At 41.0% G+C, this 144,179-nt stretch overlaps 1 protein-coding gene across 2 annotated transcripts; it reads left to right on the top strand.

Annotated features, from left to right (window-relative positions):
• Positions 1-93,525: 93,525 nt before the first annotated feature.
• lysmd4 (LysM, putative peptidoglycan-binding, domain containing 4) lies at positions 93,526-140,379 on the top strand. Of its 2 annotated transcripts, none has more exons than XM_072278265.1 (3): positions 93,526-93,781; positions 123,214-123,490; positions 127,050-140,379. In XM_072278265.1, the coding sequence occupies exons 2-3, from the start codon at positions 123,215-123,217 to the stop codon at positions 127,611-127,613; spliced, it is 840 nt and encodes a 279-aa protein (XP_072134366.1). In that variant the 5' UTR covers positions 93,526-93,781; position 123,214; the 3' UTR covers positions 127,614-140,379. The 2 variants fall into 2 exon arrangements, with proteins under 2 accessions (XP_072134366.1, XP_072134365.1); XM_072278264.1 differs by having other exon boundaries at positions 93,527-93,781; positions 123,204-123,490.
• The last annotated feature ends 3,800 nt before the right edge of the window (positions 140,380-144,179 follow it).

Below are 144,179 nucleotides of genomic sequence, written 5' to 3'. Positions count from 1 at the left end.
CCAAGATGGCCATTCACAGGTCTAGCAGGCAGAAAGTCAAGGGCTATGCCAGGGCCAACTGCCTGCCCCTCATCTGAGGATATGTTTATGCCCGGCTGTTCTTGGAGTGGGACCATGCGGTCACAATGGATACAGTGGGGAATTTCTAGGTGCGATGGGCCCCCCAGGGAATTGACTGTTTTAGAGGCAGTAATAATCATATATAATTTGTATTTATTCACAGTCTTTAAATATTTAACGTTTGTACTTTTACGTATTTGTTATGTAAATAAACTTTTATAGGTTTGTTAAAAAAAAGACTGATTTTTTTTTTGTGTCCATTACTGCACTAGTGCAGTGAAATGTTTCAGAAGTTTGTAATTCTTCATCATTAACCTTATCAGAATTGTCCGTTGGTCAAAGCCTAGAATCCTCCTCTCAAAAATCGCCATACTGGAACATTTTTAGAATGAAAATTTCTCTCCAATTTTCTACTACACCAGTAGAGTTTGTTCACTCTCATAAGTCAGTCAGTAGCGCGTAAGGGGAAGTTGGGGAAGGTAATTCTGGAGGGACAGGCTGATGTCACAGACCAAGCTGGGCGAGTCCATTCAATGCTCAGAAAACGTACATCACACTCCTCATCAGCTTACCGTCCTCCCTTCTGTACAATACAGTGCTCACCAATTATCAGCCTATAGTCCTCCCCACTGTGCAATACAGTGCTCACCAATTATCAACGGCCTCCCCCATCTCGTGTTAAAAACTGAGAATGGACTCACGCAGTTAAGCGTGGTCCTACTGCGCACTGCCATACTGGGTTGAGAGACCTCAAACGAGATTGCAAATAGGGCTCCTCGGTCACTGCCCACCAGCGCGACCACTAGCATCACACATTGCGCAAAGTTCAAAAGTGATGTTTATTTTTTATTCATCACCATCTCTCTTGGAACCCCTGGTTATCTTTCACGGAACCCTAGTGTTCCAGGGAACCCCGGTTGAGAAACCCTGCTCTGGATTATCTTGTCCTGGTGAGCATAGAAATAGAAGAACAAGTCAGATGGATACGTGGCTGAGGAGATGGTGCAGGAGAATGGGCTTTAGGCTGTTGTATCACTGGAAATGTTTCCAGGGAACAAGAGACTTCTACAAGTGGGATGGATTACAGTTAACCAGAGTGGGATCATCATCCTTGCTGGAAAGTTTGGTAATGCCATTGGGAACAGTTTAATCTTAGTTGGCCAGGGAAAAGGGCTCATATGAAAAGGTACAATCGCCTAAAGGAGAAATACTTCATAAGGCTAGTAAGCAAAACAAGCAAGTAAGTGGACATCAGGAATATTTACAGCTAAATTCCAACGATTTTAAAGCAAAGAGTATTACAAGTAGTCAAACTCAGCTTCATGGTCTACAATATTGTTGTTCTTACAGGATCATGGTTGAAGGATAGGCAAGACTGATAACTCTGTACTCAGGGTATAGGATTTTCAGGATAAACAGAAGGGGTGTAAAAGGAGAGGACAAATTGAACTGTTAGTCAAAAACAGCACTGAGGAAAGATATCCTACAAGGCTCCTCAACCAAAAGCTATTTGAATACAGATTAGAAACAAAAAGAGTTTCATCACTGTGCTTTGGGTATATTACAAATATCCTAACAATCATTCAAAATGGAGGGACAGCCACAAACAAGAGAAAATCTGCAAATGCTGGAAATCCAAGCAGACAAAAAGACTGCTATTAGATATGTGCTAGTGTTATCATATTTGGGAGTTTCAATTCACCAAATACGAACTAGGATTGCCTTAAAATTAAAGGCTTGGAGGGGAGAGAATTTTTGAAGTGTGTCCCTTTGTGCTTTTAGGTACAGATAGACCAACTTTACTGGACCTTGGCATTGGAATGTAGCTGGACAAGTAGCAGGAATGATAGCTGAGAACATAGTAGAGATGATGAACATTACTCCATATATTTCAAAATGGTAATGGAAAAGAATTCAGATGTGCCAGTAGTTAAGGTCTTAAATTGGAGTAAGGCCAATTACATTAACATACTGAAGGACCTTCAAGCTTAGATGGAAGCACCTACCTGCAGGTAGTGAGAAACATTCGAAGGAGAAATAAAAAGAGTTCAAGGCCAACATGTTCCCGTAAAGGTAAAAGTTAGAGGCAGTAAGTACAGAAAATGCTGGATGTCAAGGGATAATCAAAGTGGGATAAAGAGAAAAAAGGGAAAGCAAAGGATGAGTGTGGGGAATAAACCACAAGAAGGTCTGCATATCATATAAACAAGTGTTGCAAGGCACATAAATAGGAAATTAGGAAGGCAAAGAGGTGTCATATGAAATCACTGGCAGACAGTATTGAGGTAAATCTGAAGACCTTCTAGAAGTATATTAAGAACAAAAGAATTACCTAGAAAAAAGCTGGGACCATTAGGGACAACATAGCCAACTGTGTGTGGAACCAGGAGGTACAGGTGTGGTCGTATATGAGTAGGAGGTACTCAATGTCTTATTGGGCTGAAAGGTGGTTAAATAGCCAGGTCTAGATGAGATTTATCCTAACTTGCTATTGGAGGCTAAGGAAGAGATTGCTGGAGCTCTGGCTGAGATTTTCAAACCTTCACTAGACAGAAGTGGGGTACCACAAAATTAGAGGACAGCAAATGTGGTCTCCCTTTTCAAGAAAGTCAGATGTGAAAATCCTGGTAATGATAGACCCCTGAGCCTAACATCAGTAATAGTGGGAAAAACTTCTGAGGGAGAGTGTTATTGATCACTTGGATAGCAGGTTTTGTCAAAAGTAGGTTATATCTGATCAAGTTGATTGAATAATTTGAAGAGGTGGCAAGGAGTAATACTGAGGGTAGGTTAGTAGATGTGATTTACATTGACTTTAGTAAATTCTTTGATAAGTCCTTGATTCAAAAGGTTAAGATCCATGGGATCCAGGACATTGGCAAACTAGATGTAGAATTGGCTTAGCAATAGGAGACAGGGGGTGATGGTGCAGGGTTGGTTTTACAGTTTGATGCCTGTGACTAGTGGCATCCCACAGGGATCAGTGCTGGCGTCCATGCTGTTTGTAATACACATAAATGACTTGGGTATAGATGTGGGAAGCAGGATCAGTAAGCTTGCACTATTTGTAGATTAGCAGATTTGTAGATAGCATGGAAATTAATTTAATCTATCAAGAGATATCGATGCTTTGTTGAAATAGGCTGAGAAATAGCAGATAAATCCAGACAGATCTGAGACAATACATCTTGGGAGCTCTAATGAGGCTAGGACATAGACTATGAATGGTGGTGTCTTAGGGTGCATTGAGGAACCGAGGAATCTCAGAGTTCGAGTGCACAGGTCATTGAATATGGCCACGCACATAGAAAACATGGATTGGAAGGCATATGGAATACTGACCTTCATTACTCAGGGTACTGAAGTAGAGGATTAGGCTCCAGCTTCCTAAAACTTGAATAAACCCCTCAGCTGGACTACTGTGTACTGTTCTATTCACAGAGGTATAGGAAAGATGTGATGGACAAGGTGCGGAGGGGATTTATATTGATGGTTTATGGAATGGAGCAGTTCTATGATGAGAGAGTGGAGTGGCTAGATCTGTTCTCCCTGGAGTGGAGGAGCTACAGAGGAGGTATGATACAGGTATGTAAGGGGTTTCTTTTTTTTTTGTGTCTCTGTGTAGTCTAATTAAAATGGTTTCTTTGTTATGTTACAATTGAAAGGGCTTCTTTGTTATGTTAACTGCCGAGAAAGTCCTCCCGCTAGCAGTTTGTTTGGATCATGTTACTGATAAGAAGGTGTTATGAACCAATTGGGATAGTTGTTATGCGTTTGGTGTGTTTGTAAGATGTTGTATGCGCGGGGTTTTGGGCAGAAGGCGGGAGAGAGAGACATAGGATGGACCAGGTGCTGTGAGTCTGCTAACGGGGTCGGACCCTGAGCAGGAGTCCGAGATCCAGGGTGAGGAGAGGAGACGGAGACGGACTCATGTGGAGCGTCAGGTTGACCACCGTTGTTGGTCCCAGGTGGCCGGTCGAGGTGGTCCAAGGGGTCGCAGGCTGAAGAAGAAGGGTCCTGAGCTCCAACTGTTTGTGCACGAAGAGATTGAACTTTGATAAGTGTGGTGCCTTTTATTTTCCTTTTATATTTTATTCTCTATTAATTATATAGTTCCTGTAATATTTATAAACTGTAAATCATTTAATCGTATCTGGTGTATTGTCTGTTATTTGGGCGGGGTGGGGTACATCACACAGCATCCACACAAACTAAATATCCAGTTTGGCGGGGCCGAGGGCTGTTTCGCTAGATGACAGCGAGCCAAGCGACCCTGATGTTGGCCGGGGGGCTACAGGTATATTAAATTAGTTGTATACTTAGATAGGATGAACTGCAGAAATCAGGGGTCTGGAATGCATTGGCTTGGAGTGTAGTTCCAGCTGAGTCACTGACAGCATTTAAGAAGACATCATTCTGGAAGAATGCTCGAATTGCTTAAACATAGAATGCTGTGGTTCAAGTGTTGAGTCTCAAGGTGCAGATGTTGGGAGATAGGAACTGGCAGACAAAAAGCGCCCAGGTTGGGTCTGGACAAGATGGGTCAGGATGCTGTACAATTCCATGATTCTAACCCCAGTCACCCTCAGCTTGCTGCTGTTGACGTCAATTATGTGCCATATTCTTCTGCAAAAGAGAGGAAAGTAGGTCGCCAAGTGTCTTGCAACATGTTTGGGTGGTGTGCTAGCCATGGTTGAATATTTAGCAGTGAGGTGTGGATGGGTACTGCCTGTGGGAATGATGGAATAACTGCGTAACTGTATGAAGCATAACTGATGGCACTTGTTGGCAGGTGGCAGATGGGAATACATCGTGTTCAAAGTACACATTATCAAAGTATGTATGTAATATACAACTCTGAGATTCACCTTCTCCAGATAGCCACGAAACAAAGGAACACCATAGAACCTGGTCAAAGAAAAGCATCAAACACCACCCCCACCCCACACGCAAAAAATATCACGCAAGCAGCAACAAGAACATCAACCCCCCGCCCATGGGCAAAAAATATTTGTGCAAACAGCAACAAGACATCAATACCACCCCCCCACATGTGCAAAAATAACAAATTGTGTGAACAGCAAGAAGAAAGAACACATGCAAACACGAGGTATAAAAACACAAAATCAAAAGAGTTCAATCAAACTACAGTCCAATCCAGCATGTGAGTTTCATAATGCTGATACTGAGAGGAGGGAATTGTTGTTGTATTCACTGCCATTTTACTTCTTCATTCTTTTAGGATACGGGTATCACCGCTACAGCCTGTCTGATGAAACTACTATCGCTCAACCATCAGGCTCTTGAACAAAAGAGGATATCTACACTCACTTACCCTTCCATGGAGATGTTCCCACAAACAACCAATGATCTCACTTTAAGGACTCTTTACCTTATTATTTCAAGTTCTTGTTATTTATTTATATTTGCATTTGCACAGTTTGTTGTTCATTGATTCTGTTCTACAGATTTGCTAAGTGTGCCCACAGGAAAATGAATCTCAGGGTTGTATGTGGTGACATGCATGTGCCATGATAATAAATTTTTCTTTGAACTCAACTGTGATATTGGGCAGAGAGACTTACAAGCTTCACGTGTGAACCTCAGTATCAACAAGGGGAGCATCTGTTACGGCACATGCTTCGTCCGATTTTGGAGCAGATTAACATAATTTTCTCAAAGTCTGCCCTAAACTCTCCAGATGGTTAGCAATGCCCCTTTGCTAGAAGGTATGCATATGTAATGAATTTAACCAGCTCACAGGTAGCCAATGTTACTATGGAATTAGAGTTTGAACCCATTGGAATTTTTCAGTTGCCTGGATCTGTCCTTTGCACACTTCGTTTTTCAGATGCCAAGATGTTATGGCCCCAGTACCATTAATTCCTCGAGACTCAACAAGCTCAAAACCACTTTGATTTTGTAGTTCAGTCCTCCTTAAGAATCATAGTCATTTCACCAAAACAAAGCAGGCTGTGATAATCCTGCTGCACCACTCTCGTTCATGAACCGAAACCCCTGAGCTAATTGAAGATTCTTCATCTTTTAAATTACTTCAGCAGAAGAACAACTATCTGCAGTGCTGTTCTACTTCAACATTATATTCCAGTCCCCACAGCTGCTTAAATACTTGAGCCAAGGGAGACTTTAACACATCTTACTGTTTAACAAAATCTAATGGTGCAAAATTACATCAGACATAATGGCCTTTCAACAGTGTTCATAAAACCTAATTAATCCTCCATAAGAATTTGTGTTTTTTTTAGCAAATTTATCTCCAGCAATATTGCTGTCAGAAGCAACACGGCATTTGCTTATTGAAATAGAGGCTTCTCCCATGGTAACAACTTCAATCTAGAACTTTAGAATTCAAAGGAAACCTCAAGCTCGGTCTAACATTATTTTTTGCATCAGTCTCTAATTGAACTAATGGTACAAAAAAAACCTTTGATCCACGTTAGCTGAAAAAACTTTGAGTCTATTTGAGTTCCAGTCAAACAGGTCCTCACTTTTAAAAGTATTTTTTTTTCATTGTTCCTTCAAATTTCTACTGATTTTAACTTTGCTTAGACATGGTAAAACACTCATCTGAAAGCCTGTACCAACCAGGCCGTGACATCTGTTTCAATTTCATGAGGTTAGTCTACGTGCTGGATATCATCTTAGTTATCCTGGCAGAGTGTATAATAAAACCATTACTAACATAGATCCACAAGACACGATTTTGACACAGGTCACATGTGAATGAGGTTTCAACACTTCATATGAGCAATATGATTGAAATGATTCATATTACAATAGTTTTATTTTGTCTTAGCAATAACCAATCTGTCTAGAGGTTTTTCAGAATCTGTTTGTCAATGTTCATTAAATGATGCTCTGTGTGGGAACAACATAGTATTTCAAAACACTTTTTGGTAAATTTGTGATTGTGATTGGGTAATAATTGGACCCTTTGTCTGAAATACAAAATGTGATGAAATTAGGTACAAAATCAAAGATGAAATAACTTTGAATATTAGTGATATTACAATAATTTGGAAATTAATGGCTCAACTGATGAACAATAAATATCAAAAGTTCCATTCATCCATCAAATACATAGAAAAGGGTTTGTCTTCCTCCAGCACTGATCTGCACTCACCTACATCTCCTCCATTTCCCAGACATCTATGCACACCCCATCTTCCCACCACCTTAACAAGCCGAGAGTTCCTCTTCTCCTCATCTACCACCCCATCAGCCTCCACATTCAACACATTATTCTCTGTATCTCCCACCATCTTCAACAGAGTCCTACCACCAAACACATCCTCCCCCCACTCTCTGCTTTCCACACAGATCAGTCACTCTGCAATTCCCTTGTCGATCTGTCCCTGCAAGCAATGGTAATTCGACATATGCCTATTCACCTCCTGCTTACTTCCACTGAGGGCCCCAAACAGACCTTCCAGGTGAGGCAATACTTCACCAGTGAATCTGTTGGGATCGTCTATTGTATCCAGTGTTTCTGATGCCGTCTCCTCTATGTTCATAAGCCCCGATGTGAATTGGGGGACAACATTATCAAGTACCTCAACTCCATCTGCCAAAAGGGGAATTTCCCAGTGGCCAGCCGTTTTAATTCCTACCCCATTCCCATTCCAACATGTTGTTTCAGGCCTTCTCTTTTGCCATGATGAGATCACTCTCAGGTTGGAGGAACATCACCTTACATTCCATCTAGGTAGCCTCCAACCATGTGGCATGGACATTAATTTCTCCTTCCCTCTTCTTCTATTCTGCCCCCACCCCCCGGCTTCTTGCCTCTTCTCCTCGCCTGCCTATCACCTCCCCCGGTGCTCCTCCTTCTTCCATTTCTCCCATGGTCCACTCTCCTTCCCTATCAGATTCTTTCTTCCCTAGGCCTTTACCTTTCCCACCCACTTGTTTTCACCTATCACCTTCTAGCTAGTCTCCTTCCACTCCGTCCACCTTTTCCATTCTGGTATCTTCCCCCTTCTTTTCTAGTCCTTTCTAGTCCAGGCAATCAGCCATCATAAAACCTGTAGAAAACTTCATTTTTTGCCTTCTTAGTAGCGTTCTCTCTGTACCATTTTGTGATAGCTAAGGGTCAAGTAGCATCAGGAATAACTGATTAAATATGAAATTTCTTCATTTTAATTTTTTTTTAATGAATGGTGCAAGATCAATTTCAGTGTGCATGAGAGTAGCACAGATTACTACAGTTTCACCAATGGGCGAGATGACTCAGGTCAATGACGTTCTTCTGAAATTTTCCAAATGACAATATCTGTGTGTGGGTCTGTAACCATGTGCTTATAATCAAGCAGCAGATGAAGTATGGTGCATGGACTCAGGGGTTAGTAGCGAAAAATCATAGTGCTAAGAGGTACTGCCAACAAGCCCCTCCTCATGGGCCAGCTTTCTTGCCTCCACATTGTGTACTGTGGTGAAGGAGTTGGAATGCAGCTTTTCCCATCTGACTTCCTTCTCCAATATTGGACTCTACATTAAGTTCATCTGAGAGGTTAATTACATTTTGTATCTGCTCATACCTCAGCCATTTGAATGGAATTGGCCGATCTGCATGGGAAAAGCAAAAATAAGGTTTTCATTTTTTTTTATTATTTTAGTTCATATTAATAATTGTGTTGATTCTATCAGTTAAGTGGCTCATAAATACATTTATTACTTTTAATGTTAAATTAGTTTCAGCTTTTTAAATTATTCAAATATGCTTTAACAGTTAGAGACACATGAGACTGTAGATTCAGGAATCTGGAGCAACACACAAAGTGCTGGAGGAACTCCGCAGGTTCGGCTGCATCTATGGAGGGAAATGGATAGTTGATATTTTGGATTGAGACTCTTAATCTGAACTGATGTTGATCCTTACTGATCAGGGAGAGGGATGAATAGCTGAGCTGTCAGGAGGGAATAAGACGAGTCAGGGAGTGGGGCCTCGAGGTCCAGTTCCTGAGCTTTAGTCGCTATTCACAAAACTCTCTCTGCTTTGCAGGCTGGCCACGGTACAGAGCTCTGGGATTGAAGTGACCTGCTTGGGTGGTCAAGGAATAGCATAGCTGCCATGGAGAATGCAAGGGGTCGGCTGGTCTGAGCCATTAATCACCACTATCTAGTTAACTCTAAATATAATGTGCTGACTGATGTCAGTATATCTGAAATCAGATTCTACACACTGAAGGAAGAACAGTAGTGTAGTTACTGGGACTGCTGCCTCACAGTGGCAGGGACCTGGATTAATCCTGATCTTGGGTCCTGCCTGTGTGGGGTTTGCACTTCTCCCTCCAAGTATGTGTGTTTCCTTCTTGAACTTCCATTTTATCCCATCCCAAAGATGTGTTGTTGATAGTTACTGGACCACTGGAAATTGCCCCCAGTGTATTGGTGAGGGGTGCTGATGAAAACGTGGAGTAATAAAAGATGGGATTAATGTAGGATTAATATAAATGGATAGTTTATGGACATCATGGAGTTGGTGGACAGAAAGGCCCAAATACTTGCTGTATCAATGACTCAAGTTCAAATTTAATTGCCATTCAACCATGCATGAATACCCATGATTTAAGCCAAACGAAAGAATGTTACTCCAGGGCCAAGGTACAAAACACAGTACCAACAGTGATACACAGCACAAGGCACATAGAGCACATATAAGATAGCAGTAAAATACAGCCACACAAAAATATAGTCCAAGACCCTGAGTCCATGAACGCTGCAGCAACCTGCAGTAGAACACAATACCATGCACAATCCTGATTTGATGGAGACAGGCGTGAGAAGCACAGAGGAACATCTGGAGAAACTTCTGAAATGCCTGCTTTGCTGCCGTTGCTACTGTGCGATCGAGAATCTCCAGAGGGGAAGGCCCCAAATCCTTGGCTTTGCCTATTGCCTGTTGCCAGGGCCGGGGTCGAAGCGCTCGTGCTCGGTGTTGGAGGCTTGAAGTTTTTGGATGGACTCAAGAGTCGGCTGCGGTCGGGTGCTTCCAGGGTGCTGCATCGGCAAGTTTGCGGCGCTGGAGGTTCATGGCAGGAAGAGAGTTTCTCTTCCTTCTACCGTCTGCATGAGATGATGGGACTTTCGAGAGACTTTGAGACTTTTTTTTTACCGTGCCCATGGTTTGCTCTTTATCAAATTACGGTATTGCTTTGCACTGTTGTAACTATATGTTATAATTATGTGGTTTTGTCAGTTTTTTCAGTCTTGGTTTGTCTTGTGTTTCTGTGATAACATTCTGGAGGAACATTGTATCATTTGTTAATGCATGCATTACTGAATGACAATAAAAGAGGACTGCGTGTCCTCATAATCTAATCTAATCTAATCTAATCTAATCTAATACAGTTTGTCTTCTACCGAGCGAACACTGGGGGCAGCACTGACTCCAGCTTGGGCACTGTGCCACATCGCTGCTGGCACTCTAGTGGAGCATACCAACTCCACATCTCCCCTTGGTGGCTGCAGACAGGCAACACCACGATCCGAGGCCCAGTCCTCGCTACAACGAAAACCATACAGCTCCCCACCTTCTGCCAAAAAATAAATCAGTGAATCAGACTTGCAACTTTCCACATCAACAATTTCCAACATTGTCTCGCAGTCACAAGAAAAGTGGCCAAGATGATCACCCACTGTCAGATAGCACACCTCCTTCGCGGTCCAACTCCTCCGACTCCTCGCTGATGCGGGCAGCAGTACAAGTCACACCATGCTCAGCTCCTCTGCCAAGGAGCAACCTGCTGATGGGGTAGACTTACTGCACTCCAGGTTCTCAATGTCCATAAGGGACTTGCTATCATAAAAGTATGTTTACAAAAGACAATAACACCTCTGGTTGGCCCCACAGAAACCATAGCACCTGACTGCATCAAGATCTTACCAGAAGGGCGCCTATGATAAAGTAAATATGCCAATTATCAGAGAATATAATGACATTTTATATATTTATATATATAAGCATATATGTAAACTAGGCATGACAACCCGCCTCGGAGTACTGAAATGTTACGTTTATCCAGTTATGTTATATGGCTCAGAACGTTGGACAATATCTAGTAACATGAGGAAACAAATTATAGCAGCAGAGATGCGGTTTTTAAGGAGGATGCAAAGAATATCATGGATGAAACGAATATCTAACGAGGATGTCATGAACAGAGCAAACACAAAAAGAGAAATAATGTATGAGATCATGAAAAGGCAACGTAACTTCATTGGACATATGATTAGGAAAGAGGAGTTAGAATGCACGGTAATTATGGGAAAGATTGAAGGGAAGAAAGCAAGAGGACGACAAAGACAAATGATGATGGAGACAGCAGCCAGAGAATTGGAAATGAATACCAATGAATTGATCCACTTGACCTGAAACAGGAGTGTGTGGGCCATGGCAGTCAAAGCTCAAACTGGGCATGGCTCCTGATGATGATGATATGTAAGCACAGAAAGTGGGGTATCCCTTGCCATTAGAGTGGAATAAAGTAAATACCCATGTGTCCTGTAACTGTGATTAGGAGAACACACCAGCACACTAGTAAGATCCAGGATCCATCTCAGTACATAGTGTGCTGTCCCAACAACTATGTAAAATCAGCCCTCACATTAGAAGGATGAAGAAAGTTTTCACAGTGTTTTCAAATCTAACAGCAGGAATACCCTGATGCCCTGCATAGAGATCATTCCACAACAGGAACTGAGACCTTAACAAGAAACAGCATCGTCAGCAAGCTTGTCACATTGTGGCAATTTATGTGAATGGGACAATGGGGAAACAGATTTAAACAAAAGCATCCTGAGTCTAATTCAAGATAGTGCGGAGACCAACGGCGACATGTTGCAGACAGCTTACAAAACTACTAGATACTCTTCTTCTAGATATATTTCTTCTGAATGGTGATCAATTGCTCCTGTAATTTCCTGTTTAAAAATATACTTTTGAGCCGACTAAAAAAATCTGGCGCATTTGCGATCTCCTCGTGGATTCAGTGAACTAGATTCTTGAGAGTGCAGGTATAGCCATCACTGAGGGTTGGAGCAGCGTTGATGCCTGATGGGCTGAACGTGAACTTGCGGTCATCTACGTTACGCTATGCCAATTAAAGTGTCGAGCAAGATTAAAATCGTTGAGGATGAGAGTAGAAAGGAGGCGATGTTCAGCGTCGCCTGCCTGCATTTGGCGGTATTCCCTGTCTTCTCACTGCTACCATCAGGTGGGAGGTGCAGGAGTCTTGGGTCCCACGCTGCCAGTTTTAGGAGGTATTGTTGCCCTGCAACCACTGGGCTCCTAAACAGGCTTCACTCACCTCAATGCTTCGAACAGCCTCCGAAGCTGAGACTGCAATTCATGCTCCATCTGTTTTTTGTGTTCTTTTTTTAACTATATGCATGTTTTGATCATGGCCTTTCAGTTCTGAACTGATATTGCAGCCGTGGCCTGCAAGCACTAGCACTCACCTCAGCACTGAATTGTCTCTGTGGCTATAGTTGGCAGCCATTGGGATCCCGGACTGGTTTCACTCACCTCATCATTGAACAGGCTCCTTGGCTATGGACTCACTTTCAGGGAAACTGTGGTTAATATTTTGTGTGTTATTTGTTTACCTTTTTATTGTCCCACAATTTGTTCTTTTTGTTTTCCACACATTAGCTGTTTGACGGTCTTTGTTGTGTGGGTTTTTTTTTAAAAAGGGGTTTATTGTGTTTCTTTGTTTTGTGGCTGCCTATAAGATGACAAACCCCAAAATTGTATACAGTATACATACTTCAATAATAAATGTACTTTGAACTTTAATTTTATAGGCCTAGTCAGAAAATGGAAAACTGGCCCTGTGCATAAATGCACTTCTCAGTACGGTGTAAATTTTAAACATTGTTGTGTGGAAAATCACTTAATAGTATCAAACAAGTTCAACTCTAACACATACATATGGTATTCTGTTTCTGGAACTTGCCCTAGTATATTTATCTCCTGACATTATCCACCTCAATTATCCCTCTCAAAATGTAGAGAACAATCCAACCATTAAAGTTAATGTTACAGTCCTGTTAAAGCATTACGGCCCCATATGTCAGCTGTTTATACTCCTCCATAGATGCTTCTTGACCTGCTGAGTCCATCTAGCATTTTGTGTGTTGCCCTGGATTTCCAGCATCTGTAGCATCTCCTGTGTTTATCGTTAAAATTGCAAGCGCTTTACATCTGAGAGTTAGATTTTGCTTGTCTCCCTCCTGAACTTCTTTGATTTGCCTAATTTGGGTTTTATGCCTTCTAATTATTTAAGTGGCAACTGGAGATCATAGATTTACTTGAACAGTTACTTAAATGTGCACTTGCAGTCTGGATTTCTTATACGTTATGGATAAATACTGCAGCCTGCATCCAATGTATACACAGGAGAAGAAAATTCGCACCAGTACTCCACTAATGCCAGCGTCACATCTCCAGTTCCAAAAGGCTTTGCCACGTGAGAGGCTTTTTAGGCACCATGGTGCATGCCTTAATCTATGTCAATCATGCTTTGGAGGGGGCGGGGAATGTTGACTCCGACCATGAGAAGACTGTGTCAGGCATTTTCATGCCTTACAAGGCACAGATTGGAAGTCTGTGTGGGGCGCCACTCCTCGCACAGACTAGAGCAATGTGTGATTAAGTGCCTTGCTCAAGGACACAAACACGCTGCCACAGCTGAGGCTCAAAAGAGTGACCTTCAGATCACTAGACGAACGCCTTAACCACTTGGCCACGTGCCCAACATGCCTTGGAAATCAGGCAATAATCCTGCAATTCTCCCTAAATGATTCAAAGAGAAAACAAAGATAAACTACTGGCACTCAAAGAGAACTCCTCGACTGGAGAAGGCAACTTCCAGGATTCATGTGAAGCATTGGAGTCTTTTGAAGGTCTCAAAGAGACTTGTATCAGATCAGCTGCATTGAGACCATTTAAGGGGGCAAAGGGAAGAATTGTCCAGGGAAGCCTACAAACTCCTGCCTACAGCATTTCCCTCTGTCATATTGGGCACCTGAGCTTTATCTAATTAGGACACTTAAAGCCAACAGGGGACACAGGAAAATAGTTCATCTTACACAAACCTACGTACCCAAAGTTTTTCCATTTTCCTTGATGCCTTTCCCTATCAAAAGTCAATTGATCTAATTCTTGAATATTTCTATTGACCAGCATCCATCGTATTAATGTAGACAGCTTTGTCAACAGTTTTTTTTTGTGTCAAGGTGCTTCCTGATTTCACTTCTGAAAACTTTAAGTTCAACTTTTAAGTATAGATAATGAATTGTCTGGATACAATCTCTGTAACTTTAAATACAGGAAATGGCCAATATTTTCAGGGATGTGGTTACACTGAGCAATTTGCTTCAAATGAAACACCTTTATAGTATGTTGTAAATTCAATCAAATGCAATACAAAAAATACAATGATACAATAAATTGGATTTGTTACCTGCTGATGGAAAACAAATGCCTGTGGGCATTTAAACTGTCCCAGACGTTTAGGTTCTTGAAGTTTGGCATGAGTACAATGGGCCAAAGGAACTATTTCTGTGCTGTTTGCTATGCATTCGCAGTCAAATGCAGAAGGTACAGACAGAAAGGGAAAAAATTATCAGTTCCTTCTTTCCATGGAGTCCAGTAGCAGAGTCCAGTCCTGCTGAAAATCTCAAGCTGCTGCATGGATAGTCCCTCATTTCTGAAGCTTAGTTGCCAGCAGTCAGTCTTTATCAGTTCTGAGTGGCTAATGAAATCAAAGTAGGAGCCACAAACTTTCCCAAGGGTGGAGCAGGAGATGGCTCATGGTGCAAACAATGAATAGCTTATGAAGCAGTGCATTGCTTCTACCAGAGGAGCTTTTGTGTGCTCCATATGCATGACACAAGGTTTTTTAATACCATTATGAACACTGCTTTTCCACTTGATGTGGTCATGGGTTCCAAAGAATCAGTGAGGATTTTTCTTCTTCTTCAGGTAAGCTCAGAACACACTTCTGAATTATTTTTTCTATCCACCTGGCAATTTTCTCCCATAACCGGAAGTGGGGAGGGAGCGGGTTGAGTCTGGTGTCAAGCATGTGAACTGGGCGGTCAACCCAATGCAGGTAACTTTGAGTGGCTGAGGCTTCAGTGCCTGAGGTGTTGACCTGGGGGAGGAAACATATAGGTTCAACTTTCCTTACAGTGAATTTGGAAGACTTTGGAGAGATATTCTCAGTGGTATTTTTCCATTGCCTTGAGATGCCTACCTTTGGTAGTCCAGATCCCAGAAGCCTCAGGAGGGTAGGAACCATTGCTGCCCAATAAGGCCACTGGAACATCAATTTCTACTTCAAAATATGAAATGACACCCTTTACCTTAATCCACCAAAGGTATGCTGGTGCACTGACGGTTACACAGGGGAATCCACTTCAGGTCCTGCGGCAGATCAGGTAAAACCTCATTAATATCAATGGGGCTTGTAGGGTAAAAGAGTTGCTTATTTACCATGAAAAATTAAAAGAAAGATTTAGTACTTTGATATATTTTCAATATTTTTGGAGAAATTTCTTCTGAGTTTTATTCTTGAATAATCATTTTAATTAGTTTTTATAGTTTTGGAGTAAGATACAAAACCTCAAATATTGGTAGTGCCTCTACAACAGGCGAGCTTCTCCCATACACACCCCTACACATACCTCAACTTTTCCCATTGTCACAGGCTGTCAATTATGTTTCAGGGTCACGATTTCCTCATTGCACTCCCAGAGATCATCACACACTTCGTTCACCATGTACTTAAAACCAAAAGAAAAAGGAGAAGATTGGGCCATTCAGTCCATCAAGTGTACTCCACCATTCAGTCGTGGCTGATTTATTAAACACCATTCTTCACATTTTCCCTTTAACCTTTAACCCCACTCCCCTTACCAATCAAGAACCTATCAATCTCTGCCTCAAACACACTCAATGACTTTGGCCCCACTACACTCTGTGGTAACGAAATCCACAGATTTCACCATTCTCTATGAAGTAATTCCTCCTCATCTCACTTTTAAAGGGACATCCCTTTAATCAGAGTTTGTGCCCCCAGACCCTATATTCTCCAACCAATGGAAACATTGTCTCTAAGTCACACGCTATCCAGGCCTTTCAGTAAGTATATTGCCAGGTTCCAGAATACAAAGGCTAGTTAGATAGGTCTCCTTGTAGTCAGATTAGTCTCCTTGACTGCTTCTAGCTGAAAATTTCAACTCTGCTCCTCTTTCCATAGATGCCTGGCCTGTTGAGTAATACCAGTATTTTCTACTTTTATTTCAGATTTCCAGTCTCTTCGGCTTTTGTTTTGTTAACTATTAAATTCACTGGCACAACTCTTCCAAGAATGCCAACTCTGAAGAGGTTTTCCTCTGCTCTGGGAGAGTTTTCTACTGATGCCACCTGAGCTGTTAAGTGTTCCTAACACTTCCTATTTTCATTGAGTTTGACCTTTGCAACTACCCTAAGCAAGCGGTGAGGCTCAGACAGTGAAAATTTATTTACTCCTCTTCTTTATTAGCTAAAATATCTTAATGATGTATTTTAAATGCCAAAATAAATAAAAGAGTGAAATTTAACTGTTTATGCGCAAACAAGGACATAAACTAGAAAATCAAACTGAAGTTGAAGAACAGTCCCATTGCCACATTCAGGCCCTAACATGCAAAAAAACCAACAAAATCCTTCTTATAAGTGACCATGTGGGATCACCTAGGGCAATTTACATTATCTGCTAACAGCCTCTCCTTCTTGACACTGCAAGTTGTCCTCGTTATAAAGCATAGATTCCTCTAAATCACTGAGCTATTTTCAAAAATAGCTCTGCAATGAACTGAGTACAGCATTTTCTGTTGCCTTCCTGCTGTTGTTTGAACCCGCTTGGCCTCTTTTGCAGCATCCTCACCCTTGGCATTGCACTCAATCAGTTGTTTCACTTCTTTTTAATATGTAAAGAAGCCTGGGAGAGGCCAGAAATTTATTCCACAAGACCAGCTTCTGCTCAGGATCTGACATCATTAAAAACAAATGCTTGCACGGAAATATTTGAAAAGTTTGTGTTGGGAAATATTTAATGGCAAACATTGAAATTGCAAGATGTCCAAAAAGTGTGATAACTGTGAAGGTCAAATGCACAGGATTTTTTTAAGATGCACAATGTAAATCCACTCCCTTATCTAGTATAGATTTTGGAAAGTTTCATGGTTACGCAACTCCAGCAAAACACTTACTGAGCACCAGCAGAAGTGAGATTCCCACATAGGCAGTTGTCCAAATTTTCTCACAATAGTTCCCTGAGGAATCTCCATCGACGTTATAATACTGGACTTCTCATGGAATCCAGCAACAGAGAGGGGATTTATGACAATTCTCACCATTTATGGTGGCAAAACTACACAAATAGAGTAACATCTACATTCATTGAAATAGAGAGAAACAGCTGCAGGGAAATAAAATGGGTTTCTTTTAGCTAACTTGGTTTCTTTTTAATTGTTTGAATGTTTTAAATGAGTTTAACTTCCAAAGTAAATTGAAAAGTTTCATAATTACTCCACAATTTTTGATTTTTTTTAATAGCTTTAATTTTTTGATACTTTTAAAATTCCCTGTACAGTATTGACAGTGTTGCAAATATTCTAACAAACCAATGCCGCTGCTGGCAAACCCCATGGATTGTTATTCTTGTATGACACACTCTCCAATCATTCCAACAGGGATGTTTCAATAGTCAAAGATCTGTATTCGATCCATTATTAGCAACTAGCAAAACATACAATCTTGAAGTATTCTAAGCGCAAATTAAGCTGCAACAAAAATATGACATCTGTCAGCCCCCAGCCCCAAATCACGAATACATAACTTATTCCCTTTGCTTTTACCACACCCCCATTCACGTGACTAGTTACCATAATATACATGATAAATGCAAAACACAGAATACAATGCAGATAAAAATAAACAGATGCATGGCCCCTACAGGCAGCTTTGAAAGTGTTTCAGCCAAAAGTCTGATTTAGCGCAGTACAAGTTTTCTTTTCGGCTTGTTCTGATCCCTCCACAAGATGACTTTGCGTGAAAAAAGTTTTGTGGCAGCACAGTGTCGTGCCCCTGAGAAAGGAGTTCCACACACGGGAAGTGCAATCATTTCTGAAGGAAATCAGGCAGCTCACTGTTTACTGAACCACTTACTTCCTCCACCATCTGCGCATAGTAGATGTGATGTATGTTATCCTCACTGATGAAACTCAATGCCAAAACAGGGCTTCCTACATTCATGTTAGTCACCTTTGAGTGCCAAAGCAAGCTGAAGGAAGTACTTATACTGGATAAACCACACGTCTGACTTAATCAGCTTCAAAACTTTCAATACACTGTTAATTCTGACATTCAGAAACTTTCAGAAACTATTAATGGGGTAATAAATGTCAACCTTGTCAGTGATGCCCACAATTCCAGAATAAAGAAAAGAACTTCAGGTAGGGAAGAAAACTGAGAAGTGGAGAATGCTAATGACAAAGGAGAAATGGACTTTTCATCATGAGCAGTGAATAGGACTGAGTACTGGCCACCAGTTGTACTCAACTTTAGATATCTGCCTCAATAGAACTAAGCATGTGGGTTGAGTACCACTGATGTATACACTGAAGCATCTATGATTCTCTCATATATCCCTTATATCTGCTACACTTTAAAAAAAAAGGAGCAACACTACCAAACCCTTGTGTTATGTTAACAAAATGGTCAATCGTAAAATGTTTGGGAATGTGTTTCAATATAAGATTGTGTAATGATCAATGAAACCCCTTACAATTGAAGAGTGGAGCAGGTGCAATGATCTCAATGGAGATTAATTTGTAGCGCTTCAGTAATTTGTCATTGCAATGGAGGGCTCATCTCAGCTCCCATTCTAATCACCTCTGAGTGTTCTTGTTGAGGAGAGTTTTCTGATAGTCCATTAATGACTATGCATAACAACTACTAGCAATTGGGGAGAGGCATCTTGAATGCCCCAAACCAATGCAGTAAGTTCCATTATCGAAAACTTGGAAAGTTATCCATTCCACAAAATAATCTACTTTACAATTAAAAACAAGGAAACAGTTTTCCTTTCTAAATTGGCCACTCTTGATGAGACTTCTTTCCAAAGAGCTTTCTCATCAGTGGATTGAGCCTTAATTATTTTGAATCAGCAGGTTTCCAATAAACTACGTGTCTCACACCATCTCAATGTCTCTTTCGAACAGCAGAGCATTTACATAGAATTATCATAAGTTGCAAGCTTTGTATGAATTTCTAATTTTCATATTTAGCCACTCCATTATCAAAATAAAATAGACAATTAATAATGATTACGATTGAAAGAAAAAGACTATTAATGGAAGTAGATTCAGTTACTCTAAATCTAAATTTAAAATTTCTCAACTGTAAGTATTTTAATGGTAATTTTTAGCTGCACTCAAGATGCCAGAAGTCACTAAAAACATGCAATATATTTTGTGTATACATATGTATTGGGGAGGAGGGGGAAGCATGGTAATATAAAGGCAACATGGTCCAACACTGCCATCTACTGATCAGACATAAATGTTACTTCAAAAGTATTTCAGAAAGGCAAAATACTCCAGCCTGATGCTGAATCATGTCAATACAGCCTGAGAAAATATTGAACATGTTGTAATGGTTGCCTTAAAAAAAATCACACAGCCTGAAAAATGTCTTTAAAAAGTTGAATAGTTAGATAGAGTAAAATGGAAAAATGAAAATCTGAGCCAGAATTTCAAGACAGCTTCTAATAAATCTTGAAATATGGTAACATGAGCATATATTTACACGGAAAATCTGGATGTTGCTGTCACACAAGGTGCATGAGGTAAACATAAATTCTTTCAAAAGGAGACTGTGGAACTTGAGGGAATGAGAGGGAGAAAGATACTTTGAGAAACAGAGATGAGGCAGACAAGTTATGGCAGAAGACTGGCCTGTTGTAATTCTGATACAATTATGCAAAGAGACCATTTGATAGACTATGTTCACAGGGAGAGGTAATTACAGTCAAAAGTTCTTCAAAACTGGAATATATTTATATACTAAATATTAAATGGTGGAAATGCTTGATTTGAAAATCTTTCTGTGTTAAGTATATTGTTCCAATTTTGCATGAATGTGTTAGGCTGGGAAATAACTTCCGCTCAGACTTGCTGAACAGGACAAATTGGTTCTGCATCACAATCCTATGAAACATTTTGTTCTAATTATTGGCAATTTAAGAGACTAAAACATAGAAGAGGATCTGGAACAGAGAATGAGTGGGTGGGCAGAAAAGTGTATGAGGTAGAGAACATTTCGAAATAATTCATATTAATTTCATGCACTTTGTGTACCAGCAACATTCCGATTTTCTGAATAAATGTACATTCCTACATCTCATTTTGTTCATGGATCTATTGGCCATAGAATATAGTCAACCACTGAGCAGCCTCAGGAAGAGCATCCCAAACAGTCACAGGGAAATTTCTTACCCAAGTTGAATTAGCCAAATGCTATCACGAAGTTATAGCCTCATGTTCCAGGATCTCAGAAAGTGAAGGCAAACTTGGCTACTTTCTTACCCATCTCTGAGAATCTTGAGGTACTCCAAAGTGTTAGGAGCAAATAGGAGATCAGAGATGACTGATTACTGGTAGTCCATGAGATTTGTCCCATATCTGAGGACTTCATCTTCAAATACCCTTTTCCATTCCACAAGATGTTGAAGACCTGGCATCCTAACTGTGATACACTGGAATTCCACTCCACTATCATAGCTCAGGGGCTCAGACACTTTGAAATTATCATTACCACAAGCAAATGGGACTCCCATGAAAATCCTAACCAGTCAAGACCTTAAGTCAGAAACCTCCAGCTTCTTTATCCATCTCTTCGAAAAGAATAACCTCAGAATGCTATGATTATGACAATCTTCTACAAAGGAGATGTCTGACTATGGTAATACAGAGGATTCTACCTGCTGTTTGCTACAGAGGAAATTAATATTTGGCCCTCCTTAACTATCTCCCTCCAGTCACCAAAGAGATGGATGCCAAAACCAGTGTGGATTCTATGGCTTTAAAGACACAGTGGGTGTGACCTTCACCACAGGATAATTCCAGGAAAAATACAGAGAGCAGCCATTGCATATGGGCTTCTTTTATTTATTAACTCTATCAAATGGGAGGGAAAATGAAATATCCTCTTCAAATCTTGCTGCCAACAAAAATTCATCTTCACCTTACACCTGCTCCAGGATGATATGAAAACTGACAATAATGAATGGATCTACAACAGAAGCAATCTCAGTGAAGACTACTGTCAAACTTGGCTAGATCAGTGCTCATGTTCTTTTTTCCATCTCTCTCACTGTGATGTTGCACCTCACCTTCAACAAAATTCTCATGGGAATGGAACTAACCGCCAGAACTAAGGGGAACCTGTTCAACTTGTGGTGACTATGGATCTCCAGAACAAGGATATCGGAGCCTCAGTAACTAAGTTAAGTAGGCAAACAGCATGGGTCTTCACAGATTCTGAGACTGAGCTCTAAGACACTGTCTACTTGTTCATTAATGGATAAAAGAAAGTAGAAGTCACTAAAATATTGCAGTCACAGCAGATCTGAAATAAAAGCAGAAAATATGACAGAACCTGGCAAAGGTAGACTGGAAGCATTCACTTGCAGGCAAGTCTACCCCTGCACAGTGGGTAACATTCAATGGAGAATGTTCCTGTAAGGCTGAAAGCCAGGGTAACAAGCACAGGGGGGCACTAAAGATGGGGGAAACTCGTCAAGGTATAACATGTAGAAAAACAGGAAAGCAAGAAGGCAAAGAGGGTCACAAAGTGATAATAAGCAGACAGGATTAAAGTAAATATGAAGAAATCCTATAAGTAGATATATGGACCATTGTCATTGGGGTTATGCCCACTTCTCATTACTATCATGGGAGAGGAGGCACCGCAGCCTGAACACTCACACTCAGTACATACACTGGTATACCTCATTGTATATAGTTCACAATTACTTGCACTATTGTTTTGTTTGTTTTTTGATTCTGTACAGCGAGAGCTCAGGGAAACCGGCATCAAATTCCCTGTATGTGTCCACATACTTGGCGATAATAAAGGATTCTGATTCCAATTCTGATTCTGATTCAACAAGTTAGAACAGTATTTTCCCCCTCTGATTTCTGAACAGTCCATGAACTCATGAACTATTAATTCCTTTCTATGAGAATCTAATTCTCTTTTATGAGGAAAAAATATGAGGAACGCACAATTCCTTTTTTGCACTATTTGGATACTTACAGTAATTTTATGTCTTTGCTCTGTCCTGCTACTGCAAAACAACAAAATTCATGTCAATTTTCTGGTGCAACTGTCCATAAATAAAGAAGGGTACCTGATGCCTGAGCAGACTTGATGAATACATTCCTATTGCTACTGGAGGCAGGGGAAGAGATTGCTGGGGCTCTGGTTTTTTTAAATCTTAGCTGACTATGAGTGAGCTATACCAAATAAACAGAGGTAAATATTGCAATATTCCCATCGCCCAGTCATCTTTTAAACAAAGGAACAGGTAACTTACAGATAATTACAAACAATGACAGACTTCGGATCCTTCCACCAGAAGTAAGGAAGTTATTGCAAAAATTTCTGAGACAGGATTAGTGATTATTTAGAAAGACAAGAACTAATCAGAGAAATAGAGTATTTTTAAGAGGTAATAAAATATACCAACGGGGACAATGCAGAGCATGGAGTTTATGTGAACTTCAGCAAAGCCTTTGACCAAGCCCTATGTGGGAAACTGATCTAAAAGTCTAGAGCTCATAGAGCAGTTGGTAAACTGGATCCAAAATTGGCTTGGCAATAAGAGACAGATATTGATGGCAGAGAATTGTTTTTGTGATTGGGTGCTTATGATTAGTGGTGTTTCAGAGGGTTCAGTACTTGAATTCTTGATGTATGTACTATTTGTGAATGATTTGGATGTGGATTTAGGTGGCATGAAAAGTAAGTTTGTAGATGACACGAAGATTGGTGGAGTTATTGACAGTGTGGAGGGTAGTCTTAGGGTACTAGGGTGATATTAATGCATTAATAAAGGGGCAGATGGAGTTTCATTCTGATAAATGTGAAGTGATGCATTTTGGGGGAGTTTAATGAGACTAGGATATACATCGTGAATGGTAAGGTCCCTAGGAAAACTGAGGAACAGAAAGACCTTGGCCAAACATCCTCGAAGGTAGTAGCGAGGGTAGACGATGTGATGAAGGAGGCCTTCATTAGTCAAAGCACCGAGTATAGGGCTAAGGAACATATGTGCCAAGTTCTTAAAATGAGGGTCAGAACTCATCAGGAGTACTATGTGCGGTTTTGGTTGCCACACTATAGGACAGTGTCATTGCATTAGAGAGTGTGTTTTGGATGTTCTCCAGGATGTTGACTGGGAGTGAACATTTTAGTGATGAAGAGAGGGATCCTGAGGGATAAAACAGTGCAGAGTGTAGAATGGTTGTCCCTCATCAGAGGTGAACAAAACTAGAGGACATAGGTTTAGGTCAAGGGATAAAAGATTCAGCGTGGATCAGAGAAGGCCTTTTGTCATCCAGGCAGTGTTGGCTACCTTGAATGTACTGCCAGTGAGAGTGGTGGAAGCAGAGTCAATAACGATATTTAGGAAGTATCTAGGCAAGCACTTCAGTTGCTCAGGCAGAGAAGGTTATGGGCCAAGTGCTGGAAGACAGAGTTAATAGAGGTGATGGGCTGACTGGCTTGTTTTCATGTTCTGTGACTCTTTACAAATCTACGGCTCTTCAATACCAATACTTAGAATGCTAATCATCATCTGTGTGGAGAGAAAACAGATAAGTTCCAGTGACCAGTCTTTGACCTGAAGCATAAATTTCTCTTTCACAGATGCTGCCTGAACATTTTTTTTTAGATTATGAAGACATGCAGTCCTCTTTTATTGTCATTTAGTAATGCATGCATTAAGAAATGATACAATATTTCCTCTGGTGTGATATCACAAAACACAGGACAGACCAAGACTGAAAAAACTAACAGAACCATATAATTATAACATATAGTTACCACAGTGCAACAATACCATGACTTGATGAAGAACAGGCCATGAGCACAGTAAAAAGTTCAAAGTCTCTCAAATCTCCCACATCTCACGCAAATGGGAGAAGGAAGAAAAACTCTCCCTGCCATGCCCGACCACAGTCCGACTCTGAGTCGTCCGAAAACTTCAAGCCTCCGATCAGCTCTCCGTACCGAGCACCATCTCTATCCGAGCGATTCGACCTCAATCTTGGTCGCCAACAGCAGACAAAGCCGGAGGTTTTGAGGCCTTCCCTCCGGAAGATTCTCGATCGTGCAGTAACAACAGCAGCGAACTTGCGTTTCAGAAATTTCTCCAGATGTTCCTCTGTGCTTTCACGCCTGTCTCCATCAAATCAGAATTGTCCACGGCCCCTATTTAGCGGATACAATATCATTTTCACCGGATGGGTGCCCACGCACGGCGCGCGGCTATCTCTTCCTCCCGCCATTTTATTGTTTCCAGCAGGTTTCAATCTTAGGGATGGTCTTTGCACTTAATGTCTGCAAGACGAAAGTCCTCTACCAACTTGTCCTTTACCAGCCGCACCACATTACCTATCAATAACAACTGTTTGTATCTCAGTAACCACCTCTCACCACAGGCAAGAATGATGATGAAATTCACTACAACTTTAATGCATTCCAGAACAGCTTTCAGTCAATCGTAGAAAAAGCGATAAGAAGATCAAGACCTTTGCTCTTTTTCACATGGAACATGAAAGATTATAGATACTTGATTGTCAAAATGCCAAATAAAATCTTCTTTCATACACCACCATGATCATCAGGACAAATTACTGAATAGAGAATGATCCATTTGTTCCTTTAACTAATTCTGTATCCATGCCAATATATTATTCAAATTTGACCCATTATTTATTGCAACAATAATTTAAGTGCCACCTTATCAAATAGTTTTTGAAATTTCAGATATACCACATCCATAGGCTACCCCCACCCTGCTAATTTCAGCCATGACAAAGTAGAACATTATTGGAATGATTGCATTTAATGTCTTATGTTTGGTTTTATGTGGACATGGAGGGAATGTTTCTTATAGTGGGGGACTATAGGATTAGAGGGCACGGCCTCAGAATACAAGGACGTTGCTTTAGAACAGAGATGAAGAGGAATTTCTTTAGCAAAAGGGTGGTGAATCTGTGCAGTTCAGGCATAGGCAGCTGTGGAGGCAAAGCCATTGGGTATATTTAAAGCGGAGGTTGATAGGTTCTAGATTAGTCAAGGTGTAAAAGGTAACAGGGAGAAGGCAGGAGAAAGGGGCTGAGCGGGATAAAAAGTCAGCCATGATAGAATGGCGGAGCAGGCTCAATGGGTCAAATTACCGAATTCTCTCTCTTTTGGTATAGAAGTGATTTGGGAAATTGCACCCAAAGCTAATTCTATTTAAACTGTAAGGAAACATAGGAAAAACCATGGCATTCAAATGAAAGATTTTAATTTTCATGTAATTTGGGAGACAATTTACCTCTACAATCTATTGAGAAGAGCTCTCTGGAAAAATAACCTGAATTTCACAGAGAAATGCAGGCAGTTTCATGCGAAACCACTGATGCATCTACATATAACCTTGTTTGTCATCTTGGATTCAAGTTTGCTGTTGATACAACAGTGCTTGGCCTCACCAGCAACAACGTTGAGTCAACACACAGAAAGGAGGTAGGTAGACTTGTCAAATGGTGTGATAAAAACAACCTGAGTCTCAAAGTGGACAAGCCAAGAGATGTTAGTGGACATCAGGAAGTCACAGGTCACTCTCTGTTGCACATCAAGGGCTCTCCTGTGGAGAAAGTGATGAGCATAAAGTTTCTTGGTACGCACATAATGGATGACCTAACTTGGACCCACAACACCTCCTCATTAGTTAAGAAGGCACCACAGCATCCACACTTTCTGAGGAAATTGAGGCATGCAAGACTCCCACCCTTATTCTAACAACTTTTTGTCTGGCTGCACATTGTGTGGTACGGAAACATACAAGGCTCTACAGAGCATAGTAAAAACCAAGTAAATCACCAGGGTCTCCCTCCCCCTATTTGTGACATTTACCAGGAGCATTGTAGAAAAAGGCCCTACAGCATTGTTGAATATCCCTACCACCCATCCCACAATCTCCTTGACCCGCTACTATCAGGAAGGAGGTACAGGGTCATCAAGACTCGGACTGCCAGGCTTGCCAACAGCTTCCTCCTCCAGGCTGTGAGATCAATGAAGATCCTGCTACCACTGAGGTCTCTTCACTAGGACAGCGAGCTGCTTACCGTACTGTTTGCTGTTTACCTGTGCTGCGCACTATATGCATTTTGGATTATATTTTATTAATTTATTTGTGGTAATATTTGTTTTTATATGCTGTGTGTGATATATGTTTGTGGGTACAGCATAGTCAGGAGGAACATTGTTTCATTTGGTTGTATATAACTACAGTCAGATGACAAACTTAAAGTTGAAAAGATTCAGAAATACTTAATTTTTAATGGGATTGGCATCTGGCAATAAATTAACTAGATTTTTTTTAAATTTAGAGATACAGCACAGTAACAGAATCTTCCCAGCCCTTCCCGCATTACTGGTAATTAGTACTACTAATTCGTACATCTTTGGACTGTGGGAGGAAAGCAGAGCACCTGGAGGAAACCCACATGATCATGGAGAGAACGTATAAACTCCTTACAAACAACGGTGAATTGAACCTGGGTCACTGACACTGTAATAACGTTCACTAACTACTACGCCTCTCTGCTGCCCTTGTAATGCATATCAATACTTTTATCTGTACTCACTAAGGTCATTCTGTCCAACATCCACCTACCCTACACCCAATGGTCAGTAATTCACACATGTGAGCCTTACCGATAGAGGACTGGGCTGGAATTTTGCAGGTGAATACTCGCTAATCTAAAATGTACAGCAGGTTAACGTATAGCCAGTGGCAAATGCAGGTGACTGGGCGCTGACCGGAAATTCTGGCTTAGTGTGCTTTGGCAATAATGATCTAACCTTGTTGATAAACAAGAAAGAGTTAATAGTTTGGATGCAAGAATAAACTTGGAGCCAGCAACCAGAGAACTATAAAATATAAAATTAGCCTTGAGTGGGAGCTTATAGGTCAGAGACCAGAAGTAAAGTTTGATAGGGTGATAAGTAAATTAGAACATAAAACAGGACAGTGGAGGGATGGGTCTTTTAGACCATCATGTTATGCCTCATTCATTAAATTAGCAATTAAATGGCCAACTAAACTACTCCTTTCTGCCTACACAATGTCTATGTCCTTCCATTTCCCACACATCCATGCACCCATCTAAGATTCTCCACCGCCACCACCCCAGGCAGCATATTCTGGGTACCCACCACTCTGTATAAAAAAAACTTGTCCCACACATCTCCTTTGAAATTACCCCTCTTACCCTATATGTATTGCTTCAATTATTAGACAATTTTGTCCTGTGTAAGACAATTCAGATACAGACTATCCATTCTGACTGTGCCTCATAATACATGGGACATACAGCAAGAACAGAATTAGGCCATTCGGCCCATCGAGCCCCCCCCCCAGCATTCCATCATGGATGATTTATCATCTCAGACTCTGCCTTCTCCCTATAACCTGTGACCTCCTTACTATACCCTCTCGTCCTAGATTCCCCCTCTATAGGAAACATCCTCTCCACGTCCACTATATCTAGGCCTTTCAATATTAACTACATTTCAATAAGATCCCCCTTCTTTCCTGAAAACTCCAGCAAGTACATACCCAGAGCCATCAAATGTTCCTCATATGTTAACCCTTTCATTCCCGGGATCATTCTTGTGAAACTCCTCTGGACCCTCTCCAATGCCAACACATCCCTTCTTAGATATGGGGCCCAAAACTACTCACCATATTTCAAGTGTGGTCTGACCAATGCCTTATAAAGCCTCAGCATTACATCTTTGCATTTATATTCTAGTCCTCTCGAAATGAGTGCTAACATTGATTTGCCCTCCTGCAATTGAATCTTTGGGGAATCCTGCACAGGGATGCCCAAGTCCCTTTGCACCCCTGAATTTCTGAATTTGCTCTTCATTTAGAAAATAGCCTATACCTTTATTTCTTCAACTAAAGTGCGTGCCCATATGTTTCTTTTTGCTGTATTCCATCTTGCCCATTGTCTTAATCTGTCCAAGTCCTGCAACACTTATAAACCTCTTGACAAGAGTAAACTTTATTTATCTGTTAAAAGCTGGATCTATTGATGTAAGGTGACAACATTCTGAATAACTTTCTGGTACACTTCAAAATTAGTACATTCCTCTTCAAAGGAAAATAAAATGGCTAATGCCACCAAGATGACAAACAAGGTTGTTAGCTAAAAGAAACTGCTTGAGCATAAGTAAACAAAACTGAGGACTGTTAATGTTTTCCCATCAATTGTCCGTGAAGCAGATAATAATCTGGGAGATCCACAGAGAAATAACTGGGGGATACAAGAACAGCAGAAAGAATTAAGGACGAAACACAAGTGATAAAGAGCTTATTGCAGAAGTTTAATTTACTGTATGCTCAATTTATTGCCAAGAAAGTTTGTAAGTTCATTGAGAAAGTGATATGGGACTTGTGGATTCAGTAGATCCAAGTGATATCAACATGGATAATAAGCAAATAACAAACTAGCTTAAAGAACACTGAATATGAGGAAATCTGCAGATGCTGGAAATTCAAGCAACACACACAAAATGCTGGTGGAACGCAGCAGGCCAGACAGCATCCATAGGAAGAAGCACAGTCGACGTTTCGGGCCAAGACCCTTCGTCAGGACTAACTGAAAGAAGAGATAGTAAGAGATTTGAAGGTGGGAGGGGGAAGGGGGAGATCCAAAATGATAGGAGAAGTCAGGAGGGGGAGTGATGAAGCTAAGAGCTGGACAGTTGATTGGCAAAAGGGATACAAGGCTGGAGAAGGGAGAGGATCAAGGGACGGGAGGCCTAGGGAGAAAGAAAGGGGGAGGGGAGCGCCAGAGGAAGATGGAGAGCAGGCAAGGAGTTATTGTGAGAGGGACAGAGAGAGAAAAAAGAGAGGGAAAAAAAGGGAAAAATAAAAAATAATAAATAAATAAATAAGAAATGGGGTAAGAAGGGGAGGAGGGGCATTAACCGAAGTTAGAGAAGTCAATGTTCATGCCATGAGGTTGGAGGCTACCCAGATAGAATATAAGGTTTTGTTCCTCCAACCTGAGTGTGGCTTCATCTTGACAGTAGAGGAGGTCATGGATAGACATATCAGAATGGGAATGGGACATGGAATCAAAATGTGTGGCCACTGGGAGATCCTGCTTTCTCTGGCAGACAGAGCATAGGTGTTCAGCAAAACGGTCTCCTAGTCGGTGACTGAACATTGAATTCACTTTAAAAGTGAAGAGGCCAGATAATATCACCATGAAGTAGGGCAAATTTAAGATGTAATACTTTTAGTAGATGCTAATAGAAAAGGTCAAAGTACATTTATTACCGAAGTGAGTATGTGTATACAATCCTGAGATTCATCTTCCCACAGACAGCCACGAAGCAAAGAAACACCATTCAAAGAAAACATCAAGCACCCAACATGCAAAAAAAAAGAACAAATCATGCAAAAGGCAAACAAAACAAGCGAATTACACACAGAATATTAAACATCAAACCGCAGAGTCTGTGAATCAGTCTAGGAATGTTCAGTTTAGCTCACTTCAGTTAATTTAGCAACTGTGTCAGCTGCTGGCCACAGAACCAGACTGCTTGAACAAAATTGCATAAAATAGCAATAAAAAAGAAGTAACCATAAAACCAGAAACACTTATATCATGAACTGCACACCTCTAAAAATGAGCCCAGTCCACAAAAGGTTCTTAAGACCTGATACTTTCAAGGCAAAGACATTGAAACAAAACAGTAGCGACGTATATTTGTGTTCTTCAGAAGTTGGTATCTGAAAAATTTATCAATATCTTAATTGTTTCCCTGGCCTTATAATATTATTTCTTATTTACTAGCATTATATTTTTTTTACCTGAATTGGCATGACAATTCCAAGCATCAAACTACAGCTCATTTAAAGTATAAATTTTGCCTATATATTTTGATAAAAACTTTAAAAGCTCTGAGTTTCAATTGCTTTTTAATTAATAGTTATAAATAAACAGTGCCGATAACTAATTTTCAGTATCAGGGTAGTATGAATTCAGCCATCAATATTCATTCCATCTTTTATTTAGTGTTATGCATGAATGGAGAAATAATTCTTCATTTTGAATAAAAAATTTTTAAAGGTTCAAACATTAAGAGCAGAACTTCAGTGCGTCAATCTCTACAATTATCCATGAAACAGATGGACAGTAATCCTTCTAATACACGTTCATTCAATGTTTCTGCATTAAGTAATTGTAACACAAACAATGAATATTAAATACAAATATTCAAGCTATTAGAAGACAGTATATTTCAATTTACTATACACAAGCCTTGCAGTGTTTAAACTGAAAAATGTTTAAATTTTGCAATTCACTAACATAATGCTTAAAATATGGTTTGCAGATATTTATTGCTGCTAACTTCACAGATAGTCTCAACAGGCCAAACTTTCAAAATACAGCAATTAAAAGCCCACAAAAGTCAAGTATTACTTCCAAAATTTAACGAAGTGCTATAATTTAATAAATTGACTGTCCATTTTTATACTGCTAATAACTTCTTAATGGCAACTGTGACAATATAAATAATTGGCTTTTATAGGTATTTGATACTTGGAAGATTGATAGTCATTCAATGCAGCAACAATATAGATACTTTTAGAGAGTCTACAAGCTCAGAATTATTTGCCTATTTGCAAGTGAAACGGACAGTTTAAGTGGAGGAACAATAAAGAGACAGGTAACAATGGAAGTATTAGTTTATAAATCTGTCCTTTGAATGGAAGTTGTAGGCTTGGTTATAATATTAATCAGGGAATTGAGAGAAATATGGAACGAGTGTAATACAATAACCACAGAGGTCATTGAGATTCAGAGCAAACTGCTAACATCAAATCTGCCTTAGATAGAGGATGTGTTCATGCAATGCATTCATGATCCTAATGTATGGCAAATAAGGAGAGGCTATTTTAAGACTAGAATGTACAAGAGAGGGTTAACTAATAAGCAAACTACATAGGTGTAACGGTTGAGATGATTATGGCAGACTGGGAAATTAGATTAAAAGATATGTTGACAAAGAAATAATGGCAAACTTTTAATGAAACTGTACTTAATTTGCAATAAACATGCAGTTCCTTAAGAAATAAAACCCCCCTTGAGAAATGTGGCCCAACTGTAGCTAACAAAAGTTAAGGTAGTGTAAAATTAAAAGAAAAGGTTTACACTGTTGGTAATAAACCAGAGGATGAGGAGTTTTAGAATTTGGCAAAGCGTATCCAAGCAATTGATAAATAGAGAAAATAGCTTAAAAGGTAGAGGACAGAAAATAAAATTTAAAAGCTTCTATAGATATCAAAAGGAATACATTGCCAAAACTAAACCACCTTCAGGATTAAAAAAAAACAATATTATTCAGATTCAATAGAAACCAAAGATCTAGTAAGGACAAGCAAACTTGTAATTAATTAATACAGGCTATCTGAGGAGTTGCCAGTGGTAAAGTGACATCTGCAATGGATTTCAAGGCGAGTGGTCCCGGGATTGAATCTGGCCAACTCCTTGCATGCTTTCCGTCTGTGCTGGGTTAAGCAGCGAGCTAGAAGCTTGGCCTCAAAAAAAAGACAAAAATGCTAAAGTTAGCAAGGTTACCACCCGATGCACCACAAGGTGCAGAAAAGAATAGTAACAGCTGAGATCTACACAAATCAAATGGATTGTACTTCATCAGTGTCAGATCGGGATCTTTACAGCTTGTGGTGCTCACGAAATTTGGGGAATGTAAACCAGCATGGCAAAGGGGTGGATCATTACAGTAGCTTCAGAAAAGGGAAATAAACAAAATCGGATGTGCAGTGTCAGGTCTGAGCAAACAAATATGGAAGGTCAATGCCAAGGAAGCAAAGTCCAGGAAAAAGAAAGAACAGATAAAAATTGTAACAATATTTAATGGAAGGAGGGAAGAAAGTACAAGAATAGAGAAAACAAAATAAACATATGGGGGAAAGAGCAGCGCACACAAAATGCTAGAGCAACTCAGCAAGTTAGACAGCATCTATGGAGAGGAAACGATAGACAACGTTTCAGGCCCAGACCTTTCATCGCGTTAACTGTTTATTCACCACCATAGATGCTGCCTGGCTTATTAGAGTTCTTCTAGCATATGTGTGTTGTTCAAGATTTCAAGCATCTGTGGAATCTCGTGTCTATGTGGAAGAATGACGTGGTCACTTTTACTGAAACATGCCTTAAAAATAGATGGGAATGGAAGATTAACGCTGATGATAATAGCTTTCAGAAAAGACAGAGTTTGAGCAGAGGAGAGTCAGCAATTTATAAAAGAGTGTAGCAATATTAGTGAAGGTAGCAATTAGAGCTGCAAGGAAAGAAGCTGCACCAGAAGAATTAATAGGTGGGTTAAACCGGGAAACAAAATAGGACCAATGACACTATTACATATTAGAAAAGTCCCCCAAACAGTCAGAATGAGATAGAGATTTCTATGAAGTATGAAAATAATAAGGCAGTAATAGTAGTAGATTTTGGCTATTTTAGTGCTGACTGGAATATGGGCAAAAGAAAATGGACAGAGGTTGAGAACTACGGAAATAAGTAAAATTTTAATCTGTAAGTAGTAAGCTTGGTAAGCAAAGGAGATTTCTTTTTGGTAATTAGTCCGGACAATGGATTGAATAGAAGTGGAAAGTATTTTGAACACAATGCAAATTCAATTGATTACCCAAACTACAGGAGGAGGAGGGGTTCCCAACCTTTTTTATGCCGTGGACCAATTTCACTAAGCAAGGGGTCCATGGAACCCAGGCTGGGAACCCCTGCACTAGAGAGAGTGCAGATGAGATCTACTAGATTGTTGGCAAGCTGGAGAAATCTAGTTCATCAGGAGAGACTGACTAATCTAGGATGTTTATAACATGGAACAGTAACAGCCCACAACGGTATACTGAACCAATTAAACTAGTAATTAAGTGGCTAACCAGACTAATCTCTTCTGCCTACACAACGACCATATATCTCCACTTTCCTCACACTCAAACGTCTGTCTAAACATCTCCTAAAAATCCTTAATTTATCTGCCTCTACCCCAGGCAGCACATTCCAGGCTCCCACCACTGCATGTGAAAAACAAACTTGCCCCTCACATCACCTTTAAAATTACCCGCTCTTACCTTAAATACATGCACTCTGATATTAGACATTTCAACCGTGGGAAAAGGATAGTCTGCCTACTCTATCTATGCCTCTCAATTTTATAAACCTCTATCAGACTTCCCCTCAGCCTCCGATGCTCCAGAGAAAACAACCCAAGTTTGCCCAACCTCTCGTTATAGCCCATGCCCTCTAATCCAAGCAGCATCCTAGTAATCCCCTTCTGCACCCTCTTCAAAGCCTCAACATTCTTCCTAAAATGGGGTGAACAGAACTGTATGCAATACTCCAAATGTGGCCTAACTGGAGTTATATAAAGCTGCAACACAGCTTCCTGACTTTTGAACTCAATGCTTCGACTAACAAAGGCAAACATGCCATGTGCCTTTTTAACCACTCTATCAACCTGTGTTGTCACTTTCAGGGAGCTATGAACTTGGACCTCGAGATCCCTCTGCTCATCAACACTGTTGAGGATTTTGGCCTTAACAATGTACTGTCTCTTTACATTTGACCTACCAAAGTGCTAAACTTCACATTTGGCCAGGTATGATCCCATGCATCTTAATCTTCCGGATGAGTTTCACATGAGGGACCTTGTCAAACACCTTACAAAAATTCATGTAGACAACATTGACAGCTCAACTTTTTAGATTATGAGGACACACAGTCCCCTTTTATTGTCATTTAGTAATGCATGCATTAAGAAATGATACAATGTTTTTCCAGAATGATAGAACATAGAATAGTACAGCACAGTACAGGCCCTTCGACCCACAATGTTGTGCCAACCCTCAAACTCTGCCTCCCATATAAGCCCCCTCCTTAAATTCCTCCATATACCTGTCCAGTAGTTTCTTAAACTTCACTAGTGTATCTGCCTCCACCACTGACTCAGGCAGTGCATTCCACGCACCAACCACTCTCTGAGTAAAAAACCTTCCTCTAATATCCCCTTTTTCATGGAAACACATGACAAACCGACTTAAAAACTAACAAAAACCATATAATTATAACATATAGTTACAACAGTGCAAAACAATACCGTAATTTGATAAGAACAGACCATGGCACGGTAAAAGTCTCAAAGTCTCTCAAAAGTCCCATCATCTCACGCAGACGGTAAACCTCCAGCACTGCCAACTTGCTGATGCAGCATACTGGAAGCAGCCGATCACAGTCCGACTCCGAGTCCATCCAAAAACTCCGAGCCTCCGACCAGCTCTCCGACACTGAGCACCGAGCACCATCTCTGCCGAGTGCTTCGATCCCAACCCCGGCAACAGGCAATAGGCACGCCAAGGATATTGGGCCTTCGTCTCTGGAGATTCTCGATCACGCAGTGGCAGCAGCAGCGAAGCAGGCATTTCAGAAGTTACTCCAGGTGTTCCTCCGTGCTTCTCACGAATGTCCCCATCAAATCCAGATTGTGCACGGCCCCTAGTTAACACATAATTGATATCATTCGGAACGGCGGCACGGCACTGCGTCGCGCCGCCATCTTCTCCTCCCTCCACCTTCATCAATCACATGCATCACCTTGTCAAAAACTCGATCAAGTTAGTAAGACACAAGTTGCCCTGCATAAAGCCATGCCAGTTCTCCCTAATTAGGCCATGGTTTACCAACTGCTCATAAATCCTATCCCTGAGAATTATCTCCAGTAAACTTCTCCAAAACTGAAGTAAGACTCACTGGTCTATAGTTTCCAGGATTATCCCAGGTTGCTGTATTGAACAATGAAACAACATACTCTCCTGCAAAGTCCATTCTTATCCTTATCTATCATCATCATCATCAGCAGGTGCCATGCCCAGTTTGAGCTTTGACTGCCATGGCCCACACACTCCCGTTTCCAGTCAAGTGGATCAATTCATTGGTATTCATTTCCAGTTCTCTGGCTGCTGTCTCCATCATCATTTGTCTTTGTCTTCCTCTTGCTTTCTTCCCTTCAATCTTTCCCATAATTACCGTACATTCCAACTCCTCTTTCCTAATCACATGTCCAATGAAGTCACGTTGCCTTTTCATGATCTCATACATTATTTCTTTTTCTGTGCTTGCTCTGTTCCTGACATCCTCGTTAGATATTCATTTCATCCATGATATTCTTTGCATTCTCCTCAAAGGCCACATCTCCGCTGCTTCTGTTACTAGATATTGTCCAACATTCTGAAGCATATAACATAACTGGATAAACATAATATTTCAGCACTCTGAGGCAGGTTGTCAGTCTATTCTTCATTCTCGTAAAGGTGTCTTTTGCCATCCCTATTCTTCTTTTGAGGTCTATGTTGCACCTGCCATCTGATGTCACCCAGCTTCCTAAGTAGCAAAAGTTCTGTACCTGTTTTATGTCTTCCCCTTTTATTCTCAGCCTGCAGATAGGATTCTCCTTCTTTTTGGATATCACCATACATTCTGTCTTTTTGCAATTGATAGATAGACCCATTATTGCACTTTCTTCAACAAGTATATCAATTAAGTTTTGTAGTTCTTCCTCTGTACTTGCAATTAACACAGTGTCATCCGCATATCTGAAATTATTGATGTTTTCACTGCCCACTTTGATTCCCAAAATGTCTCTTATTTTTGTAATATTGTTTCACTGTACACATTTAGTAAATCAGGGGAGAAGACACACCCTTGTCTAACGCCTCTCTTAATTTTTGTAAACTGACTCACTTCTCCATCTATTCTTACAGCGGCAGTTTGTTCCCAGTACAGATTTCTGACTAGGCGGAGGTCTTTCGAATTTAGATCTAGAGTTTCTTGTAATATTTCAAATAGCTTATTGTGCTTCACTTTATCAAATGCTTTTGTGTAGTGGATAAAACAAACAAACAAATCTTTTTTTCACTTGAATAGCTCGTTCTGATCCTTATCTATAGCTATGTTAAAACTTAAGGAGCTGTGGTCACTGTTCCCTAAAAGGTCGGCCACCTGGCTAGGCTGATTACCCAACACCAGGTCCAGTACAGTCCCTCCATTACCTACATATTGACTTAAGAAGCCCTCTTGGATGCTCCTAACAACTTATGTAACCATATAACCATATAACAATTACAGTACGGAAACAGGCCATCTCGGCCCTTCTAGTCCATGCCCAACCCTTACTCTCACCTAGTCCCACCGACTTGCGCTCAGTCCATAACCCTCCATTCCTTTCCTGTCCATATATCTATCCAATTTAACATTAAACGACAACATCGAACCTGCCTCAACCACTTTTGCTGGAAGCTCGTTCCACACAGCTACCACTCTCTGAGTAAAGAAGTTCCCCCTCTTGTTACCCCTAAACTTTTGCCCTTTAACTCTCAACTCATGTCCTCTTGTTTGAATCTCCCCATTCTCAATGGAAAAAGCCTATCCACGTCAACTCTATCAATCCCCCTCATAATTTTAAATACCTCTATCAAGTCCCCCCTCAACCTTCTATGCTCTAAAGAATAAAGACCTACTTGTTCAACCTTTCTCTGTAACTTAGGAGATGAAACCCAGGTACATTTTAGTAAACTTCCTCTGTACTCTCTCATCTACCATGATTTAAAGGAGTGAATTCTGTAAAGCAACTGAGTGCACGGTCTCCCCACTCAATTCTGCAGGTGGAGGGTGAGTCCCATCTCCTGAGCACTCACACCTCTGCCTCACTCACAGGGGATGTGTCTGCTTCACAATTCATTACTGAGCTTGAACCAAACTTACTCCTTCCTGGCTGGTTCATACGAGTGAACAATAGCTGTGGATGAGAGCTGGGTTTAAATAGGCTGCAGGTAATAAGTTGGAAATGGGTGACAGGTGACCCCTGTTAGCTGGGTGGCGATTAGGAGGTCTGACACTTTCAGGCTGTTTGAGCAGGTGTTGTAGTCTGAAAAAGGACTGGGGTGGATTATTTTCTTTAGTTTGAGTAAAGACTGATTGACAATGGCACATCTGTTGGTCCAAAAAGGGAGTAAGAACAGCTTGCATTCTGTAGGTGTAGACCAAGAACAAAGCTGTAGGCAGCTTATTTTGCCAAACTTCTCAACCTAAGCAAGGACTGACAACACCTTGTTATTTAGTCAACCATGAACTGTAAGGCCACAGAAAGTCTTGTCTTCACAACAAGGTCAACAGCTACATAATAAAAGACAAAAAAACAAACAGTTCAAACAGAGGATGTGTGCTTGCAGGCTTCCAGTTATAAAGAGTACAAATATTTTAGTCTAAGACTGTATGACAGCAGAATGGTGGAGAGTATTAAGTCAATAGAATGAAGGAAGTAAAAAAAAAGAGAATTCATGATAAATACAGAGCTAATCAACCTTAAATAATCTTGGACTTCCCATCAGACCTGTTTGTGATGAGTTATGGTGAAAGACAATCGTCCAACAACCCGGGTTCAATTCTTGCTACTGTCTGTAAGGAGTTTGTACGTTCTCCGCATGGCGGTGTTGATTTCTTCCAGGTGCTCCGGTCTCCTCCTACGCTCCGAATACGTACAGGTTAATAGGTTAATTAATCACTTGAGCTGGAACATCCAGTAACCATGCTGAACCTCTAAATAATATACACAAAAATAAATAATCAAATAACCTAACTCTAAGTTCTCCACAAATTTGTTTGCTTTTGAGTCACATTAAAATCTAACAGTGAGGTCAATAACTAGAAAAAAACTGATCAAAGTCATAAAGGAACTGGAAGGAGCTGAAGAAAAATATTCCTTTCCCCACCCCACCCAACCCAACCCAAAGGATTAGATTGGAATTGATCACCTAAATGAGAAATACTCGTAATGTTATATATTATGAACAGGTGGAAGGAGATTAATCTACATATGTTTTAGACTGACTATTCATCCTTTGTCATAAAATTAGTATTAAGAAATAAGGAACAATATACTTTGGAATAACATGCCAAAGATTTTCTTCACTCAGAAAGTGTTCTGAAGTTCTAAAGTTTCCTATGCTGGAGTGCAGAGGGTGTCCAGTCACTTGGAATAGAATCATAGTAAATTCAAAGTAAATTTATTATCAAAGTATGCACACATCACCGTAAACTCCCCTGAGATTCACTTGCTTTCAGGCATTCACAGTAAAACAAGGAAATACAAAAGAATCAATAAACAACTACACGAAAAGAAAGTGACAAACAACTAATATGCAAAAGAAGATAAACTGTACAAATACAAACAAAAACAAGTAATAATAATAATAAATACAGCCCAGCACAGAGAGGGGCCCTTCTGTCCATCCAATACATGTACTAATTTACTAGTATTCTAAGCCTTGATGATTCAAGTCACTAAGTGTATTTAAGAAGTGTGATAGCTATTTGGATAATAATGTATAAGGAGATTATGGGGGACAATATCTGAATACTGTCGAGGTAGAGGATCTTACTGAATTCATATAGAGTCACAACAGCTACTCCCATTCCATATTCTGTATACTGTATTCGCTTTAATTTATAGGCATCCGTTAGTCTCATGAGACCATGGATTTGCGCCTTGGAAGGTTTCCAGAGCGCATGCCTGGGCAAGGTTGTATGGAAGACCGGCAGTTGCCCATGCTGCAAGTCTCCCCTCTCCACACCACCGATGTTGTCCAAGGGAAGGGCACTAGGGCCGATACAGCTTAGCACCGACGTCGTCGCAGAGCAATGTGTGGTTAAGTGCCTTGCTCAAGGACACAACACGCTGCCTCAGCTGAGGCTCGAACTAGTGACCTTCAGATCACTAGACCGATGCCTTAATCACTTGGCCACACGCCAACACATGCTTTAATTTATTCAAAACCAAATCTCAATTATACTTAAAATGGTTAATTTGTCTGGTCAAAGTTAAGGCTTTTCAAATAATGTTAAAAAAAAATCATCCATTTGTTTCATATTATGTTATTGCAAAAAAAAATTAATTGCTGATACCAACAATGTTTGAGTTTCGTCTTTTTTGCCCAGTCATCAGTCTAACGAGTTGGATTACCCCAACCCCTGCATTTCAAATCCAGATAAAATAGAGTAATCCACCACAGAGGACTTTCTATCTAGAAGTCTGCTCATCAAAACTTCCAGCTTCTTTGGGCTTCAGTGAAATTATTCAAACAATCTGAGGACTTAGTGACTGTGATAACTAGTCTGTGCTAGTTCCTACTTCAGCTTCTTTCTATGAATAATTGAATTCTATTAAAGCAACTGACCCATTCCCTGATCTTGTCTTATATTCGTTAAGTTCACTGTAGTTGACGTGAAACGACAGGACTGGTTGAACTCAGGCTAGGCTCATAATTAACCGCAATGATTGGATCACTTTATGAGGAGCATGACAGTTCAGTTACTGCGCGTTATAATAACAAAATGATGTTACAAACTGTAATATATCTCACAAATCAAACTCGATAGCAGCAAGCGAAGAAAGAAGGAAATTGTCATCATCTCTTGTAAAGATTAATTTAGTTTAACAGTGCTTAATGGAACTTTTTAAATGCTGAGTTGTGGTTTTGAAACATGTCATATGTTCTTAATGTATCTTTCACTGGTGGTATTATATTCAAAGAGACATTAAGTGTGCTGCAATAAAATTGTACGTTGGTACTATAGCGAGTCTTTTTTAAGGCAAATGTAAACTGCTGTAACAAGGGGGTGAGCTGTCCAAGCCCTGGACCTAATGTGGCTGATCAGGTCGAGGTAGCAGAATCATCCAGAACGATTAAGGAGGTTGTTCCATTCTTTTGCATGTTTATTTCTCAGAATCATCTTGCAAATCTGGTACCTTTAACACATTTTTGTGGGACTTTTTTGATCTTGTGGGATTCTGGGATCTGATAAAAGGTCATTGACTTGTTGGATTCTGGTATTTTAATCAAGGGTTCTTTCAAAAGTCAGGAAAGAGGCACAAAACTTATTACTTCACGATTGTTTTATTATGCTTTAATAGAACAAAGAAAAATTGAAACAAACAGAGATAGAGGTCTACTAAGTGAAGCGTGAGACAAAGAGCTAAGAACTAAGAAGCTAAGATTAAGATGATGCTGTCTTATGATCAATATTTTTATACTATAAGGATGAGGAAAATTCCTTTCAAATTTATGGATACGAGTCACTAAATCAAGAAGAGCCAATGATGATGATGATGATGATGCATTTCATCTTTGCAAATATTTAGCCATTAAGATTATACCCCTCAAACTTGCTGTGAAAGTTGATAAGGAGATTAAGAAGGTATATGGTGCGTTGTGGATGGTGGGGAGGAGCTACCTACATTGGCTGACCTGGCTTGAAAGACTGCAGTTTAGATGTCTTTGGATGACTAATTCTCCTGCAGTTTGCAAAGCGTAACTCCTTGCAAGCTTAACTCCATAGGTGTTTTAGTTTCCTTTGCTGAGAATTCGATAGCTGTACTATATCCCCCGGGGCGCTGGGGTGGAGATACATCTCGTCCAAAGGAGTTTTAAGGTGTCCCTTTGCTCTACTAGCCTGTAGGTCACCTTTGAGAAAAGTGTAGCACCTGCTTAGCCCCTTGATTAGGGTCAGGTAAAGCCATAGTAGCAGGTAGTGGATGGTCCTACGAGCAGCTGGTGCATATCACAAGTCCTGGTTATGCAACCACTGACGCCAGGCAGACAATCTCTGAAGAGCGTTGAGAATGGCTGGGGTCACCCGTCTTGTAAGGACACAGTTCAGAAGAAGGCAATGGCAAATCACTCCTATAGAAAAGTTTGCCAAGAATAATCATGGTAATGGAATCGTGATTGCATACATCAGGTGACACAACACAAAATGATGATGATAATAATGGTGCATGGCCTTCATTGAGTTCAGGTAAGATTGCAGCTCTATAACGTCCTGGTTAGACCACATTTGGAATAGCAGTTCTGGTCGCCACGACTATAGGAAGGATAATGGAAGCTTTAGAGAGGGTGCAGAGGAGATTTACTAGGATGCTACCTGGATTAGAGAACATGTTTTATGAGGATAGCTTAAGTGAGCTAGTGCTTTTCTCTTTGGAGTGAAGGAGGATGAGACGCAACTTGATAGAAGTATACAAGACAAAGAGCAGCATAATGTAGATTGAGTGGCTAGCCGGAAATTTTTTCCCAGACCGGAAATAGCTAATACCAGCGAGCATAATTTTGAGATGATAGGAGGAAAGTATAGGGGGATATCAGAGATAAGTTTTTTTTACACAGAGAGTAGTAGGTGTGTGGAATGCTTTGCCAGGGTAATGTTAGAGGGTCATTTAAGGAACTCTTAGATAGACACATAAATATAGAAAAATCGAGGGCTATGTAGGAGGGAAGGATTAGATTGATCTTAGGGTAGGTTAAAATATTGCCACAACATTATGATTCAAAGGACTTGTACTGTGCTGTAGTGTTCTATGTTCTATAACAATTTCAAGTCAAGCCTATTTCTTTCTCCATGAGTGTGACCATACTTTTCTGTTTCCATTTGTTTTATTTTTTTCCCTTTTATCTCGAACTACTGGTTTTTAAATTAAGTTTTACCTTGACAATTTCAGTCTGCACCTTATCACAAACATTCTCTCTTCCCTCCACCCTCACCTGCTCTAAAACTTCACTTCTCACTTTCCACTGACCTCCCTGCTGATGCTACCTGATCTACTGAGTTTTCAGCTTTTTCAGTTTCTTGCCCCAATTATGTGCAGCTTTATGCAGGTGGAAAGAGCTTCAAACTCGTTATAACAGTAGTCAAGATAAAGAAGCCGACATTTATTGATGACTGCCTTGAATGCAAATCAGCCTGATGTTTTAGGTTAAGAAGTGGCTTAGAGGAGAATCCCAATCATTCATTCTATCCTCCCAGACTTAACCTCACAATAAACCTAAGATTCTACTGCGGGCAGGAAGTTAATTGTTGCAAACAGTCTTACATATGGAGACAGTAAAACTAATGTTTTATTCATGCTTGAACTAAGAACTTAACTATTACATGAAAAATGTCAATACTTTATGAGACTGTTGATTTAATTATGTGTGAAAACATACGGCCAGATGTTAAGGAAAAAATGATACAAGGCTGCTGTCGCGGTTTTCTTAGGTTTTCCCAGGTGTCAGATGAGAAAGCTGTTCTGCATATATCCAAAATGTTGCCAATTTCACCTGAGGAAAATACAACTTATAAAGCTGGGGAAATTTAAAGACCAAGACTTTTATGAAGTAGCCGGCAGGTAATTTGAAGTCAAGTGAATGATGACCCAGAAGAAGCATGGGCAAAAATGAAACTAAAAAACATATGACCAATAGTTTCCACAACTGGCAGTGTGATTAACCTCTCCCACATACACTAGTATCGCTGTTAAATGAGAAACAGCCAATGGCCGGTCAGATTTTTCCTTTATTAAACTAACCACTCAATCATGCATCCACATTTCTTCAGAAGACTAGCATAATTTCCTTTAACTGCACAAGAACTAAATTCTTCAAAGCAGATCAATGATCTATATTTTATGTCCAACCACCTGTTTGAGTTTAAAAATGATAAAAAAATTCCTGTTCCTTTCATCTTTTGTGGCCCTATTTGAAAAATAGTTTTGAAATTACTGTTTAAATGTAGGGAAATGTACTGATGAATAAATAATATTTATCTTAGTGATTGATTTAAGAGTCGAGTTGCCCAGAACACCTGCTATGGTAATTATTCCAACCAGCCTTTGCCTCATTAGCTTATCTGCAACCGGAATTTGAGGCAATGAATATTCCTAAAACTGATCCAATACATTCCTTGGACCTGGATTCAAATAGCTCCTAAAGTAACTCAAGCTGCAATGTGCCTGTAAATGCAAAAGTTAATCAGCACTTCAAACAGGCACATGTCCGCCATAACCTGTTGCCAAGGAATATGAAGATTGCTTTACTTCAAAGTAATGTGATATTCAATGCATATGTCATAGAGCTTATGTGGCTTGCTCGAATTTACAGACTTGGTCACACAAGTTACACATAGAAACTATAAGAGTCATTTGCAAATTCCGTCCTCTCTTCCACGAGGAGCCGTAAACTGCTGTAATTGAATTTAAGCTTAACAGTTTACCAATTAGTAAAGGAATATTTACAAAGTATCAGATTAGGATTTGGAATACACAGACACTTACACCTTCCATTGTCTAACAATGTTTGATATTCTATGTGTCCTTTGCTCACTTTTTACTGTTTGCGTAATTTGTTCTATTTTCCCCACACATGGGGTGTTTGATGTTTTCTTGAGTGGGTTCCATGGTGTTTCACTGTGTCATGTCTGCCTGCAGGAAGACGAATCTCGGAGCTGTTTTAAATATACATACTTTGATAATAAATGTACTTTGAATCTTTGATTGCAAATGAGACTCTTATTGGTCAATTTCATTGACATTTATTTTGAAGATAATTATGCAGGTCACCTTTACTTCTCACTACTCAGCAGATTAAAAGCAACTATATATCAATGTCAGTGGAGTGCTTGAATGGCAGCTTTAGAGGAGAGGAGATCATTTGATGGCAGTCTGCACGAAACTTAGTCCATAAATTTCAACCTCAGACTGGTTCAGAACTTCACAGGCCACGATTATTCTTGTACCTTTAAATCAAAATTCAAAGTAAATTAATTATACTACCTTGAGATTCATTTGCTTGCAGGCATTCACAGTAGAACAAAGACATACAATAGAATCAATGAAGAATTACACACAAACAAAAAACTGACAAAAAGTCAGAATGCAATGTCCAGATCCTAGGTTCTAGAAAGCTCTGTAGCTCTCTATCCTCTTTTACATTGTACCTTAAAACACCGATCAACCATTCAGCAGTTTATTCTAATATGCGGCTCAGTGTCAGATTTTGTTGTGATAATTCTCCTGTGCAAAGCCTTGACTATATTGAGGTGTTCTGTACATACAAGTTGCACTTTGTCAGATAAAGAAAGGTGCATTAAAATGTGACTCCACACATTCGCAAATTCGGAGAGTTTGCCACAGACTGGAAAAATAAACTCTTGAGATACCAGATAGAAGGGCACCTCACTAATATTTCCATACAAAGCCAAACGAAACTCCCTGACCAGAAATTCAAAGACAATATTCTCAATTGGTTGTTGTAAAATGATGCAAAGACATTTTTTTAAGAAAGCATCTGAAACCATCCAATAAAACACAAAAATAGTTTAAGTAAGCTAGGACTTTTCTCTTCAGAGCAACGGAGGATGAGAGGTGATTTGATAGATGTTTACAAGGTGATAAGAGGCATCGATCAAGTGGATAGCCAACAATTATAGGTTAAGCCTACAGATATACCAGTAATTGTGATTACACAGTACATTGACCCTACTAGAACATTCTACTTTGCTGCAATAACATACTAGTTTAGTTCTGCATGCAGGTACTTGTAAAGATCTAATGATGGAGGGAGAAGACTTGGGGAATGGATAAGTCACAACATGATTTTTCATCATTTCCTTCACTTTCATACCTTTGGCAACTCTTAAAGGCACCATTACAAATTGCATCTAGCATCTTTCTGTTACGAATGCATAAAATACACAACATGTAAATATTTTCAATCTGTCATTCATATTCAGCTTGGCCCTTTACAGAATTTGTAGACTCTCTTCATCTAGCCAATTCATAATTTTTTCTATAGGAGACAACGAAATATACTGTGTAATGGGCTGGGTGAATCAGACCCAACAGTCGAGTGTCAAGGAGATGAGGTAATAAGCATACAAGCACAACAAACTTAAGTCCAATTTATTATTATACAATAGAGAGCACAAATAAACCACAGAAGGACTGAAGGCCTGGAGGCAGCCAGTACTGGGGCTGGAGGCCTGCCTTGCCATGTAGCAAGTAAGTACCTCCAGACTCATATGCTACACAGCAAATCACAACGATTTCTACAAATCACAAAGATTTATGGGCTCACAAATCTTTCACCATCTGGTTGTTGTCACTGGGGGAACTCTGTTTGATTCCGACTTGTGAAACCACCCCTGGGCCCCAGATACTAACCATGATCCTGGTTCTTGGTGAAATTCCAAAGAACGCCCGAAGAGCAGCTCAATAAATACACAAGATTCACAGGCATAGAGTAATCATGAGATAGACAAACTATTTGCATTAACAGTACCAGTTTGTTTTTTTATTTAAATACATATCGTGTGTCCATTAACACAGCATTCAGTATACCATCGTAGATCAATTAGATATTTTAATGACCACTTTTCGTTCATTAGTTCCCAATGTCCAGACACAAAATATTCCTTAGGCTTACAAAGTACATTAATGTTTACATATAAGCAATAAGCCCAAGTTCTGAAAAGATCCATCAATTAAACCACTTGACAGGCATTCTCAGTGTTTCACTAATAGACATACAGTGCTTACTCAACAGACTGCACATGCTATGAGATCAGAAAGAGTCAAGTTGTTCTTTGACCTGACATTCATTCCTTGTTTACAAATCACATATACTACATACCATAATTCGCTTCCACGAGATGAAATATGGAGATAGTTCTCCTTAATCCTTCCTAATCCTGGATTCCATCCTTATGATACCAGTGCACGCATATGTTAGGTGGTTAAACTATCTTTTGTTGAAGATAGCTATTTCCGGACACTAGTGTGAGGCAATTACTAGTTGCTTATGAGCCCAAGCCTTAAAAGTTGTTTATATCCGATTCCTCTGCTTCATTTCCTAAGCTGCAAATGGAACTGAGCATCAGCGAAATTTCCCACTTCTGCCATTATGATGGAAGGAATTCAGATTGAGATTTAGATTTACTTAACACATGTACATCGAAACATAAAGTGAAAATCATCGTTTGCGTTATCAATCAACACACCCAAGGATGTGCTGGGGATAGCACGTTCTGGTGCCAACATAGTTGTTCAACACAACAATGCAACACAGGACAACACAAGCAGCAACAGGACAAAACAGGACATCAATATCAAAACAGGACCCTTTCCCACCCTTCTTTACACACACACACACACACACACACACACACACACACACACACACACACACACACACACACACACAGACTTCCAACCCCAGGACAGGTTGCCTCCAGACCTTTGGTCCTTGGCCCCGGACTCTGAAATATCAGGCCTCCAACCTCCAGTTTCTGGACTCTACCTTCCGACTCACCAACTTCGGTCTTCAGCCTTCAGCTTTGCCCCACAGATTTCACCAATGTCTAGACTCCAGGATATATATACATATCTAAAACAATGCATACCTAAAACCTTTTGGACCATGAGTTCTATTGCCCGTCTTAACGTCCACACCGGTTTCTGTTTTTCAATCAGAGGAGGAAACTCTTCACTCAGGGCGTGCTGAGAGTGTGGAAAAAGCTGCCAGCAGGAGTGGTGAATGCCGGTTCGATTTCAACATTGGAGAGAAATTTAGGGAAGTACATGGATGGGAGGGGGGTGGATAGAGAGCTATGGTCCAAGTGCAGATCAGTAGGCCTAGGCAGAATAACAGTTCAGCATGGACGAGATGAGCTAAATGGCCTCTATCTGTGTTGTAGTGCTCTATGATCCTATGACTCTATATAGCAGGGGCATACATGGGATACTTCATTGTACATCACCAAGAACAGCTTGTTATCAAGCTAGGACATAACTGCCATTCAGGGTCTATGGAAGGTATTGGTTGAATCAGCATGAGGGATGAACCTAGTTCACCATTTCCTCATCAATCTACCTGTGGCAGACACATCTCTCCAAGACAGGTTTGGTAAAAGTGGCAAACACGAGGAAACCTGCAGATGCTGGAAATTCAAGCAACACACACAAAAAATGCTGGTGAACGCAGCAGGCCAGGCAGCATCGATAGGAAGAGGTACAGTCGATGTTTCGATCCGAGACCCTTCGTCAGGACTAACTGAAAGAAGAGATAGTAAGAGATTTGAAAGTGGGAGGGGAGGGGGAGCTCCAAAATGATAGGAGAAGACAGGAAGGAGAAGGATGGAGCTAAGAGCTGGGAAGTTGATTAGAGATGCGAGGCTGGAGAAGGGAGAGGATCATGGGACGGGAGGCCTAGGGAGAAAGAAAGGGGGAGGGGGAAGCCCAGAGGATGGGCAAGGAGTATAGTGAGAGGGACAGAGGGAGAAAGAGAGAGGAAAAATAAATAAATAAATACATACATACATACATAAATACCGGATGTGGTAAAAGTGGCCACTGCATAGTCCTCACCTCCAAACGCACTTCCCAAGTCTAAAACTTCCACAGCCAAAAAGTTCAAGGTCAGCAGGTGCTTGTGAAGCAACCACCACCTGCTGGTTCCCTCCAAGTTGCAAAGCACTTTACCTTGGAATAATATTTCCTTTTCCCAGGAGAGGTCGAAGCCCTGTATCTGCAGGCCTGAGCAATGGTCCCACTGGTGTCTGGAGGCTGGAGACCTATCCTGGGATTAAAGGAGTGTGTACATGTGTGGGTGGGAGGGAGGAACAGGACTTGCTTTTGTTGCTTCTTGTGCTCTGTGTTCTTCTGCAAGTATTGTGGGCATGCTATGTCAGTGCCAAACTGTGTGGCAACACCTGTGGCCTGACTCCAGCACACTCTTGGGTGGGTTGGTCATTAACACAAACGCCACACTTCACTGTCTGTTTTGATGCACACGCGACAGGTAAACTTGAATCTTGAATAGCACTGTGGGAACACCTTCACACGTGGGACTGCAGTGGCTCAAGACAGCAACACACCAACACCTTTAAGGGCAATTACAGGTAAGTAATAAATGCTGGCCTTGTTGGCAATACCATTGAGTTAAGTAAACGCTCTTACGAAACACTATTGGAAGATTTCCAGCACTAAAGACACTATGTAGATGTAAGATGTTCTTGATTTTAAAATAAACCTTAATGCATATCATTGAAGAAATTAAAAATATTTCAACTCTATCATGGGCACTAGCCTCCTCAATATCAAGGACATCTTCAAAAGGCAATACCTCAAGAAGGCCACATCTATCAGTTTAGACATCAGGATTGAGGACATGCCATCTGCTCATCGCACCCATCAGGGAGGCAGTACATGAGACTGGAGACACATATAGCATTTTAGGAACAGCTTCTTCCCCTCCACCATCAGATTTCTGAACGGTCCAGGAAACCATGAACACCACCTCACTGTTTTATTCTCTTTTTGCACTACTTATTTGTATCATTTTACACTTCTTATTCCTATTTCTTATTGCTAGGATATCCTGCAACTCACCTTCTGACTCCCCAAAGCCTGTCCACCATCTACAAGGCTCAGATCAGGAGTGTAATGGAATACTCGCCACTCACCTGGATTAGCTCCACCAGCACTCAAGAAGCTTGACACCATCCGATACAAGGCAGCCCACCTGATTGGTACCCCTTCCACAAGCATCCAGTCCCTCCACCATCAACAAACAGTTGCAGCAGTGGGTACTATCTGCGAGATGCACTGCAACAACACGCCAAAGTTCATAAGGCAGCATCTTCCATACCCACGACCACTACCGTCTAGAAGATCAAGAACAGCAGGTACTTGGGAACACCACAACTTGGGAATTCCCCTCCAAGTCACTCACCATCCTGACGTCAGAATCAAAATCAGAATTATGTTCATTACCATCGGCATATGTTGTGAAATTTGTTAACTTAGCAGCAGCAGTTCAATGAAATACATAATATAGAATAAGAGATAATAATAATAAATCAAACAATCAATTACAGTATATGTACAAACCCCATTTCCAGAAAAGTTGGGATATTTTCCAAAATGCAATAAAAACAAAAATCTGTGATATGTTAATTCACGTGAACCTTTATTTAACTGATAAAAGTACAAAGAAAAGATTTTCAGTAGTTTTACTGTCCAACTTAATTGTATTTTGTAAATGTACACAAATTTAGAATTTGATGGCTGCAACACACTCAACAAAAGTTGGGACAGAGTTAAAATAAGATTGGAAAGTGCACAGAATATTCAAGTAACACCAGTTTGGAAGACTCCACATTAAGCAGGCTAATTGGTAGCAGGTGAGGTATCATGACTGGGTATAAAAGTAGTGTCCATCAAAGGCTCAGTCTTTGCAAGCAAGGATGGGTCATGGCTCACCCCTTTGAGCCAAAATTCGTGAGAGAATTGTTAGTCAGTTCAAACGGAACATTTTTCAATGCAAGATTGCAGAGAATTTAGGTCTTTCAACATCTACAGTACATAATATTGTGAAAAGATTCAGAGAATTCAGAGACAGCTCAGTGTGTAAAGGGCAAGGTCGGAAACCACTCTTGAATGCACGTGACCTTCGAGCCCTCAGACGGCACTGCCTAAGATAGCCATCAAGCTACTGTGACAATTGTAGCCACCTGGGCTCGGGAGTACTTCAGAAAACCATTGTCACTCAACACAGTCCGTCACTGCATCCAGAAATGCAACTTGAAACTGTATTACGCAAGGAAGAAGCCATACACTCTATGCAGAAACGCCAGCGAGTTCTCTGGGCCCGAGCTCAGCTCAGATGGCCTGAAAGACCGTGGAACCGTGTGCTGTGGTCAGATGAGTCCACATTTCAGCTAGTTTTCGGAAAAAGTGGGCATAGAGTTCTCCATGCCAAAGATGAAAACGACCATCCAGGTTGTTATCAGCGAAAGGTGCAAAAGCCAGCATCTGTGATGGTATGGGGGTGCATCAGTGCCCACGGCATGGGTGAGTTGCATGTATGTACCATTGACTCTGAGGGGTATGTTAGGATTTTAGAGAGACATATGTTGCCATCAAGGCAACGTCTCTTCCCAGGACATCCATGCTTATTTCAGCAGGACAATGCCAGACCACATTCTGCACGGGCTACAACAGCGTGGCTTTGTAGATACAGAGTGCGTGTGCTTGACTGGCCTGCTGCCAGTCCAGATCTATCTCCTATTGAAAATGTATGGCGCATTATGAAGAGGAGAATCAGACAACAGAGACCACGGGCTGTTGAGCAGCTGAAGTCTTATATCAAGCAAGAATGGACAAAATTTCCAATTGCAAATCTTCTACAATTAGTATCCTCAGTTCCAAAACGATTAAAAAGTGTTACTGAAAGGAAAGGTGATGTAACAGAATGGTAAACATGCCTCTGTCCCAACTTTTGTTGAGTGTGTTGCAGCCATAAAATTCTAAATTTGTGTATGCTTACAAAATACAATTAAGTTGGTCAGTAAAACTATCGAGAATCTTTTCTTTGTACTTTTGTCAGTTAAGTAAAGGTTCACGTGAATTAACATATCGCAGATTTTTGTTTTTATTGCATTTTGGAAAATATCCCAACTTTTCTGGAAATGGGGTTTGTATAATGAATAGATTAAAAATCATGCAAAAACAGAAATAATATATATTTAGAAAGTGAGGTAGTGTTCACAGGATCGACGTTCATTTAGGAATCAAATGGCACAGGGGAAGAAGCTGTTCCTGAATCACTGAGTGTGTGCCTTCAGGCTTCTGTACCTCCTACCTGATGGTAACAGTGAGAAAAGGGCATGCCCTGGGTGCTGGGGACCTTAATAATGGACACTGCCTTTCTGAGACACCGCTCCTTGAAGATGCCCTGGGTAATTTGTAGGCTAGTATCACAATGGAGCTGACTAAATTTACAACCCTCTGCAGCTTCTTTCGGTCCTGTGCAGCAGCCCCCCCAACAAAACCAGACAGTGATGCAGCCTGTCAGAATGCTCTCCACGGTACATCTATAAAAGTTTTTGAGTGTTTTTGCTGACATAATAAATCTCTTCAAACACTGAAGCATAGACACTGTCTTGCCTTCTTTGTAACTGCATCAATATGTAGGTCCTCAGAGATCTTGACACCCAGGAACTTGAAACTGCTCACTCTCTCCACTTCTGATCCCTCTATGAGGATTGGTATGTGTTCCTTCGTCTTACCCTTCCTGGAGTCCACAATCAGCTCTTTTGTCTTACTGATGTTGAGTGCAAGGTTGGAAACATATCACTATTCCTTCATTGTCGCTGGGTCAAAATCATGGAATCCCCCCCACCCAACAGCACTGTGGGTGTACCTACACCTCAGGGACTGCAGCGGTTCAAGAAGGCAGCTCGTCGCCACCTTCTCAAGGGCAACTAAGGATGGGCAATAAATGCTGGCTTAGCTGGCGATGCCAACATCTTGTAAAAGAATAAACAAAAAAAAGTATTTTTTAGCTATTTCACTGCACTGCCACTACATTACACCATGCATCAGGACATACAGTATGTCAGTGTTAACACACCTGATTCTAATTCTGTACTATATTATTGTCCGTTTATAATGAGTGGCACGTTTCTAGTAAATGCCAAACTCAAATGTGATTCAAGTTATTCCCAATTTCCGGAAAGCATGATAAATGAAAATCTCTTATATTTCCAGTAAACATTAGCAGACCAATATTACTAAATGCTGTGGTTTTAATCTTGGCTTTAATCAGGTGTGTGCGCCACTAATTGACATGCGGGTTACACACAAATAGCTAATGGTTCAATTAACAAAGTTCAATATGAAAGGTCACAAGACCACAGTCAGAGATTTTGGCCTGGTGACCTTTCGCTTCTTCAGATATCAATTTTCATGCAGCCAGTTTTGGATGACTAAGTACATCTACATTTATAAAAGAAATTGCAGTGTTAATGTATTTATCCATGAGTCCGTTTTGCGGTTAAATATGTTGCTGACCTATAGCCATTCAAGGTCAGCAGGGCCAGTTTTACAAAGAATGAAGTAATTCTATCAAGTGCGCTGAACTTTGCAAAGCTTGCTCAAAGTGATGAAAAGGGAGAAGATTAACATTGAAAGCTTCTAAATATCTCTCACCTCAGGGATTTACTTCCATTTAAATCCTGGGGTTTATTGGCAGGGAGAAGATGGAACACTAGATCATAAACCTTAAAAATACAATACGAAAGAGGGTGTCCAGGACACAATTAATGTAAATTTCAGTAACATTTCCTTAAATCATAAATGGATTTGATTTCAATTGGTGCAAATGTCTGCAATAGTTACTAGATAATGGGGAGAACTACAATGTAGTTTTATACTTTCATGCAATGCCAAAAAATCTAGCTGGGAGACCTACAAACTACTTACTGGGAAAGCAATCCCTTGCATGGCAGTCTACGAATTTATTCCCTACTTTGAAATTGAGCACATCAGCTAGGCTGGTACCTCAGTGCAGCGCAGACTTATTTAAGGTCTCAGATCTTGACTGGGACACCAAAATCCACATCAGCATATGGGCAAGACTTCAGTTTCAAGGCTCAAGGCGTTGCTTGAAATATATGGATATCTATTAGGCATTATAATTATTTTCAAAAAACATTAACAAAGTACATCACCATAACTTTTAACTTCCTGTTTGATGGACCTCCTCACAAGCATTTGCTGGCATTTCAAACAGAACTTTACCTCACTGGCTCCGCAGCACTTTAAGGAAATTTGAGTTTAATTCATATATGGAATTGCTTAATTCTTAGTTTCTGAAAAAGCATTGTTTAAAACAGAGACTCATTTCAGATGTCTTGCAAAGTGAAGTGATAACAACCCAAATTTTTGCGGTGATTTTAATCACTAACAAAATTATAGGAACATTTGTTGTGGCTTTGAAGAAGTCAAATCCTTTCTTCATTTTCCAGGAAAATCCAACATAATTGTGAATATTACTTGAGCATAAACAATGAGACTACCACTGCTCTATTTTCCCTGCTCAGAATGATTTGGGCTTTTGAAGCATCTGAGCAGCACAATGCCTGACTTTGACCGAGACCTTCTTTTCCTACTAAAGTAAAAATTCCAGTGGCACGCACAGGAATTTGGTGATGCAAGACTGGCAGATATTTCAGACTCTTGGATGTTATTCCAATTAATGCACCAACATATCTTAATTGATTTATAATTTTTCCAGTTTCCAGGGTGCTCAAGAAACAGAAACAGGTGAGTTTTCAGCAAATAAAGTAAACAAATGATTTTAAAGTAAGTACAGGAAATGGGACTCTGGTGAGTTTAAAGAGAGTGCAGAAACTGGGACCCCATGAATTTGAAGGGAGACAAAGCCCCTTTACATCCTTCTCACAATCCACACTTTCATGGCGGCTTGCACTATCAGCAAACTTGGGTATATTGGCTTTGATCTCATCACCCAGTCATTGATTATAGACTGAGAACCACTGGTTCACCCCACTAGTCACAGATATCCATGTTGAAAAAGACCATTTACACCCAATCTCTTTTTTCTGTTTGCCAATCTTTCTCTGTGTATTACCCCAATCACCTGTGCTTAAATTCTGCTCAATAAACTCTTGCTGAAGGACTACATAAGGTGCAAATACACCACACCCACTGGTTCCATCTCATCTGTTCTGCTATTTACAACCTTATAAAATCTAACTGATTTATCAAACTTAATTTCCCTTTCAAATATTATATCTACATTAATTCTGCCCTATCATATTTAACGCTGTCTAGGTACTCTTTTACCACCTCCTTAATAATGGATTGTGATATTTTCACTTGTACTGTTGTCAGGCTAACTGGTCTGTTTTCTCTCACTTTCTTTATTGTTAAGTAATGGGATTATATTTGTAACTTTCCAAATTCTGGGCACCATTCTAGGACCTATTGAATACTGGGCAATGAAAACCTGAAAATCCTTTCTACCCCTGGCCACACCTTTAAAACCCAGAAGGACTCTGAGTCTGGCTGAAGTGTAATTATTAGCTGCTCAATATTTGACACTTCAAAACTATCATGATATGGAGTATACAATTAGACATCTGCAATCTGAGTTTCTCAGTCTACTGCAATAGGAGTTTCTTACCTTTATTGGAGCAAACTGTAAAGGAAATTTGATTAATTTTTGAAGTGTGTGTGCTTTTCTCTGTACTTGTGTGCCTGCAAGTTAACTCCATAGTAGATCCTCAACATATTTTACAATTACATGGTCGAGATAGGAGAAAAGTTTGACCCATGTTTGAAGGCTGTTTCCAACTTCAAAAGTTGGAAGCAGCCTTAATCTTTACACTTTGCTCCAAATCTTTTGTTATAAATAAAAAGAAATCATGAATCATGTGGAGTGGGGAACTAATGAGATATTGGACCAGCTGTCGGATGACATGTATTTCTCAAACATTCTCTCTGCTCTAACTGCATTTACATCACATCAATGAAATAGTATCAGTTACATGAGAAGGTCTGCAGATGCTGGAAATCCAAAACAACACACAGACAAAATGCTGGAGGAACTCAGTAGGTCAAGCAGTACCAAGGAAATTAACAAACAGTCGACATTTTGGGCCAAAACCCTTCTGCAGGACTGAGAAGGAAGGGGGAGGACACCAGAATAAAGAGGTGAGGGAGAAGGGAAGGAGGCTAGTTGGAAGGTGATAGATGAAGCCAGGTGGGTGGGAAAGGTCAAGGACTGGAGAAAGAAGGAATCTGATAGGAGAGGAGAGTGGGTCATGGGAGAAAGGGATGGAGCAGGGGACTCATGGGGAAGAGATAGGCAGGTAAGAAGATGTAAAAGACCAGAGTGGGGAATAGAGGAAGGAGGGGAATCTTTTTACCAGAAGGAGAAATCAATATTCATGCCATCAGGTTGGAGGATACCCAAATGGAATATAAGTTGTTGCTCCTCCACCCTGAGGGTGGTCTCATCTTGGCACAAGAGGAGGCCATAAAATGATATATCGGAATGGGAATGGGAATGGGAATTAAACTGAAGAAGTGGTCCACAGAGCAAAGACGCCTGTGCATGTATTTGTTTAACATGTACTTGATGTTGTACCTGATGAAACACATGATACTTCACAAATCAACCAACTGATTCCAATGGCATGGAAACCACGATGATTGGAGCTGATGAATTTGTTGTAGCCTTCACCCGCTTTCACAGCCGTTGAGTTCAAAGTAACTTTGTCCGCCTGTTCCACTGTTGAGGTCTTGGTTGGATTGTTCTTTGTCAGGGACCTCACCCGCGACCTTACCACCATGGGTGACCCTACCAGGAGCATAGCTCCAGACAGTATTGCTCTCGGGATCACAGGACCACACAAGCTTCTCCACCAAGACAAGGTGACAATCCACAGAGAAGAACTGAAACAATATCAGTTGTGTGGCATTGACAGCATACTCAACCTAACCTATCTGAGTGTGTTTGTATACCACCAATTATTCCCTAACTGGTGATAGGTAACGGGATTGGGGGAACCATTGTTCTGCTTTCACCTAACTTGGTGCACAAATATCTATGTCTTATATCAAAATGTCCACTGCCCCTCTTTAGCATTAGCTGCAGTACATGTGAAGTAACATAAGCTTGGTTGAAAGTGATCAGAGGTTGTAATCCAGATAAGTTAAAATATGAAAGATGATCAAAACTGCTCAGTATGGATAGACTTATTGAGACACATTATTGTTTGAGCAACCTGTTTCGATTTATTTTGGAAGTAAGTTAAGGAAAGTAATGTGGTTATATATCTAAACACTAGAGATTCTGCAGATGCTGGAAATCTTAAGCAACACACACAAAATGCTGGAGGAGCTCAGCAAGTCAGGCAGCATGTATGGAAAGAAATAAAGAGTCTTAGCCCGAAAACTGGCTATTTATACCTCTCCATAGATGCTGCTTGACTTGGTGAGTTCCCCTAGATGGTAAAGTATCTGCAATCACAACAAAGATTTAATACTTTTGGACCCATTGAAGATTTTTTCAAAGGAAACAGGTAAAAGGACTTTGGCCATGGGTGAATGTCCAACTCCATGGGTTTCAATATGAAAAAGAGGTAACTTAGCTATTATGGTTAAAAGATGATGTTGGGCAGGAAAATGGAAAAAACTCCTCCTTTTTCCTTCAAAGATTAACCATCTGAACAGGTGGGTCTTTCATGTTCAAATGTATCATCAAAAGATAAGTTTAAAGGTGGCAAATTTCTATTTTCTATTGATGATTTATAATTTAAATTTTTAATATTTACTATCAATTTGTACTCCAAGGAGTGGGAAGTGCAAAATCAAATATCGCTGTAATGATTGTACGTTCTAGTATCAATTGTTTGGCAACAATAAAGTATAAAGTATAAAATTTATCTTTAGTAAATCTGGGTTTCCTTGGTATTAAACATAGATTTAGGCAAGATACTTGCTCAAAACTTTATCCATGCTTAAATCACAGTGCTCTAGTCCAAAAGTGTCTCTAACTGACACAAACTAATGTTTATTATAATATGTATGTAGCATTCTCGAAGCTATTGAAAGAGTAACTCACCCGTGGTAAATTAAACACACAATAGGTGAAGGAAGTATGTGATAAATCAATAATTAGCATATTTTAATACTGAAAATTCTCCAACAGGACCACAACCTTGTCGTGGCTTGGAGACTTACGTGTTTCAATGACTCTGAGAGATATGCTGGCTGGAGTCAGGGCTTTATGCTTTGGCTTTTGGTCAGGTCATCCATGCCTAACAGTTCAAAGGTTAGAGGCCGACCAAGTGTGGTCCACCAGTCCTCCAGGTTCAGGCGTTCAGTTTGAGGCTGACAACCCAGAATGGTCAAAAAAAACTATTACAGGAACAACAATGAAGAGTCCTTCTCTGTGTGCAACGATACTCCTGAGTGTCAACCTGGGAACTGCATGAATGACAGTAAACCAAGAGGAAGCTACTGACATGAAGAAGGAAGCCGTGAATGCCGTCAGAGATGGAGGACCTTCCCAGCAGCGTAATGGGCAAAAGAAGAATACTGAAAATGTCTCCATTAACCTAAATTATGGTTTGCAAGTGTAATAGAAACGTATCTTATAACATTCTAAGCTTTTAATGATTGATGGGTTACGAAACTAACTCAATGGCTCTTCACAAATCAATTCATTTGGGGAAAAAGCCACAAAACTGGTCAGGTTTTGTTTCCTACTTGAAAGGTATTTCTGCAGTAGTGAGAATCTTTGACTTTGTTTCTCCACATCTGTTTTTGAAACTTGATGGACACTGCTCCCAAGTGATTATGCTGATTGGGAGTATAATTAGGATCCAATCAGCGTGCGTGTGATTGCCAATACGTACTGTGGTCGGTTGCAGGTCTTGTGGGCCAGCATCACACTTAGTCAACAGGCAATCATTGGCAATGTAAAAGTGTTTGTGTTCTGCTACAAACTTTGGTTTCTCACAAAGACTCTGATGGCTGAGGTTGGAAAGTACCAGGGTCTTATCCTGACTGGTGCACAATTTGAATAACATTGTAAAGATGATGCCGATAAGTAGTGACTCTCTGCGTGCAGCTCCAATTGAATCATCAATACTCACAGTCAATGGATTCTGGACTACAGACACAGGTCATGAGTCCAGTTCCCCGAGACGAAATTGGAAGCGGGGATGGCGCGCTAGTCTACAGTTACGATACAAATGCTGTGGCCTTAGACCCCCACTACCCACTATCCTGCTGGCAAATATAGTCTCTGGAAAACCTCACAGCAAGATTGCCGTACCAGGGAGACATCAGGCACTGTTGTGCACTTTGCTTCACAGAAACATAGGTGTCCCACACCATTTTCGACAAAGTGCTACAGTGTGATAGCTTCACTCTTCACCACAAAGACAGGACAGCTCAGTTTTTTAAAGATAGAGGAGATGTTTTATGATTAACTCATCATGGTGCACTGACATGACAGTTCCGTCTCAGTCCTACTCGCCTGGCTGAGAACACCTAGTGGTCAAATGTCATCCTTTTCATCTGCCATAGGAGTTTTCCAACATCATCCTCTTAGCAGTGTACAAGGGTACAAGAGGTGATTGATAAGTTTGTGGCCTAAGGTAGAAGGAGTCAATTTTAGAAAACCTAGCATATTTATCTTTCAACATAGTCCCCTCCTACATTTACACACTTAGTCCAGTGGTTGTGAAGCATACGGACCTTGGACCTCCAGAAAGTGACCACAGCAGGGATAATTGATAAGTTCGTGGCCTAAGGTAGAAGGAGATTTGTTATACGGCTCTCATTACATGCACATGCAGTTCAACTCTTTGAGTGATTATGCAGAATATTTGAAGTTAATAACTCATCTCCTTCTACCTTACATTTACCTTCTACTGTAAATGTAGGAGGGGACTATGTTGAAAAATAACTGTGCTAGGTTTTCTAAAATTGACTCCTTCTACCATAGGCCACGAACTTATCAATCACCCCTTGTGCATTCCACCTCAGGCCAACTTCAGGCAGGCCCGGGAGGAACTGTGTACTGTAATCAACAGGCACAAAACTGTGTACCCTGATGCCTTCCCTACCATTGTGGGGATCTCAACCGGGCCAGCTTGATGAAGTCTCTGAACAACTACTGAATAAGCAATTTGCCTATCGCCACAACAGGTCTACAACAGATACAATCTCACTAGCTCTTCACTCTGCCTTGGATCACCTGGACAATACTCTACACCCTTATCAGGCTGCTGTTTATTGACCACAGCTCAGCATTCAGCACAATCATATCCTCAGTTCGAATCAACCAGCTCCAAAACCTGAGCCTCCATATCTCCTCTGCAACTGGATCCTTGACATCTTCATCAGGAAATCACAGTCTGAATGGATTGGGAATAACATTTCCTCCTCACTGACAATAAGCACTGGCGCACCTCAGGGATATGTGCTTAGCCCATTGCTCTACTCTCTCTACACCTACGATTTTGAAGCTAGGCACAGCTCAAACACCATCTGTAAAGTTGCTCATGAGATAACCATTACTGGCAGAATTTCAGATGGCGATGAGGAGGCATATAGGAGCAAGATAGATCAGCTTGTTGAGTGGTGTTGTAACAACAACCTTGCACTCAACGGCAGTAAGGCCAAGGAATTGATTGAGGCAGGAAGTTATAAACTCCGACAGCTCCATCACGGCCAATAATGTCTCCAGCAACAGGGACATCTTCAAAAGGCAATGCCTTAAAAAGGTGATGTCCATTACTAAGGACCCCCATCACACAAGACATTCCCTCTTCTCATTACTACTATCAAGGAGGAATTATCGGAGTCGGAAGACACACACTCAACTGTTGTATATTTAATATTTCAGTAGTATTTGAGTAACATTGTAAATATATTCTTTGATTAAGCATTCTTGTTCATTTAAATAATTCATTATGGGTTATATGTTAAAACAAGCAAATTTCATATATCATGATGCCACCATATGATACTTGGGTGCAGGTGCCTCCCTTAAAGTAAACACAAAGTTAAACCCACATCCCTGGATCTCTTGTTTTCTTCTCATGAGATTTATGTTGTGGAGATACTAAACGTAAGATCAACAATTCAGGATTAGCTGCTTCCCCTCCGCCATCAGATTTTTGAATGAACTCTGAACATTACTTCACAAACAAGAAAAAACCTGCAGGTGCTGGAAAATGTTCAACACACACAAAATGATGGAGGAACTCAGCAGGCCAGGCAGCATCTATGGAAAAGAGTATAGTCAAGTACCCTTGGGTCTCGGCCTGAAACGTCGACTGTACTTTTTTCCATAGAGGCTGCCTAGCCTGCTGAGCTCCTCCAGCATTTTGTGTGTGTTGAACATTACTTTACTATTTGTTCCATCTCTTTTTGCACTATTTATTTAATTTAATGTTTTCTATATATACCTATTGTAATTTATATTTCTTTTATTATTATGTACTGCAATGTACTGTTGCCATAAAACAACAAATTTCACAATATACACCAGTGATATTAAACTGGGTTCTGATTCAGATTTATTGGATGTGATGATGGTAAATTCATGAGAGGTTGATGGACTGGGGTTGACCTGAATCTTCCTCAGTTGCATATGATTGCATATTCTTATTGGATGTAATGCAGCAGGGCTGGGGGCTGGGGGTGGGGAGAGAATATGAGTCGAAGTTGTTTGCCGAGTTCTAGTGATGATGCTAATCACAAAGTGCCAAGCAATTCCAGGCTGAACGGTAAAGGCTGATTTATACTTGTTTGTACTAGCTTGCGCCATAGCCTACGCAAGTGGGCTATGCCGTTATGAGCATTTATACTTGTGCATTGGTGTGTCTGTGTCCCTCTGCAGTTCGCGCACAGCTGCCCGTGCAGGGCTTCATGGTCATGGTAGTCTTTCTCGGGGTAAACAAGTTTAAAGCGAGCGTCTTTTTTCGTAAAAGCGAAATGTGTCCTCCATAATTCCAAAGGTCTGTAAAGCTTTATGGAAAGCACTGCAGCCAGAGTTCCTTGCCTACCCTTCAGTCGCCCAATGGGAAGCTACTGCAGCGTAGGAGGAAATGCGATGCTACCAAGAGGACCAATCACAGTTGTTGCGGTCTGCGTTGCCGCGACGCGTAGTTACATTTTGGGAGAGGTGCGCGTCAGGCTACGGTGTAGGGTTCAGTGTAGGCACTGTGTAGGGTTCGTGGCTACGCTGTACCTACGGTGTCGATTTGACGCACAAGTATAAATCAGCCTTAAGGGTCTGCCACAATGTATGAGCTGACAACAGCTGATTTATTTAGGTTTAAAGCACTTAAAACCCACAGTGAGTCCAGCCAGCCTAAGGGGAATCAGTACTTGATAGCAAGGCCAGACCCACCCCGGCTAATCTCTCCCGCACACACATCTGTTTCTACCTCTCAGTTCAGAAACCAGGGATTGTAGTGCTTTGGCTACAACCTGGATTGAATTTGGCAGGCTGGTACCTCAACCTTGAACCTTTCGAACTGCACACAGCTAATACTCCACAAGGCATTTGCCCAGCTGACCAGGGAGAGGTTTATAGTCTCGCTTTTAAAAGTTACTTAAACTTAATTAAGCCCACTTTAAATAACATTAAGATAATAGGCTGTGCCTTTACTCAAGTGCATTGAATGCAATTTATAAAATTGACTTGACATTAGCAGGCTGTTCATTAGCAGAAAGGTCCTTCCATTTTAATATATTGAAACTTCATTGTAGAGGAAATAGAAGCTTCATAAGGGTGGGCTGCATAAAAAATGTAAAATATATTCATGTAGTGGATTTAACATTCTGTTATTTTAACGCTATCATGCACAGTTCAGTAGGCAACTGCTGTACCTTGACAGAACATAAAGCAGTACAGCACAGGTAAAGGCCCTTTGGACTCTGTAGTCATGCCAACCATGATGACAATCCAAACTAATCCCATCTGCCTTCACATGGCCGATATCCTCAATTCCTTGCCCATTTACGTGCCTGTCTAAATGTTTCTTAAACGTAGTAATTGTATCTGATCCTACCCTCTCCTCTGGCAGCAAATTTTAATGCCGTACAACATCTCTGAGGCATCTCCAGATACTTACGGCAAAATGAGTGTCATCGGCGGCAATTATTTGGGCAAGTTGCCATCAGAAAGGAGGTACAGAAGCCTGAAGGCACACGCTGAGAGATTCAGGAACAGCTTCTTTCCCTCTACCATCCATTTTCTCAATGGACATTGAGTCTATGAACACCAGCTCAACACATTTTTTACTCCTGTTTTTTGTGCTACGTATTTTAACTTAACCACCTAATATATATTTATATACTTACTGTAATTCCCAGTTTTTTTCTATATTTATTATGTACTGCATTGTCCTGCTGCCACCAAGTTGACAAATTTCACGACATATGCTGGTGATAATAAACTTGATTCTGATTCTCAAGTGCACCGGCATGGGCTACACAAATGATTAGTGAACATATTGTACATTTTACTGAAATTATTGTGGAGCAACAGTGCAGGTGCCCATTGGTAAGCACACCAGACGCAAGTCTCAAGATGATATGAGATGATTAATGTGCAGCCAATCTTCCAGAGCCAGACATCCATGACTATTTGGAATCCCATAGAAAATGTGTCACCTGTCAGGTCAGATTCTTTGTACAAATCTTCAAATTAACTTTATGTCCCAGTTTGTTTCTTTGCATGGACAATGGAAACAGATCGATGTGCTTTTAAAAAAGCATTACCTTTAACATTCGTAATTTGTTTGCTTTGAAAAACATCAATAATTATTCTATAACATGACCAACAGGTTAACGGTTAAAGCCCGGACCTCCATTCATTGGAAAGCAGGTCAATGGATTAGTTGTCAACATGGAAATATGGGAAACATAGCTCAGTTTGAAGTTACATATACAAACGTTTGTATAATAAAAAAAAAGAAAAAGAAACACGATTGAGAGGGAGAGAGAGAAAAGAAGGGAGTCAAGGAGATTTTGGAAAGCAGAATCATTAAGTGTTTCTAAAATCATAAAAACAACAGGCCTGCATTTGCTTTTTGCGCTTTAGGGATAATTCAGATTGCCAATAGCTCACAGAACCACAGGATTTAATAACAACAAATGAGTGGGCTTTATACATTGTGCTTCCTTTATAAGAGATTAATACTAAACTATTCCTACAACCCCAACATTTACCTGTCACAATGTATACTCTTTTTAAAACTACAAATCTCCTTTTTCTCATTTAAAAAAAACAGCCATCTGAGCATCGCGGAAACCCTATTGAAAATGCTCTCAATGACATTCTTCTCTCCGTGAGCAACAGGTATAAGTTATTGACACTACATTTTCAACTGCCCAACCAAAACCTAACCATCTTTCCCTTTTTCTTAAAAAAAACTTCTGTGTTAACTTTCAATCAATAGAGGTCTATTGTCATCAATGCCAAAGCCTCCCCCTAATAATGTGTGAGTGCCAATAAATGCATACTCTTCTACAAACGTGTTCCAAATAATGTGTTGCCCTAGGGAAACAACAAACTCCCTATATCAATTACACCAACTTTTCATTATATATTTTAATTAAACATTTACCTTTTTCCAAGTGTGTTTATAGTTTCTAATATCAATTCTAAATTATTAAAATATACATATTTAGTAAATAGTAAAATAATCATATTAATGCACTCTATTTTTGCCAAAGTTCTTTCTTTCTGATTCATATATTATCTCAATAATTTTTTGTGAAATTCTGGCACTTCTGCCTGAAGTCAGTTACATTCCCCTATGTATCTTTCAGGAAGTTGGAAATACCTGCATGCTTTGAGGTTGGTGTCCTGGTATGGAGCACATGGGAAATCTGTCCACTAAACTTGCCTCAGGTTAGGCTAGGAACCGAGCCAAAGGCTCCATTTATTTCAATAGGTAGGAGTGGCCATGATGGAGAGAGGTTAAGTTAATTTTGAATTGTTTCATTCATGCTGTATGTATTTAATTATTTCCATTTGTTTTGTTTTAATTTTAGAACTTTAATTCATGTTTACTTGTTTTCATGTTTAATAATGTTTGTGAACATCTCCAACCTTCCTAAATAATTAAGCTGTTTGACAGTGGTGACACCCACCACAGCCCAAGGCTTGTGTTTACCAGTTCTCGAAGCCGTTCGGCAGGACCTACGATCAGCAAGTGCTGTGCCACGTAGGACCTTCAACTGGAGCTAACTTAATTTAGAAGTTTTTGACAGTAAATCTGCTCGAGGTAAGAGCTGATTTAATTGGACTCGTAGGAAACGCAGGGCTACCGCTTTAAATGTATGTTTACACTAGTTCAATTAATTGATGAATTTGTTCGTTTGCTGTGCCAGAACACTTGGAGAAAAACCCAGGCTTTGCCCCTTCCCTCTGCGGTTCCCTAAGTTAGTCACCCTGGCAAAGACAAAGCTTAAGGTTTTGGGTGAGGAAGGAGTGATCTAGCTCATCCTTCCACACTTAATTGCACTTCAGTTGATTCCTGGTGGAAGAACATTCTGTAGATGATGGGTGACTGCAAAAATAAAGGTTTGACCGTAATGTCTCCTGTGGTCAACCTTGAGGCTTGAACAACGGTGGATACTTAGACCGTGTAGAACCCACCACAGGGCAAGCCCCGTAATTGCAGTCAACACCTACAGTACGAAAACTGTTACTCTATTTATGGGGACTCCTTTCAGATAAGATATTAAACTGAGGTTCCCTCTGCTCTCTTGGGTGAATGTAAAACATGCAAATACATGAATTACACTCAAATTTTCCCTGATCCCCTGGATGTTCGTCCAACATTAGTGAAACAGATTAATATTGTACAGAATCAGAATCAGGATACATAACCGGCATATGTTGTGAAATTTGTTGTCTTTGTGGCAGCAGCACAATGCAGTATATAGTAATATATTGCCAACCACATGTCCGTCTTATCTTACACTCTATAACCTCTTCATGAGCTGAAAGGAATGTTCTGCATTTCTTTCTTTGAGGGAAATTGTCTGCCCAAAACAGTAAATGCATCCCACTCCAGTTATGCATTAACATTCTATCTGTAATACATCCACAGGCATTTGACTGACTTTGATATTGTGATAATGACCTTTGTTCCGCCTGCCTGATTTACGCAGAGAACACATGCAGTAAAGAGTCAACAAACAAGGCCTAACACCGACATTAGAGTAGTTCCACAAGGAATCAAGCATTCATGCTTACATAAGGCTAAAAAAAAAATTCATGAGCAACCGGTAACCAATATGTTGTGAAATATTGTTTGGTGTTTTGTTTGTCTGTATGCCAAAAAGAACATACTTTCCAGTTTTAATGTTCTAGAGGAACTTGAATCAAACGTGGTTCAATACTGCCCTCCTGTGGTTAATTCTATTAACTGCACCTTTCCTCACACACGCTCGCACAGTGACCTTTATTGCCAAACAGGTTTGAGGACTACAAAAGCATTGATGCATAAGGTAGAAAGTACATGAGAGGTAGATTTTGCCACTGGAAATATGATTCTAAATGCATTATTCTTTACTATTCCTCTATTTTGATACTACTGTACCGAAATTAATCTTATATTGAAACTAAATGCATTATATTAATCAATTTTGTTTTAAAAATAGTGCTGGAAAATCAGAATTACTCTTCTGATTTTTCCTTTATGTTTAGTGACAAGTCCAACATTAACTGGTCATACCTACTTTCCCTTAAGAAGATAATAATGGTAAGCTGTCTTCTTGATTTTCTGTAGTTCTTCAGGTGAAGAAGCTCCCACAGTTTCATGAAGAAGGATGGGAGGGTACATAACTTGGGGGAAGAACCTGCAAGCGATCATTGCTCCCATGATCCTGTTGCCCTTGTTGTCTTGGTGAGAGGTCAGAGTTTTGAACAGCTTTGTCAGAGTTGCCTGGGCAAGTAGCTGCGCATTTTTTAAATAGTAGACACTGCAACAACTGTTCATCAGTAGCAAGATTAATTATTCCACTCAGTAGATGATAGATGCCCAACATGTTGGCACCTTTACTGAACTTCTGGACCATTGTTGGTAGCACACTCATCCAGACACAAAATGCTGGGGGAACTCAGCAGGCCAGGCAGCATCTATGGAAAAGATTAAACAGTCGACGTTTTGGGTCAAGACCCCTCATCAGTCCTGATGAAGGGTCTCGGCCCAAAATGCCGACTGTTTGCCCCTTTACAGAGATGCTGCCTGGCCTGCTGAGCTCTTCCAGCAAGAGCCTCAGCCTGAGACGTCAACAGTACTCTTTTCCATAGATGCTGCCTGGCCTGCTGAGTTCCTCCAGCACTTTTGTGTGTGTTGCTTGGATTTCCTGCATCTGCAGATTTTCTCTTGTTTGTGGTAGTACTTCATCATACTTTATTTCAGTCTTGTAGATAGTGGAACGGTCAGAAAGGTCAGGAGATGAGGCACTTGCCATAGAACACCCAGCCTATGACCATCTCTTGGAGTCATGGTATTTACGTTATCAATCTAGCTAATCACAGGTCAACAGTGAGCCTCAAATTAACATTGGTGGGGTACCCAGTGAAAGCAACACCACAGAACATCAAGGGTAAGTGGTTAGTTACTTCTATTAGAGATGATTATTACCACGCACTTCTGTGACACAATTGTTACTTGCTGCTTATCAGCCCATATCTAAATGCTGATCAGATCCTGCTGCATGCAGGCAAGGGCTGTTTTAATTGCTGGGCAATTATGCATGGAGTTGAATATTCTACAATCATCAGCAAAAAAAAACCTCACCCTCCACTCGGTATTTGCAGAGCAGGAATGCAAAACTAAGAGACCGTGAAAAGTGAGTCCTCTCTTTTTGGGGTAATTTAGTTTTCATTTGATAAAGAACTAGTAGGGGTTTTATTTCTAGGAAGAGGTGCAGTCGACGTTTCAGGCCGAGAACCTTAGTCAGGACGAAGGGTCTCGGCCTGAAACGTCGACTGCACCTCTTCCTAGAGATGCTGCCTGGCCTGCTGCGTTCACCAGCAACTTTTATGTGTGTTGCTTGAATTTCCAGCATCTGCAGAATTCCTGTTATTTGTAGGGGTTTTATTTCCCAACTCTCTACACCACACTCCAGTCCAGTTGGCAGTGGTAATGCACCTTTAAGTTGAACTGCCAATCACCATTAAAAGTCAGAAAAAGAAGAAGAAGAAGAAAGGGTTCCTCTCTTGATCCAGCTCAGTTATGCAGTCACACTTGTTCCTGGGATAGTCAGCATGACTTTGTGCGGGGTAGCTCCTGTCTCACAAATCTGATTGAGTTCTTCAGTTGACGAAGGTGATTGATGAGGGCAAGGTAGTGGATGCTGTCCAGGCAGACTTTAGTAAAGAATTTTACAAGGTCCCTGGTAATAAGTTGGTTCAAAAATTTAAGTCACATGGGATCAATGGTGAGATGGTAAATTGAATCCAAAACTGAACATAGAAAAAAATAAGTGGTGATAAAGAAATGTTTCCTGACTGGTGATGTGTGACCAGAGGTGTTCAATTAGGATCAGTCCAGAACCACTGTGGGTTGAAATATATAATTTGGATGAAAATATAGACGGGATGGTCTGCAAGTTACAGTTGACAGAAAAATTGGCAGAGTTGTGGATAATGAGGAAGGCTATCAAAGAATACAGCAGGATATAGACCAGCTGGATAGTTGGGCAGAGAAATGGCAGATCGATTTTATCCGCACAAGTGTGAAGTACACAGTAAGTGGCAGGACCCTTAGGAGCATTGATGTTCAGAATGATCTTTGAGTACAAATAGATGACTCCCTAAAAGTGGCCACACAAATAGACAATGTGGTAATTAAAGTGTACAGCATGAATGCTTGCCTTGATCTGTCAATGTAAAAGTTGGTAAATCATGTTGTTGTATAAAACTTTGGAGAACTGTGTGAAGTTTTAGTCATCACACTGTAAAAAGGACAGAGGCTTTTGTGGCTGTAAGGACCATGAGGCAGAAATAAGAAACATCCCAATCTTTCACCACACTGCCTTTCCCCATCCAGTGACTGGAAAATCTAACAGTACAGTATACTGTAATTGATTTATTTAATTGTTATTTCATTATTTCCTCTTCTTCTATATTATGTATTGCATTATGTATTATGTACTGCTGCTGAAAAGTTAACAAATTTCACAACACATGCCGGTGATAATAAACCCGATTTTGATTCTGATAACTGAGGCCCCTTTCAGAGCAAGAGGTCTCATTGAACCAACACTATATGACATTTTATATGCAAATGATCAAAAGACAGTTCAGGACAATTCCATATTTACAATGCTTCCTTTGAACCACACACAAACTTCATACCTCCCTCTTCGCACCCAAATAATAAAGTCCTGACGAAGGGTCTCGGCCCGAAACGTCGACTGTACCTCTTCCTAGAGATGCTGCCTGGCCTGCTGCGTTCACCAGCAACTTTGATGTGTGTAACAAATTTAAATCAGCATTGTCTGGTCCTCCAATTAACTGTGGTTCATGGCTCTTAGGAACCCATTGTTCAGAGCTCATTTTAGATTTAATCCATAGTTCATACTCAGGTCTGAAGACTGCTGGCAGAAATCAGTTGCTGGAGTTACTTGCTGTATGTGCTAACCCCAAAATACACCCTAAAATCACCAGGAAGAGAAATTTCCGTGGTGACTGCTGAGAAGAAAAGACCCTTTACCACCATTTACCACTGGTCCCCTGGCTTCTACAGTCACACAGAATCGTGCAATTCATATTAAAGTCTGACTTTCAGTTTCTTGTTGCAGGATGTTCTAAACATGAATATATTCAGTGTCTGTAATATTCATGGAGTCTTTTAACTAGTACTACCTTATGATGAAGATTTTTGCTAGGTCTTTCTGCTTGGATAAAAAGTTAACAAGTCGTAAAATTAACTTGTAACTATATGGACTATTAATCTCCTTCATATTCTGATAATCAGTGTAAACAGAGCATAAAGAAGAAGAACAGGAATGTGAGATGCTTTTAAATTTTTAACCTTCTTCTTCACAGTTATCCCAGATTTATGTTTTTTTGTATTTTGCATCACACCCCAAAGTTCCACAAATCTTCAGTGCATTTCCCCTAGGTTTGATATCCAGGAACCCCTCACTTCTGTTTTATCTGTAAAGAAAGGAACACTCTTAAATTATCCCCCATCCCAGCTCCTACCTTTATTTTTCAACATCAGATTAAACAATTGCACAGAATGAAGAAGGGTGGAGGGGTGCAGATACTTCTCTGCGAAAGGAGGCGCAAAGCACTCCGCCCCACTGCTAGCTGAACCGGATTTGATCAGGGACCTCGAGGTAAAGGAGCCATTAGGAGGTAGTGACCATAATATGATAAGTTTTAATCTACAATTTGAGAGGGAGAAGGGAAACTTGGAAGTGTCAGTATTACAGTTGAACAAAGGGAACTATGGTGCTATGAAGGAGGAGCTGACCAAAGTTCAATGGAACAATACCCTAGCTGGGATGACAGTGAAACAGCAATGGCAAGTGTTTCTGGGAATAATGCGGAAGATGCAGGATCAGTTCGTTCCAAAGAGGAAGAAAGATCTTAAGGGGAGTAAGGGGAGGCTGAGGCTGACAAGGGAAGTAATGGACAGTATAAAAATAAAAGAGAAGAAGTATAACATAGCAAAGACGAGTGGGAAGCTGGAGGATTGGGAAACATTTAAAGAGCAGAAGAAGGTAACTAAAAAGGCAATACGCGGAGAAAAAATGAGGTACGAAGGTAAACTAGCCAAGAATATAAAGGAGGATAGTAAAAACTTCTTTAGGTATGTGAAAAGGAAAAAAATAGTTAAGACCAAAATTGGGCCCTTGAAGACAGAAGCGGGTGAATTTATTATGGGGATCAAGGAAATGGCAGACGAGTTGAACAGGTGCTTTGGATCTGTCTTCACTAGGGAAGACACAAACAATCTCCCAGATGTAATAGTGGCCAAAGGACCTAGGGTAATGGATGAATTGAAGGAAATTTATATTAGGCAGGAAATGGTGTTGGATAGGTTGTTGGGTCTGAAGACTGATAACTCCCCGGGACCTGATGGTCTGCATCCCAGGGTACTTAAGGAGGTGGCTTTAGAAATCGTGGACGCATTAGTAATCATTTTCCAATGTTCTATAGATTCAGGATCAGTTCCTGTGGATTAGAGGGTGGCTAATGTTGTCCCTCTCTTCAAGAAGGGAGAAAGAGAGAAAACAGGGAATTATAGACTGGTTAGCCTGACATCAGTGGTGGGAAGGATGCTGGAGTCAATTATAAAAGATGAAATTACGACACATCTGGATAGCAGTAACAGGATCGGTCCGAGTCAGCATGGATTAACGAAGGGAAAATCGTGCTTGACTAATCTTCTGGAATTTTTTGAGGATGTAACTATGAAAATGGACAAGGGAGAGCCAGTGGATATAGTGTACCTGGACTTTCAGAAAGCCTTTGATAAAGTCCCACATAGGAGATTAGTGGGCAAAATTAGGGCACATGGTATTGAGGGCAGAGTACTGATATGGATTGAAAATTGGCTGGCTGACAAAAAAACAAAGAGTAGCGATTAACGGCTCCCTTTCGGAATGGCAGGCGGTGACCAGTGGGGTACCGCAGAGTTCAGTGCTGGGACCACAGCTGTTTACAATATATATTAATGATTTAGATGAGGGAATTAAAAGTAACATTAGCAAATTTGCTGATGACACAAAGCTGGGTGGCAGTGTGAAATGTGAGGAGGATGTTATGAGAATGCAGGGTGACTTGGACAGGCTGGGTGAGTGGGCAGATGCATGGCAGATGCAGTTTGATGTGGATAAATGTGAGGTTATCCACTTTGGTGGTAAGAACAGGAAGGCAGGTTATTATCTAAATGGAGTCAAGTTAGGAAAAGGGGAAGCACAATGAGATCTAGGTGTTCTTGTACATCAGTCACTGAAAGCAAGCATGCAAGTACAGCAGGCAGTGAAGAAAGCTAATGGCATGCTGGCCTTCATAACAAGGGGAATTGAGTATAAGAGCAAAGAGGTCCTTCAGCAGCTGTACAGGGCCCTGGTGAGACCACACCTGGAGTATTGGGTGCAGTTTTGGTCTCCAAATCTGAGGAAGGACATTCTTGCTATTGAGGGAGCGCAGCATAGGTTCACAAGGTTAGTTCCCGGGATGGCGGGACTGTCATATGTTGAAAGATTGGAGCGACTGGGCTTATATACTCTGGAATTTAGAAGGCTGAGAGGGGATCTTATTGAAACGTATAAGATTATTAAGGGATTGGACACGCTGGAGGCAGGAAGCATGTTCCTGCTGATGGGTGAGTCCAGAACCAGAGGCCACAGTTTAAGAATGTGGGGTAGGCCATTTAGAACGAAGTTGAGAAAAAACTTTTTCACCCAGAGAGTGGTGGATATATGGAATGCTCTGCCCCAGAAGGCTGTGGAGGCCAAGTCTCTGGATGCTTTCAAGAAAGAGATGGATAGAGCTCTTAAAGATAGCGGAATCAAAGGTTATAGGGATAAGGCAGGAACTGGATACTGATAGTGGATGATCAGCCATGATCACAGTGAATGATGGTGCTGGCTCGAAGGGCCGAATGGCCTACGCCTGCACCTATTGTCTATTGTCTATAGCCTGCAGTCACCCTTGGGCAAGGCACAGCACCTGCTTCGCCCCCCACAATCAGGGTCACACGAAGCGACGGGAGACGGTAGTGGATGGTCGTATGAGCAGCTGATGCGTATCACAAGTACCGGTTATGCAATCACTGATGCCAGGCAGACAATCTCCGAAGAGTATTGATAATGGCTGGGGTCACCTGCCTTGTGAAGACACTGCCCAGAAGAAGGCAATGGCAAACTACTTCTATCGACAAATTTGCCAAGAACAATCATGATCATGGATAGACCATGATCGCCCCAGCCATACAACACATATTGATAATGATGAATGTAATTTATGAACAATATTGTAGGTGTTGGCTCTTTCTTGGAATTTGTATTGATTTATTATGTACCCAGACAAAGTGAAAAGCTTGTCTTGCATAGAATTCATACAGATCAGATTATTGAGGTCGAACAAGGTCAAAACAATAACAATGCAGAATAATGTACAACAGCTACAGAGAAAGTGCAGACCAGGTAAACAATAAGCTGCAAGTTCATAATGAGGTAGATCGAGAAATCAAGAGTCTACCTTAACATTTGAGGAGACCGTTCCATAGTCTTCTAACTGTGGGGTAGAAGTTGTCTTTGAACCTGGTGGTACGTGTTTTCAGGCGTTTGTATCTTTTGTCTGATGGATGGGGGGGGGGAGGGTTTGTCGGGTATTTGGTTATGCTGACTGCTTTACCATGCCGGCAAGAAGTACCTACAGAGTCCTTGGTGCCATTATCACATATTTTAATCACTGAGTCGTAGATTCAAATATCGCAGAAATAGGTCCTTCAACCCATCTGCTCTCACCCTTCTCCCCTTTTCCATTCCCCATTCTGGCTCCCCTCTTACCCCTTCTCTTCTACTCACCTGCCTATCACCTCCCTCTGGTGACCCCCCCCCCTTCCACTTCTCCCATGGTTCACCCTCCTCTTATCAGATTCCTCCTTCTTCAGCCCTTTACCTTTTCCACCTATCACCTCCCAGCTTCTCACTTCATCACCCACTCCCCCCACCAATCACTTTCTAGCTTGAACTTCTTCCCCTCCCCCACCCTCTGGTTCCAGTCTCTCTCCCCTTCCTTTTCAGTGCTGATGAAGGGTCTCGGAACGAAACGCCAGCTCTTTATTCCTTTCCATGGATGCTGCCTGCGTACATAGTTCCAAGAACATATTGTGTGTGTAACATTCAGCAGGCCTGTCAGCAGAAAATCAGATTCAGCAGGATGCTGCCTGGATTAGAGAGGATGTGCTCTGAGGAGAGTCTGGGCAAACTTAGGTTGATTTCCCTGGAGCGGTGGAAATCTCTAAGGGGACATCTGACAGAAGTTATAGAAAATGATGAGAGGCATTGATGCACGGAACGCTGTGCCCCTCTCCCCAAGGAACATGAACTCTGACTGGCCGCTGCTGATGTGACAAAGACCTAGCCAGGGTCAGGCTGTGGGACTTGATAACATACCTGGTCTGGCTGAGGGACTGTGCAGTCTAGATAACAGTGGTTCTAAAGTACATCTTCAACACCTCTCTGGGACAGTCTACTGTCCTCGCAGACTTCAAGGCCCAAAAGAGAGATGGCAACCTGCCTCAACAACAACCACCCAGTGACACTGACTGCAACAATCATAAAGTGCCTTGAGCCGCCAGTTATGGATTGCATTGAACCCCATCTTCCTGCAACATTGGGCCCTTTCCAGTTCGCTTATCACTCAGGTTAGTCCCCTGATGACGCCAGAGCTCTGTACTCCAGTCCATCCTGTCCAACTCGGAAAATGGTGCTCCAAGTGCCAGAAATCAGAATCAGGATTAATATCAGAATGTGGTTTATCAACTCCAGCTCGGCATTTAATACAATCATCCCTCAGAAGCTGGTGGGTCTCAACACCTCTCTCCGTAACTGGATCTGGGGCTCCTTGACAGAAAGGCCACAGTCAGTCTGCGTTAGCAGAAACATCTCTAGCTCCATCATACTGAGCACCAGGGCTGTGTGCTCAGGCCACAGCTGTCCGCATTGCTGACATATGACTGCACTGCTAGATCCGGTTCAAACCAAATCATTAGGTTCGCTGGTGACACAACCTCATTGCCTCATCAACAATGACTATGAGATGGCAAAACCGAGAAAGGTAGAGCAGATGGTAGAATGGTGGGAGGACGACAACTGGAGTTTCAACCTGCACAAGACCAAAGAGATGACTGTGGACTTTAGGAAGGTGCAGGCTGACTACTCCTCACTTCGTATAAATGGCTCCAGGGTGGAAAGCTAGGAGCACCAAGTTTCTGGGAGTGCACGTAACGGATGATCTGACCTGGTTCCTCAACACCACCTCTTGATCAAGAAAGCACAGCAACGTCTCCACTTCCTGAGGACATTGAGGCAAGTGAGGCTCTTCTCACGCCTCCCTCATTCTAATCAATTTTTACAGGAGCACCATCGAGGGTGTCCTGACTTGCTGCATCACCGTCTGGTAAAGGAATTGCAAGACACCTGACCACAAATTCCTACAAAGGATTGTGAGGACTTCTGAGAGGATCGCCAGGGTCTCTCTTCCACCCTTCAGAGATATTTCTTTCCAGAGTTCTGCACGTGTGGGGAATTAGCATTGTCAATGATCCCTCCCATCCATCCAACGATCAATTTGACCCCCTACCATCAGACCTAGTACAGTAGCATTAAGACAAGAACAGTTAGGGTGGGAAACAGCTTCTTCCTCCAGGCTGTAAGACTACTGAACTCCCTGCCACCACCCAGGTCTCATCATGTATTAAACCCCAGCAGTGTCACACTGTTTCCTTTTTAACCTGTATTGTAAATGCATCTTACTATTTGTTAATTTTTTTGTAGTAGTATCACGTGTTATGTGTGTGAGTTATATAAACTGTGTTTTGCGCCTTGGTCCAGGAAAATATTGTTTCATTTGGTGGTATCCATGCGAAAGGTTAAATACCAATAAACTGAACTTGACAGAAGTTGGTATCTCCCTCCCAGGGTTGAAACTTCGAATGCTAGGAGGAACACATTTAAGACGCGAGAGGGAAAGTTGAAAGGGGATGTCCAGGGCAAAGTTTTTACACAGAGGGTGGTAAGTGCCTGGAATACACTGCCAGGGGTGGTGGTGAGGGTCAATACAATAGAGGCCTTTAAAAGGCCTTTGTGTAGGCAAATGAATTTGCAGTGAATGGAGAGATATGGACCACGTGCAAGCAAAAGGGATTGGTCTAGTTAGGCTTCTTTAACTTAATTAGTTCTGCATAACATCTTGGGCTGAAGTGCCTGCTCCTGAGCTCTACTGTTTAATATTCTAAAGGGAAAAATGGTTAATATTTCTGCCCAGAGTCTAAATTCGGTCCCAATTAGAACTCAAAACCACCTCTGATCTGAGCAACATAAATTTCTTTAAAAGTTTATCGAGCTTTCTTCTTTTGAATAATTGTTGAGGCCATTTGAACATAACTGAGTTAATTACATGCACCTCTGCTGTCTTGAGGGTAGTTGCTCCCACATTTAAACTTCTCAAACGACAAACTGCAATGTTTGAATTGACAGAACCTCAGGATTCCCAGTGAACTTTAGAACTATGGTTTTGCCTATGAACACAACTCTGAAAAGATAGTAAGAATTACAAATGGTGGTTATCCATCGAGTCTGACAATGACAGGAACTCATGTAAGAGTTTTTAAAAGTAGAGAAGCCATTGCTGCGGGGAAGTTCCACTCTCTTGACCTCAGAAATCCAAGTCCAGTGGTACGAACAAGCATCACAAACTGAGGTCTTCCTTGGTTGCAGTGAATGGGGGGAATGGTAGTGGGGGCGTGGAATGCAATTATTGGACGTTAGAGAAATCAATGATCATGCCATCAGGTTGGAGACTACCCAGACGGAATACTCTAACTTGACTGTGGCATCATCGAGGCAGTAGAGGAGGCCACGGACACTGAGTACTTCAGTTTGTATGGGAACAGTGTCGCAGCTAATAGACTCAGAGCTCCAGAACCTGGGTTCAATCCTCACCTTGGGTGCTGTTATAAGGAATTTTAACATTCTCCTTGTGATCATGTGGATTTCTGCCAGTTTGTTCTAGTTTCCAACTGCACCCTAAAGGTAGTAAGATGGTAGGTTAATCGGTTGCTGTGGTAGAATTGGGGTGGCGGGGGGGAGATGATGGGAAGGCAAGAACAAAATAGGATTTTTGTAGGACTGAGATAAACAGGTCCTGTATCGTTAGTGCACTGTACACATTAAATAAATCAGGGGAGAAAACACACCCCTGACTAACGCCTCTCTTGATTTTCGTAAACTGACTCATTTCTCCATCTATTCTTACAGCGGCAGTTTGTTCCCAGTACAGATTTCTGATTAGGTGGAGGTCTTTTGAATCTAGATCGAGAGTTTCCTGTAATATTTCAAATAATTTATTGTGCTTCACTTTATCAAATGCTTTTGTGTAGTTGATAAAACAAACAATTCTTTTTGCACTTTAATAGCTCGTTCTGATAGTATCCTTAACATCAATATCGCGTTTCTTGTACCTTTGTCTTTCACAAAATCACATTGTTCTTTGCCTGTTTCAGCTTGTATCTTACTTTTAGCTCGTCATCAAAATTATTAGATTATTAGGTTAGATTATGAGGACACTCAGTCCTCATTTATTGTCTTTTAGAAATGCATGCATTAAAAATTGAAACAATGTTCCTCCAGTGTGATATCACAGAAACACAAGACAAACCAAGACTAAAACTGACAAAACCACATAATTATAACATATAGTTACAACAGTGCAAAGCAATACCGTAATTTGATAAACAGCAAACTATGGGCACGGTAAAAAAAAGTCTTAAAGTTCCGACAGCCTCATCATCTCACACAGACGGTAGAAGGGAGAAGCTCTCCCTGCCATGAACCTCCAAGCGCCGCAAACTTGCTGATGCAGCAACATTGGAAGCACCCGACCACAGCGGACTCTAAGTCCGTCCAAAAACTTTGAGCCTCCGACCAGCCCTCCGACACCGAGCACTGAGCGCCATCCTCTGCCGAGGGCTTTGACCCTGCCCCAGCTGCCAAGCAACAAGCAAAGCCGTGGACTCGGGGCATTCCCCTCCGGAGATTCTGGATCACACAGTAGCAGCGGCAGCGAAGCAGGCATTTCAGAAGTTTCACCAGATGTTCCTCCGTGCTCTCATGTCCATCTCCATCAAATCAGGATTGTGCACGGCATCCTACTTGACAGATAACAGATATCACCACCGGAGTGGCCACAGCGAGCTGCATTGCGCCACCATCTTCTCCTCCCACCATAGAACCATAGAACCATAGAAACTACAGCACAGAAACAGGCCTTTTGGCCCTTCTTGGCTGTGCCGAACCATTTTCTGCCTAGTCCCACTGACCTGCACACGGACCATATCCCTCCATACACCTCCCATCCATGTATCTGTCCAATTTATTCTTAAATGTTAAAAAAGAACCCGCATTTACCACCTCGTCTGGCAGCTTATTCCATACTCCCACCACTCTCTGTGTGAAGAAGCCCCCCCCCTAATGTTCCCTTTAAACTTTCCCCCCCTCACCCTTAACCCATGTCCTCTGGTTTTTTTCTCTCCTTGCCTCAGTGGAAAAAGCCTGCTTGCATTCACTCTATCTATACCCATCATAATTTTATATACCTCTATCAAATCTCCCCTCATTCTTCTACGCTCCAGGGAATAAAGTCCTAACCTATTCAACCTTTCTCTGTAACTGAGTTTCTCAAGTCCCGGCAACATCCTTGTAAACCTTCTCTGCACTCTTTCAACCTTATTTATATCCTTCCTGTAATTTGGTGACCAAAACTGAACACAATACTCCAGATTCGGCCTCACCAATGCCTTATACAACCTCATCATAACATTTCCACCTTGGAATTCTTAGAAGCATCTTGGTGATGTGACTTATTAAACTTATGGTCCTATGTAATTCACATTCTATTGCTCCAACTTTCTTGGGAAGAGTGATAAAATACTGATTTTTTCATCTCTTCTGGTATTATTCCAGTCTCATAAATGTCATTGATTAAATCAGTAAGTTTTTCAGTTCCATAATCTTCAAGGGCAACAATTTGTTCTATTACTAATTCATCAGGACCTGCTGCCTTTCCCTTCCTCATCTTATTTATGAGATTGAATACCAATGAATTGATCTACTTGACCCGAAACAGGAGTGTGTGGGCTATGGCAGTCAAAGTTCAAACTGGGCATGGCACCTGATGATGATGTTGATGATGATGATTGTTACTGCAGACTTGCTGGTCTGAAGGGCCTGATCCTGTGCTGTGATTCTAACTTCTCCCTGAAAGCCATGTCACAAGAAAGCGACAGCCTGCAACTACTAAGGACTAATCGTCAGCATAAACTGATTGTTCCATTCCAAATTAACCCTCAGCTCAAATCCTGCAGGTAATTATTTTCAAGAGGGTGTGTGTGTTAACAGCGAGCCAAAACAATCAACAGCTAGTGGTCAGTTGAAACCAATCCCAGGCTGATGTTCACAAATTGCCTTTGTCTCAATCAAGGACTCAATTGTTCTGGAGTAAGCAATTTCAACAGTCGTACTGGAGAGTATGAGTTTGAGTTGAGTCTTGAGACTGGTGTAGTTTTAATGAACAAAGGGTTATTTCAAATTCCAGCTTGCTCTATTGCCTGGATTCGGTCTCATCAGTAGTTATAGGCGAGTGAACACAATGACCTCTAAATTGGCATTGCTAAAAGCGCCATATGGTATCAACAACTCAATGCCTCAACTCTGATAAAACAGTACTGATAACAATGCCCAAAATGCAGCACAATATTTGCAGATAACTTTATTTTTAAAAGAGCATGAGATTAGAGTATTAAATTGAGCAACTAATCTATTACATGCTTCTGAATCAGAATCAGGTTTAATATCAGGCTTAATTGGATGCTTATGGCAAACATCTTCCAGAAGCTAACGTAGTAATAATATTTTACAAGAACATGCACCTATTTATTCTGAAAACAATCATGTTAATAATTATTCGGTAATGATTATAATGAATTATTAATAAGTATAAGCAAATGCTAATTTTCTCAACAGTGGAGTCAGTAACAATAACAATGCGTACTAGTTTAACAGGATGAATTTGTGCTTTAAGCATTTTTGTCCAGAAGTAGGCATACCACAGGCAACTGAGCCTGATGTAAAAGTCTTCCATTTGTCTACTTTAAACACACAAAAATCGACAGACATGTTAATTCTGCAATGTTTGCAAATTGGAAGAAGTCAACACTTAGTGCAAATGTTTGATTTAATGCCAAGCAAGAGAAGAGGCTTAGTTGTGAATCAGGAAGTTAATGATGAGGTCTTTCTATATTTTCTCAGAGATACACAATAAATTTATCTGTGCTATTAATCTACATGACAACAATGTGCCAGAAGTTCTGGCAGGTCAATTAATGTGTTTTATGGATGCCAATTACATGCAAAGAATTCATTTGCCCATTTCTGAATTCAACAGGACCTATTCAGCAGTCTATATCCTAAGCGTTATTATTCTACTTCTGGTTTCTTGCACTACAAAGATCAAGTGTTGATCAATAATACAGTTTACCATTTCTCAACCTTGAGAATAGAATATAATTTTATTGCAACAGTTAATTTACAGGCTATAGTAAATCATCATACAGCAACGTGGAACACACAACTCAGCAGGAAGTGTCTGAGTTAATGTTCAATTAATCTCAACTATCCTTTGACCAGCAAGTAGACAATTCCAGCATAGTTCCTGCTTGCTCGCAGCGGCACCTGACAGGCAACCGAAAGTTGATCTTGTCAAGCAATTAAAATTCACTGACTTCATCGCATCATCATCACAGAGGCTTGACATGGTCATTCTGTCAGAAACCTCAAAGCAGGTGGTCATGGTAGAACTAATGATTCCTTGGGAAGGCCGGATTGAGGAAGCATTTGAATGTAAGAAAGCCAAATACCAGGAGATGGTAGAGCTGTGCCAGAGGCAGGAGTGGTGGGCACGATGCGAGCTTATAGAGGTGCGGTGCGGAGGTTTTGCTGGTTGCTCTCTGCCCAGAACTTACTCTCTCCTTGGCATTACGGGAACTGCAAAGAAAAGAGCCATCAGGATCATCACAGAAGATGCTGAGTGAGCCTCCAAGTGGCTATGGATCAGGAAGAGTGACCCATGGACCAATGTTGCTGAGCACAAGCCACAGCCTGGTCGACCTCAGCTGGGCTGCCTGGGCAAGAGTGTCTGATGTTGAAAGACCCATTGACCCCATGTTACATCACTGGAGGTGTGTCCTAGGATGTATCTCAACATCATCTCTATTAATCCAGCTTGTACCCTCACATGTATAATAAGATGCAAATACATATTCATTTGTTACTTAAGCTGTAGGTTCATCATACTTTCTTACTTTAATTTGTTTAGTACCAAAAAATCCTACGATCTATTTTGTTACCTCCCATTATTTTTATTCATTTAAACATTTCTGACCAATTTTGTAAATTACATTAAATATCTTGAACAATTTGAAAACAAAACACAGAACAGTCCTTTCAATCTATTGTCTCTGCACTGATGCCGGTCCACACGAATCCCTTCTCCCTGCACGTGGCCTATCTCTCTTCATTTAATGCCTGTTTATATACTTATCCAGATGCCACTTAAATGTTACTATTATGTCCATTTTCACCAGCTCCCCTGGCAGCACATTCCAGGCATCTACTACGCTCTGTGTAAAAAAAAAAAGTGCCTTGTAACTCTCCTTTAAAAATATCCTCCCTCTCATCATAAAGTTTTGCCATCCAATATTTAATATTTTCACCCTAGGAAAGAGATTCTGAGCATCTACCTTTCTAGGCCTCTCCTAATTTTATCTGTCAGGTCACCTCTCATCTTCCAAGGTACCAGAGAGAGCAAACCAATTTATCCAACCTGTCCAAATTCTCCACATCTTTCCTATAATGCAACAACTGGAACTGCACACAGATCTCCAAATGGCATCTAAGCAAAATTTTATACAGTTGCAACATGATATTGGACTCTTAAATAGACCTACTGTACAATAAGATAGATCAATCTACCTCATTATGGTCCTGCACCTTATCAATTACCTGCACTGCAGGCTTTCAGTAGCTTTTGAAATTTATTCTGCATTGTTATTCTAGCTCAATGCACTGTGTAATAATTTGATCTGTATACACAGGATGCAAGACAAACTTCTCCCTGTATGTTGGTATATGTGAAAATAATTTAAAAATTCCATTACTCAGCACCCCAGGCGATGAAGAAAGTACGTCATAAGCCTTCTTTACCAACCTATCTGCTTTTCTTGTCACTTCCTTAGGGCAATGTCGTTGCACCCCAAATCAATTGTCGTTTATTTATTTATTTATTCGTTGAGATACAGTGTGGAATAGGCCCTTCCAGGCGTGCTGCCAGCAACTCCTAATTTAAGCCCAGCCTAATCACGGGACAATTTACAGTGACCGATTAACTTACTAACCAGTGCATTTTGGGAATGTGGGAGGAAACTGGAGCACCTGGTAACACACACACAGGAAAAAACATACAAAATCGCTTACAAAGGAAGCCAGAATTGAACTCCAATGCCCTGAGCTGTAATAGCGCCAAACTAACCACTACTAGTAGCGGCTACCCTTTACTGTGTACTTTCCTTTTAGATTTGACCTCCCAAAGTGCAACACCTTATACTTGTCCACATTAAACTCCAGCTGCCATTTCTCTGCCCACATTTCTAACTATATTCTATCGAAACCTTCGACAACCTTCCTCACTATTCACAACTTTTGTGTCATCTGAAAGCTTACTAATAAACCCACCTACATTTATATCCGAATCATTAACATGTTTCACAAACAACCGAGATCCCTGCACTGATCCTTGTAGTACACCTCTGGTCACAGATCTCCAGACAGAATGGCTGCCTTCCACCACGGCCCTCTGTCTTCTATAGTCAGGTCTATCTTGAATCCAAGCAGGCAAGTCTCCATGGATCCCATCTGTCTTATTCTTCTGGATCAGCCTACCATTGGAGACTTTGTCTAAAGCTTTACAAAAGTCCATATATACATAGAGCAGCCACTGTCCTGTCCTCTTCAGTCATCTTTGTCACCTCCTCAAAATATTCATATTCAAGTTTGCTGATGACACTACCTTTGTTGGTTGAGTCAAAGGTGGTGATGAATCAGCATACAGGAGGGAGATTGAAAATCTGGCTAAACGGTGCCACAACAACAAACTCATACTCAAAGTCAGCAAGACCAAGGAGCTGATTATTGACTTCAGCAGAAGGAAACTAGGGGTCCATGAGCCAGACCTCATTGGAGGATTAGAGGAGAGGGTCAGCAACTTTAAATTCATCAGTGTTATTATTTCAGAGGAACTGTCATGGGCCCAGCGTGCAAGTGCAATTATGAAGAAAGAACAGCAGTGCCTCTACCTTCTGAGGAGTTTTGCAAAGATTCGGCACGTCATCAAAAACTTTGACAAACTTCTATGGATGTGCAGTGGGGAGTATATTGACTGGCTGCATCACAGCCTGATATGGAAACACCAATCCCCTTAAATGTAAAATCCTACTAGTCCAACCCCTCCCCATTATTGAGCACATCTACACGGAGCGTTGTCACAGGAAAGCAGCATCCGTCATAGGGGACCCCCACCACCCAGGATATGCTCGTTATTCACTGTTGCCATCAGGAAGAAGGTACAGGGCCCTCAGGACTCACCCCACCAGCTTCTTGAACCAACTTCACTCAACTTCATTTGCCCCATCATTGAAATGTAGAGACAACCTATGGACTCGTTTTCAAGGACTTTTCATCTCATGTCCTCGATCTTTATTCCTTATTAATTAATTATTATTATTTATTTCTCTTTGTATTTGCATAGTTTGTTGCCTTCTGCACACTATTTGAACATCCAGGTTGGTATGGTCCTTCATTGATTCTGTTATGGTTACTATTCTATTATTGATTTATTGAGTATTCCTGCAAGAAAATCAACCTCGGGATTGTAGATGGTGACATATATGTACTTTGCACTGAACTTTGAAAATACTCAATCAAGTTTGCAAGATATGAGCTACCTCTACACAAAGCCATGCTGACTATTCCTAATGACTATGCCTTTCAGATGAGAGAGGTGAAATCCATAAGAATTTTCTTCCATTTTCTTTTAAACTACAGGTGTAAGGCTCACCAAGCTATAATTTCCAGGTTTGTCTCTGCTACCCTTCTTAAACAAAGGAATATCATCATCTGTTCCCCAATTCCCCCGGGAACTCCTCATAAATTGATTCTCATAATGACGAAAGAACACTTAATTGTGGTTAATCATTACATCACTAAACCCTTAATTACTAACTGATGTAATGTATCAATAATCATTAAAAGAAGTAATTTAGGTTCACTAAGGTAAGGTGAACACACAATACATGATCACATGCCAACTTCAACTAGTCTTCCAATTTCCTAATTAAAAAGAAACAAAAAACATCTAATATTGTTGGCAAGGTTCCTGTCAAATTATCATACATCAAACGACCATAAGAGATAGGAATATCCCTTATGAGAAGAGATATTGAGAGATAGGCCACTCAACCCATTGAGTCTGCTACACCATTCAATCATGGCTGATTTATTTTCCGTCTCAAATCCATTCTCCTTCCTTCTTTCCATACCCTTTAATGCCCTTACCAATCAAGAACCTGTCGATCTACTTTTTAAATATACTGCAACACACATCAAAGTTGCTGGTGAACGCAGCAGGCCAGGCAGCATCTGTAGGAAGAGGTGTAGTCGACGTTTCAGGCTGAGACCCTTCGTCGGGACTAACTGAAGGAAGTGTGAGTAAGGGATTTGAAAGTTGGAGGGGGAGGGGGAGATCCAAAATGATAGGAGAAGACAGGAGGGGGAGGGATAGAGCCAAGAGCTGGACAGGTGATTGGCAAAAGGGGATACGAGAGGATCATGGGACAGGAGGTCCGGGAAGAAAGACGGGGGGGGGGACCCAGAGGATGGGCAAGAGGTATATTCAGAGGGACAGAGGGAGAAAAAGGAGAGTGAGAGAAAGAATGTGTGCATAAAAATAAGTAACAGATGTGGTACGAGGGGGAGGTGGGGCCTAGCGGAAGTTAGAGAACTCGATGTTCATGCCATCAGGTTGGAGGCTGCCCAGACGGAATATAAGGTGTTGTTCCTCCAACCTGAGTGTGGCTTCATCTTTACAGTAGAGGAGGCCGTGGATAGACATGTCAGAATGGGAATGGGATGTGGAATTAAAATGTGTGGCCACTGGGAGATCCTGCTTTCTCTGGTGGACAGAGCGTAGATGTTCAGCAAAGCGGTCTCCCAGTCTGCGTCGGGTCTCGCCAATATATAAAAAGCCACATCGGGAGCACCGGACGCAGTATATCACCCCAGTCGACTCACAGGTGAAGTGTTGCCTCACCTGGAAGGACTGTTGGGGGCCCTGAATGGTGGTAAGGGAGGAAGTGTAAGGGCATGTGTAGCACTTGTTCCGCTTACACAGATAAGTGCCAGGAGGGAGATCAGTGGGGAGGGATGGGGGGGACAAATGGACAAGGGAGTTGTGTAGGGAGCGATCCCTGCGGAATGCAGGGGGGGGGAGGGAAAGATGTGCTTAGTGGTGGGATACTGAATGATTTGGCCTCCACAGCCACCTGCAGCTATGAATTCACCACCCCCAGGCTAAGGAAATTCTTCTTCATCTCTGTTCTAAAGGGATGGTCAAGTCAAATTTATTGTCGTTTAACTTTATACGTACCTATCGTCAAACGAGACCACATTTTTCTGAACATAGGTGTTAAGCACTATAACACACATCATCGTCATCAGGTGCCATGCCCAGTTTGAGCTTTGACTGCCATGGCCCACACACTCCTGTTTCTGGTCAAGTAGATCAATTCATTGGTATTCATTTCCAATTCTCTGGCTGCTGTCTCCATCATCATTTGTCTTTGTCTTCCTCTTGCTTTCTTCCCTTCAATCTTTCCCATAATTACCTTGCATTCTAACTGCTCTTTCCTAATCACACGTCCAATGAAGTTACGTTGCCTTTTCATGATCTCATACATTATTTCTCTTTTTGTGTTTGCTCAACACAGATAACAGAAAATAATTTATGAAAGTAAGGATGAAATCTACAGTTGGGTTACACATATATAAACAAATAAAGTACATAAATTAAGTATTGTGAGGTGCAGAACAGATTAACCAGTGACACTTTGAATGCGATGCAGCAGGTAGTTCAAAAGCCTAATGGCCTGAGGAAAGAAACTGTTTCCCATCCTCACCATTCTTGTTTTTAATGCATCAGAGTCTCCAGCCTAATGGTAGAAAATCAGAGCGGATGCTGGATGTTATCTGTGATGTGAACTCCCAGGAACTTGATGTACTTAACTCTCTCTATGTATTCGCAGAGGGCGATGGTGCACCCGCACCCTCCTGAAATCTGCAAGGATTTCCTTAGTCTTCTCCATGATCAGACTTGGGTTGTTGTACTCACACCAGTCCACCAGCCACTCCACTTCCTCTCTGTACTCCAACTCGTTATCACTGTTGATGAGGCCAACCACGGTTGTGCCATCCATAAACTAGGTGACACGGTTTGAGCTGAATCGCGCGACACCATCATGTGTCAGCAGTGGGCTGAGCACACAGCCCTTGGGAGCACCAGTGTTCAGCGTAATGGGACCAGAGACATTGCTGCCCACACAGATTGACTATGGCCTTTCTGTCAAAAAAGTCCAGGATCAAGTTGCAGAGGGAGGTGTTGAGGCCCAGCAAGGGCAGTTCCCCCATCAGTTTCTGGGGTGTGATGGTGTTGAATGCCAAACAGGAGTCTATAACCAGCAGTTTGGCATATGAGACCCCATTTTCTAGGTGGGACAGGACAGAGTGGAAGGCAGAAATTATTGCATCGTCGGTGGATCGATTTGAGCGACAAGCAAACTAGAAAGGGTCCAGTGTAGCCAGAAGTAAGGCCTTAATGTGCTCCATGACCAGATGCTCAAAGCATTTCATCATGTTTGATGTTAATGACACCAGACGATAGTTATTTAGGCAGGTTACTGTTGCCTGCTTTGGCACTGGAATGATGGTTGCTGCCTTGAAAACTGAGGGGACAGCGGACTGTTCCAGAGAGATGATGAATATGTCTGTCTGCACTTCAGTTAGCTGGGCTGCACAGTCTTTCTGACCCTGACCTAGTATGTCATTGGGCCCCGTAGCTTTGCATGGGTTGACTCTGGCCAGGGTCTTTCTCACCTCAGCTTCAGCCAGACGGAGTGTCTGCTCCCCGGGAGGAGGGTTGCCTTCCTCACCAGCATTTTGTTCTGCACATCAAACCAGGCATAAAAGCCATTCAGCCTGTTTGGGAGTGAGGCATCCTGGTCACTGACAAACAGGGTAAACTTGTAGTCTGTAATCCCCTGGATTCCCTGCCATATGCACTTCATTTACCTGATATCACAGAAATGGCTATATATTCTCTAAGAAAGCTCCCGTTTTTCCTTCCTGATGGAGTGGGGAAGCACAGTTCTTGCTTCCCTGAGAGCTGACATATCCCCCGATCTAAAGGCAGCATTACGATCCCTCAGCCTGGCACGGACCTCAGCAGTTGTTGTTGTTTCGTATGGCATTCACACTTCTGATGGAAGTGTGGCCCAGCAGGAGCAGATGCGAGTTTGTCCATTTGGGAGCCTGGGTTGGATCGCTCTTCATCTGGCATCTCATCCACAGCTGTTCCAATATGGCAGGCCCTGAGAGAGTCTGATGAGAGTCCTTGAAGCACACAAGCCTCCACACGACATCAATGTGTTGATCCAGGTCGTAGAGGACCTCTTCAGTCAGCCATGGCTTCTGATTTGCCCTCACCCAGATGTGCTTCGCAATGGTAACATCTTCAGTACACTTCTTTATGTCGCTAGTCACAGAATCCACATATTCCTCAATGTTAACATGGTTGTCATAGGTAGCAGCCTTTCCTAACATTGTCCAGTTCATGTTTTCAAAGCAGTCCTTCAGTGCTGAGATTGCCCCTTCAGGCCAGGTTTTCACCACCTTTAGAACTGATTTGATCCATTTGATCAGGTGTTTGTATGCTGGAATTAGCATTACAGATAAGTAATCTGAGAGTCCAATGTGGGGTCAAGAGAGACTGCTTTATATGCACCTGATAAGTGTACTTTCACCTCTGGTAGCAAAACCAACATGCTGGTGGAATTTAAGCACACTGTTTTTTTAGATTCACATGAGGCAGTTCTTCTCTGAGGCTGTGCTATCTTGTCCTGGACTCTTCCACTACTGGAAGCGTCCTCTCCAGTACACATAACATTCATTAGGTTTTAATGAGATCCCTTTTCACTCTTCAAAACAGGCCCAGAGCCATCCAATGCTCCTCATTCATTAACCCTTTCATTCCCAGGATCATTCTTGTAAACCTCCTCTGGACCCCCTCCAAAGTCAGCACATCATTTCTTAGATGTAGGGACCAAAACTGCTCATAATACTCCAAATCCTTATAACACCTTATAAAGACTCAGGGCACAGAATCCGGAAACCCTTAAGCTTGTATGCAAAGGTGAGGAACCCAGCACTTCCACAATTACAAAATATATCATTGATTGTTAAGGGATTACATAATTTTGTTTATTCTGTGGGCTGGATCACTCAACTTGTCCTCAGCAATCATTCATCTGGGTTTTGGGATGTTTTGTTTAGAAGAATAGACAAGTGCTAGAAATGCTTAACAGATCAGTTAACACTAGTGGATTGAGAAACAAAATTTATGTTTCAAACTGTTGACTGTTCATCAGAACATCTAGAAATGTTTTGATGGAAAACGTTGGTTATGCAGATAGTCATTTTTGTCCAGAGCACTGTTGCCTGGTGATGTGTCAAAGAGCAAATGCAGTCACAGTGAAGTAGGATCCACTGACAGAGTTTTCTGGCCTCTTAAAGCTGCTACATGCCAATGAACTGTTAGTTGTGTACAGTTCTGATTCCCACAGCTCAGTGGAGGCACAGTCATTAGCACAAAACACCTATTATGATAAATTGTGCCTGTTAGAAGCAAGGGAGTGTGGGTGCTGGTGGTCATGGGGGGGGGGGGGGGGGGACAGTCTTCTGTTCCAGAAAAGAAGATCTATTCCAATAAATGCTATGTAGCCTCAACTATACTCACATGATTTTTGTATTCCTTTGGGCGACCGGGTTATTGCTGAAGAATGAGAAACATTCCATTGGAGACGCAATGACACTACAGCACAATTAGCATTTCTCAGCAGCTCATGTCTGGAGGGAGTAAGAGAATTCTGCATATTTAGTTAGTAGTTAATATCCAGGGCTTTGTTGCCTGGTGATGTGTTAAAGAGCAAGTGCAGTCACAGCAGAGCAAGCTCCATAGTCAGATGGTTGGCTGGCATCATAAAACTGCTCCATGCTAATGAGATGTTAATTGTATACAATTCTGATTTCCGCAACTCAGTGCAGACACATTCATTGGCCCAGAGTGCAGACAAACACAATCCTGTTCAGTTCCATCCTTTGCTTTTTGTAAAAAAAAACTTTTAATGGAACTTTTTAATTTTTCATGGGTCATTATATTTAACTGCAATGCATATAAAACACTGGATGAACTCAGATAGTCGGACAGGACCTATGGAGGGAAATAAATACCCAACATTTTTGGCTGAGACTCTTCATCAGGACTGGAACGGAAAGGTGCAGAAGCCAGAATAAGGTGGGGGGGCGGAAGGGGTGGAGTACAAAATAGCAGGTGGCAGGTTCGGCCAGGTGAGAGGGAGCAGGTGGGTGGGACCCTCGCTAACAATGTGCATGGCGGGGGGGTCACAATTGAACCAGATCAGCCACATAAACTTTCTGGCTGTAAGGGAGGGTCAAGGTCTGTGTGAGTGACTCACTTCTTGATTCACCTGAAGCCTGGACACAATCTATAAAGTACAAACTATGAGTGTGATGTAGTACTCTTTTTGTGTTTGGGTGCCTTCTGCTCCAAAGACACAAGAAGCTTGACACCACCTGGGAAAATAAATCAGACATGTTCAACTTCAGTTAGTTATTTTTTTCTCTATTGCCATCGTGCTATGGCCATAACTACAAAATGTAATGTTGCTCCTCCCAAAAGCAACTTCTATCGCCTAGAAAGACAAGTACTGTGAGCACTTGGGACACCAGCAAGTTCCTCTCCAATAACATCATATCCTGCTTTGAGCATATATTATCATTTTTTCTCACTACTAAGATACATTTCTGAAACTCTATCTACCAGCAATGTGGGAATACTTTCACCATACCAATTGCAGATTACTAAGAGGATGGCCTTCTCAAAGTGAACCAACACAATAAATGGCTGTTTGATTCACTGACTTCCTCAGACAGGTTGTTTATTCCTACAGATTCCATCATCTGCAGCCTCTCGTGTCTGCAATAAAGAGCATTATTGGCAGAGATGTATTTATCTAGTGTATAAATAAAACAATACCTTTCCTCGTGTTTTGACTTATTTTCTTTCTTTTCCTCTCTGATCCCATGATCACAACATTGCTTTGTACATTCTGAAAGCCAATACACTACACAACTTGACTGATAACTCAGGACAAATACCAAAAAATCTATTTGTGGAATTAGAACACAGAATAATAGTGCAGAAAGATATTGTTTCAAACATCATAAACACCTCAGAGTACAGAAGTTAAGAAATTCTGTTAACTTTCAAAAATCGTTTGGTATCTTTGGTAGACATTCTTATGCAAACTTGTTGCATTTTGTAAAAGGTTAAATTTGCTTTACAAATGTAATTTCAGAGCCACTAAGAGTTTACGTCAGGATGCCCTGCCTGGATCTGGAATTGGAAGTTCATTTCATTGAAACCTCTGCAGACAGCAACCAAAAACTTTTATCCTTTTGGTCTGAAATGGATTTAAATTCAGGACTTGATTACAAAAGTTTAATGTGCCAATTATTGCACCGCTCAGATTGTCAGGAAGCAATCCATCTGAGAAAACATATGGAAATCTCAAATCATTTTTCAATGTGCATTTTAATCCAACAATTGATCTGTTTTAACAGTTACTAGGGTTGTGGCTGTAACAGACATCCCGCCCTGCAAAAACTCATTTCAAGGAGGTAGCACCATCCATTTGCGGGAGACTCCCAGAACTTCCGGGAGAGGTGGGATGTCTGCAATACAGTAGCTCCTTAGCAGCTAGACAGCTAATTTAAATAATGTTAGCTATGCTAATGAACGAATGACACCTGCTAAACTCACCTCAACATGTCGTTTACAGTTTTAACCCACCATGGGCAATAGAAAAGTCACTGTTGCAAACAGCGCAGCGAGCAACACTGTCATTATTTTTGACCCCTATTAGGCAGGGCTACACTTTAGGGTAGTCTGGGGTGCCATATGTTTTATATTTTCTCTTTTTGGAACACTCTCCCATGGCGTGTGCGCGCTCTCTCTCTCTCTCTCTTGTGGTCGCTCTCACGCTCTCGCTCTCTCTCTCTCTTGCGCTCGCTCTCGCTCTCTCTCACGCTCTCTCTTGCGCTTGCTCTCTCGCTCTCTCTCACGCTCTCTCTTGCTCTCCCTCTCTCACTCTCAGAAAAATTGATTTCTGGGATATTGTATATAATTTGCGGGCATCAGGGAGCCACTATTAATATGCGGGAGACTCCCAGAACTTCCAGGAGAGGTGGGATGTCTGCTGTAAATACACAAAAGTTACCCACAATGCCGAAAATCTGTTCCCCTACTGGAGACTAGCAGAAAGGTCCACACTGTCCAAATCCACCCTTACATTCACAACCAATAACAGTTTTTGTATGTTATAGCCAAGACAGAACTCTGGTCAGTCCTATCCAACTTCTTCACTGCCCCTCTCTGTCTCTCAGCCAATTTACAGACAAAAAAAGTAACTCAGAAATTGAAATAACAAATTCCTAATTTTGCATAATAAAAATAGTTTTACCTAGTTAGTGCAAATCTGATTTTTTTTAAGGTGTACCATTATCCTTGGACGTTCTCAAGGAAAAGTGTGCAGATACATTAAAACTGAGTTTTGGTAGGCAATGCAGCTAAATTACAAAGGCATAAATAGTGGAACCAGAGCTTTAGATCTGGATCTGAGCTGATCTTTGGAGCGTAACTTCGGACCATAGATCAAAACGCTAATGTCTGTAAAAAAAACTCAAAAGGCTATGTACTGACAGCACAGAGCTTAAAAAGTAACATTGTAAAGTACATATCTGAACAGGTAATACATCATTCCCACCCCTTGGCTGACCTTAATATTATTTATTGCAAAGGTAAGATGATCGTGTTATTGGATGTCACCACACCCAAAACCAAATAGGTGGACCTCTGCTGACTAAATACCAAAGTGTAAAATCAATTAAGGGAAAAATGATAAAGTGCAAATAAATATGCTCAAATTTTATTTCATATTCACATAAAGATATTTGAATCATTCAGATAACATAACCTGCGAAGAAATATTTTTGAAAACCTTAGTAACACACATAAAAGTTGCTGGTGAATGCAGCAGGCCAGGCAGCATCTCTAGGAAGAGGTGCAGTCGACGTTTCAGGCCGAGACCCTTCGTCAGGACTAACTGAAGGAAGGGTGAGTAAGGGATTTGAAAGTTGGAGGGGGAGGGGGAGATCCAAAATGATAGGAGAAGGCAGGAGGGGGAGGGATGGAGCCAAGAGCTGGACTGGTGATAGGCAAAAGGGATACGAGAGGATCATGGGACAGGAGGTCCGGGAAGAAAGACAAGGGGGAGATCCTGCTTTCTCTGGCAGACAGAGTGTAGGTGTTCAGCAAAGCGGTCTCCCAGTCTGCGTCAGGTACCCGCCAGAGAAAGCAGGATCTCCCAGTGGCCATACATTTTAATTCCACATCCCATTCCCATTCTGACATGTCTATCCACAGCCTCCTCTACTGTAAAGATGAAGCCACACTCAGGTTGGAGGAATAACACCTTATATTCCGTCTGGGTAGCCTCCAACCTGATGGCATTAACATCGACTTCTCTAACTTCCGCTAATGCCCCACCTCCCCCTCGTACCCCATCCGTTATTTATTTTTATACACACATTCTTTCTCTCACTCTCCTTTTTCTCCCTCTGTCCCTCTGAATATACCCCTTGCCCATCCTCTGGGTCCCCCCCCCCTTGTCTTTCTTCCCGGACCTCCTGTCCCATGATCCTCTCGTATCCCCTTTTGCCTATCACCTGTCCAGCTCTTGGCTCTATCCCTCCCCCTCCTGTCTTCTCCTATCATCTTGGATCTCCTCCTCCCCCTCCAACTTTCAAATCCCTTACTCACTCTTCCTTCAGTTAGTCCTGACGAAGGGTCTCGGCCTGAAACGTCAACTGCACCTCTTCCAAGAGATGCTGCCTGGCCTGCTGCATTCACCAGCAACTTTTATGTGTGTTGCTTGAATTTCCAGCATCTGCAGAATTCCTGTTGTTTTCATCCAACAAGGCTGTTTGGTAGCCATCTGTAGTGGTCATTCTATTATCAACAGTATTATTTTATTGACTTTTAGTAATTGTTATTTTTAGGTATCCTCACTGGTGCTAAAATCATAAATTCTTTATTATTTTAATTAAATTCCAGACAATGAAAATGAGTTGTAATTGCCAAGCTATGATTGGTAATGCATTAATGTTCTTTAACCAACTCACTTGAAACACAATTGTGGCCACTCCAATCAAGGTTTAAAGGTCCACTCTATGAAGTGTTCATTGCATTGGAAAGTTATTAAGACATCTGTCGACCTAATTGCCATTCTTCATTCAACATGGCTGCTACTTTAACTGTAGTTTAACCTCTTTCTCCTTACACCTTCTCTTCAAATTATGTCCTTTACTTGGCTCAACATTATTTCATTCTGATCAATGTCTCTTTGTTAACAGAATGCTTCTACCACTGCATCATAGTCTTTCAATCACTTTCAGACAGCAAGTGCATGAGCAGGTCTCCTCCTCTCAAAATTGTAAAACATTCCCCTTCTTCAGAAAAAATGGTTTCCCCTCTGCTGTAGCCAATGGATCAGTCACACATACTTCCTCAATTTCTCCCTTGTCTGTTTTCTCCCTCCTCCCTGGAAAGAATAAAGATAGAGTTTGCATTTCTTACATTTCACCCCACTAGCTTCCAATACAGCATATCATTCTTCTCTCAGTTTAAACAGGATTGCACCACCAGCCACATCTTCCCCTCCCCCTCCTCTATCTCACTTTCTGTTTTCCACAGGGACCATTCTCTCCATTCCTCCCTGATCAACTCCCCTTCCAAACCCAAGCATTTACCTCCACAATCACAAGAGCTGCATCTCTTATCCCCATAGTCCCACTGCCGCTGTGAGGCCAGATACAAACAAGCACAACATCACATTCACCACTCACCATGTCCCTTTTCCACTCCTCACTGTCACCAGTCCAATCTCTCTCCTTTTTTAAAAAAACCCTTTTACATCACAACCTGTATTCATCCAGTTCCACCTAACTCACAGCATGTCTCACCCCACAACGTTATACTAGTCATCTTCCCTCCACACTCTCAGCCCTGATGCAGGTTTTCAATCCAAATCCACAGATGCTTCTTGAACTGTGGAGCTCTTCCAGCGGATTATTTTTCATTCAAGATTCTTTCATACCTCCTAGCTCCAAGTACGAATCTGTGATGTTACCCCAAACAAATGAAGCTTAAAAGAAATGCAAGGAAGCCGGAGCAGCGTACATGAAGAAACTTTTTAAAGTAATTGCTATTACCTAAAACACTTCCTGCCCTGTTAATAACTTCCTAATGGATTACAAAGGGCACATACTGGGTCCATGGTTTACTTTACCCGTATTCCGCCTGCATGCCCAGACAACCGAGGATAGGTGGAAGCATTGCTGTTGACACGTAGACACCGCCACCCATGCACCCTAACCCCAGCAGCCATTGGCCACTTCTCCCAAACCCGGCCGGTGATTGGCCGCAGATTCTGTCGGTCAGGCGCCGGGGCGGGTGATGGTAGCGGTGGCGAGCACAATGAGCGCTGGATTGGGTGCGCGGCCGCTGGAGTGAGTGGAGGGGCTCTGGAGGGAGAGGGCGGGTGGAGCCGGTGATTAGACCCATCCCGAGGGGTTATCTCCCCGGTAAGTGGCTCGCTGAACGGTTTGGGGCCGAGTCGAGAAGGAACACTCGGATCGAGCGGTGGCCCGAACGCCGGGCTGGCTGCCTGGATGGAGGCTTTGAATTCGGTGAGTCGCCGAGGCAACCTGTGCTTAATAGGGTTGGGGGGGGTGCGGGGGAAAGGGTACCCAGACGCCGGTAGCTTCCTGGCTTGCGGACAGCACCCAGTTCGTTTGTTTTTCCGCATTCTTTTATAATGTAAATGTAACTTTTGTTCTACGTGTTATTGCCTGAATCTACATGCCTACGTGCTGCAAGTTTTTCATTGTATCTCTACCTCTCCATACTTGTCAGTTTGACAATAAACTCGATTGGAAGGCTAACGGCGACCTTATTCAACTGAACCCCTATTCATGAGTAGAATGGTTCTGCATAAATATTTCCTGATCACAGTCAAGGTAGCATAACCTTGTCCCCACTCTGCAGTTTACGTCCATCCATTGGAATGTTGCTGTGCAATTTAACACTCTTTATGGCCACCCTTAAAGCTTACTCCTTTAATCAAACTTTTAGCACACTGGATAAATTTTCCTTTGAGTTAAGATTAATTCCTTTTGTCCACGCTGCAGTAAAAGGTCATGTTTGTGGCCAACTCAATGAATTCAGTGGTCCCTTGTTCTCCCCGGGACGGGCTGCTGGTTACTGTTGTCCACTCAGCAGAAAGCGTAAAAAGACATGACCACTGGAATTGTCTTTGAGACAGGGGTGGCCGAGGGCAGGTTTATTTGAGTCTTATAAAACTAACAAGTTTAGATAGCTGACCAGCTGCTTAAAAGATGGTTAAAGCAAAAAATTAGTCCTGACGAAGGGTCTCGGCCTGAAACGTCGACTGTACCTCTTCCTAGAGATGCTGCCTGGCCTGCTGCGTTCACCAGCAACTTTGATGTGTGTTGCTTGAATTTCCAGCATCTGCAGTATTCCTGTTGTTTGCGTAAAGCAAAAAATTACCCACTTTTAAGTACCTAAGCGCACAGATGTATTTTGGCAATTTACAAAACTATGGATCGGGAGCTGGAAAGTACCACCAAGTTAACTGTTTCAGTCCGCATAAAACAAAGTGAGAAATAGCCAACGTGTGCTTTAATTTTGAGACTGGCAATGATGCTACTTCGATTCCTTCAGCCTCATCTGAGACTTGTAATAAGTACAGCATAGTATCAAAATTAAGCTCACGAAAGCATGCAATTGGCTAGGAGAGCAGAATGTTTCTAGCCTTTGTATGATTATAAAATTCTACTTTTAGTCTGTGGGCCTGTTGAGTAGCACTGATTTTATTTGCTTTTCATTATAGATGTGATATTAGTGGAAAAATAAAGCTTGCATTTATGGTACAGTACCTGTCACAAGCTCTATGCCCTGGGATTCCTACTAGCTAATAGTCTTAATATGCCAAATAATTAATTAGTCAAATCAATGTCTACTGATCTTTCTAAATAATCAATTCATTAGTCAGTGATCTGCATGATGGAATTGATGGCTTTGTGACCAGGTTTGTGGGCGATCAAAGATAGATGGGAGGCACATAGTGTTGAGGAAGTAGGGAGGCTGTGGAAGGATTTGGACAGATTAGGATCATGGCTGATTTACATTCAACCCCATTCTCCTGCCATCTCCCTGTAATCTTTGACACCTTTACTAATCAAGAACCTTAAATATACCAAATGAATTAGGCTCCACAGCTGTCTATGGCAATAAGTCGCACAGATTCTCTACCCTCTAGCTAAAGAAATACTTTCTCACCTTATTCTGAAGGGATATCCTTCTATTCTGCGACTGTGCTGTCTCGTCTATGTCCACTCTATCCAGGCCTTTCAGTGTTTGGTAGATTTTGATGGGATCCTCTTTTCCACATTCCTCTAAGCTCCAGCAAGTACAGGCCCAGAGCCATCAAGTGCACGGTAAGGTAGCGTAGCCAGCTCTAAGTTTGAGGTTTGATTCCTGCTGTCCTCTGTAAGGAGTTTGTACGTTCTCCCCTTAAGCTTGTGTCTCCTCCGGGTGCTCTGGTTACCTCTCACATTCCACATTAGGATTAGTAAGTTATAGACATTCTGTGTTGGCACCAGAAGCATGGTAACACTTTTGAGCTGCTAAGCACAATCCTTGCTGATTTATTTGACAATGTATTTTCCTGTATGCATTAATGTACAGTACATGTGAGAAATAAAGCTAATCTTTATTTCTTTATAATGCTCCTCTTTCATTCCTGGGGTCATTTTTTATAAACTTACTCTGGACCCTTTCCAATGTCAGCACATTCTTCCTCAGATGTGGGGCCCAAAACTGCTCACAGTTCTCCAGATGTGGTCTGACCAATGCGTTATAAAGTCTAAGCATTACATAGATGCTTTTATATTTTAGTCCTCTTGAAATTATTTATTCATCTGCCATTTCCTGGTAACCCATTACTGCTTCTCCAGTATCGTATTCCAATGGTCCAGTACACTTTTGCTTTTATGTTACTTGTTATTTATCTGACTTTGTATTGTTGGTTAGCTTACCTTTACATTTCATCTTTCCTCTATCTATATTTCTTTTCTGTTGCTGTAAGATGTTGGAAATATTAATGGGAACCAAGCAAGGAGCAGGGTGGTACAAGAATGTACAAGTTGGTATTTGAAGTGAAGCTGTCCAGTAAATGCTTAAGTAGAAAAAATATGGGCAAATTGCAAATTCTGTTCTGGAAGCAGTGTTATTTCCTAACATCTGTACTTGGTTACACTGTATCTTGAAACAATAACTAGGTACAGAATATTAGGTTGTTCGTTCTAATTGCCTATCCCTGTAGCTTTGAAAACAAATTTCCATTTGTCCATAGAATTAAGGCAGAAGCAGTATGCTTGCTTATGCATTTTTTTCCAGCACCGCTGCACTTGTTACACAGATTAGTGCTGGTCAGGTCTGATGAATGAATTTAAGTATGGTTTATTGATTATAGAATGTTAAGTTAAGTGGTTTAGCCTTTCCTTAGCTTCAGTGTTGCGGAGGGAAAGTGGAAAACATAAGTGCAATTTAATATGGTCAATATTTTCAGAAGTTTTGTTTAATTCAATTTAAATTCCATGTAGATGTTATTATACTAACACTTGAATACTGTTTTACAACTGATGTAAGGAAGATTGGTTTGCAGTTGCTTATTAGGATTGTATTCAAAAGCTTTCAGTGAATAATACATGTTTTCAAAGTTTTAACTCGTAACACTTTCCAGTTTGTAACCATGTAAATGCAAAATTTGAATTGCACCTTGCATTCGGATACTTTGACACTCATTTAGAATTTAATAGTACGTAATGAGTAAATCTGGTCCAAAATCTGCCATAATTACGTAATGTATTGCAAGGTAATCAGTTTGATAAAAGTTTTCATTTGTACCTGTTGAGTGTGAAATGTTCTGGCATGAAGTCAATTTAAAACCTCACTGGAATCACTGACCTTTTAGTATTTTTGTAACTACAAAACCAGGTTATCCATAACCATTTGAAGATGTTTAGCTGTCAGTTTACTCATGGCATAAGACTTGTTATCAGGAGTCAAAAATAATGGAAAAGCAGTAAGTTATCGGTATAATTTCCATGACTCTGTATGGTTCCAGAAGTTGAAATAGCAGAAGCAGTAACAAGTTCTTCAGTTCAGATGAAGGGTCTCAACTCAGAACATCAGCTGTTTATTTATCTATACTGATTTCCTTCCGGCAGGTTGTTATTTTATTCCGGATTCCAGCATCTGCAGTCTGTTGCATTTTCAGCAACAGATTAATATAGCACAATAATGAAATATCAGTATTATCAGCTCTGAAATAATAGATGGTTAATTTGAAATAATTCTACATGTCATTGGCTGTGTTATATGTGCTGGATAACTCTAAATTACTAAAAGTCACTGAATAATGAGAAATAATGTGTAAAGTTCAAAATGACAACTGAAATTTGATATCTGAAACACTCCCTTTAAACCAGTGGTCCCCAACCACCAGGCCGCGAACCGGTACTGGGCCGCAAAGCAGGTGCTACCAGGCCGCAAGGAAACGATACGAGTCAGCTGCAGCTTTCCTCATTCCCTGTCACGCACTGTTGAACTTCAACACGGTTGCCAACTGTCCCGTATTTGCCGGGACATCCCGTATATTGGGCTAAATTGGTTTGTCCCATACGGGACCGCACTTGTCCGGTATTTTGCCCGCATTCTTATGAGGTAGAGCATTCTTATGAAACCTTTTGTGCCAAAATGGCGTAAAGCAAAGAAGCAATTACCATTAATTTATATGGGAAAAATTTTTGAGTGTTCCCAGACCCAAAGAATAACCTACCAAATCATACCAAATAACACATAAAACCTAAAATAACACTAACATATAGTAAAAGCAGGAATGATATAATAAATACACAGCCTATATAAAGTAGATATAATGTATGTACAGTGTAATCGGGAAGATTAAGCCAAAACTGATTTGTGGGGGAAAAATCGGCACGTACGCACATGCGCACACAAGTGCCTGCGCAAGGCTTCATGGTCATGGTAGTCTTTCTCAGGGTAATCACAAGTGTCCCGTCAACACACACAAAAAATGCTGGTGAATGCAGCAGGCCAGGCAGCATCTATAGGAAGGGATACAGTCGACGTTTCGGGCCGGGACCCTTCGTCAATTTTTTGATTGCTGCTTTTGTCCTTATTTGGGAGTGAGAAAGTTGGCAATCCTAACTGTAAAAGACACGTTGAGGTGAGTTTAACCCTACTTGAAAATGCCCCTTCCCCCGGCTGGCCGGTCCGCATGAATATTGTCAATATTAAGCTAGTCCACGGTGCAAAAAAGGTTGGGGACCCCTGCTTTAAATTGTCACAAAGTTTGTGCATTAAAGGTATATGGAAATACTTTGTTCAGTCTTTTAAATATGGCCTGACTGCCATTCATTTCAGTTGGGGTTCCCTACCTTTTTATGCCATGGGCCAATCCCATTAAGTAAGGGATCCATGGAACTCCTGATTTAGATCATAGCCCCAGTTCTAGTTACCAACCTGTGATCCATGTTTCTTGATACCTTTCTCTGAATTTATAAAGGTATACAATATGCTTCATTTTATTGATGCCCACCTTCTATCCATGGTCTCCTTGTGGTTTTGTGCAGAGGAACACAGTGGCAGTTTAATAATTCCAAAAATATTTGAATAGGTGAACATGAAAGTTCTGAAAGGAACCGCGGGTAATAACAAATAAGTCTTGGCTGCTGTCTCATTTGAGCTCGCAGATTGTAGATTATTTTGAGTGTTGGCATAAATATCTCAAGGATATGTTATGATTTAAAAACAAAACATTCATATATTGAAAATTTGAAATAAACATAGAAGATGCAACATGTATCAGGAGAGATAGTATTTATGAAGAGAGAAACAGTTAATGTTTCAAGTCAAAGATTTATCTGATGAAAGATTAATTAATTTATTTCAAGGTACAGCCTGGAATAGACCCTTCTGGCCCTTCGAGCCACACTGCCAGCTACCTGCCAATTTAACCATAACCTAATCGCAGGACAATCTACAATGACCAATTCACCTTAAAGCCAGTACATCTTTGGACTGTGAGAGGAAACCCTCAAGTTCCATGGGGAGGACGTAAAAATGCAAGACCTTTGACCCAACGTTGAGTATCACTTGTGAGAGAGAATTCACCCACTATGCTTCCTAACTTCACTTCCGCCCTTAATTTTTAGGCTACATCTTAGTCCCACTCACTCAAATGGTTGAGTTGTTTGTCTGGTCAATGGATCAGTTCTCTTTAATATCTTGGAAGTATCACTCGAATACTGCTGATCCTCGTATTTTTTAAACCAATATTTTGTAATTGAACCTCTTGTAGTCTAGGTTTCATTTTTCAGGCAGTCGGAACCATTTTTGATACTTCTGTATGAATAACTAGACCTTTTTGTTTATTTGCTTTTCCTAGTTCTCCAGTTTCTTTATGAGGCCACCATTCTATTTTGATCTTTTTTTAATGTACATGCCCATTACATTTGTGATCTCTGCTGCTTCAAACTTTTTCACCATTTAGCAAATACTGTTAAGCAGTTTAGATCTAAACTTCCCATTGAAATTACATTGCCTCAGTTCTACGTGTTGAACAATCTTTGTAATATAATTTTCATGATAGAAACATCAAATTACAGTATCAATGCTCTCACCTTGGTGGAGAAAATGCTTTGGAGGGACTAACATCCTACTGTGAGGAAAACCAGCTCCACGCAAACCCATCAAAGACGCAAGTTTGTGCATTCCACCTCAGGAACCGTGGAGCCGAACGACAGCTTAAAGTAACCTGGTGTGGAGCAACAATGATGCATTGCGAGCACCCGATCTACTTAGGAGCCACCCTTGACAGCTGCCTCACTTTCAAGAGCCACAACAATAAGACAAAGGCAAAAGTGAGCGCACGAAACAACATCCTGAATAAGCTCACTAACACAAAATGGGGAGCAAGCTCAAAAACATTGCGAACCAGTGCACTTGCTGTTTGCTATTCCACTGCCGAATACGCCTGCCCTGCATGGGAAAGATCTACTCATGCTAAGGAGATGGATGCTGTTCTAAATGCAAGCCGCCGACTTATTTCAGGTTGTTTAAAACCAACAAACACCAACAGCCTATAGATCCTGGTGGGTATCGCTCCCCCTGATATAAGAAGGACAGTAGCCAGCAAGAAAGAAAGATGAGGGGCACCCGCTACATGGTCATACACCTACACCTAGCCACCTAAAGTCAAGGAAGAGTTTCATGAACAGTGTTGTTCCATTACAATCAACCCCATCTGAAGCCCGCATCGCTTTGTGGAAAGACCGGTTCACCAGTCTCTTTCTTTCTTTTTCAATCTTTTTATTAATTTCAAAATGTAGAAACAAAACATAGCAATAATACAAATAATATGAGATGTATTGTTACATTTAAAAAAAGAGTAATTGCAAAACCAAATAGTGGAAATTACCAAAACTCCCATACATGTAAAACTGATCACAGATAATATAAAGCAAAAAAAAAAGGAAAAAGACAAAAAAAGAAAAAAAACCCATCCCAAAAGAAAAAAAAACTAAACTAAACTAAACTAAAAGACTTGGGCAAAACTAACAACTTAAAAATGGAAAAGAAGAAAACCTCAGCGTCGACGCCTCCACTCCCCTCCAACAACAGTACAGAGAAATAAAACCAGTTTGGAAATGATCAAATTACATCAAATGAAAATGCTGAATAAATGGCCTCCAAATTTTTTCAAACTTAATAGAAGGGTCATAAACTGCACTTCTAATTTTCTCCAAATTCAGACACACCATAGTTTGTGAAAACCAATGAAATACTGTAGGAGGGTTGATCTCTTTCCAATTCAACAAGATGGACCTTCTAGCTATTAAAGTAAGAAATGCAATCATCCTTCGTGATGAAGAGGTTAAATTATTTGAGTCTATCATTGGTAATCCAAAGATAGCAGTAATTGGATGAGGTTGTAAGTCTAGATTTAGGACCGTTGAAATAATATCAAAAATATCTTTCCAATATTTCTCCAACAAGGGACATGACCAAAACATGTGAGTTAAGCAATCTCAGACTGGCATCTGTCACATATTGGATTAATAGAAGAGTAATAACGAGATAGTTTATCTTTGGACATATGAGCCCTGTGAACTACTTTAAACTGTATCAACCTATGCTTAGCACATACAGAGGATGAATTCACCAACTGAAGAATTTTTTCCCATTTTTCAGTCGGTATATTAATCTCAAGTTCTCTTTCCCAGTCAGCTTTAATTTTATTAGAGGCATCAGGACATAAATTCATAATTATATTATATACAATTGCTATTACACCTTTCTGAGAAAGATTTAAGTCTAAGATTTTTTCCAAAGTGTCCATTGGATATGGGTGTGGAAAATTAGGAGAAACAGTAATTAAAAAGTTTCTAATCTGTAAATATCTAAAAAAGTGAGATCTGGGTAAGTTATATTTATTAGAAAGTTGATCAAAAGACATAAAACAGTTATCCAAAAATAAATCGCGAAAAGATATTATACCTTTGGTTTTCCAATCAAAGTAAGCTTGATCCATCATGGAAGGTTGAAAAAGAAAATTTGATATAATGGGACTTGCTAGAATGAATTGATTAAACGCAAAAAATCTTCGGAATTGAAACCATATACGTAAAGTATGTTTAACTATTGGGTTATTCATTTGTTTATATGATTTAAAAGAAGTAAAAGGAAGTAAAGTTCCTAAAACCGAACCCAAGGAAAACCCTTGTAATGAATTAGATTCAAGATTTACCCAATGAGGGTTTAAAGATGCGTCCAAATCTTGTAGCCAAAATTTTAAATATCGAATATTAATTGCCCAATAATAGAATCTAAAATTTGGGAGGGCAAGTCCCCCCTCCTTCTTGGATTTCTGTAAATATCTTTTACCTAACCTAGGATTTTTATTCTGCCAAATATATGAGGAAATTTTTGAATCCACGTTATCAAAAAAAAATTTTGGGATAAAAATTGGAACCGATTGAAATATATACAAAAATTTAGGCAAAATGATCATCTTAATAGCGTTAATCCGACCAATCAAAGACAAAGAGATTGGGGACCATTTGGTAAATAAAAGTTTAATCTGATCAATTAAAGGTAAAAAATTAGCTTTAAATAAATCTTTATATTTTTTGGTAATTGTTATCCCTAAGTATATAAATGAATCAGTAACCAATTTAAATGGTAAACGTCCATAAATAGGTACATGCTTATTTAAAGGGAATAATTCACTCTTACTAAGATTCAATTTGTAACCAGAAAAGTTACTAAATTGAGCTAACAGATCTAAGATAGCAGGAATTGACTTCTCCGGGTTAGAGATATATAACAACAAATCATCTGCATATAATGATAGTTTATGTATTTCATTTCCACGGGTAATACCAACAATATTTGGCGAGTCACAGATAGCAATTGCTAAAGGTTCAAGAGCAATATTAAATAGTAAAGGACTAAGAGGGCAACCTTGCCTAGTACCACGAAAAAGACGAAAAAAAGGAGATCTATAATTATTTATACAGACCGAGGCTACCGGGGAGTAATATAACAATTTAATCCAAGATATAAATGTCAAATTAAAATTAAATTTCTCAAGAACATTAAATAAATAAGGCCATTCAACTCTGTCAAAGGCTTTCTCAGCATCTAATGAGATAATACATTCCGGGGTAGTAAATGAGGGGGTATAAACAATATTCATTAACCTCCTAATATTAAAAGATGAATAGCGATTTTTGATGAATCCGGTTTGATCCATGGAAATAATTTGAGGTAACACCTTCTCCAGTCTAGTAGCTAGAATTTTTGAAAAAATTTTTGAATCTACATTCAGAAGAGAAATCGGTCTATAGGACGCACAATCTGTAGGATCTTTATTCTTTTTAAGAATTAAGGAAATAGAGGCTTCATAAAACGATTGTGGTAATTTACCTAAACTAATTGCTTCCTTAAATATTCTAGACAACTTAGAAGAAAGAATGGAGGAAAAAAATTTTTTAAATTCCACTGTAAACCCATCGGGACCGGGTGCTTTACCGGAATTTAAAGATGAGATTGCAGTTATTATTTCTTCCTCTGAAATGGAAGTTTCTAATGATAGGCAATCTTCGGAAGATAGTTTCGGAAAGCTCAATTTACTTAAAAAATCATGCATGAAATTAGAATCATGAGGAAAATCAGAATGATATAAAGAGGTATAAAATTCTTGAAAGGTTTGGTTTGTCCCAACATGATCAACTGTGAAAGTATCATCCTGTTTGCGGATCTTAGTAATTTGACGTTTAACCGAATCAAATTTCAATTGGTTAGCCAGTAATTTACCCGATTTATCACTATGAATATAAAAATCACTTCTAGTTCTCATTAATTGATTTTCGATCAAGGATGTTAATAATAAGCTATGTTCCAATTGGAGTTCAACTCTGTGTTTGTACAGCTCCTTGCTAGGAGAAATAGCATATTTTTTATCAACTTCTTCAATTTTATCAACCAGTAGAAGTATTTCATTGTTAATACGTCTTTTCAAACCGGCCGAATAGGAAATAATCTGACCACGGATATAAGCTTTAAAGGCGTCCCAAACAGTTCCGTTGGAAACTTCATCCGTAGTATTAGTTGAAAAGAAGAAATCAATCTGCTCCTTTATAAATTTGACAAAGTCCTGATCTTGAAGCAAAATAGGGTTAAATCGCCATTGTCTGGTAGTACAAAAGGTATCCATTAACTTGATGGAAAGTTTCAATGGAGCATGATCTGAAATAGCAATAATGTCATAATTACAATCAACTACATATGGAATCAAACGAGAGTCAATCAGGAAATAATCAATTCGAGAAAAAGAACGGTGAACATGTGAAAAAAAGGAGAATTCCTTATCATTTGGATGTAGAAATCTCCAAATTTCTGAAATCCCAGCATCCAACATAAAAGAGTTGATAATAGTAGCCGACTTATTCGGTAAAGCCGGACTACTTGTGGATCTATCCAACATGGGATTCAAACATAAATTAAAATCACCGCCCATTATCAACATATACTCGTTTAAATTAGGAAGGGAAGTAAGTAAGTGTTTAAAGAATTCAGGATAATCCACATTCGGAGCGTAAACATTAACCATAGCGACCTTTTTATTAAAAAGTACCCCCGTAATTAACAGAAATCTGCCATTAGGATCTGAAATGATGTCTTGATGAATGAATGTAATTGAGGGATCAATAAAAATTGAAACGCCTTTAATTTTGGCTTGAGCATTTGAATGGTATTGTTGTTTTTTCCAAAACTTAAAGAAGCGTTGACTGTCCTCTTTCCTTACATGAGTCTCTTGAGCAAAGATAATATGAGCATTCAGTCTTTGGAATATTTTGAAAATCTTTTTCCGTTTTATTGGATGGTTTAAACCATTTGTATTCCAAGAGACAAAATTAATAGAATGAGCCATAACTAAAAATTAACCCTTTGGTGAGTAAAGGGTTAACCATAATGTGAGCTCATGAAATCGGAAGAGGAATACATGATTAGAGAGGAACCGGAAACCTCGACACTGGGGACATCTTTGTAGTTCTGAATCAGCCCAATAGAAAAAATTAAAAAAAGAAAAAGACCACCCCCTCCCCCAACCCCAAATAGAAACTCGAACTGAGCCAGAGAAGGCTGAAAAAAGCGCTAACTAATACTAACTTTAACCCCGTTTCTGCAGGGGGCAACTACAAAAATATATGTTAGATAAGTGACCGCCCAAAGACTAATATGTGAAAAATAAACAGTATTGTAAATTAGTCTCCATAGTAAAAATTACTAAAATATATAAAATAAAAGAAACCAGTATCAGTGCATATAATTAGTTAATTATAAACGAGTAAATAAAAAAACGCTTCCAAAATAAGAAAAATGGATTATGGGAAGAAGAAGCATAAGAACATGGCGTCCCGAAAAAAAAATAAAAATTATAAAAAAAGAAAGACAAGTCGCCATTTTAATTATGCGAAAATCAAAAATAGGAAGCATATAACTACAAATGACCGTCGAATCGGATCATTAGTAATAACAAAAAAGGATAGATTAAAACAAAAGGTTAACTAAGGGAAAGTGATGTTATTCACAGAAGATAAATATTCTATATAAGTTATAGAATAATCACTATAGTAAAGAACAAAGAACAAAAATCTTAAACTTATAAAAAACCTTCATCGCATAGTAGTAGAAGGTTTATTTTGAAGGAAAACACCAGAGAGAAAAAAAATTGGTGCTGGAAGCACCCAACACAAATTAAGAGAGGGTATCTGTATCAGATGGGAAATTATCATCCAAAAAGCTCCGAGCGGCAATTGTAGAGTGGAAAACACGACGATTTCCATCGGGAAGAGAGATTCTGAGTCGTGCAGGATACAGTAGTGCCGGTTTGAGATTTTTTTGATAGCATTCCGACATTAAAGGTTTAAAAGTCAGTCGTTCCTTCATCACTTCAGGACTGTAGTCTTGAACTATTCTGAAGGAATGCTGGTGATACTTGATCATCCCTTGTCGACGAGCGATCTGGAGAAGTTGTTCTTTAACATTAACATAATGGAAACGAAGAATAACTGGTCTGTGTTTGGAAACAGCCACTGCCGACTTTACCCACGGTATACGATGGGCGCGATCGAGTAATGGAGGATCGTTGGGAAAAACTGAACCGAACGAATCCTTTAAAAGCTTAGCAAAGAATATTACAGGATCTCCAACCTCAACATCCTCGGGTAGGCCAATTAAACGTAAATTTTGTCTTCTCGATCGATTCTCAAGATCAATAACTTTGGATTTAAGTTGTTGGAGCTGTTTAGTAGTCGAAGCTAGATTCTTCCCTAAGATCTCAACTTTTGTATCCGTCTTCTAAGATTTAGTATCCAGCTCAGAAATTTTTGCATCGTGTTTTTGAACATCAGCATTCAGGAATTTCAAAGATTCCGTGATTGATTTTAAGTCTTCATTAAGGCTTTGACGATGTTGTTCAAATTGAGCAGTTAAACTTTCCGATAATTTTATCCGATGCTGCTCAAACATTTCCTCCAAACACTTCACCATAACTTCGTAAGTTAATTCCGTTGGTTTAGAGTCACCTTTCTTCTTTCCTCCGTTCCCATCAGCGTCTTTCCCATCTTTGGTTTTAGATCTCGTACTCATTTCTTTAAGCTCAAAAGTTGCGATTGACAAAAGGAAGTCAATTAATCGATAATTCAGAGAGATAAAGTAAGTCTTCTGGTGTACTTAAAGTTGATTAGATCAAGGAGATCATAGGTTAAAAAGGATAATGGGAATGGAGCGAAGCCAGAGAGACGACCTCACTCCATGAGCGCTCCCTGCAGAATCCTCTCACCAGTCTCAAACAACCCCCAACGATGGAAATTCCACCAGATGAAAGTCTTCCCCCAGGAGCTAACTGCAACTGGGCAACCTGGAAGTGCCTTAACAGACTCAGGACTGGTGTAGGTCGCTCAAAGGTGTCACTAAGCAAATGGGGATATACATCCACCCCGACAACTTGTGAATGTGGAACTGAGCCACAAATTATGCAACATCTCCTGCAATGCCCATTGCTAGAGGAAACCTGTACTGTTGCAGATCTTGCCGAATTTAACAACAAGGCACAAAAATGTGTCCAGTTCTGGCTGGGCCATGTATAGACTGTCCGTGGACATGATAAGAAGAAGACCTTGGTGTTAGAAAATTCTGGCTTTGAGTTCATTGCAAAAACTTGAGGGTACAAGTTTATGCTGGCAACTCTGTGCAATACTGCTGGAGATGATAAACTACTGTGCTCTCTACAAATAATTAATGAGACTATCTCAAAACAAAAGGAGGCTCGTTACCCCAGTATTCTGATCAATAGTTGACCTTGACTCAACACTACCACAGCAGAATTGACCTGAAATACTAACTGTGAGCATTTTCTAATTTCAGTGTTTTAACAAGTACTGCATGTAATTACTGAAATACAGATTATTTGGATATTGGCACATAACATTGTGTAATCTTGCTGTGTGTAAATTGGCGATGACTTTTCCCACAAATTGTGGCTACACTTGAAAGTAAATTGAGTGCAGCGCACTGCAGCAGTCTGAAAGTTGCCATTATAAATGCAAGTATTTTTTAACTTCCTGCAGTGCTACCTATTTGTGTAGGATTGACATTCTTCAGTATAAGTGGCAAGTTATTTTCTGTATGATCAATATCTACATTTCCAACATTAATCCTTTTGTAGAAATAGGTTTTTCTTTAAGGAAAAAAAAAACTTGAAAATCCAGTGTTGCCATAAAGCACACACTAACTACACTCTAGCCGTTGTAAATGCTAGAATTTGCAGGTAGTTTCTGTTTATCAAGAAATAGCCTATGACTTTTCTTTCAGGAAATCAGAAGGTTATTCTGTGGTTTTGATTTTGACAGCGTGAGCCTGCTGAAATTATTTTGTTTTTGAGTCCAGGACACAATGCAGTGTGGCCCTGTACCAGATAGTTCATTTTCTTTTTGCAACCTCACTTTCCAAATACTTCATTGAACACAGTCGCATCCCTATAGCTGTTTGATGTTTACTCATCATTTGGCCTTGGCTCAATCTATTTTACTGCAAAATCTATTACTGCTTTTCACTTGCTTGTCCCAGGACATTGTGAATGCCTTTTGAAGAATTGATAACTTTCATATCTATGCTAGTTATCCTAGTATGTAGAAAGGTAGTCACTCTCCCTTTGCTCACATTTTATCTAATCTCTGTGTTTATGCATTCTATCACTTAACAAATTGCTTGTTGGATTTTGATGTTAAAATCCAAGGTTCTTTTAGAAGTGAGGAACAAGGATTAAAACTTGTTGTTTCATGATCATTTTATTTAGAGCTGATAGAACAAAGAGAACAGGAACAGACCAGTGACAGGGGTCTTGCCAGTTGAAGAGAGATTCTAGAGATGGCGCCTAGCATAAAACAGCTACTTTTATGCAGTAAAGATAAAAGAAATTCCAGAGATAATAAGCCAATTAGAAAAAAATCAACAAACAAGAAAATACTAGCCACTTACTGCAGAGCTTTCCAGAATTATATTTTGTATAACCATTAGAGGTCTATTAATGTCTTATGTTTATACATTACTTAAAATACAAAGATAATTGATTGTAATTTTCTTTGCAGTTTAGCAATTAAAATTAAACAGTTGGATCCAATAAGCTCTTTCCAGACATCTTCTGTATAGTCTCCCCATGTGCTTACCACTTGTGAGAGTTCCCTTTGTTATTCTTAATCACTAATTTTCCATTATCTGAGCTAATTATTTAGCCCTGATCTTTACCCTACCTTTTTGTAGCACCTTATACCCTTTTATACTTAGTTCCAGGTGTGACTAGACTGCCATGTCTTTGCTGTATTATGCCCTCAAAATTGAATTTTCTATTTTCTCTGAATTCATAAATGTTTTTATGTTCATTGTTATTTGCATTGCTTGGGGATTTAGATTGTTGAATGAACTAAAGCTGAGCTAGGTAAGTTTCCTTCCTACTACTTCCAGCAGTATTATGGTAAGATAGTGGTGCACCTGGTCTTAGCAGCCTCTCAGACTCCAACAAATGGTGCAAGTATTTGTTTTCAATATCACAAGGCCCTGATGGACGTTGGTTATACAAAATACTGCAAGTCTAGTTCATGACGAGACTAATGGTAGTGAAGTTGCGTGGCCTCAGTTGTTGTGCGAACCAGGCTCTCGTGTAGCAGTGTTGCCTGTTACAACCACCCAGGAGAGGAGGCGATGTGGAAGAGAACAGTGGCATAGCGGGCATGCTAGAATCTGTGCTGTGTTGGGGACTGGCCATTGCATGTAGTCTCTCCTATCAGTGATGCTCTCCAGTGTTCCCTCCCTGGAAGACTAGCTGGATTTTCTTCTGTGGCTGATCCAGCATGAGATGAGGAATTGCTGCATACTTGTTCTTGCAGGAATGGGGCTCCAGGACAACGTCCCACGTGTCATCAATCTTCAGGTCATGCCATGCCATGCCACTCGGGTACATATGCTGATATTATTTTTGTGACTCTGTGTACTATTGTAACTACATGTACTGAGTGCTGTGTGTGCCTCTATTGTGTTTAGGACCTTGGTCCCAGAGGAGCAATGTTTTGTGCAGCTGTATACATGTGTATGGTTAAATGACAATTAAAATTTAAACTTTAATTTTAAAAACAATAGAAAGTCTGTGTTCTTAAAGACAATTCAATAACTATTATACTAATTACAAACTTCATCAGATGTTTGACTTTCAATTCCATGTTCTTTGATATTTTCTAAAGACCTGATAGTTTCAGTTATACTGTTGTCAAACAACAAACTTCACTGCAAAAATCACCCCCCGCAAAATGCATTTTTCTTTATTTCGTAAGGTTTTTTCTTCTCTTCTATTTCCCCAACACTCGTTGGGTGATTTTTTTTCCTAGGAGATGGTCTGCTTGTTATCTATTCATTGAGAGTTCTCAAAGAACATGCTAGGGTCATTCCCACTTAGAGTTTATTTATTTTTATTGAGATAGTGTAGTGGTTAGCACAATGCTTTACAGTACCAGCGACCTGGGTTCAATTCCCACCATCGCCTGTAAAGAATTTATACATTCTCCCCGTGATCGCTTGGATTTCCTCTGGGTGCTCCAGTTTCTTCCCACAGTCTGAAGATGTACTGGTCGGTAGGTTAATTGGTTATTGTAAGTTGTCCTGTGATTCGGCTAGGATTAAAACGGGGGATTGCTGAGCGACACAGCTCGAGGTGCTGTATATAATAAATTAAGAGATAACTAAACTCTCTTTTATTTTTACTCTCCCTTTCAAAGAAAAGTACATGCAGTCAGATCAGTCCTTTTTATATTCCTGTAAACATTATGAAGCAAGAGAACAAGCTACATTGCAGGTTCAGAATCGGGTTTTTTATCACCGGCATTTGTCGTGAAATTTGCTAACTTAGCAGCAGCGGTTCAATGCAATACATGATATAGAAGAACAAAATTAATTAGTAAATCAATTTGCAGTATACATATATTGAATAGATTAAAATGGTGCAAAAAACAGAAATAATTTTATACTAAAAATGAGGTAGTGTTCACAGGTTCAGTGTCCATTTAGGGAACAGATGGCAGAGGGGAAGAACCCCCCCTGCCATCTCCCAAACCAGCCGGTGATGTAGTTTGTCAGAATGCTGTCCACGGTAAATCTGAGAAGTGTTTGAGTGTATTTGTTGACATGCCAAATCTCTTCAAACTCCTACTGAATTATAGATGCTGTCTTGCCTTCTTTATAACTGCATTGATATGTTGGAACCAGGTTAAGTCCTCAGATCTTGACACCCAAGAACTTGAAACTGCTCACTCTCTCCACTTCTGATCCCTCTGAGGATTGGTGTGTGTTTCTTCCTCTTACCCTTTCTAAAGTCCACAATCAACTCTTTCATCTTACTGACGTTGAGTGCAAGGTTGTTGCTGTGACAGCATTCCACTAGTTGGCATAGCTCGCTCCTGTATGCCCTCTCTTTTCCTTCTGAGATTCTACCAACAATGATTGTATCACCAGCAAACTTATAGACTGTATTTGAGCAATGCCTAGCCACACAGTCGTGGGTATAGAGAGAGTAGAGCAGTGGGCTAAGCACACACCCCTGAGGTGCACCAGTATTGATCATCAGCGAGGAGCAGATAATATCACCAATCTGCACATATTGTGGTCTTCTGGTTAGGAATTCGAGGATCCAATTGCAGAGGGAGGGACAGAGGCCCAGATTCTGTAACTTCTCAGTCAGGATTGTGGGAATGATGGTGTTAAGTGCTGAGCTGTAGTCGATGAACAGCATCCATAAGTGTTTGTATTGTCCAGGTGGTCTATACAGTTGGCCCTCCTTATCCGAAAGTTCTGAATGCGCGAATTTAACCAACCGCAAGTCGAGAAAACCCGGAAGTGCTCTTCCAGCACTTGTTGTTCGAGCATGTACAGACTTTTTTTTCCTGTCATTATTCCCTAAACAATGCAGTATAACAACTATTTTACATAGCATTTACATTGTATTAGGTATTATAAGTAATCTAGAGATGATTTAAAGTATACAGGAGGATGTGTGTAGGTTATCGTGGACTGGGATCGAAAGAAAAACAAGTATTATTTAGCGTCAATTAGTCAAACGTTTGTCTTAGTTTATAGTACATATTTTTTCTTTCTATGCATATAAAACACTTAAGAAGTGTATGTTTCAGTGCCAGGCTCAGGAACAGAAGTTCCCGAGTTCGATCCAGTGACAGACTGCTCTCGAGCACCCTCTCCATTTGTGCCAGGTTGATATGGAGGATCAAAAGCCCAAAACCCCAATAATTAAACCACTGCGTTGCTTAGTAATAATTGTAGCTTTCATCGGGGCAGGGCTTTTCTCACTTTATCCTATAAAATTGTTCCGATCGTTGACTGACTGTAGCCTAACGCTTTTCCAATGACCGATGGTGTTTCACCTCTTTCCAATCGCTTTATTATTTCCACTTTATTTTCAATCGTGATCGTGATTATTTTCCAGAACAGAAACACTGCGGATTCCGAGCTCCGCCGCTGGGTCCTAATGTCCTCCGCACTGAAACAGGTTAAATAAGGTCCGGGGTTCTGCTGGGTCCTAAGGTCCACCGTATTGAGACAGGTTGAATGAGGGACTTGAGCATCTGCGTTTTTTGGTATCTGTGATGGGTCCCAGAACCAATCTCTCATGGATGAGGAGGGCTGACTGTATATACTTGTAGTTTAAATCCTTATTTTCTCTTGTGCAGTAGAATAGAATATATTGTGCCAAGTACTACAGTGTTTATTACAGGGATTTGTGTTCATAGGAATAGATGTAGGTTATTTGCCCCTCAAGCCTTTTCTGACATTAGTATGATCAAAGCTGATCTGCCCAAGGTTAATCCTCTTCTGTGCCATTTCCCCAAAGTCGAAATTATGCAGTTAGTAACTGCCTCTTTACACGTCACCAATGATCTACACTCCAGGACCCTTCCAAGTAGAGAATGTCAGGGCTTTGCCACCCTCTGCTAGAAATTATTTTGCACCTTAGTTTTGATTGATTGTCCCTGCCCCCTCTTTCAAGTTTTGCCCACTTGTGGAAATCTTGCCTTGCCTCAAAGGAAATTGTATATCAATAAAATTACTATTCATTTTATGAAGGTCCAAGGAATATAGATCTATTTTCTTCAGCCACTCTTGATACGATAATCCTCTCATCCAGGAATTAGCTGAACAGCAAGCACAAGATTCTGTGGTAGCATCTGTGGAAAAGAATAAACAGTTTATATTTCGGGCTGAGACCTTTCATCAAGAATGGACTCTCCTGATCGTGTTTTTGTGCTGTACTGTTCTAACGTTCTATATGTGGAAATTAAGTTCAAAATTTATGGATGATATGATAAAGCTATAGACTTGACACACAGCTTACTGTTGTGGATGGATGGCAGTGGTCGTTTATTCTTTGTGTATTTTAAGTTATAGAGCTTCTAAAACTTTTATATCTGTGTTTAGTTTAAAAAAAGTGGGTAATTTATTTGCCTCAATATATTTACAACAGTCTATTGCTTGCCAAGAGCACAATTCTGGGATTAAGAATTCAATTTCAAAACAGTTTTCTTGAATAATTACTATTCTTCCCTTTTCTGATAAATTTTATTAACAATTAACACTAAATGAATTGTCATGAATTACAAGAATGAGTTTTAAGTAGTCCTGCTAATTTTAATGTAATCTGATTTTGACTGCAGTAGATTTTCCCCTCCTAGTAACTAGGTGACAGTATTGTCAACTTCCATTCACAGTAGAGTAGTTGCTAGGGTGTAATCAGCTATTCAAAGCACAATAATGCTGCAAAATTTCCATAACAAACAATTGGACATAAAGGCTGGTGGTAAATTTTGCTTCCAGGAGGCGGGGGAGGGAGGGGCACGTGGCCAAGTGGTTAAGATGTTCATCTAGTTATCTCAAGGTCGCTAGTTCATGCCTCAGCTGTGGCAGCGTATTTGTGCCCTTGAGCAAGGCACTTAATCACACATTGCGCTAGTCTGTGCGAGGAGTGGTGCCCCACACAGACTTCCAATCTGTGCCTTGTAAGGCATGAAAATGCCCGAAGCAGGCCTCTCATGGTCTGAGTCGATGTTCTCCACCCCCCCCCCACCTAGGTTTACTTAATATTTTTTATTTATTTAGAAATGGCTTTAGGGTGAAAGGGGAAAGGTTTAGGGGGAACTTCTTCACTCAGAGAGTAGTGGGAGTGTGGAACGAGCTGCCATCTGATGTGATAAATGTGGGCTTACTCTTAAGTTTTAAAAATAAATTGGATAGGTACGTGGATGGGAGAGGTCTGGAAGGTTATGGACTGTTTGCAGGTCAATGGGTCTAGCGGAATAATGTTTTGGCACATACTAGAAGGGCCGAATGGCCCATTTTCTATGCTGTAGTGTTCTGAGGTTATAGATACTGCCCTTCCGGCCCAACGAGCTCCTACTGCCCAGTTACACCCATGTGACCAATTAACCTAAACCCAGTATATCTTTGGGATGTGGGACGGAGCTGGAGCATCAGTGGGAAACCCACACAATCACAGGGAGAACATACAGACTCCTTACAGGCAGCAATGGAATTGAGCCTGGGTTGCTAGCACTAAATTAGTATTACAATGACTGCTATGCTATCGTGCAGCCCAATTTTCTTTGGCTTCCGGTTGCAGGACTTAGAGTTGAAGTAATGTTTAATTGTTCCACCTGTTCACTCTCCCCTTCCAGTTGTCCTTCCCTAATCCCAGCCACTTAAATTTAACGCTACTGTTTTCATTTGCCGGGGGCCAATATTCTCAAATTTCCTTTGAAAAATCGTTTACCTTTTGTCTCTCCAATCAAGTATTTTTTCATTAACCATAATAGTTTGGCTAGTGGCTTAATGCCTATTATTATTAAATCTTAAAAAGCAGCTTGGGACCTGACTACATTAAAGGCTCAATTTAAGTGGAACTTGTTCTGCTCAGAGTTGAAGCTTCTTGTCCCTAGTAGCAATCATGATTCTCTTCAGCATGCTTCATTGGGCACTGTCGAGGGCTATGTTCAAAGCAAATTTTATTATCAAAGTTTATGTACGTCGTCATATACAACCCTGAGATTCATTTTACCTGTGGACATACTCAGCAAATCTATAGAATAGTAACCATAACAGAATCAAAGAAAGATCAACCGGAGTGCAGAAGACAACAAACTGTGCAAACACAAATATAAATAGCAGTAAATAACGACAACATGAGATAATATAAAGAGTCCTTAAAGTGAGATCATTGGTTATGGGAAACATCTGTATTGAAGCAAGTGAAGTTGAGTGTAGTCATCCACTTTTATTCAAGAGCCTGATGGTTGCGGGGTAGTAACTCTTGAACCAGCGGTGCATGTCCTGAGGCACTTGTATCTTCTTCCTGATGGCAACAGTGAGAAGAGAGCATGACCTGGATGGTGGTGATTTCTGATGATGGATGTTGCCTTCCTACGACGGCATTTGATGTAGATGTGCTGAATGGTTGGGAGGGCTTTACCCATGATGTACTGAGCTGAATCCACTACCTTTTGTAGGATTTTCTGCTCAAAGGCATTGGTGTTTCCATACCAGGCCACGATGAGTCAGTCAATATACGCTCCACTACATGTCTATAGAAGTTTATTTTTTTTTAAATTTAGATGCCATGCTGCATCTCCACAATTGCTGAGTCCAGGACAGTAACCACCCAGAAATTTAAAGTTTTTAACCCTCTCCACATCTGATCCTCCGATGAGAACTGGCTCATGGTTGTCTGGTTTCCCTCTCCTGAAGTCTACAATCAGTTCCTTGGTCTTGCTGACATTGAGTGAGAGGTTGTTGTTATGACACCACTCAGCCAAATTTTCAATCTGCCTCCAGTATGCTGATTGATCACCACCTTTGATTTGACCCACAGCAGTGGTGTATATACATCTCTCTGCACAGTACTGTATGTCTTGTGGTTGGCAATATCCTGTTACTTGGACTCAAATTTCAAATTCTTTGGAAGTGAAGTAGAATCTGGCTCCGGTATATGAGTACTAAAATGCAAAAGCATTATTAATACGTATGAGTAACTCAGTGGAAGTACTTCCTTTAATATCATGAGCTTTGATATAAAATGTGTGATTTTTATACCATTATGTGAACCAGGAGAAAGAAACAAAGCAACGTTTTGGGTTGAAGGTGTCAGACCTTAAGCCTTTGTTCCCCTTTCACAAATGTAGCCTAATCTATTGGGCATTTCCTAGACTGCTTTTATTTCAGATTTTTAACATGGACACTTTTATTTCTGTTCATCTATCGCTGCATTTGCTGCCCTTATTGGCTATATACTTGTAAAGAAGCAACATTAGTTTTTTTTTTGCATTGTATTTTTCTATTAACTCCTAATTGTTGCCATAATTTATAGTATTGCCTATCTATCGTACACTGAACAGTGTTCACTTGTTTAAAAATGTTCTTAATCTGTGAATAGACAATCATACTGGAGATGCCAGAACAAAGTTCCATGTCAACAATGACATGGGTAGGAAAAGCGAGGAGATTCTGAAGAGAGATTTCCGGGAGTTAGGTAGAAAGGTGAAAAGCAGAACCTCTGGGGTAGTAATCTCTGGATTGCTGCCTGTGCCAAGTGCCAGTGAGGGTAATGTTAGGAGCATTTGGCAGATAGATGCATGGCTGAGGAATTGATGCAGAGGGGAAAGGGTTCAGATTTCTGGATGATTGGGACCTGTTCTGCGGGAGGTACGACCTGTACAATAGGGAAGGGTTGCACCTGAACCTGAGGACAACCGATATCCTTAGGCAGGCTTGCTGGAGCTCTTGGGGAGGATTCAAGCTAATTTGACAGGGGGGTGGCAAGGACAGTGCTAGGGCAGAGAATGGGTCGGTTGATTTACAAACAGAGGCAGTGTATAGTGAGACTGCTTGCAAGGACAGGCTGATGATGAGGCAAAATTGCTGTCAATGGGATGAGCTGCAGTGTTAAACAGGATAAAATCAAACAGGGTGACGAATACAGGACTGAGTGTGCTGCATGTGTAGCACAATTAAAGATTGGCATGTAAGAGATGGGCATCACTGAATTGTGCCTGAAAGATGATTATAACTTGGAGCTTAACATCCAAGGATACACTTAGTATTGAAAGGACAGGCAGTTAGGTAGAATGGGTGGGGTGGCTCTGTTGGTTAAAAAATAAAATCAAATTCATAGAAAGAGGTGACATAGGATCAGAAGGTGTAGAATTGTTGTGGGCAGAGCTAAGAAACTGCAAGGGTAAAAAGACCCTCATTCTGGCTGCTATTTAGAGGCCTGAACAGCAGCCAGAATGTAGGGTACAAATTACAATGGGAGATAGAAAATGCATGTCAAAGGGGCAATGTTCCATAGTCATAGGGGATTTCCATATGCAGGTAGATAGGGAAAATCAAATTGGTGCTGGATCCCGAGAGAGAATTTGTAGAATGCCTTCACGATGACAGGCTACATCACTTTCTGGTATGGGGGGGGGGGGGGGTGCTACTGCACAGGACCGAAAAAAAAACTGCAGAGAGTTGTAAATTTAGTCGGCTCCATCTTGGGTACTAGCCTTCAAACTACCCAGGACACCTTCAAGGAGGGGTGTCCATTATTAAGGACCTCCAGCACCCAGGGCATGCCCTTTTCTCACTGTTACCATCAGGTAGGAGGTACAGAAGCCTGAAGGCACACACTCAGCGATTCAGGAACAGCTTCTTCCCCTCTGCTATCCGATTCCTAAATGGACACTGAACCCTTGAGCACTACCTCACTTTTTTAATATATTATTTCTGTTTTTTACATGATTTTTAATCTATTCAATATACATATACTGTAATTGATTTACTTATTTTGTTTTTTTTCTACATTAGGTATTACATTGAACTGCTGCTGCTAAGTTAACAAATTTCACGTCACATGCCGGTGATAATAAACCTGATTCTGTTCTGATTTAGAGCAGCTTGTGGTTGAGCTCAGTAGAGGATCAACAATTCTGGATTGAGTGTTGTGCAGTGAACCCGAATTGATTAGAGAGCTTATGGTAAAGAAACCCTTAGGAAACAGTGATCATAAATTCACACTGCAATTTGAGAGGGAGAAGCTAAAATCAGATGTATCAGTTTTACAGAGGAGTAAAGGAAATTACAGAGACATGAGAGAAGAGCTGGCCAAAGTTGATTGGAAGAGGACAAAGTGGATTGGCAGGGATGCTGGCAGAGCAGCAATGGCTGAAGTTTCTGGGAGCAATTCAGAAGGCGCATGATAAATACATCCCAAAGAAGTAGTAGTATTTTTAAGGTGGGATGACACAACTGTGGCTGACAAGGAAAGTCAAAGACATAAAAGCCAAAGCGAGGACAAAGAGAAGAGCAAAAAATAGTAGGAAGTTAGAGGATTGGGAAGCTTTTGAAAACCAATAGAAGGCAAATAAAAAGTCATAGAGGGAGAAAAGATGATATATGAAGCTAAGCTAGCCATTATTATCTGAGGATACTAAGTTTCTTCAGATATATGAAGAGTGAAAGAGAGGCGAGAGTAGATTTCAGACTGCTGGAGAGGTGGTAAAGGGGGACAAGGAAATGAATAAGTATTATGGATGGATAAATTATTATGGTGGGTGAACTGAATAAGTATTTTGCATTAGTCTTCACTGTAGAAGACAGAAGCAGCATGCCAGAAGTTCAAGAGTGTCAGGAAACAGAAGTGAGTGAATTTGCCATTACTAGGGAGAAGCTGCTTGGGAAACTGAAAGGTCTGAAGGGAGATAAATCACAAGGACTAGATGGTCGACACTATAGGGTTCTGAAAGAGGAGGCTGAAGTATAGAGGTGTTAATAATGATGTTTCAAGAATCAATAGATTCTGGCATAGTTCCAGAGGACATGAAAATTGCAAATGTCACTCCAGTCTTCAAGAATGGAAGGAGGCAGAAAAAAGGAAAATATAGGTAAGTTAGTCTAACCTCAGTGGTTGGGAAGATGGAGTCTATTGTTAAGGATGTGATTTTGAGGTGCTTGGAGGCAAATAGTAGGGCAAAGTCAACATTATTTCCTTAAAGAATAATCTTGCCTGACAATTCTGTTGGAGTTCTTTGAAGAAGTAACAAATAAGATGGACAAAGGAGAATCAGATGTTGTGTACTTGGGTTTTCAGAAGGTCTTTGACAAGGTGCTACACATGAGGCTGCTTAAGTTAAGAGCCCATGGTGTTACAGGAAATGTTCTGGCACGTGCAGAGTATTGGCTGATTGGCAGGAGGCAAAGAGTGGGCAAAAAAAGCTAGCTTTTTCTGATTGGCTGCCAGTGACTAGTGTTCCACAGGGGCTGTGTTGCGACCGCTTCTTTTCTCTTTGTATGTCAATTATCTGGATGGCGGAATTGATGACTTTGTGGCCAAGTTTGCAGACAATACAAAGATAGGTGGAGAGGCAGGCAGTGTTGAGGAAACAGAGAGACTACAGAAGGACTTAGATTATGAGAATATGAGAATGGACAAAGAAGTAGCAGATGGAATCCAGTGTCAGGAAGTGTATGGTTATTCACTTTGGTAGAAGAGATAAAAACATAAATTATTTTCCAAATGGAGATTTGGTGCAAAGGGATTTGGGAATCTTCATACAGGGTTCCTTAAAGGTTAACTGGCAGGTTGAGTCAGTGATGAAGAAGGCAAATGCAATGTTAACATTCATTTTGAGGTGACTAGAATATAAGAGGAAGGGTGTAATATTGAGGCTTCATAGGCACCAGGCACTAGTGAGGCTGTAGCGGTGTGCTACACACAGCGCTAGAATAACGACACGTAGTCGGTGAGTTGGAGTTGCGATAAAAGAGATTTATTCAAACTTCACGGCCTGCTTTAAAGCCTTCCCGTTCCCGCCCTCCCCGGGCGGGACTGCTGTGGAGAATGCATATTCGCAGACCCTTTCCGTGCATGGGTTTCCCCCCGTGCTGGTGAAGATGGCCTGGCGCCCTTTTTGGGGCCGGCCTCTCTGCCGGTGCGCGCTGTTTCGTGAGCCGGTTCATGTGCGCTGGAAAGTGGGCTGCCACATAACCCCCCCCCCCCCCGCCCCCCCAGAACCGGCAATATATCCCCCAATGTCCACAGTCTGGATCGGCCTCTGTTTGGGAGGTCTGCCACGGTGCCTGAGCCCGGACCGGCTGCGCCAAGTCCACATGGGCACGTATGAGTTGGTCCACCGTGAAAACCTCTGTACCCCCCAGTGTCCAGCATGAACGTGGACCCGTTGTCCCTGATCACTTTAAACGGCCCCTCGTAGGGCCGCTGTAGCGGTGCCCGGTGTCCGCCCCGCCCTACAAAAAGAAACTTACAGTTCTGCAAACAACAGGAATTCTGCAGATGCTGGAAATTCAAGCAACACACATCAAAGTTGCTGGTGAACGCAGCAGGCCAGGCAGCATCTCTAGCAAGAGGTACAGTCGACGTTTCAGGCTGAGACCCTTCGTCAGGGCTAACTGAAGGAAGAGTTAGTAAGAGATTTGAGAAGGGGAGGGGGAGATCCAAAATGATAGGAGAAGACAAGAGGGGGAGGGATGGAGCCAAGAGCTGGACAGGTGATTGGCAAAGGGGATACGAGAGGATCATGGTACAGGAGGTCCAGGAAGAAAGACATTGGGGGGGGGAACCCAGAGGATGGGCAAGGGTATAGTCAGAGGGACAGAGGGAGAAAAAGGAAAGTGAGAGAAAGAATGTGTGTATAAAAATAAATAACAGATGGGGTACGAGGGGGAGGTGGGGCATTAGCGGAAGTTAGAGGAGTCGATGTTCATGCCATCAGGTTGGAGGCTACCCAGACGGAATATAAGGTGTTGTTCCTCCAACCTGAGTGTGGCTTCATCTTTACAGTAGAGGAGGCCGTGGATAGACGTGTCAGAATGGGAATGGGATGTGGAATTAAAATGTGTGGCCACTGGGAGATCCTGCTTTCTCTGGCGGACAGAGCGTAGGTGTTCAGCAAAGCGGTCTCTCAGTCTGCGTTTCAGCACCACCCCACCAGCCTCTGGGTCCAACATAATATTCTCCGTAACTTCCGCCACCTCCAACGGGATCCCACCACTAAGCTACCACCCCACCAGCCTCCGGGTCCAACATATTATTCTCCGTAACTTCCGCCACCTCCAACGGGATCCCACCACTAAGCACATCTTTCCCTACCCCCCTCTCTCTGCTTTCCGCAGGGATCGCTCCCTACGCAGCTCCCTACGCAACTCCCTTGTCCATTCGTCCCCCCCATCCCTCCCCACTGATCTCCCTCCTGGCACTTATCCTTGTAAGCGGAACAAGTGCTACACATGCCCTTACACTTCCTCCCTTACCACCATTCAGGGCCCCAAACAGTCCTTCCATGTGAGGCGACGCTTCACCTGTGAATCGGCTGGGGTGATATACTGCGTCTGGTGCTCCCGATGTGGCCTTCTATATATTGGCGAGACCCGATGCAGACTGGGAGACCGCTTTGCTGAACACCTACACTCTGTCCGCCAGAAAATGTCCATTTTACTCCTATCCTGTTTGTGACTCTGTAGGTGTCATCTGTCTTCTACATCAATTCTTTCTAATTGTGTCATTTAAAGTCTTCGTGTCAGAACGTCAATATTTGTTTTGCTGTGTGTCATTGCTGTGTAATAATTTAAGGTGAGACAATTGCAACCCACATCCTTGTTTTGCAGTGACAGTCATTTTAATTGCAAGGGCTTTAAATCTTACCCACACAGTTCAAATTTTACGAAAGCTTGCTGCAATGATTCATAATAGATCTTCAGCAGAGTCCCCCTACAGCCAGACTGTGGAGGTGGAAAACTGAGGCAACATTCGGCAAAGCTTCAATAGAATAGATTTTCTCCTGTCTTAAAATGACTGTCTGTGCAACACACACAAAATGCTGGAGGAACTGAGCAGGCCAGGTAGCATCTATGGAAAAGAGTACAGTTGATATTTTGGGTCAAGACCCTTCAGCAGGACTAGAGAAAAAAGCTGAGTAGATTTGGAAGGTTCGGGGGGTGGGGGGTGGGAGAGGAGAAAGAAACACAGGTTGATGGATGAAACCTGAAGGGGGAGGGATGAAGTAAGGAACTGGGAAGTTGATTGGTGAAAGAAATACAGAGCTAGAGAAGGGGGAGTCTGATAGAAAAGGACAGAAGGCCATGGAAGAAGAAAAATGGAGAGGAGCGCCAGAAGGATGCGATGGGCAGGCAAAGAGATAAAGTGAGAGGGAAAGGGGGTTGGGGAATGGTGAGGTGGGGGGTGGTATTACCGGAAGTTTGAGAAATCAGTGTTCATGCTATCAGGTTGGAGGCTACCCAGATGGAATATAAGGTGTTGTTCCTCCAAACAGAGTGTGGCCTCATCGCGACGGTGGAGGAGGCCACGGATAGACATATTGGAATGGGAAGTGGATTTAAAGTGGGTGGCTACTGGGAGGTCCCACTTTTTCTGGTGGATGGAGCGTAGGTGCTCAGCGAAGCGATCTCCCAGTCTGCGTCGGGTCTCACCGATATACAGGAGGCCATACTGAGGTTCATCCAACATTTTGTGTGCGTTGCTTAGATTCAGTGATGAGGCCACATAGTTTGGAGTAACAACACCTTGAATTCTGTCTGGGTAGCCTGCAACCTGATGGTATGAACATTGATTTCTTAACTTCCAGTAATGTTCTCCCCCCGCCCCCACCACTTCACCATTCCCCATCCCCTTTTCCCTCTCATCTCCTTGCCCGCTCATTGCCTCCCTCTGGTGCTCCTCCCTCTTCTTTCTTCCATGGCCTTCTGTTCTCTTCTGTCAGACTCCCCGTGCTCCAGCCCTGTTTTTCTTTCACCAGTCAGCTTCCCAGCTGTTTACGTCATCCCTCTCCTCCTGGTTTCACCTACCACCTTGTGTTTCTCTCTTCTCTCCCCCCCGCCCCACCTTTTAAATCTACTCCTCATCTTTTTTTCTCCTGTCTTGCCAAAGGATCTTGGCCCAAAATGTCGACTGTACTCTTTTCCATAGATGCTGCCTGGCCTGCTGAGTTCCTCTAGCATTTTGTGTGTGTGTTGCTTGGATTTCCCGCATCTGCAGAATTTTTCTTGTTTGTGACTAAACTCTGTCTCTGTTTTTCCTGTTCTGTAATGAGTTAAATATGGAACAACATGTCAACCTCCAATTTGACTCTTGAATCATGTTGCTGTTATTATTGAAAAATATTTCATTGTCAAGTATTATGACCCTTGCAGCACCATGTGCCCAAATTGATAATCTTCTAAGAAGTTCTCCTGGTATGCCATGGTAACTTTGTGCAGAGATTATCATAGATTAATAAATTAACAATAATTGTGCACTTTGTTTGGGGGAAAATAGTGAACTCGGTTACTTATTTACATGTATTGTAATAAAAGATTGCAATAGATGAAGCATTTTAGAACAACATTCAAAGCTATTAATATTTTAAAAGCAATTGAAAAATAAACATTATTTCAGTATTGTTATTGTACTTGTTTACTATCCAAATATTTGATGTGTATGCCAGAACGGCAAGGATTTCAAAATCTATCTTCCAATGCCATGAGACTTTTCCTGTAATAGTATTTCACTATTCTTGGATTGTAAAAGAAAAATTGCTGTTTGATTTGGTGGTAAAGATAATCATTATGTATCTTTTTATTATGGGTAGGGTTAACGGAATCGAAGGTGACATTGCATGCCACGTGTCAACAAATTTTTGTGTGTGCCATAGGTTCTCTACCCTGATTATTCCTGTGTTGTGTCATTATACCCAAGTAAATGTTCTTGCACCCAAGGATGAAGAATTGCTTTTTTTTACTGTGCTTGAATAAATCCAAGATTTAATTCTGTTTTAGGTATCAATAGTATGATGAGGCTGAGAGATGGGCACACAAGATCCTTCCAGGCTCCTGTAGATATCCATGCTTCGCAAGATGGTCAGCTTTATGTATTTGGAAGTGATGTAGCATCTTCTGATGAATCATCAGATGAAGACAAGAATAGTATTGATCTGCGGCTGAGAGGTCGAGAGTGTCAGTGGCCCAGTGATTCAGTGGAGAAGTCCAACAATACAGTATTTCTTCTTCGAGAGGTTGTTGATGGTGACAACCTCAATACTTTTGCTTTGCAGTATGGCTGTACGGTAAGTTTAATCCAGCCACTATAATTAATTGGCTGCATATTGTCAGATTTAATCTTTTCCTTTGTGATGGCAAACAATTACGTGTTTCATCTTGTGCACAAATGACATTTTCACCCAAAAGACATTTTCACCCTTGAAACAGAAGTCTCGTTTCCATCTAATTGTGCAATAGCTTACAGTATATGCAGAATTCTACTGACCTTTTGCCCTTTTAAACCTCCTCCTTTATATAACTAGCTTGCTTCCTCACGGTAGCAGGAATTAGCAAGATGTTTTAATGGGGCTTGACTGAGAAAAATGGCTGAGGTGTGGGAATATATCAAGTCTAGTTCAAGGAAAATCTCACCCTTCATAGTCCCTGCAAATTTACTATTAATGCAAATATATATGCATTAGCTCTGAGAACAATAAAATTTCTTCATTATATTAATGACTGAAAACTGCACTTCTAAGTGTTTTGGATTGTTGTGTTGTTGCTGTCCTAATGAGAGCTTCAAGTCTACTAAGATCATGAGGTGTCTGATGCACTTATGAAAGAATGCAAAGTCAGGATTTTTTTAAATCTCTGAAGTCAGACTGTTGGACTGAATTCACTGTCTGCTAATAACTGTATTTGAGGTAGTAATTGTAGTCAAATACTGCTTTACTGAAAATATAATTTTGTGGTAGCTCAGTGCACAGTTGCACCCTTTGCAAATAATACCACAGAGCCACAGAGGACTTGCCTTTTCGAGTTTAGAGCTTTGTTTTGGCCTCCTTGCAAAGACTAGTGTGTGTTAAGTCTAGCTACAATGGTATATCCAATGAACAATGTACCCGGGTTCAATTGCTGCTGCAGTCTGTAAGGAGTTTGTGGATTTCCTCTGGGTGCTCCTGTTCCCTCCCACGGTCCAAAGACTTGCTGGTTGGTAGGTTAATTGGCCATAGGCTAATCATGGGAAAATTTGCTAGGGTTAAATCAGGGAATGCTGGATGGAGTGGCTCAAAGTGCTGGAAGGGCCTATTCCACACTGTGTCTCAATGAATAAATAAACACTGACATCAGGCAAAGCAGTGGCTGGTTACCACCCATTACAGTTGCTGAGCTGATGAATATTTGCTTCTCCATGTCAAACAATAGTTGAAAGAAGCATTAAAGATGGCAGAAGCACAGGATGACTGGAGAAGCCTTTGATGCACTGTGGCTTCAGAGTTTAGTGTTAATAAAATGCAACACCATACCAAGGCTTCATTAACATTAGCCATTAAGCTGAAGCACTTACTTGGTAGAACAAGTACAGAAGGCACAAGGGAAAGGTGCTGCATGCAGGCTCCCCTGCACATTGTAAATCATCTGGAATTAGGCAAATATTGTCATTTCTTCATTGTTGCCATGTCTAAAAATCAGGGCTCCGAATCTTGTGTTCAAGATGATGTCTCTCATTGCTTTAAGTTCAACACTTCACAAGTAAGTCCAAGTTTAATTGTCATTCAACGATACGTGAATGCCCACGGGTCGAGGGCCAAGGTGAAAAACACCGTACCAAGAATCACACACAGGGTACATATAGAAAAGCAACCGCATAAGATGGCAGTGAACTACAGTCACAAACAAAAATATATAAATATAATCTGAGACGCTGAGTCCCAGAATGTTGCAGAAATCGGCAGTTGATCACAATATGGCTTGACTTCAGCCGAATGAACATCTGGGGGGCAACACTGACTCCAGCTTGAGCATTGCGAACTCCGCCTCTGGCGGGAGTGCACTCTCTCCTGGACGGCTATAAACAGGAGACACCACAGTCTGCTTCTTCTGTCCGCCAATAAATCAGTGAATCAGATGTGCAGCATTCCACATGAATCATGTCCAACAGGGTCTTGTGATCACAAGAAAAGTGCCAGAGACGATCACTCACTGTTAGACTGCACATTTCCTTTGTGCACCAACTCCTCAGACATCTTTGATGCAGACAGCAGCACAATTTGTACCAAGTCCAGCTCCTTTGGTTTCTCTGTCAACAAACAATTTGCTGATGGGATAGACCTTAGCGTTCTTAATGTCCAGCAGGGTCTAGTAATTGTAAAAAAATATTTAAAAAGACATCATAGAAGCTGGTGTGATTGAACGCACTGCCATCTTAACAGATGACATCACCAATAACTGGGCAAAGTTATTCAAAGGCACACCAATAATTGGCCTTGCCAATAATTCTAATTTGGGATGGGGTGAGTGGGGGGTGGAGTTTTGTTCAGTGTCATCCATGGACGTTGTTAAATTAGTTTAGACCTTTATTTAATGGGCAATGTTGGTGATGTTTCAAATGCCATTAATCCCCCAATACTTGATAAAATACCAAACCTTGCATATGTCGGCTCAGACTTTTTAATGTTTCACCAACAATCGCCTATATTTTATTCTTCATACTTGCCATAACTCTACTGCATCTAACCAAAATCATTCATTAGCCTGGGATTGCACATCTCTGTGCTTCAGATCTAAAACACTCACTCTCCAATTCAAATCCATTCATTGCCTTGTCTCAAATCCTATTTTTTTTTTCCCTCTCCCTAACTTCCTCTTTCACTTCCCACATTGGCAGATATGCCTTGAGCATCTTTGGCTATATTTGCTGCAGTTCCTCCATGAAATGAGACCACATGAGCAGGGAAAAGGAGCAACTTAAATTAGTTCCTTACTGCAAGTACGGATGTACTCAGCATTTCGTTTCAAAATTCCGCCTTGTATCTCAAGATTTTTCTGATAAATATAGGATAAATGTGATATTGATTTTAATTAATGATTAAGAGTGTATCTCTATTACAATTGACTTTGATTTACTGACAATCTGATTTTAAAAAAAGGACTTACCCTGGCCGAAGAGAAATGCATTCAGCCATGTGGAAAAGTAATATACAGTTTTTATTATTGGATTCAGTAAATGGGCAGAGATGTGTAACTTTAAAGGCTGTTAAATACAGTGTTTGCTACCTGTAAGTAACTTATCTTGGGATATACTCACACAGTAATAGGAAATTCCAGATGGGTCACATTTTGCATTGTGCTGTGCATAATTTAAGTGTAAACTTGTGCCTATGTTATTGGCAAAAATCCAAAAAACATGCATGGGATTGTCTTTCTCATGGGAGTTTTTACTAAAACTGCACTCAAATCGTCATAGATGAATCTTGGGAGTCATGCATGCGTCAGTCAGGTCAACTTTCCTGAAAACATGGTTGAGGATCTGTGGGGAAGTGAAACTACAGTATTCAACATTAAAAATTTTTGGAATATTCAAGACCACAAGCTTCTGATCTGCTTCTATACATGATCTGCTTCTATACTGTTGTGATTCTGTATTAGCTAACTCTCATTGCACTTAATTTGATGTTTTTAAAAATATATATTCTAAAGCAAAAGTAAATATTCCCATGTTATGGACTTGGTCTTTCAATAATTAGATTTTTAAGGAATTGCTAACCAAAGCCATCAGTGCCCAAAGCTTTTTAAACAAATGTTACTTTACATTGATAAGACATCCAGCTGTACTCCAGTAAATTAAACTTTTGTATCCGGTAGGTTGCAGACCTCAAACGAGTGAACAATCTTATCAAGGATCAAGACTTCTTTGCCTTAAAGACAATAAAAATTCCTGTAAAACGCCATGGTTTGTTGACAGAAGCACAGGAAGAGGCAAAGCGGCGACAGCCTGTTTCTGTGAATAACAGAACCTATCCATGTACAGAAGTCTGTGCTGCAGAGGGTCAAGGAATAGAGCAGAACAAGTTAAACGGATATTTTGAAGATATTGACAAGGATATTGAGAAGATTATCCAGGCTACAGATCAGTGTACAAATCACTTGGAAGAAGTGACTTATTGTCAAAGGTCCAATGGATTTAATTCAGGAACATTACATCCTAAGGATTCTCATCCTGGAGCAGACTGGGGTATTCGATGGTGGAATGCTGTGGTAATCATGCTTTTAATTGGTATTGTTATTCCTATATTTTACATAGTGTACTTCAAAATTCAAGAAACTGAAAATACAATGGACCCAACATTAACTAATGCTGTGGGAGAGTCAAATGGCTCCATCACAACTACCATGAAATTAAATACTGCAGCAGCAGCAAATGGATAAATGGAATGAAAGGAAAAAAATACACATTAATTTTAAATTTGTCAATCAACTGTACACTGTACCTAGCTGGAACATTTTGACCAACGCACACAAAACGCTGGAGGAACTCGATAGGTCAGGCAGCATCTGGGGAAATGGATAGATAGTCGATGTTTCAGGCTGAGACCCTTCTTCAGGTCTCAGGTCTGAAGAAGGCCCGAAACATTAATTATTCATTTCCACAGATGCTGTCTGACCTGCTGAGTTCCTCCAGCTCGGTGTGTGTGTGTGTGTGTGTGTGTGTTGCTCTGGATTTCCAGCACCTGCAGACTTCCTCGTGTCCTTGGAATATTTTTACTTTGGATCAGTGCGGGCATATTTGTAGCAGTGCAGGGATGAACAGTCCACTATTCTTCATTGTGACACATTGCTTGTTGTAGATCCAATTCCAGTCCTACCTTGAAGGTGGTGTTTCCTTGCTGTTTCCTCTTTTTGCAACTTAATCATACCAATGCAGAGTAATTTAAGTAAAATGTATTGGAATGGCCTACTTCTAGAGCTTATGACCATTCTATAGTTTTTAACTTATTGCCTGTTTCCAACTGCTGACGAATGAGCCCAGCTCTTGTACAGCAAGGTGTAACTAAGCAAAGTGCAATAAGTATTGACAGTTGTGCTATACTACTACTACTTAAAATTATTTTAATAAACAGAATTAAATTAATATCACGAAATTTAGACATTGTATTCTGGTGCCAAAAAAGATGATCCACTAATTTTGTTTCTATTCTTTTCAACTTTAGAATCTTGAAATATTTTATGATAAGTTAGATTACAGCAGCTTTTCTAAATTATTGCTTGCTAACTAGCATGCAACTTCTAGTTCGTGAGCTTGTGTTCAGGTCATTTGCAGAAAAGTTGCAGTAATGTTTAGCTGTCCTCATTAAGTCTTTGTTATAAGCTTTGTATCATTCCCATTAGTAAAATTTAAAATTGAACTTTGTGGCTATAAATAGCAGAGATCCAGACACAAGGAATATTGAAGTATTCTGCTGCTGTGAGGTGAAACGTAATCTAATTGTTCCTTCAAAAATGTGTAAACTACAAGTAAGATAGATTTCTTGGAATATTAATAGAAACAAATCAAAACATTAATGTCATTAAAATATTCTACTTTCTGACAAACTAATTTTTTACATGTGCATTCCATTTCTTTCATAATTCTTGGATCTGTCTTTATTAAAAGCTTGTTTTCTCCGGAAAAAAAGTTACATATCTTTGATTGGCTTTGAATCTAACTTATTTGGGACAGGAATTTAATCTGAGTTATTAAAGCTGTTGAACACTACATTTATAATTATCTTTAGCAAGTTTTTTTAAATTGTATTTTGCTGCTATCTACTAGAGAATTTTTCAGAACAGAGTATCATGTTCTCCTTGATGGTACTTTTTAGTATTAGAATACCAGGAATACATTTATCTATACAAAGCTTTACATTTAATTATATTCATCATTCACAGAAAGTGAGCAGAGAAATGATAGAAGTCCAAATGATTGTAAAGATTTGTAGCAACAGCACACGACTCCTGCAGTACACCAAGTAAATTTTAACCTTGCTATTGATACAGAGTGTGGTGGCATTTCTCATAGTAGTTGACTTATCAGATAAGATGCCCTTTGCACTGTTTTAAAAGGCCTATTGAGAAAGTGAGATGTTAAAAGTCTATTGAGTGTTAGGTCTCATGTCCATTGTAGGAGATGGTGTCACCATTGTCAGTAATGAAAAGGTATGGATGAAATACACAAGGTCAATGTGGATTTGCAGGTGGAATTTCATCCCTGATAAATTTTCATGGAAATATGCAACATGCATGATATGATTTAACTCTTAAATAATTGAAAAGATGTGAGTGAATGAGAGGGCATTGAACTAAAGGAATCTTTCTTAGACTTGTTGGACACTCCTTGTTATAGAAGTGACCTAGACCCTAAACATTGTAGGGACATTGAACTCAAAAGTATGAGTTAGCTTAAAGTACATTTGGAGTAATGTCTTTTTGGCATAGTAGGGGAATTGAGGGTTATGGGGAAAAGGCAGGTAGGTGGAGCTGAGTCCATAGTCAGTCAGAATCAGAATCAGGTTTATTATCACCGGCATGTGACGTGAAATTTGTTAACTTAGCAGCAGCAGCAGCAGTTCAATGCAATACATAATCTAGCAGAGAAAAAAAATGATTAATAAATAAGCAAGTAAATCAATACTGTATATTTTTTTAAAAAGTGAGGTAGTGTCCAAAGCTTCATTGTCCATTTGGGAATTGGATGGCAGAGGGGAGGAAGCTGTTCCTGAATCACTGAGAGTGTGCCTTCAGGTTTCTGTATCTCCTACCTGATGGTAACAGTGAGAAAAGGGCAGGTCCTGGGTGTTGGAGGTCCTTAATAATGGACACTGCCTTTCTGAGACACCACTCCCTAAAGATGTCCTGGGTACTTTGTAGGCTAGTGCCCAAGATGGAGCTGACTAGATTTACAACCTTCTGCAGCTTCTTTCAGTCCTGTGCGGTAGCCCCTCCATACCAGACAGTGATGCAGCCTGTCAGAATGCTCTCCACGGTACAACTATAGAAGTTTTTGAGTGTATTTGTCGACATGCCAAATCTCTTCAGACTCCTAATAAAGTATAGCCACTGTCTTGCCTCTTTATAACTACATCGATATGTTGAGACCAAGTTAGATCCTCAGATCTTGACACCAAGGAACTTGTGCTCACTCTCTCCACTTCTGATCTCTCTATGAGGATTGGTGTGTGTTCCTTCGTCTTACCCTTCCTGAAGTCCACAATCAGCTCTTTTGTCTTACTGATGTTGAGTGCCAGGTTGTTGCTGCGGCGCCATTCCACTAGTTGGCATATCTCACTCCTGTACGCCCTGTCGTCACCACCTGTGATTCTATCAACGATGGTTGTATTGTCAGCAAATTTATAGATGGTATTTGAGCTATGCCTAGCCACACAGTCATGGGCATATAGAGAGTACAGCAGTGGGCTAAGCACACACCCCTGTGGTGCGCCGGTGTTGGTCAGATCAGCTATGGCGAAACAGGCTGAATGGTCTAGATGGCCTACTTATGCTCCTATTTCTTATGTTCTTAATGTTATTTGCATGACAGTGCATTGTAATAGCATTGTCTTTGAATTTTCATTTGACATGATAAATTACAATATCATTCATTGGTACTGGATATCAGAAATTATCAAATGTCCTTGCATTTTGTAATGAATCTTTAATTGTTTCATATTGGTTCCCTTTGGTACAGTTGTATTTTTTCTTTACTTTTTATGACCATTTATGACTAACTGGAAATTGGTGTTCCATGATGCAGTTTATCTGTTTCAATTTAATCATAGTTTTGTGGATTTTTGCAACAGCTAACTCAAGCATTTTGGAAAAGTTTGACGTTGTTATCCGATTTCAATTTTCACAAAAATCTGATGCTTATTCTTATTAATTAACCCATGTAAAATCTTGTATATGAAGATGAAAGAACTGCAGAAATGTAATTTGAATTAACAAAAAAAAAAATGGTTGGAAACATCCAGGATGGCAGCCAGCAGCCTTGAAACAGAAACAATTAACATTTTCCTGTGAGGTTTCATCAGATCTGTAAATGTTCATTTTCTAAAAATTACAGTCATTAATACAATCGTCAAGTCAGTATAAAATGGTATACATGCAAAATCAATACATAGTACAACACTACAATTAAACATCACTGTGGATTCTTTTTGTTCAGCCCACAATCCAAAAGAACTGTGAGAATACCAGAAATTCCCTATCCAATGATTTTAAATTTCAATAAAGCTGTGTACATACATCTACTGATGCCTCTGGACACATCAGTGATGTTCCTGGAATTATCAGGTGTTTCAGGTCTTTCAACATCATACGATCTCCTCCAGGTGACCCAGCTGGGGCTGATCAGACCCCAGCTTGTGTCCAGATGGCTAGCTACTTATGACTCCATGGCTCCCCTCTTTTGAGCCACAGCCATCTTGAGGCCCTCTCTGCTGCATCGGTGGTACTGCGGATGGCTCTCCTCTTCCTCTCTCCCTCGATGCCCAAATTGCTGAAGGCTCTTACTAAAGAATGGGCTACGAATTCCCTACAGTCAACCTCCGCTGGGAGACACCAAGCTCTCCATCCAGTCTGCTGACAGTTGCTGACCATTCCTGCGTACTTGGAGAGCTTCCTTTCAAGGGCTTCTTCCAAGCAATCTTCCCATGGGACTGTCAGCTCCAGCAGCACCACTTGCTTGGTAGACTGAGACACAAGGACAATGTCTGGTCGTAGGGTGGTGGCTGCGATATGGTTGGGGAATTCCAGCTGCCGTTCAAGGTCCACCAACAGCTGCCAGTCCTTTGCAGAGATCAGGATACCTGCAGATGTTCTTTTGGCGAGTATTGGCTGCTCCCCAGCTCTGACAAAGGCAACGGTCTGCTTGGAGGATCGGGACCACTTCGCCCACTCAACTCCTGCGTTGATTGCTTCAGCGATGGTCTTCAGGACCTGATCACTCCTCCATTGATACCGTCCCTCACCAAGTCCCCTTGTGCAGCTGCTGAGGATGTGCTCCAGGGTTTCTCGCTTGGAGCACAGTGGGCACGCAGATAACTCTGCCTTGCCCCATGTGTGCAGGTTTGATGGGCTTGGAAGCACATCGTACACTGCCTGGATGAGAAATTGGATATGGTGTGGCTTGGCTTTCCAAAGCTCAGCCCAGGTTACTTTCCTCTCAACCGCATTCTCCCATCCCATCCAAGCTCCCTGTTGCTTCATTCCCACTGCCTTGCAGGCTCTCGTCGCCCGCATTACTGCTCTCACCTCCTCCTGAACTAGGTGATGCCTTCCCTCTGATGGTGTCCATTTGGGGAGTTGGAAAGGATCCTAGCCCAGCTCGGCCTCGTGTGACCACCCCCACCAGCCTCCTGTGACGCAGCCTTGCCTCTGCTTCCTGAACACCTTCCTCCGCCTCCACATCCTGCCAGTCCTCCTTTGGATCCCTGCCCTAGCCACCTTCGGATCACTTGAGTCCCTATACTGTAGCACTTCTCTGGCTCTTGTTACCTTGAATTCCTCCTCCAAGGATTTGAAGGGCAGTTGCAGTTTGTTGTGGTGTCCATAGAGTGCGATGCTGCTCAGGCTCTTTGGCAGCCCCAGCCATCTTCTAAGGTGGTTGCTAACCCTCCTCTCTTCAGGTTTTGACTGTTGAGATCGGAACTGCATAGACGAGGAGGGGCCGCAGGATTCTGGGAAGAATGCCATGCTGATACACCCAGGCCTTGAACTTCCCGGGTAGGCCAGACTTGTCTACAGATTTCAGCCAGCCATCCATCAGGCAGGTCACCTGAATAGATGTCGTGTCCCTTAAAGAGCTGTCAAAAACCTTACCTAAGCTCTTGACTGGCTTTTCTGTGATGGTTGGGATGGCTGTGCCTGGGATGCTGAACCGGAACTTGTTCTCCACCTTCCCTTTCCTCAGCACCATCGATCTTGATTTGGCTGGTTTGAAACACATCCAGGCCCACTCACCAGCTTTTTGAGCCCTTGCAGAATCCACTGGCAGCCTGGGACTGATTCTGTGGTTACTGTGAGGTCATCCATGAATGCCCTGATAGGTGGTTGCTGTTGAGCGGAATTCATTCTGGGCCCTCTGCACTCTGGTTCAGCAGACTTAGTGAGCATGTTCGTGGCTAGGGAGAACAGTGTCATTGAGATAGTGCACCCTGTGATGATGCCAATCTCCACCTTGTGCCAGCTTGATGTAATTGCTCCTGAAGAGACCCTCACCCTGAAGTTGCTGTAATAATCAGCAATAAGGTCTCTGATTCTGCTGGGGACGTCAGTGTGAGCTGCACCAGCTTGTGAGGAATGGAGCCATATGCATTTGCCAGGTCGAGCCACAACACTGACAGGTTGCCCATATTCTCTCTGGCCTCCCTGATGGGCTGTGTCACCACACCGGTATGCTCCAGACAACCCGGCATCCCTGAAATGCCACTCTTCTGGACTGATGTATCAATATAGGTGTTCTTTGCTAGGTAGGTGCACAGCCGATTGGAAACGGCTCTGAAGAAGATCTTCGCCTTGACACAGCAGGGAGATGATGTGGAACTGGTCTATCTGGGTGGCATTTTCCTCCTTTAGGATCAACACCTCCTCAGCTACTCTCCACTGTTCTGGGATCTTCCCTCTTCTCCAGAAGATTCTCAGGATCTTCCACAGACGCAGCAGAAGTTTGGGGCAATTCTTGTACACTTTGTACTAGGTGCTGCTTGTTCCTGGAGCCGAGCTTGCCCTTGCTTTGTGGACAACCTCTTTGACTTCCTTTAGCTGCAGCTCTGACATGTCAAACTGCACATCCGGTTCAGGTGGGTCTATTAGAATGTTGCACTCCACTAAGTCCTGCTCTCTTTCAGTATCATTGTAAATCTTCTTCAGATGTTTTTCTATGTCTTCCTGTGAACAGGTTAGTTTCCCACTGCACTTCTGCCCCAGCAACTCCTTGGTGAACTTGAAGGGGTTGGTGATAAAGGCAGCATGTTTTCGGGCCCTTTCACAATGCCGCCTCCGATGCCACTCTGCCCGGCGGAGGACCCTGATCTTCTTTCGTAGTATGCACATCAGCTGGGCCAAGCCAATGCGCTCCTCTTCTCCTGCCTCCTTGTATTGGGACTTCAGCACTTTCATCTCCTGCCTGATGTTGTGGATCCTCAAAGCTCTTTGGTTCTTTGAGTAAGGTGTTCTGGAGTCTTTCTTCTCCGAACTGTTCAGCTGTGATGCTGACAATGATTGTTGTCTTGGCTTGTAACTTCCTATCGACCCCACCCTTCGCCGTTGTCTCCAGAATTTGGTTAACATCTTCATCAAGCTGCTTCCAAAGTGAAGTCATGTTAGCTGCAGGCCATTTGATCCGCCTCCTGTTAGACTTCATGTTAGAGGGATTAGTTTGCAACACTTGGAGGTTCCGGGCACTATGGGGTGACTCCGGGCCTGGCACCTCCTTTGTCTCTCCAGGTTGGACACCTGCGTGTTGTGCTGCTCCTGCTCCCGCCAGACACGTCACCCTCGCTTGGTGGGTCTTCAAGCCACGATCGTTCTTGCTGATTTTGCCATATGCACACCGCTTGCTCATCGTTGTTTGTTCGTTGCCTGGGTCTAATGCCGTTGTGTCTGTCCGACTGGGGTGCTCATCCTTCCCCCCGCCCCACCCCCTCCTTTGGCACCCCTGGGGATATCTTTCTCTTAGATTCATCATAGCTTTTGTTCGGGTCCTCCTCTCAGAGGACACAGAAAACCCTACTTCATGATTCGTTAGCTGGGATCTACAGATAATGTTATAAAGAGGTGGAAGAGGGAAAGGAAAATCCAAACAGTTTCCATAAGGAAACAGGGTATACTTGGGTGGGATGGGGGCTCTAAATTCTTCATCATGCTGGAGTAGAGGTATCAAATGTGTTCTTCAACTTTTGCAATATACTGCAAAGGAATATTGTTAAAAATTACAAGAATTAGTCAAAGAATTCAGCTCTTCATGTAGTTCTGGGCTTCATTATTGCATGTTAAAAATATTGGAAGAATTCAAATCAAAGAAAATGTGTGTGTGCAATTTATTACAGCACAGAAGGAGGCCTTTCAGCCCATTAGGTTCATAACAGCTCTTGACATTACATTCCCATTGCTTTTTCCCCTGCAGTACTGCAACTTATTTTCTCTTATGTGCCCATCAGCTGTTTTGATTCTTTTGCCTCCTACCAGCCCATCCTTGTGATGTGGGAGAATGCAAACACTATGCATACAGCACTTTGGCTCAGGATAAAACCTGGACCCTGTAGCTGGGAGATAGCAAGACTAGCTTCTACAACGCCATACTGCTTAAAATTAAAATCAAGTCGAGCAAAACTGGAGATAATAAATATCAAGGAGCCCAAAAATAAACCATTTTCTTGCATATTTATTAGGAAAGGTGGCAGATTTGAATATTCCTCACCAGTGAAAAAGGTCAGAGATCACATTGCCAGGGAAATCTTAAATATCTTCTCTGAAGTCTGTCTCTGATTTGGACAATGTAAACCTTTAATGTTAAGAACATGGCTCCTGCCCATATTTCATTCTGTCTAGTTTTGGCTGGCAACTCAACTGGACACGGGCTAAAAAGAGAGCATTCGTCTATTTTTAGGATCATTGGAAGATACTCTACCAATTTGAATCACATTAGATTTTGCCAAGAAGGGATTTCCCCTGAAACTTGATGTGATTCGAAGAAGGAGTCTGAGAGTCTGAGTGGGAGTGCCGAGAAAGACATTTTTGAAATTTTCGTTTTTTTTTCTCCAACGGCGTTCTGAGAGGCGGGACTGCGCAGGTGTGTGACGTCGGGCAGGGCAGCGCGGCAGATTTAAAAGGGCAGAAATCCTGCTTCGGGTTTGATTCGAAGAAGGAGTCTGAGTGGGAGTGCCGAGAAAGACATTTTGAAATTTTCCCGGTGGCTGTGCCCCTTAACAATAGGTACTCCTCTTTGAGTACTGTTGGGGGGGACAGCTTACCTGGGGGAAGCGACAGTGGCCGTGCCTCCGGCACAGAGTCTGGCCTTGTAGCTCAGAAGGGTAGGGCAAGGAAGAGGAGAGCAGTTGTGATAGGGGACTAGATAGTAAGGGGGTCAGATAGGCGATTCTGTGGACGCAGTCCAGAGACCCGGATGGTAGTTTGCCTCCCTGGTGCCAGGGTCTGGGATGTTTCTGATCGTGTCCAAGATATCTTGAAGTGGGAGGGTGAGGAGCCAGAGGTCGTGGTACCTGAGAGTCAGGTAGGAAAAGGGATGAGGTCCTGAAAGGAGAATATAGGGAGCTAGGAAGGGAGTTGAGAAAAAGGACCGCAAAGGTAGTAATCTCGGGATTACTGCCTGTGCCACGTGACAGTGAGAGTAGGAACGCGATGAGGTGGAGGATAAATGTGTGGCTGAGGGATTGGAGTAGGGGGCAGGGATTCAAGTTTTTGGATCATTGGGACCTCTTGGCGCAGGTGTGACCTGTACAAAAAGGACGGGTTACACTTGAATCCTAGGGGGACCAATATCCTGGCAGGGAGATTAGTGAGGGCTACTGAGGTGACTTTAAACTAGAATGGTTGGGGGGTGGGAATCAAATTAAAGAGGCTAGGCGTGAGGAGGTTAGTTCACAACAGGGGGATGGGAACCAGTGCAGAGAGACAGAGGGGTGTAAAGTGAGGGTAGAAGCAAAAAGTACTAAGGAGAAAAGTGAAAGTGGCAGGCCGACAAATCCAGGGCAAGCATTAAAAAGGGCCACTTTTCAACATAATTGTATAAGGGCTAAGAGAGTTGTAAAAGAGCGCCTGAAGGCTTTGTGTGTCAATGCAAGGAGCATTCGTAATAAGGTGGATGAATTGAAAGTGCAGATTGTTATTAATGATTATGATATAGTTGGGATCACAGACATGGCTCCAGGGTGACCAAGGATGGGAGCTCAACGTTCAGGGATATTCAATATTCAGGAGGGATAGACATGAAGGAAGGGGAGGTGGGGTGGCGTTGCTGGTTAAAGAAGAGATTAACGCAATAGAAAGGAAGGACATAAGCCGGGGAGATGTGGAATCGATATGGGTAGAGCTGCGTAACACTAAGGGGTAGAAGACGCTGGTGGGAGTTGTGTACAGGCCACCTAACAGTAGTAGTGAGGTCGGAGATGGTATTAAACAGGAAATTAGAAATGTGTGCAATAAAGGAACAGCAGTTATAATGGGTGACTTCAATCTACGTGTAGATTGGGTGAACCAAGTTGGTAAAGGTGCTGAGGAAGAGGATTTCTTGGAATGTATGCGGGATGGTTTTTTGAACCAACATGTCGAGGAACCAACTAGAGAGCAGGCTATTCTGGACTGGGTTTTGAGCAATGAGGAAGGGTTAATTAGCAATCTTGTCGTGAGAGGCCCCTTGGGTAAGAGTGACCATAATATGGTGGAATTCTTCATTAAAATGGAGAGTGACAAAGTTAATTCAGAAACAAAGGTTCTGAACTTAAAGAGGGGTAACTTTGAAGGTATGAGACGTGAATTAGCTAAGATAGACTGACAAATGACACTTAAAGGATTGACGGCGGATATGCAATGGCAAGCATTTAAAGGTTGCATGGATGAACTACAACAATTGTTCATCCCAGTTTGGCAAAAGAATAAATCAAGGAAGGTAGTGCACCTGTGGCTGACAAGAGAAATTAGGGATAGTATCAATTCCAAAGAAGAAGCATACAAATTAGCCAGAGAAAGTGGCTCACCTGAGGACTGGGAGAAATTCAGAGTTCAGCAGAGGAGGACAAAGGGCTTAATTAGGAAGGGGAAAAAAGATTATGAGAGAAAACTGGCAGGGAACATAAAAACTGACTGTAAAAGCTTTTATAGATATGTAAAAAGGAAAAGACTGGTAAAGACAAATGTAGGTCCCCTACAGACAGAAACAGGTGAATTGATTATGGGGAGCAAGGACCTGGCAGACCAATTGAATAATTACTTTGGTTCTGTCTTCACTAAGGAGGACATAAATAATCTTCCAGAAATAGTAGGGGACAGAGGGTCCAGTGAGATGGAGGAACTGAGCGAAATACATGTTAGTAGGGAAGTGGTGTTAGGTAAATTGAAGGGATTGAAGGCAGATAAATCCCCAGGGCCAGATGGTCTGCATCCTAGGAAGTAGCCCAAGAAAGTAGCCCAAGAAATAGTGGATGCATTAGTGCTTAAGGAAGTAGCCCAAGAAATAGTGGATGCATTAGTGATAATTTTTCAAAACTCGTTAGATTCTGGACTAGTTCCTGAGGATTGGAGGGTGGCTAATGTAACCCCACTTTTTAAAAAAGGAGGGAGAGAGAAACCGGGGAATTATAGACCGGTTAGCCTAACGTCGGTGGTGGGGAAACTGCTGGAGTCAGTTATCAAAGATGTGATAACAGCACATTTGGAAAGCAGTGAAATGATCGGACAAAGTCAGCATGGATTTGTGAAAGGAAAATCATGTCTGACGAATCTCATAGAATTTTTTGAGGATGTAACTAGTAGAGTGGATAGGGGAGAACCAGTAGATGTGGTATATTTGGATTTTCAAAAGGCTTTTGACAAGGTCCCACACAGGAGATTAGTGTGCAAACTTAAAGCACACGGTATTGGGGGTAAGGTATTGATGTGGATGGAGAATTGGTTAGCAGACAGGAAGCAAAGAGTGGGAATAAACGGGACCTTTTCAGAATGGCAGGCGCTGACTAGTGGGGTACCACAAGGCTCAGTGCTGGGACCCCAGTTGTTTACAATATATAATGATGACTTGGATGAGGGAATTAAATGCAGCATCTCCAAGTTTGCGGATGACACAAAGCTGGGTGGCAGTGTTGGCTGTGAGGAGGATGCAGAGTGACTTGGATAGGTTGGGCGAGTGGGCAAATTCATGGCAGATGCAATTTAATGTGGATAAATGTGAAGTTATCCACTTCGGTGGCAAAAATAGGAAAACAGATTATTATCTGAATGGTGGCCGATTAGGAAAAGGGGAGGTGCAACGAGACCTGGGTGTCATTATACACGATTCATTGAAAATGGGCATGCAGGTACAGCAGGCGGTGAAAAAGATGAATGGTATGCTGGCATTTATAGTGAGAGGATTCGAGTACAGGAGCAGGGAGGTACTACTGCAGTTGTACAAGGCCTTGGTGAGACCACACCTGGAGTATGGTGTGCAGTTTTGGTCCCCTAATCTGAGGAAAGACATCCTTGCCATAGAGGGAGTACAAAGAAGGTTCACCAGATTGATTCCTGGGATGGCAGGGCTTTCATATGAAGAAAGACTGGATGAACTGGGCTTGTACTTGTTGGAATTTAGAAGATTGAGGGGGAATCTGATTGAAACGTATAAAATCCTAAAGGGATTGAACAGGCAAGATGCAGGAAGATTGTTCCCGATGTTGGGGAAGTCCAGAACAAGGGGCCACAGTTTGAGGATAAAGGGGAAGCCTTTTAGGACTGAGATTAGGAAAAACTTCTTCACACAGAGAGTGGTGAATCTGTGGAATTCTCTGCCACAGGAAACAGTTGAGGCCAGTTCATTGGCTATATTTAAGAGGGAGTTAGATATGGCCCTTGTGGCTACGGGGATCAGGGGGTATGGAGGGAAGGCTGGGGTGGGGTTCTGAGTTGGATGATCAGCCATGATCATAATAAATGGCGGTGCAGGCTCGAAGGGCCGAATGGCCTACTCCTGCACCTATTTTCTATGTTTCTATGTGATAACAGTAAACATGTGAACTTGCTTGGTGTATTAATTTTTTGCTTGTGCTCCAGGAATCTACCTCTCACAGTTATCAAGACAGCACTGTTATAAAATTAAATAAAATCAAGCCTCCACCTTATTGCTGGACTGTTATTTGGAGCATGTTATTGTAAGGCAAAGCCATTAATCAGTGGAGTAGTACCAGTCAATTCTCTGTGGTGCTATGCAGAATTTATTTGGAATACTCCGTAGAGGATTTACATGCAGCAATTAACAGCATCCAAGATGATGCATCTGCTCGATGAAGTGCCATGCTTGTTTGTGGGACATTACCCTTGTTTGGATCCAAATGCAAAGGAATCTCATCTTTGAGCTCTGTTAAATTTGTCCATGTTACTCTGATACATTTTTCCATATTTTTTGTATTTTTTCATGTTTGTGATTAAAATCTTAAAAATAAATGTTGTTCTGAACACTACTTGTTTGTTACAGCTTCTCACTATTTTTATAAGTTAAATGTCTCTGCAATGAATTAACTCCATAAAAGTGGAATTTCTCTACTTTCAGTGACAAAAATCTAACTCCAAGGATAAAATATTTTAGCTTTTACTACTTATTCATTTTTTTAAAGTAATTTTATCTTGTGAATTTTCCAGTGCCATGTTAGAAATGCATTGGATATTTTAAATTCCTTATTAAATAGCTTGTGTTAAATTAGAAATAATGAAACATTAACGTTTTTGACTATTTTGAAAATGGCAAAAATGGTCCAGAATATTGCAGATTGGACAAAAGCCAATGTTTTCTGGCTCATCAACTGCAAAATGTTTGTAATGGGTGGTTCTAGCTCCATCTGCTGCTTGCACTTAGGAATTCAAACAATCTCAATTACATTTGAAGATAGTAAACTACATACCCAACATGTGATCTGTTTAGTGTAAAAGAACTTTTGTTAGGCTTCTGCACACCTGAATGACGCAAGGTCAGCATGCCAATCAACTTCTAGCTCTCTCGTATAGACCCAATCTTTTAAAAAAAAAACACAAGTTATGAAGATGTGCATCTTTTCTGAAGTTGGTGTTGCAATATTTGTTATTGAGCACTTTTTGGTTCAAATACTATTTTCCCAAACAAGACACACTTGGTAAACTATTCAGCCTATTTTATCAGGTGCATCCTTGAGAATTGCATGGTATTTGTTTTATAATATACTCCAAGGTGATGATAGAACAGGCAATTGTTCTCTGATGAATAATACCATGCTCAAATCTCACGCCCAGAGATTTTTACTCACTTAAAGAGGAAATTAGTCAATTAGTCTTCTCTAACCTAATTGATAAAGATTAAGATAATTAGTGTATCCTGTTACACCAAAAAATACCTAATCCAACTGTGTAGTTTTGAGCTTATGATCAAAACTTCAAAACAAGTCTCATTTAGACATTGTTCTTTACTATTCTGAAAGTCTAAGGAGATTGTTGTTTTGATCGCATTGCCAATATTGTTTCAGTAAAGGGATTTAATCTTTCCTACTCCATCCAAGTCTATTAAGAAACTACTAAGTTGTCTGGACTGTGGCATGGTAGTGTAGTGATCATTACAACACTTACAGTATCAGCAACCCAGATTAACTTCTCGCCACTGTAAGGAGTTTGTACGCTCACTCCAGTTTCCCTTGGGTGCTCCGGTTTCCTCCCACATTCCAAAGGTGTACTGGCTGGTAGGTTAGTTGGTCAAAGTAAATGGTCCTGTGATTAGGCTAGGGTTCAATCTGGGGTTGTGGGACAACACAGAAGGATCTGTTCCACATTGTAGCTCAATAAATAAAATTTGCTCCTGCCCTTCCACCACTGGTATTTTTGCCTATGCTGTTTCATCCACCACTATTTAACTTGAGAGCTGTTCTTTCTCCTCTCCCCCCCCCCCATGTTATTCCACAATATACCTTTTTCATAAATTATTGCGGGATGATGTTTCCATGAAATGTTTGAAAAGATGACTTGCAAGCCAACTTGACTGTATCAACCCTTGCATGGGTTGGTGGGTAGCTCTTGGAAAGAATGGGGGGGGGGGGTTGCTGAGAACAGCACCAGCAGACAAGGTGATAAGTAACATTAGAAAGTTAAAATGCAATGGTGACCTGGAAGATGTCTGGCCATGTCACATGTTGGACATGGTTCTTCATCACATTGAAGATAGCATTGTCTCCCTGTTTAAATGACCATTCAGGCCCTGTGTATGGCAGAATTTTGCCTAAGTGACATAAAACAAGCAGGCGTTTGCCACATCCGACAGTTTCAGGCTCCAGTCTTTTATCCTGGCCCTAAACACCACCCTCCCCTAAACAGCCCCCAACCCTTACTATAATCTCTATTTGTTGAACCATTCTCACTCAGCATTGATGATGGACTGGGAAAGGTAGTTGCTATTTCTGCTTTTAAATACTTCCACCTTTAGTCAATTGGCAAATGCTGTTACAATTCTCCCCAGCTACCACTAGGTATCTTTACAAAAATATTGCTAAATACATGGTAGGAATCTGGATGGATAAATGTAGCTTTAAAAACACTGACAAGGCAAACACACAAGTACCACCCAGCTCTCAGAGACAAATTTCAGAAAACTGCTCCACAGACCAACCTAGTGGATAGTGAACAATTACCAAGGGTTGTGATAGAAATTTTAGATGGAAGTGCTGTCATAGTAATAATCTATGTGTTCAAGATTCCTGGGTTTATTCTAGTGCCTCTGAGAATTGGAATGTAATCTCCTGGTCCAGATAATAGGGCTATTTTCTTTTCTTGGTTTGGTTGAATACATTATACTTGTTTTTAATATCTTCCAGGTAGGGGAAAAGGCTGCTTGACTGGGAAGACAGATGAGCACAAAATCAGAAAGCTCCATGGATGCATGTAACTAGAGTTGCCAGCAGTTAATTCATGGCACCATACAAGTTTGCTATTGGATTTCTAATTATTTTCAACTATAGTATTTAGCAGTATTTCAGTGATACCAGTCAGTATAACTAGCAAAATCAAAACTGTTAAAATGCATATTTAGAAAATTTAAAAAAGCATTGATGTTGTTTGCAATTGCCCAAAGCTAATGAATACACTCAAAAATTAACAGTCCCTCACAAATCATTTCAATCCTATCAAAACGTTGGCAAAGAATACCTCTCACACATTGCAAGTAGGAAATTCCTTGCAGTTTTCCAGACATGCATTACTCACTTTCAGCCTTGCCCTAAATATGGTTCACCTTCTCTAATGCTGCCATCAAAATGACCACTTACATTTTTTTTGCCAGCACGTGTTCTTCAAGTCAAATTTCTATAGAAGAATGAATTATAAACAGCATTTAACAAAAATTGTCTTCATGTACTAGATGAACTTTTCCTCAAATTTAATGAACTTGAGATTGATCAAGTATCCACCTTTGCAATTACTAAAATAAGCAACTTCAGAAATGTTTCCTTACTACTGCGGTAGACCTTTACAAGTTAAATAGTCTAAATCAGCTTAAATATTTCAAAAATCAACAAATGCAGCAAAAGATTATGACCCTAGCAACAAAAAACTTGTAAAATAACTAAGGAATGTCAGATGTAATAAACACCTGGTACAAATGAAGTTGATGTTGCTGTTATTCACAATAGGTGTTATCTGTATCCATTTCAATTCTTAACAACAAAGTTTGTGGTGCTTTCATGACAAAATGACAGCACTGATAATAGCCCTCTTCTCTCAACAGTTTCATTTCATAAATGTTGTAGATCATTCATGCATGGAGAGTAGTCAGATAGATTGCACGAAGTAATTCAAATATCTATTCTGATACGGAAAAAGAGCAGAAGTTCCATATGATGCAGTATAATGCCTGGCATTTGGATAATTTTGGAAAGATAATCTGAATCCCATGTATAATTCCCTGCAATTTGAGAAGTAGACGTTAAAGTCAGATCAGTATTACAGTGAAGTAAAGGGAATTATAGAAGCATGAGAATGGCCAAAATTGACTGGAAGTGAACACCAGCAGGGATGATGGCAGAGCAGCAAAGGCTGGAAGTTCTGGGAGCAATTTGGAGGGCACAGGATAGATACATCCCAAAAAAGAACTATTCTAAAGGCAGGGTGACACAGCCGTGGCTGACAAGAGAAGTCTAAATCAACATAAAAGGCAAAGAGAGGGGATATTATAGAGCAAAAATTAGTGGGAGTTGGAGTATTGAGAAGCGTTTAAAAACTGGCAGAAGGCATCTTAAAAAA

The sequence above is a fragment of the Mobula birostris genome, chromosome 14, assembly GCF_030028105.1.
Source record: "Mobula birostris isolate sMobBir1 chromosome 14, sMobBir1.hap1, whole genome shotgun sequence".
Taxonomy (NCBI): Eukaryota; Metazoa; Chordata; class Chondrichthyes; order Myliobatiformes; family Myliobatidae; genus Mobula; species Mobula birostris.
Note: the sequence above shows the minus strand (reverse complement) of the source record. Positions and strands in the feature narration are given on the sequence as shown.

Coding starts and splice junctions, on each gene's coding strand:
- lysmd4 (XM_072278265.1), top strand. CDS start 123,215: ATGATGAGGCTGAGAGATGGGCACACAAGATCCTTCCAGGCTCCTGTA. Junction 123,491..127,049: donor CTTTGCAGTATGGCTGTACG/GTAAGTTTAATC, acceptor TGTATCCGGTAG/GTTGCAGACCTCAAACGAGT.